The following is a 144179-nucleotide window of genomic DNA, read 5'->3' as shown; positions in this document are numbered from 1 at the left end:
TTTCTTGCACGATTCTCCCATCATTGATTTGAAAATAGTTCCTTTTTCAAAAAATTTACAATATGCCTGATCACTTAAATTTGATGGCCGCATGAAAATCGGCCATTGCTGCATCCCACTAAAGGTGTGAAGTTTGAACGAAAATTAGATATGATTTTCAAAAGAAAATTCTTTCAAAATTCGACCCATGTATGGCCAGCCTTATACTTGCATATTTACTATGTCATCCTGAGAATATTTCTTCATTGATTGATGATTCTACAGTTAACACATTACAGTCAAAAACAAACAGATATATAGTGGGGACGGAAAGTATTCAGACCCCTTTAAATTTTTCACTCTTTGTTATATTGCAGCCATTTGCTAAAATCATTTAAGTTCATTTTTTTCCTCATTAATGTACACATAGTACCCCATATTGACAGAAAAACACAGAATTGTTGACATTTTTGCAGATTTATTAAAAAAGAAAAACTGAAATATCACATGGTCCTAAGTATTCAGACCCTTTGCTCAGTATTTAGTAGAAGCACCCTTTTGATCTAATACAGCCATGAGTCTTTTTGGGAAAGATCCAACAAGTTTTTTACACCTGGATTTGGGGATCCAATGCCATTCCTCCTTGCAGATCCTCTCCAGTTCTGTCAGGTTGGATGGTAAACGTTGGTGGACAGCCATTTTTAGGTCTCTCCAGAGATGCTCAATTGGGTTTAAGTCAGGGCTCTGGCTGGGCCATTCAAGAACAGTTACAGAATTGTTGTGAAGCCACTCCTTCATTATTTTAGCTGTGTGCTTAGGGTCATTGTCTTGTTGGAAGGTAACCTTCGGCCCAGTGTGAGGTCCTGAGCACTCTGGAGAAGGTTTTCGTCCAGGATATCCCTGTACTTGGCCGCATTCATCTTTCCCTCCATTGCAACCAGTCGTCCTGTCCCTGCAGCTGAAAAACACCCCCACAGCATGATGCTTCCACCACCATGCTTCACTGTTGGGACTGTATTGGACAGGTGATGAGCAGTGCCTGGTTTTCTCCACACATACCGCTTAGAATTAAGGCCAAAAAGTTCTAACTCAGTCTCATCAGACCAGAGAATCTTATTTCTCACCATCTTGGAGTCCTTCAGGTGTTTTTTAGCAAACTCCATGCGGCTTTCATGTGTCTTGCACTGAGGAGAGGCTTCCGTCATGCCACTCTGCCATAAAGTCCCGACTGGTGGAGGGCTGCAGTGATGGTTGACTTTCTACAACTTTCTCCCATCTCCCGACTGCATCTCTGGAGCTCAGCCACAGTGATATTTGGGTTCTTCTTTACCTCTCTCACCAAGGCTCTTCTCCCCCGATAGATCAGTTTGGCCAGACGGCCAGCTCTAGGAAGGGTTTTGGTTATCCCAAACATCTTCCATTTAAGGATTATGGAAGCCACTGTGCTCTTAGGAACCTTAATTGCAGCGGAAATGTTTTTGTAACCTTGGCCAGATCTGTGCCTTGCCACAATTCTGTCTCTGAGCTTTTCAGGCAGTTCCTTTGACCTCATGGTTTTCATTTGCTCTGACATGCACTGTGAGCTGTAAGGTCTTATATAGACAGGTGGGTGGCTTTCCTAATCAAGTCCAATCAGTATAATCAAACACAGTTGGACTCAAATGAAGGTGTAGAACCATCTCAAGGATAATCAGAAGAAATAGACAGCACCTGAGTTAAATATATGAGTGGCACAGCAAAGGGTCTGAATACTTAGGACCATGTGATATTTCAGTTTATCTTTTTTAATAAATCTCTGAAAATGTCAACAATTCTGTGTTTTTCTGTCAATATGGGGTGCTGTGTGTACATTAATGAGGAAAAAAATGAACTTAAATGATTTTAGCAAATGGCTGCAATATAACAAAGAGTGAAAAATGTAAGAGGGTCTGAATACTTTCCGTCCCCACTGTATCTCACCTGCGCTCAGTTGTGGTGCCTGTGGATGTATATATGTCTCTTAATTATTTTCCAAATGATGCGTGTGATGCCAGTGGTCTTGAGGCCCTATCAAGACTTGTGGACAGCCTTACAAGTACTGAAAATAAAATAATACAAAAGAGAGGACTGTGGATCTTGGGGTGGTCTTTAGAACCCATTGTATTTGCTTTTGCTTGCCAAAAGCTTGTAAGTAGATTACTTTTAAATTTTAAATAAATGATTATGTTGGTGATGCACTAGGTCGGTGTGCCCTCTCTTTTGTATTGTTTATAACACATTACAGATCACTAGAATTATGAATTTCACAAATTAGCCAGTGCGCTGTAAAATACACAACTTTATTTAAATCCTTAAAACGTGTTTACTTTTATTTCAAAAGAATCATGCTGTACAAAAAGAGTAATTCTCAGTTGATGTTGGACTAGTTAGTAAGCTGTGTTGTACGCACCTGTTCATAGATTTAGCACACTTCCTTAGTCATGTCTCCATCTGCAATTTATTTGTCCATTTGCTTTCATAAAGAAAAGCAGCTCTTCAAAAAGGATAATCTGCCAAGGGGACATCAGGTAAAAGTGTTGGCTCCCTACAACAACACCCCCCGGCTGTACAACAGTCTTGCCAGTAATCTGAAATGTCCTGGAATTTTTCTATACTTGTTATTCACAGGGTGCAAAGTTTGTTGATAAATTACATGGTTAAGGTGGATTAGTCAGGAAATGGGTGACTTAAGGTCTGGGGTGGAGAGATCTGTGTGTTTTTTTTTAGATATTTTGGCACACATATGGAACATTAATCTTAGGCTTCTAATTGTATTTGTTTGCCTATTCCATTAATGACATGCAATTTGTTATATGTTTCAGCTTACTTACAGTTTCTGAACCCTTCACAAAGGGAATTCAGATAAAGTAATGATGGTGATTTTAATGTCTCTTTCTGACAAAGCATTATGCCTAACCTTTAAGGTAAGTGCGTGGTGGACAAATCATCAGATACGTGTTTTAGAATCGGGAGAACCATGCAATGCCGCAGAGTCTAAAAATGTATTTATAGTTATTTATTTACCTTTTCATATTGTTTTATGTATTCTGAAAGAAATAGGTTTGAGAGAATGTGGTTTTCAAGCAAGATAATCAGGATACATGCTTGGCTGGTCTGTAATAATGAAGCCCCTCGGCATGGAGTCAAATGCCCATAGCAAAGCATCATGGTCAAACAGCATCCCCAGAGCAAACTTTTAATTGATCATTGACAAAGAAACATAAACAGGTCTACGCAACATGGGAAAATCACAGGAATATTTTGGAGGAGGACATATTCCCATTGCAACTCACATAGTTCCTGTAAACAGCACTGCATGATACTGAAGATGATTTTCAAAGCAAAACGAACCTTATGATTAAAGAAGAAGTAAGTACAATTCTTGTTGCCCCAAGCAACCTCCTTCATCTTTTCAAGTGCAGTATGGAAGCATGAAAGTGAGAAACTATTGCAATGAGCATTAAAAAACTCTTCTGTTCTGAGATGTTTGTGGATGAAGCCCAATTTCTTATAGGTAATATGAGACCCTAACTATAGGGTCTATTTATAATTGTTGTTACAATGGAATAAAATTAGAAACATTTATGAATCATGGGTGAATATTGTGTAAATCTTGGGTGAGAACATTTATAAAAAAGACCTCCATGTGTAATGGGGTCTTGTAACAAAACCTCTCTCTCTAATCTACACCTTGAAGGCAATTTCTCTAGTAATGCAGACTGTCACTCCCTTATTATCTCTCACCTCTATTGCAAATTCTTCGTTGTTGGGCTACCTCTACATAGGCTACCCCTCCTTTAGTCTATCATGAATGCTGCTGCCAGACTCATCCCCTATCCAACCGCTCAGTGTCCGACAACTTTCTCTGCCAAACCCTCCACTGGCTTCTGCTTACCTAAAGCATAACATTAAAAATACTATCTACAACATACAAACCATCCACAACTCTGCCTAAGCTCCATTACTACTCACAAGATCTCCTGCTCTCTAGCCCCCTTCTCACCTCTTCCCATGCTTATCTCCAGTGTTTCTCCAGAGCCTCGTCCTTCCTCTGGAACTCCTTACCCCAGTCCATCAATCTCCTACTCTGTCCACTTTCGGTGATCCTTGAAAACTCATCTCTTTATTTACCTCTACCTAGCAACTGGAATTTTACTTTCTCCATTAATGCATCCCCAAAGTTATTAACTTTTGTATCACTTTCCTCACCCTTTAAATTGTAAGCCTTTCGGAGCAGAGCCCTTGTATTGAATTGTATTTTATCTGTATCTCCCGTATTTTGTAAAGGGCTGAGCAAACTGTTGGTGCTATATAAATTGTGAATAATAATAATATAATAATAATAATTATTATTATTATTAATAAAAATAAAATGTATGTTCCAAATGCTAAAGCTTTGTGCATTAAAGTGATTTCAAACCTTCATTTTCTTCTAATTAAAATAAAATAGATGTTACACTTACCTGTTTTATGTAATGGTATTGCACAGAGAGGTCCCATACCTGCTCTTCTGAAGTGCTCTCAGAAGCCGTCTACTCCTCCTCTTCTCTGTGTGCCCCCATAGCAAGCCATTTTTAAAAAATTTTTTGCTAAACAAATTACAAAAGACCAAAAAAAAATGTGCACTGATGAGGCTGCACTGATGGGCACTGATAGGCTGCCCTGATGGGCACTTATAGGCTTCGCTGATGGGCACTGATGAGGGACATTGATGAGGCAGCACTGATGTGTACTGATGAGCAGTGATGAGGCAGCACTGGTCTGCTGCACTGATAGTTGGAACTGCTGTGCACTATTAGGGGGCACTAATGGGCACTTATAGGTGGCAGTGAAGGGTACTGATAAGTGGCACTAATAGGTGGCACTGATGGGCACTCATAGACACTAGTAGGTGGCACTGATAGGTGACACTGATGAGGAGGCATTGATTGGCAGCACTGGTGGGCACTGATTGGCAGCACTGGTGGGCACTGTTGGGACTGCACTGATAATCAGTGAAAAACCGATAAACTGTGCTTGTGATATCAAATCATCAATTAAACAGCTACACCACTAATGTGAGCTATTATCACAAAACAGAAATGTATACAGAAATTGTGTTGCACTTGAATAGAGTATAATGAAACTAAATAAAGTTCAGTGAGTCCATGAGTCACTAGTGTGACACTAAAACGATGTATAAGTGTACAGGTGTCTTGAACATTACAGTCACCAACAGAATCCTCCACCTTGTGAATACACCACCACAATCAATGGATGTGCTCTTACCAGAGAGCGTTGACCACCTATTACGAGGGGTCAGAGAAGGCTCATGTATCTCAAATACTCCATCACGTTCAATATCCAGCATACGGAAAATGAAGGAGATCCCTCCAAGTAACCAGTGGGTAAATCGACACTCCTCTTGTCTCAAACCATGGTACCGGATGACGTACCCCAACAACGAGATAAGACGCCAAATAGTGTAAAATCTTTACGATTGGGCTTTATTTAAAAGTAATGCACTTACATGTCAACAGAATAAAATCAGCGTATAATGCTGTTGGGCACAGTAACAATCGTGTGCTCTCATCCAAACGCAATGACAGGAATCGACACCTCAGCCCCTGAGGACTCATACCAGATGCATGGCCTGCTATAAGTTGCAGAAAAAGAAATTTACAGCTTTGTATACTTTTGCATAAGTATATCTTGTGATTCCTTACAAATGCTTATAATCACGTTTCAGAAGATACTGCTTGTGTCTGTAGTAACTAAATTCAAAAACAAAAATGTAATTTATTGCAGCTTACCATTTCTTAGATGTAGTGGCTGCATGTGTTTTCTTTTTTAGGCTTATTTCCCTTATTTTGACCTGATTATTCTGCCAGGAACACATTTTTACTGTCCCGGTGTAACAATACTCCCTTTCTGTACTGGTATCCATTGAGAGGCAGTGTTATTACCATAGGACAGGAAGCGTGATAGAACTACACAACAACCCTCACTTATCGCCACAAAATAGGGATGAGGTGTCCTCTAGTAATTCATCAAGGTGATCTAGGCAGGGATGATGTATGAATTTTGAGATTTCTTTGTAGCATTGGAAACTCACTGCAGGAGGTTTAGGAGCTCTCTGGATTTATGTTATGATCAACATAACAATGTATATTTTATACTTATAGAACTTCCGGTCCTTAAGTGGTTAAGGAGCAGTGATTTTAATGATGCTTAAAGTGGAGTTCCACCCAAAAGTTCTGCTTATCTGCCTCCTCCCCGCCTCCGGAGCCACATTTGGCACCTTTCGAGGGGGGGGAGGGAAGCGGGTACCTGTATTTGACAGGTACCTGTCACCCACTTCCAGGAGACTGCCCTGTGGCGACCTTGGCCCCCCTCCTCCTTCCTCTGCCGCCGGGCCAGTTTAGGAAGCACCAAAAGGCTTCACAGACAGTTTTCTTTACCATGAATGGCGGCAATACCCGAGTCGACCGGAAAATCGGCTGGTGTGCCGACATTGCGGGATCAATTGACAAGTAAGTGTCCTAATATTAAAAGTCAGCAGCTACAGTTTTGGGCTGTGGTTGTTGGGGTCTGCGGACAGGGGGCTTATCAGGATCTGGAAGCCCCCTTTAAGAAAGGGGCCCCCAGATCTGGCCCCCTCATGTGAATAATTATGGGGTACTTATTAATGAAAAAAGTGTTAAAAAGTAATAAAAACACAGAGACAGTTTTTGACAATTCCCTTATTTAAAAAACAAAATCCCATGATGTAAATCCATTGTCAATCACAACGCCCACCGCACCGCCGGAACCCATAAAAGATTTAAAACATTTTCTTATGCACTCATCAACGGCTGACTGGTGAATGCCTCCTCCGCCATTTGACAGTCCTTATATAGGTAAGGGCGGGGCCACCTGGCAACATCACCTGGTGGCACCACCCCCTTGTGATGTTACTGACCCAGTATGCACCGGTCTGTGATGTCACAAGAACTATCAAACGGTAAGCCAGCCATTCGGTGGTTTACCTTCACAGCAGGCAGAGCGTTTTTTTTCCCCACTTTTTTGGGTTTTTTAGGAACCCCACTCCATTTTGTTTTTTACTATTTTTTTACTGGCAATTTTTTTTTTCTTTTACTGTCAGCGGGGAAGCCTATTGACAGCTGATAACTCATTGATTGGTAAGGATGCTGTGGCTGGATTCCCAGCCCCGCTCCTTAACAACCAAATCTTTGCCCATTCAGGGCGCAGAATGCACTGTGCAGCGTGCAGCACACTGCAGGACGTTCGGTGGGGTGAACATGATTAGGGATAAGCCGAGCACCCCTCGGGCACCCCTCGGTTCGGTTCGTGGCAGAACATGCGAACGGATTGAAAGTTCGCGCAAACATTCGAACACCATTAAAGTCTATGGGACCTGAACGTGAAAAATCAAAAGTGTGCATTTTAAAGGCTAATATGCAAGTTATTGTCCTAAAAAGTGTTTGGGGACCTGGGTCCTGCCCCAGGGGACATGTATCAATGCAAAAAAAGTTTTAAAAATGGCCATTTTTTTGGGAGCAGTGATTTTAATAATGCTTAAAGTGAAAAAAATAAAAGTGAAATATTCCTTTAAATATCGTACCTGGGGGTGACTATAGTATGCCTGTAAAGTGGCACGTGTTTCCCGTGTTTAGAACAGTCCCTGCGCAAAATGACATTTCTAAAGGAATAAAAGTCATTTAAAACTGCTTCCGGCTGTAATGTAATGTCGGGTCCCGGCAATATGGATGAAAATTATTGAGAAAAATGGCATGGGTACCTCCCCCCAGCCCATTACCAGGCCCTTTGGGTCTTGTATAGATATTAAGGGGAACCCCGCACCCAAATTAAAAAAAGAAAAGGCGTAGGGCCCCCAGGCCCTATATATATAAACAGCAGTATACAGGCGGTCCAAACAAGACAGGGACCGTAGGTTTGTTCTTAAGTTGAATCTGTTTGTAATTTGGAACAGGTACATTTTGTAAGTGTAGCTCCAGCCAAAAAAATCTATTTTTAAGCTTTTTGGATAACATAGAGAAGGGTTATCATCACCCCCGTAAAATTTGTTTTGCTGTCTGTGCCCCTGTTCAGAAGATTTCACTTCACTTCCTGTCCCAATGACAATTGGATTTTAAAAATTTGGGGTTATTAGGGAGATAAGGATTGGTGATAAAGCATCAGTGGAAGCACATTTTTCCCATATTAACTCTTACAGGAGAGACTTTCCCTTCCTATGGGGTAGATTTCCTCTCACTTCCTGTTGTCTCCCCCATTGGTAAGTAGGAGTCTTTTGTAAGTCGGATGTTTGAAAGTAGGGGACCGCCTGTATATACTATACAGCCTGCCCTATATACTCTGCAGAAAATTGGGCCTTAGGTGTTGGTGGTACCAGAACACTGTAAGCCCACACAGTTACTCTTGGTGGGTGCTGGAACGGGCCCTGCTGTGAAATATTATATCAAGAATTGTAATTACATGCCCCTGTTAAACAGGGTCAGAAAAATTGGGCCTTTGGTGGTGGTGTGGTGGTGGTGCCACAATATTGTAAGCCCTCACAGTTACTCTTAGTGGGCGCAGGAACGGGCCATGCTGTGAAATATTAGATCAAAAATTGTAATTACACGCCCCTGTTAAACAGGGGCAGAAAAATTGGGTCTTAGGCAGTGGTGGTGGTGCCACAACACTGTAACCCCTCACAGATTCTGTTGTTAAGCGCAGGAAAGAGCCCTGCAGTGAAATATTAGAGCAAATATTGTAATTACATGCCCCTGTTAAACAGCGGAAGAAACATTGGGCCTTAGGCGGTTGTGGCACAACACTGTAAAGCCTCACAGATACTCTTGTTGAGCGCAGGAACGGGCCCTGCTGTGAAATATTAGAGCAAATATTGTAATTACATGCCCCTGTTAAACAGGGGCAGAAAAATTGGGCCTTAGGCATTGGTGGTGGTGCCACAACACTGCAACCCCTCACAGATACTCTAGTTGAGCACAGGAACGAGCCCTGCTGTTAAATGTTTGATCAAAAATTGTAATTACACACCCCTGTTAAACAGGGGCAAAAAAATTGGGCCTTAGGCACTGATGGTGGTGCCACAACACTGCAACCCCTCACAGATACTCTAGTTGAGCGCAAGAACGAGCCCTGCTGCGAAATATTACAGCATAAATTATAATTATACGCCCCTGTTAAACAGGGGCAGAAAAATTGGGCCTTAGGCACTGGTGGTGGTGCCCTGAAACAAAAATGTTCTTAGAAGCTATCAACATGAACATTGAGGATGAATAGGATAGTCACTCAGCATAACAGGATAGTCACTCAGCATAGGCAGTCTTCAAGGGATCTCACATTCATACAAAAATGAATTGGTTACATCAGCATCAGGTGCTTGGTAGCTGGTGATCCAGGACTGATTCATTTTTATGAAGATGAGCCGATCAACTGAGTCTGTGGACAGGCACACTCTGTGATCAGTTACAAAGCCTCCAGCAGCACTAAATGTGCGTTAAGAAAGAACGAAATGATCCCTTGAAGACTGCTGCTGATGCTGAGTGCTAGGCTCCACCTCCATGCTGAAACAATCCTCATCCTTCTCCACCTCCTCTTCCTGTGTGGCCTGTAGGAATACTGTCTGGATAAAGGGGGCCTTGAGAGGTAAGGAAGTCCTCCTCTTCCTCCCTCTGTCATGCTTCAAGTGCCCTGTCCATTATTCTACGAAGCATGTGCTCCAACAGGAAGACAAGAGGGACAGTATCACTGATGCATGCACTGTCACTGCTCACCATCCTCGTGGCCTCCTCAAATGGTGACAGGACAGTGCATGCATCCTTGATCAGTAGCCACTGGCGTGGCGAAAAAAAGCCAAGCTCCCTGACCCTGTCCTGGTGCCATACTCACACAGGTACTCATTGATGGCCCACTGCTGCGTGTGCAGCGGCTGCAGCATTGCCAACGTTGAATTCCACCTGATGGGCATGTCACAAATGAGGCGGTTCTTGGGCAGGTTGCATTCCTTTTGAAGGTCAGCCAGCCGAGCACTGGCATTATATGACTGGAGGAAATGCCCGCAGACTTTCCTGGCCTGCCTCAGGAGATCCTGTAAGCCTGGGTACCTGCACAAGAACCGCTGCACCACCAAATTAAGGACGTGAGCCAAACAAGGAACATGGGTCAAGTGTCTCTGTTGGTGGGTGGAGAGGAGGTTGGTGCCATTGTCGCAAACCACCATTCCTGGCTGAAGCTGGCATGGCGTCAACCACCTCTGGGTCTGCCCCTGCAGAGCTGACAGAATCTCTTCCCCAGTGTGGCTCCTGTCCCCTAAGCACACCAAATCAAGCACCGCATGGCATCTTTTTGCCTGAGTGCTTGCATAGCCCCTTGAACACCTACGGAGCACTGCTGGTTCCGAGGACAAATCTGCAGAGGAAGAGGTCATAGAGGAAGAAGAAGAGGAGGGGGTGGAGGAGAGAGGTGTGGCAGAATCACCACTACTAGCATTTTGGAGGTGTGGTGGTGGAACAAGCTCCAACAATACTGCACCCTGTTCTGCATCCTTCCCAGATGCCAGCAGAGTTACCCAGTGCACTGTGAAAGAAAGGTAACGTCCCTGTCCATGCCTGCTGGACCATGAGTTAGCGGTAATATGCATCTTACCGCTGACCGCCCTGTCCAACGAGGCCAAGACATTGCCTTCCACATGCCAGTAGAGAGCCGGAATGGCCTTCCATTGGGAACCTGCCATTGAGGTACTGCACGTTCCACAAATTCACGAAAGGGGGCAGAGTCTACCAGCTGAAAAGGCAGCAGTTGGAGTGCTAGCAATTTAGCCAAGCTAGCATTCAGCCGCTGAGCATGTGGATGGCTGGGACCGAATTTCTTTCGACGGTTTAGCAACTGGGGTAGGGAAATTTGCCTGCTACAATCGGATGTTGGTGTAGCGATAGCAGATTGCCCGCAAGTACTTGGCACACCTAATTCTACACCTTCATTCCTCTCAGTGCAGGTTTCTGATAGGACTAAAGGTATAGTGGGGTTGGAGATCCCAATTGATGAGGAGCAAGGAGAGGTCTGCCTTGTTCTTTGGTATGGGTCTTTTAAGTACTGTTGCCAACGGACTGCATGGGAGGTCGGCATATGTCTGGTCAAGGATGTGGTGCCCAAGCGGCTTCTGTTTTGGCCACGCTTGATACGCTTCAGACATATGTTGCAAACAGCAACGGTGCGATCTGCTGCACACGTATCAAAAAAGGCCCACACCAAAGAACTTTTCAAAATACGTGGGGAGTCAGCAGCACCCTGCACATGCGGAGCAGTGTGATTCAGTCAGGTGGCTGCCCTTAAGCTGGCCCCTGGAGGGCATGCTGCCTTGTTGGAGATGTGCCTCCTCCCCTCTTCTATCAGGCACCCACGTAGAGTCAGTGACCTCACCATCCCCTCCCTCCTCATCACTGGAGCAAACATGGCAGTATGCTGCAGCTGGGGGAACATGACTGCCAGTTTCTTGTCCTTCTTGGGCACCCCCTCTATCTGGGCTCACGTTGCTGCCTTTCTCAACCTGGGTACCATCATCTGAGCATTCAAAATGCTGCGCATCCTCCTGCAGCATGTACCCGACACTGTGGTCGAACAGTTCGGGGGACTCCTCTGTGCATGATGGTGGGGCTAAGGAAGGAGTGACTGATGATATTGAGCCGATGGAATAGGCTGCTTTGGCAGCTGCATTGGCAGGCAAACTACTCTGAGCCTGGGTGACAGAGGATGAGGAGAATGAGGACGGCTTAGTTATCCACTCTACTAACTCTTCTGCATGTTGTGGATCAACACGGCCAGCTGCAAAAAAAAAGGACAAGTGTGCCCCACGGCCACGTGCTGAGGATGTACCGTGTCCATGACCAGCACTGTTGGCTGTAGACACAGAGCCTGCTTGCCCTCTTTTAGTGGCATGTGAGCATCTGCCTCTCCTTGGTGGCCTTCCAGACATGCTGTAAAATGTTATTAGCAAAACACCACCTGAAGTTTACTAGAAAAAGTACAACAGGAATGGCCTGCAGTCAGATATAGGCTTGGCTAGACTAGAATGCAGTGGATATATATATGTAGGAGACTGTATATATATATTTTATGCACTGCAGCTCACTGATTCACCTGCCTGCCTGAAAGTATATTTGAAAACTTACACCAGGAATGGCCTGCAGTCAGATATAGGCTTGGCTAGACTAGAATGCAGTGGATATATACATGTAGGAGACTGTATATATATTTTATGCACTGCAGCTCACTGAATCACCTGCCTGCCTAAAAGTATATTTGAAAACATACACCAGGAACGGCCTGCAGTCAGATATAGGCTTGGCTAGACTAGAATGCAGTGGATATATATATGTAGGAGACTGTATATATATTTAATGCACTGCAGATCACTGAATCACCTACCTGCCTGAAAATATATTTGAAAACGTACACCAGGAATGGCCTGCAGTCAGATAAAGGCTTGGCTAGACTAGAATGCAGTGGATATATACATGTAGTAGACTGTATATATATATTTTATGCACTGCAGCTCACTGAATTACCTGCCTGCCTGAAAGTATATTTGAAAACATATACCAGGAATGGCCTGCAGTCAGATATAGGCTTGGGTAGACTAGAATGCAGTGGATATATATATGTAGGAGACTGTATATATATTAAATTCACTGCAGATCACTGAATCACCTACCTGTCTGCCTTAAAGTATATTTAAAAACGTACACCAGGAATGGCCTGCAGTCAGATATAGGCTTGGCTAGACTAAATTGCAGTGGATATATATATGTACGAGACTGTATATATATTTTATGCACTGCAGCTCACTGAATCACCTGCCTGCCTGAAAGTATATTTGAAAACATACACCAGGGATGGCCTGCAGTCAGATATAGGCTTGGCTAGACTAAAATGCAGTGGATATATATATGTAAGAGACTGTATATATATTTTATGCACTGCAGCTCACTGAATCACCTGCCTGCCTGAAAGTATATTTGAAAACGTACACCAGGAATGGCCTGCAGTCAGATATTGGCTTGGCTAGACTGGAATGCAGTGGATATATATATATATATATGTAGGAGACTGTATATATATTTTATGCACTGCAGCTCACTGAATCACCTGCCTGCCTGACAGTATATTAGACAAAGTACACCAGGAACAGCCTGCAGTCAGATCTAGCTACACTGGATACAGTGGATGTGTGTGTGTATATATATATATATATATATATATATATATATTAAATGCACTGCAGTTAGCTGAATCACCTGCCTGCCTGAAGTATATTAGAAACAGTACACCAGGAACAGACTGCAGTCAGATCTAGCTAAACTGGATACAATGGATATATATATATATATATATATATATATATATATATATATACAAGACTGACTATATATATATTAAATACACTGCAGCTAACTGAATCACCTGCCTGTTCAATCTAAATGAAATGACACTCTCTCTCGGTCAATGCCAGCAACACACTACACAGGGCCGACGTGCAGGCAGCCTTATATAGTGTGGGGCGTGGACTTAACCCCCTGAGCCTTAATTGGCCAAAGGCATCCTGCCTTTGGCCAATTATGGCTCTCTGCTGACGGCGCTGTGATTGGCCAAAGCATGCAGGTCATAGTGCATGCTTGGCCAATCATCAGACAGCAATGCACTGCGAATTTGGCGCGAACACCCCATAATGTTTGTATTTCGACGAACGATTGAACAGCCAATGTTCGAGTTGAACTCATGTTCGACCCGAACATAAAGCTCATCCATAAACATGATGATGTTTTTCTTTATTTTTGGATAGAGTGGGGAGGGCTCTTTGGGGGGCTGTCTGTTGCCCATTGGAGAGATTTCCCATTTCTTGTTGTCCCAAAGACACAGCAGGAAGTTTTTGCAAATATCTCATATGCCCCGTACACACGGTCGGACTTTGTTCGGACATTCCGACAACAAAATCCTAGGATTTTTTCCGACGGATGTTGGCTCAAACTTGTCTTGCATACACACGGTCACACAAAGTTGTCGGAAAATCCGATCGTTCTAAACGCGGTGACGTAAAACACGTACGTCGGGACTATAAACGGGGCAGTGGCCAATAGCTTTCATCTCTTTATTTATTCTGAGCATGCGTGGCACTTTGTCCGTCGGATTTGTGTACACACGATCGGAATTTCCGACAACGGATTTTGTTGTCGGAAAATTTTATCTCCTGCTCTCCAACTTTGTGTGTCGGAAAATCCGATGGAAAATGTCCGATGGAGCCCACACACGGTCGGAATTTCTGACAACACGCTCCGATCGGACATTTTCCATCGGAAAATCCGACCGTGTGTACGGGGCATTAGACAGCTGTCACCAGAACAGGTGTTTTTAATGGGAAATGTTTCCTCTATTCCCATTTGTTTGGATTTCCCATCACTTCCTGTGCCAGTAACACTGGTCAAAATATGGACACAAGAAAAGTAATAAATAATGCAATATATTATCACGTATCACACATAAAATAGTGTATTAATATTATATGTGCTTCAAAGGTCACTCTTAAAAATATTATAGTGATGGTATCAGTTATATTATAATGTGCTCTTTTTATATCTTAGTATATATTGTACAATAAAAGTAGTATATAAATGAAGAGAGATATGCAAATGCAAAATATCGATCCTACACATTTGAGTCAACGATTTGCAGCTTTAGAAATGTTACTAAAATGGTCACTGGACACCTCGCCTTCCTGTCTGGGAGCCCATTTTTTCTCAGCTTGCTATAGATGTTGAAGAATGACATGGAAAATGTATGATACTATTGTAGTCCCATGATGGAATGTTCTAAGTAGGTTGCAGAGGCCAAAATCATTTGACCTTGGCTGTGCAGCTTGGGCTGCCAATAACAGCTATCTGTTCAGTTGTTTCATATGTCAAAATATTCCTTTTGCAGCAAAGTGGATGCTGGACCTCAACATTTCTCGTGTCATTATTTCTATTTTGCACTGGAACAAAAAATTCCTACCAGCCATGATATAATGACAATTAAACTGCCGGTAGGGTAAAGCTGCTAATGGCGTGCTTTAAGGAAAAAGCCACAGAGGTTTTGTATTCATAGGCACGCGTGCGATACCTGACACATAGACACACAGGGATGAAGTTGACCTGTCCCTTGCTTCTGCTGCTGTTTGTTTGTCTCTCACCAAGCTGCACAGCGTTCACGTTCACCCCCTGACAGGCATGTTGAAGTCATATCCACCTCCTCCCCATTCCCTCACGAGCTGCTTGGCTGCAACTAATAAATCACATTGTCTTCTCCTCATCTTCAGTGAACAGAGAGCCACAGGAACCCAAAACAGCCTGTCAAGGGTGGTGGTGTATGCCGAGCTGCTGGGACAACCCTGCTGAGCGGATGGAATACTGGACATTTGGTGAAACATCGGGATGTCAGCACACCCGAGTCAAAATTCAGCAGTGACTTTAAAATTCTGTAAAAAGGACATTTCATGTATATTTAATTATTATTAACTCAATGACTGCCAGTAGTGTCAGTCATACAACTACTTAGGGATTCAAAAAATTAAATGCGTCTGCCAACCAAACCTTAATTCTAGATTTAGATTGAATATAACCTTTCATTGCTTTGATAAAATAATGCTTATCCACCTTTCTGAAATGAAAAATTTGAAAGAAGATTTCTTTTCTTAGGCCTCGTTCACACGGTCAAAAAGAGCAGACCTTTGCTTCGGGATTTAGAAGCTTTCCAAACACTTTGCAGAGCCATTGCCTGTTCTGTAAGAGAAGAAGAAAATTGTAGCACACACCTTAAAATCAGAATGCACTGTGTTGCTTTGTTTCATGTTGTTTTTGCTGGCTGGCTGGTAGGTAAGCTGAGAATTTTTCTTTGTTGTTTTTCGACATGGTGAGGGATGCACTGGATACCTTCACTGCCATTGTGCTATTGCTGGGTGTCTAGTGCATTCCTATACCTTTAAGGAGGGGTGGCCTCCATCTGGGCATACCTGCCCTCAATCTTTCCATTATCATATATGTGCTCCAACTTTGAGGACTCTCTAAATATATAGAGTTGGGACTGCAGTACACTCAGGTACCATGAAGTGGCTCTGCAGCTTATGCATATATTTGCAAATGTGTGCAAACTAAACCCCTGGTTTTAACATGAACTGATAAACAAGATAATTTGGTTTGTTTAGGCAGGCTGGACAGACAGCTGGGAATTTTTCTTTGTTGTTATTTGACATGCATCACCCTTCCATGTGCTCCTTGCTGCAAAGATCAGTTAAAGGTTGGGGTGGTTGCTGTTTGTATGTGCTGCTAATCAATTGGTGAGGGATGCACTGGATACCTTCGCTGCCATTGTGTTATTGCTGGGTGTCCAGTGCATTCCTATACCTTTAAGGAGGGGTGGACTCCCTCCAGGTACACCTGCCCTCAATCTATTTATTATCATATATGTGGTTCAACTTTGGAGACTCTCTAAATTTATAGAGTTAGGACTGGAGTACACTGGGGTGCTGTGAAGTGGCCCTGCAGCTTGTGCATGTATTTGCAAATGCGTGCAAATGAAACCCCTGTCACCCGTGAACTGTTAGACAGGACAATTTGGGTTTGTTGCAGGCTGGCTGGTAAGTGAGCTGGGAATTTTTCTTTGTTGCTTTTTGATCTCACCTCACATCTTTGGCAGTTATTGGCAACTTCCAAAATCACATGCCTCTATTTGGGCCAGTGGCAGTCCGCTGTAAATGCGATAGATGCTCATAAGACTTTTTGCTCAGCACTCAGAAGTTGTCTTCCTTAGAAAAATGAAAAAAAAATGTTTACAAGGCTTTGTGAAAATTCAGACAATGCTTTACAAATGCTTCCTAAATACATCTAAAACAAAATAAAATACATACCAATGCTAAAGCGCGTTCAAAAACTTTTCTTGCCAAGTCTGTGTAACCTGAATGCTCTGCTTCACTGTTGAGTAAATTTCTCATTGATACAGTGAAGCAATAAATCAGTAGCCTCAAATCTGTGGCTCAGGTAACACATTAAAAGCTGACACTTTAATTTTAAGTAATGGAGATTGGTTCGTTTTTGGTGCAGAACTCACGGCACAGGTAGTGATGACACTAACGCTACCTGTAAACCTAACACTTCCTTATGTAAACTTAACCCCTTGTTTTCACACTCACCCGTGTCAAATAATAACCCTTCTAATGCCAGAAGATAACAGTGCTGGGATTCTAACCCCAGAATCTACTCTTATTACCTAGTACTATCACTTTTTTACTGTAAATTTGCATACATACTATACATTAGCTAAAGGTGGCCATGCATGCATGATTCAGCCACCAAATCAGAATTTTTAGGAACATTCATAATACAAACATGCAAATTGCCTCAGGCAGACTTGCATGTTTATACCTATGAAGGAAGCAGAGGTGCACTGAAGGTACTTTCAGTGGCACGGAAAGGCACTGGATATTGTTTCGAAACATCCACCCCAACCAGTATACAAAAAGAATAGAAAGGAAAAGCATCACCATCTAAGTAAAGTAGTGCTTATCCACAGTTTATTCTATAAAATTGGCAACTCACATAAAAAAGTAGTAAAAGTGCTTGTCAAGCATGAAGCACCACTGTGATGTTGTAATATGTTCACCGAATTATGTGGGACATTATATTATTATATATATGTACACATACAGTACAATATTGACCTAGCAGAAACTCCCTCCCAGGGTACTAGTATATCAACTTTATCACTACATGTGTTGATACCGACCCTGTCCTAATATGCATCGGCACCACGAGCGCTGTTCTAGGAGCCACCAGCACAGCCCAGGACAGCGCTCGGGGGGCTGATGTGTAGCGGGACCGGATCGGTATCAACACAGTGGTGCTCCATGCTTGACAAGTTTTTTTACTACATTTTTATGGATAAATGTTACTACACTTAGATGGCGCTGTTTTTCCTATCTATTCCTTTTTGTCTACATGCAGAGTCGCTTCTAACTCTTGGAATTGGCTTCCACTGGGTACAGTTACTGCATTCACTCTTGGATTGATCACAAGGACTGCCCATATCATAGAGACTGTTTTAGGTCCTCCTCCTTGGTGCACCAAAAAAAGTGCTCTTTTTTTACCCCATCCAATAGATCTTTCACTGAGCAAGCTCCATCAAGGAGCATCTGAGAAAAGCTCCCATACATACATACATCTTTGATTTAATTCTATACAGGCAAATCAAATAAGTATTGCCTTATGTCCTAAAGCACCTTTAATCTAACTTCCCTTTGGTGTAGATACCAATAGTCTCTTGGCAAAGACTCTGTGGGGTTCATTTACTAAGACTGGAGAGTGCAAAATTTGGTGCAGCTCTGCATAGAAACCAATCAGCTTCCAGGTTTTATTGTCAAAGCTTAATTGAAAAAGCTGAAGTTAGAAGCTGATTGGCTACCACGCACAGCTGCATCAGATTTTGTTCTCTCCAGTTTTAGTAAATCTCTCCCACTATCTATCTGTCTGAATACATGCTACGAAGTATACTTGAAACAAACATGAAACCAAGCAAAATTTGCAAAAAGTCCTTGATTTTCCATGTTGTTGGTGACTTCCCATGGCTTGCAGCAATTTGTCAATAAATAATTAAAATATGGCCCACAAGCTGCCAAAGGTTCATCCCTCTGCTAGAGACATTGATAGTTCCGCAGGTCTTCCCCAGCTGGAAGATGCTGTGGCAGTCATCACTTGGTTTGAGGTCGATTACTGGTATAAGACCTTATCATATTATTAAGTAGATGCTACACATACCAAAGATGGAAAATAGGTTGCTTAGAAACAAATTGAAGTCCCTCATTTACCTGAAAAATGCATGCAGAAGGACAATAGGCTTGGCTTCATTAGAGCAGGAGCACCTGAACAAAAAGACAAATAGGATATTTACTGTGTGATCACAAAGAAGGATGCCACCATCAGGCTACAATAATGGAGATAATCTTTTATATTAGCAGAACTACTTCTCAAATTCAAATCTGAATTATTCTGTGGTTATCAGTAAATCTGTAACAAACTTGATTATTTCCAAACTAAGCATATGAGGAAAAATGCGATAGTGGGTTACTTTTAGTAAAAAACTATGAGTCAAACCAGTAGATCCAGAAACATATAGAGTCCTGCCCCTCCTGCCTCTTTACCTTCCTAATGATTCTTTAATGTTCTGCTTCACTGACTAGTGGGGAGGCTCTAGAAGTAGGATGGAGCAGAGCCAACCTCCGCTTTACAAGAAAAGTCAACTTATGCACAGAACATGCTTGTACTGTATTTCTGGATCTACTGATATTAGGTCTCCATTGAAGGTATCCTCTACTTATGCATTTATTTGTTACATACTTTTATAAATCCTGTGTGTTGGTTGTTTGTTGGCCTTATGTCCCCTTATGTCTGTGATTGCCCCACATTGTACCAAGCTGTTCAAGCTGAAGTCTGTAATGGACAGTTGTCCCAAAAAACATTAATGGATGATTTTCATGGCTCCACCCAAAAACCTACAGTTAGGCTTAGGCCGGCCATAGACAGAGTGAATTTCTTTCCTGCAACTACGGGTTGCAGGAAAAAAATGTGCTCATTTCCTGCATCAACACAGAAGGAATCCCTTCTGCTGAGCCTTCTGCTGAAAATGTCCCCGCCGGGAGAAAACACTAATTTTTGCTAGCTGCTATAACAGACACTAGCGATTATCGCATGTGAAATCCGGCAAGCTGGTTGTACCTAAGCTGATAGATCAATCAACTTGGTACAGTCAGGCTGACCATATATGGTTAGAATCTAAGCTGGTTCAATCTTCTATGGCTGGCTTTAAACTCAAACTTATTTTGAGGATTTGTGATGAAACTAAGGCCAGTCATTGACGGTTCAAACAACTTTTCTGCAACTATGGGTTGATTCCCCCATCAACACAAACAGTGTTGACAGGGCAATCCCTCCTGCCGGGCCGTTGTATTTATGAGGGGGGCGGGGGGGTAGGGGACGCTATCCCCACTGGGAGAACTCAGTGATTATTGTTATTGCTAGCAGCTATACATCACATGTAAAATCTGGCAGGCTGATTGTATCCAAGTTGATCAATCAAATTTTGTACATTTAATATTAAAAGTGACTAGCGCTCTCAATACTCCAAAAGTTCAATAATGTCTCTGTATAACAGAAGATCAAGCGTCATACGTCCATCAACAACTACTTGTTATTCCTCTCTTTATCCTTCCTTTCTGTAAGGGAAACTGATTCATTCCAGCTGCTAAGGTAAGAAACACTGATTATTACACTTCGTTTACGGTAGAGGTGGGGATCCAGTGTGCTGTTTAGGAATATTCATTAGGTACATTCAACCTGCCCATATATGGGCAGTCTATGGGCAGCCTAAGACATGTTAATAGCTCAGGGTTGCCACCTGTCCGGGATTCACTCGGGCAGTCCGGGTTTTGGACCATAAGTCCGGGTTTAAGGCGGACTGAAACCCATTATTCAGACTGGGCTGTGGCTCCCCAAGTAACCAAGATAGTCACACACAAATCTGTTGCTGTCCAGGAGCTGCAAGTGACTGTCTGGGGGAAGGTTTGACATCACTGGGGGGGTGTAGGGCGATGATGTCAGCAAGAGCAATTTGGCAACACCCACTGTTCGCTGGGGCACGCTATGCGCACCGCATTTCTACTCTCCTTGGGGCACCCAATGGTGTCTGAGGCCGCTAAAGTGTCCAGGTTTGGCTTGAAGAAAACGGGGGCAACCTTATAATAGCTTCTGTTTTAAGAAGACTCTACAGTGCTTTGCACTAGTTTAATGGGGGAATTTTAGTTCCTTTTTGCCCACCTCACCATAACCTGTTTGGTTAAACATTCTCATTTAGCCTATAGATTCTATATTTATTTTCAAGTTTCTGTGCTTTCTGTTTCACTTTTCTAGTCAGAACTTCAGAGTTTACTCAGGCTAAGTCTAACTTGAATATATATTAGGCTATGTTAATAAAAGCAGTCAGTGCTGACATCTTCAGTAGCTAATGTCTGACATTTGCTTTTAACGACCTCAGCTGACAAAGTCATTAATCCTGCTCCTTCCTTTGCAAGTATTATCATGTAAACCTTTAATTCTATGCTCCATGTGCTGCATTTCTAAACTAAGAATGTGATCACATATATAACTTAAGGCTTTTTCTACAACTAGAATGTACTGTTTACTTTTCAGATTAAAGTTACTAGCTGGAATGACATAGGCTGCTCAGTACAGCACACATACTAAATAAATGAACGCTTGCACTTGTACATGTGCGTTCTCACATATATGTTGTTCAGAATCCTTGAACATTAATCTTTGATCTGTTTAAAGTCAGAGATTGACCACAACAATGAATTATTTTCTGGCAGGTGAAATACAAATCAATGAATCTGGATATCTGAATAGTAAAAAGGTTACAGAAGCCAAGATAGGAAAGAATGTGGATAGAATGTTGACTGACCACATAGAAAGGTTTGCTGAGCAGCACGGAAATTAGTATTTATTTAATATATTCTTCAAGCTAGTGCTGACAAATTATGCGGTACATACTGTATATATTTCATACATGGCCTGGCCCTAGAAGGGGCAATTAAAGTACAGCTAAAGGCTCCTGTCTAAACAAATATCAAATACAGTTACTATGCGATGTACAAGCCTCATAACGTTAACAGAAAATGCCTTTACCTCCACTGACTGCCAAATCCCCCTTCATTTGTGTCTTGCGTGCTCCTGCTCCCAGACACTGCAGCGCACAATAGGAGCGTTTCAGAAACAGAGGTGTTGCTGCCAATCCAGAAGGCAGTGGACGGGGCTAGGTGCAGTGATTGACAAGCTGCATTCTTGTGAATGAGCTGGGACAATGCTATAGCCACACCCCCTGCAACATCTTCTCATCCCACTGTAGTGCAAGCAGGCACAACCTCCATGAGAGTGGCTACTCCGATCTGAATTCATGAACAGTGCAGCATTGTTACCACCAAGGCCAGATTTACATCTCAGGAGCCTATAAGCAGAGAAGTCTGAAGCGCCCCTCCCCCCATTTACAGTATTGGTGAGTGGTCGCATCATGCGTCGCTGTGCCTGTGTTTGATGCCGCAGCAAGACCACAGCAGGTAGCAGCCCACTGCCACAACACAAATGTATAAATGCAAGTGCATTATTACGCTGCACTGCTGCCATATACTTCACTTTATTAATATATACAGTATAGTTAGATAAACAACAATGTTGCTACATGAATGATCATCCGACCCCCCCCCCAAAGGGGAGGGCACACGAGCCCAAAGTCTGAAAAAAAACTCATACACTGTAGGAAGGGAGCCTGTAGGCTCATGCCCTGGTTATCACCCCATTACAGGAAACTGCACTAGGTGGGCTTTATTGGCAGGATCAACAGGCATTTGTTAGACTTTGCATGAGGTGTATAATTTTTTTAATCATGGGAAGCCATAGTTCTAATTTAATATGTATCCGACACAGTGATACAAACTATAGGGTTATTTTTTGGGTGGATGCCAGGTAATAGATTTGCATGTTTTGGAGTCTGGAGATAACCAGAATAGATGGAGTAAAGAGTTAAACTTAACATTAGCGCCCCTTGTAGAAACTGTACCCAACATTAACTAACATTTTCACGGGCATTGAATCATTTATTTATGGACTGTATATATGTTTAAAAGAAAATATGGACTCACGTATATTAATTATATATAGATGATCTTTACACTGTTTTCAGATTTTTATTTACGCACTATTTGAATGCACTATATTGAAGGAGAGCGCTGCACTTTTTTTTGTGACTAGAATCCTAATTCATTATTTTTATAAAATTTAAAATGATGAAAGTTGTATTTTGATTGGTCCCTTTAGTTTACTAGATCTTCAACGATATAACGGGATCTTGATTTACATAGTTAAAGCGTAAATCAAGTCTCTGTTATTTAAAAAAAAATGGATAGCGCTGCCCTTTCAGGGTAAATAATAGTCAGCAGGATTCAATGTTCTTCTTGTGAGTGAAGACTGTCATGGACAGACCTCTGGGGGTGCTTCATCATGCCAGCCGGGCCTCACAGTTCTGCTGCATTGAATGGCACCCACATGTCATGATGATGTGAGGGCCATTCTATGCAGGAGAGACTGTCCACAGCCACTCAACATGAAGAAAGACCGATGATGACATTGGACTGACCAGAGAAAGGCTGGATTTAGGATATATTTTTAATCTGTGTTAGGGGTATTGTGAGCAGGGCGGAGATAACAGGGGATGGCTCATTCTTAAAAGTGGAGATTGCCTTTCAAGGCTTGGTGTGGACAAGGACAATATTTATGTTTTGGGGGGTATCAGTTTATAAAAACACTGTTCCATTTTCATATCGCTGGGATAATTGTTTGGCAACTTATCTTTGCAGTAGATAGTGTCACCTCCCCTCCCACAAGGCCATAAGAAAAGTGTTGCAATCTTGTAACTGGATGCACCAAGTACATATTTATTCTACCTTGTGGGAAATTATTGGGGAAAGAGTAATTTCTGGTCTTATAATGGATATGACAGCTAAGAAAAACTCTAAATTATGGGAGGGATACTTCCACTGGAGTCCTTGAATGACATAAGTTTGCATGTATTAGTCATACTTTTTGCACTTCTATATCTATATTGTGCTCGTAGGCAGGTGCAGTCTACTTTCTCCACTTCAGATGACAATGTGGTTGGAGAGGAACTCAAAAGGAACAGGGTTCATCTATGGTTTCCTGGGGCACTGGGGAAGCTGTCCAATTGGATGTAACTCTGGATGTGATATTGAATGTGACTCTGGCAGCCATCTTGGGTCAGGCAGAGCCTCTTTAAGGCCCATTTGCATGTGGGCAGTGTAGGGAAAAGTACCCCGCCTGTTAGGGACAGTGTTAGTGGTAGGGAAACATTCCTGACGAGGAGGGAAAGCATAGGGTCTGCAACTCCTCTGGACATCTTCCCGAGTGGGAATGAGACGGCTGTACCATATTCTGCCCTCTGCCCTACAGGCGCTGTTAGTCTGGCTGGCTGAGCATCACTCATTAACTTTGCTGAAAACCGTGAGTGCACCCAGTTGGGTGGTTTTCCCCCCGGGTTCTGTTGTGAACTGTTTCTGCATACTTCCATACAAGTTCTTTATTGCACCCCCTGTATGAATTATTGCCGCTGCACCACGCTGCACACCACCTACATGCTTATCAATGATACTTGAGCTGTGGTACTACTTTTAATATTTTATGATACTTTGCACTTTAAAATACCTTTAATAAAAGTTTATTCTGTTAAAAAAATAGTTGTACTTTAATATGCACTATTAAAGTACAATTATTGTACATGTATGTACTAGTCTACTGCCTCACAGGTGGGTCTAACATCCATCTCTTTCTCATCCACTCTGTTTATTGACCGTTTGGTACAAGTTAAAAAAGACCAAAGGTCTTTGGAAGTATATCTGACTCTTTTAGACAGATTTCTATGGAAGTTTCCTTTGAAGTGTAGGTCAAAGTTGGAGGTTGATGCTGGACCTATTACAAAGTCTTGGAAGATATTCTTCAATCTGTGCAAATGTTTTTTTTGTCCTGCTTGCATACATTTACTCAATTATTTATTTTCCATAAAGTCTATCGTACCCCTTATTCTTACATAAGATCAGAGCTAGAGCTGATTCTTGCTGGAACAGATGTAAGCATCCCCATGTATCTTTTATATATCTTTATGGCGCTGCCCTAAACTTAAGAGAATCTGGGCTGAGGCAGTGAGCACTTTAGTCAGTCTCTTTGGTATCAATCTGCCGGTAAAACCCCTTACATGTGTTTTAGGCCATTTTGAGGTGTTCTTTATGGACATGCATTTAATTGTTACTTTCTTTAGATTTGTTTGTTGCACAATTGTTGCCCATAGAATGATCACTTTGAAGTGGACCTCACCCTGCCCACCTTCTCTCTCAGAATGGATTAATGAAATAATTTTTGAAAAGCATACTACATGCACAATGTTCAAATGTCTAAATTCAAAGCTATTTGGTCTCACTGAATGGATTGCATGCTTTCAGTTATTACTTGAGAAAAGAGTTGCTAGTGTTTATTTCATGTTGAAAGACACAATAATGTTTATTGCTGTATGTATTTTACAGTAAATACTACAATATAAATGTTTTCACGGGAATGCTATGGATGTACTGCACTGGTATGGGTTGTGTTTTTTTTTCCATGTGTTTTTGGTGGTTGTTTGTTTAAATAAAATCTGATTAAAATTTTCTTTAAATAAAATCTGATTAAAAGAAAAAAAAAAAAAAACATTCAGGCTACCTGAGGGACATGCATCTTTATTTTTTCATTTTGACAAAGGATGGAAACTGCAAATGTCTAGAAAATATCAATGGCTTACTAACTTGCCATCACACAAACTTCAAGCTTTTTTTTAGTTTATTTTCATGTGTTTTCTTTTATTTACCTGTGAATATTATTATTGTTTCTATTATTAATATTATTATACAGCATTTACATAGTATATAGTTTGCACAGCACTTTACAAAATAAAGGCAGACAGAGTACAACTGCAATACAATTCAATGCAATACAATACGTTTCCTGTCTTTGGCTACATCTATTGCTCCACTGTAACTATTGAGAGATTTATGGCCGTCACCATGATTAGACACCTAATATGTCTGCTTTTGTTCATCTCCATTTCATGGTGATGATAAGTCAGTAGTTTATATTAGAAAAACAACACTTTCTTTCTTCGGTTCAGCAAATAGGAAGTGACCAAGGCAATGGATTTCTGTCAAGATCAACAAGTATTTTCTGTACTTGCTGAAAATGTTTTTAGCCCGAAAAAAGAAAACTATGGCAGACATCAAATCTAAAGACTGGCAAGCTGCAATATATTACATTTAGTTTTTATTTTTTTATAGGTTTATGCTTTAAGAGAGGACAATCATTTTCCATGACACCCAGGTCCCCTGTATGGCTTCCTCTTAACCACCATAATGGGCCCCTTGTCTTTTTAAATCCCTGCCCAGCAGAAGGGGTATTATTTTCTCTTGCTCCGGTTAAGCCTTCCTTCAACCAGCAGATGTCACTGCTGCAAAAAGTAGATGGTCTACTACGGCTATATTCAGGTGCTTTACAACGACATCCAAAGACAATGTTTGCTACAGTCTAAATAAGGTATCAATGACCCATCACGAAAAAACAATGTTCTAACACTGGTTTTCATTATTGTAGATAGTTGCTGCCTGTATAACACAGAGATTTTTAAAAAGGCATATATGTCATATTTTTTGCACTAAAACAACAGAGAAGATATCTCTCCAACTTTTTGTCAGTTCCTTTTTACAACAGCATTAGACTGATGTATTAGGAATAATAAATCTATTTGTAAGTAGGGTTTAGTGATAATAATTTGAGGATTTAATGCTTCTCTTATGTTCTTAAAGTGAAAATAAACTCTCAGGCACGTTTGGCTCATTTTTTTCCTTATCCATCGACCCGCTTCCATGGTTGTTCCCAACTGGGGACAATTGCACACATATGATGGTCGTGTCCAAAGGTGTGCATACTATGGGTTCAGGTTTATGCGCTTCTACGCACACTCTTCCATTCAGACATCAAAAAGGAATCTGTACGAAGCTCTCCTTTGTAAGACTATTGAGGAGCTACTCCGACCGGAGCGGCAATTAGCATTGCATCTTTTTGCAGCAACCAAAGTTACCATAGCAAGAGCCTGGAAAACACCAATTCTCAGTTTTGAAGCAGTCAAGCGCCAAATGATCAACATTATGGTCAGTGAAAAATTGACAGCCATTTTACTTGACACCCATTAGAAATTCCTACAAGTCTGGCAGCCCTGGATAGCCCATATTCAGCCATCTCATTTTGATAACCTCCTTATGCCAATCTGAGGACTTTAACCCACAGTTCCCTGAGACCTCTTTATCTTTGTCTCTTCTTTCTTCTCTTTCTCTACCCTTCCTGGAATCTTCCTCTTGTTTCTGGCTCACCAGCTTCTCTCTTTCTTTAACTCTGTATTTCTTTCATTTGCGTGTTAGTCTATCAGGCTTTTAGATTGTGACTTGGTTATGACATAATTGCACTTACAGGTCTTTGTCTATTTTTTTTATTCAACGTTCTCATTGTCGATTTGGAATATCTTTGGCTTGATATTTCAACTACACTTAAAATCATCACTCCATTCAGATGGAGCGCACCATTGCTCATTATGATGTTGTGAAGTTCTGATTTACTTATTTTCTTTTTTGTACGAATCCACGTCAATGTTATGTGTTCCATCCCCATGCACATGTATACATACTGTATGTTATGCAATTGTCATCCCATCGGCTTTGTGGTGTATGTTTGTTAATGTGTTACTAAACCCAGTAATATGACAATAGTTTATCCACCTCGCCCCCCCCCCCCCCCCACAGTGCCCACAACTTATAAATCTCCTTTTTACATTAAAATACTGCCACTATATACCTTTTTGGATGATCTGTATACCATGGTTAGATGATAAACTGCACAGTTTCTCCAGTGCTGAGAGTTCAGGAAGGAGGAGTTGTTCATTGCAGCCTGTATACACGTCCACATGTGTGATGTCATTATCATGTGACCTGGCTAGCTCTGGTCAACAAGTAAATGTGCTCTCCAGCATAAAAGACACAACTGAGCATGTGCAGGTCGGCTACTCTGCCTGTGTGAGCTGGCTTTCCCCAGATAGACAGTGCAGGAGGGGAGGATCTATGCATACAGGATAAAACGGACAAAACATAAACAGGAATTCCATGTAGTGTAAAGATTTCTTGAACCATCAACTCCACAATTTGTTTAACAGAGGGTACCCCTTTAACAAGTATAAACTGAGCAATCTTAGTGAGACAGTCAACGACTACCAATATAGTGGTCATCTGTTTTGAGGGAGGAAGATCGACCACAAAGGCCATAGAAATTGACCCCCTGTGGTCATGATGGAACAGGGAGTGGTTAAAGTAACCCTAAAGGAGAAGATAGGGGTGTCTTACAGCATGAACACATCAGGCACAAGGTCACATAGTTCTTGACATTTTTCTTGTAACCAGGCCACCAAAAATATTGTGATAATAGTTCTTGATTCTTAGAAACCCAAAAATGCCCTGCAAGTTTAGAGTCATGTACCAAGCTAGGAGCTTCTATCCAAACTTATTCAGGTACACAGAGATGATGAGTCCAAAAGCGGTTCTTGTACTCGAGATTAATGTCCTTAGGAGGATGATTGGGAAGTGAGTCATTCTCATACCCCTCTTTGAGGAGACTCCACTGCTCCAGAATGTCATGGAACTTGTAGTCCCTAGGAATTTCTTTTGAGGCAGGATTGTACATTCAGAATTGCCTTCCTGGGGAGGCTCAGGCAACATCATTGATAAGGCATATTGGCCTTACCATTCCTTGACCCAGGTCAATATGGTATAGTAAAATTGAACCTGGAAAAGAATAGAGACCAATATTCTTGTCTAGAAGACGATCTCTTAGCAGAAAAAAACTCATTTCAAATTTTTAATTAGAATAGTTACTGGTTGATTAGCCCCTTCCAGCAGATGCTTCCATGCAGAAAAGGCTTCCTTAATCACCAGCAAATCTTTATTCTCAAAACCAGTACCACCAGTGGTGCATGTCACAGTCTGTAAAACATTGCCTTAAGCATTATATAGATGTACGCTCGACAAAAAAATACTGTAATAGTTGGCACTCAAAGTAGAACTATGGTCAAACTGTATAATCAACTATGTGATGCAGGCTGTCCACACCAGTAAGACAGGGTTTCCTTTTTTTCTAAGTACATTTTGTAAATATTTGTTAATCCTTACAATAAAACTATTGGATAGGCACTTCCTTTAATAGGGTGACTATGTTCTTCCTTCTACAATGAATTTTCTTCAGCATTGTCACCCTTGCTGCTGCTGCTGTAGCTGCTTAAATGCCACTGTTGATAGTCTCTTCAGTGAATAGCCTTTGGATTGACAGCACATTGTTCTATCTGCAAGAGCTCAGGGAAATTATGTAAAAACCCTACTTAGTCCTCTCCCCTCCTCTATCAGTGCAGAGAAGAAATCCTGCTTTTCATCTGAATTTTTTTATTAAAAAGAGGTAAATTGCATTTACTTATAAGACATGTAACTTGTATTGAAAATATTTATTTTTTCACACTGAAAGGAAAAAAAAACTAGAACTTGAATCCTTGCTGCCAAAAAACTTGTCCCAAGAAGTGGAGGGAAACCCAGATAAATGGAAGCCAAAATAGTGTAAAACTATTCATTTATAAAGACATAAGCAAAATGATAGTCGGTCACAATAAAAGCATGTTCCCAGCACTGAGAAAACTTGCTCAATCGTGGAAGAAGTGCCACATCAGCAACCCCCATGCCTGTGGTAGCTCCTTCAGATGTAACAATGTCACAGTACAAAGCCCTCCCGACTTGTGTTTCATCAATCCTGATGTCTTCAAGAAAGGTCTTCAAGATTTGTCATCTCATTTCCATTTATTTTGTCCTGGGGACTGCTGTCATGAGGACGAAAACAATAGTAAGAGTTGTGTGAACTTATACCACAGCTTAATGAACTAATGGACACAACTATTCAAAGTATAACTACCTCATGGGGCAGGGGCATCAGGAAAATACCTGAAGAAAGACTGGTTTCAGGAGCCTTCCACAGCATAGGAGGATTGCTGGGACCTGCAGTCCACCCTGAAGATACAAGCCCTGGACTTTGCCAAAAATTGGCTCTTACCCATGCAGGTATGCTGGGACAGCCACAAGCCTGAGTTAGGGATTAGTTTAGGGGAAAACTGTTACTTTTGTTTTACTGTCATGCCTAAGTTATTTGAGTAAGGCTGTTGAAACTTTGTCTTTGCCTGGTTTGAAGTTACTAAAGAATATGAAAAAAAGGAGGTTCAAATTCTGCTAGAAATTTGGCCAGATCCCTGGTAGATTGAGGGAAAAGAACTACCCTAACATTTGGAACTTTTAGGGCTCTGAGGAATGTACAAACAACGAAATGTAAACAAAGAGTATTTATTGGTATCAAAATTTGTTAAAAATTATTTAAAAGTTACATAAATACAATACATAGAAAAAATGAATGGTCGGAAGCCACAGGCAAAAAGTAAATCCACTCAGTGGTGGTACTGATGATTGATACAGAAAACCATACACCAACACATTTTGGAGTCCTTAGAGCTCCTTCTTCAGGGAAGGTTTTAACAATCTTGACAAATATAATCTATAAAACAGAACACGTATTAGAGCATTCATTGCTAATCATTGGTGACATAGCATAATATGAAAGAAAGGGAAGGGGTGGGAGGGAGGGAAAAAGGGCAAAACAGCAACTACTCTCAGTGCCTGAGCAGAAATGCAAAGCGCATGGCCAATAGATGGTAAAAACAATATTTGTAATAAATCCAACCAAGATAAAACAGGTAAAAAAAGTAAAAAGTCCTCTTGGCTAACGGATGCACCACGTGGGGTGCACAGGGATCACCTTGTATAGATAGAAGGAGAGGGAGGGGAAGGTATGTATATATGTATATATACTATATACATAGTATATAGTTATATGTATTTAAGTAGGATGGGGATGTGTTAAAAAAACAAAAAAACACACGCACCTTATCCTAGAGGAGATTGTCCCATAGGACGGAAAAAGCCTCAGCTCGAAAAGTAACTGTTAGTGCCTTTATAGCTCCCTTAGTCAGTGGGTATTACAGACCAAAATGGCTTGGGCAGTGCCCTCACTAGGGAAATCCTCCACGGTGTGTGGCATCCAGGGGGGAAGTGTCCAAACACTGATGGTTCACTAACAAGCACTGAATAAAAAGTATGCATTGTATATATGTGTGTATATACAATAATATATTTAAGGTGTGGTCTTAGTGCGTTGGTGGGGAAAGAGGAGGATACAAATCCTTCCTCCTAAACCCCACCGCCGCAAGCACTAGTTACAGTAGTTGAAAAGAGAGGGAGGTACATACCTGCTGAAACAAATCCTCCCTGTGTAATGCAGCCTGCACATCCATGGCCAAATCACATACTGCCGGGAAGTGCCTGCCTATATATAGGGACACCTGCAGGTTAACTGGAGCTGCTGGTAATGAGAGGGAGGGGAGAGGCTTCACCCAGAACAGTGACCTGCCATCTATTAGCACCAGTGAAGGCGCCATAATGGTCAATCCCACAGGAATGGAGCGCACAGCGTTGCCACTCACCACCCCCAAGACAAGGGGCATGGTGTGCTGAGCGACGTCATGCACTCGGAACTCACTGACACGATGGCCGTTGTCTTGCCGAGAAAGTTCCCTCGGCGGATAAGTTCCCCCCCTGTACTGCGCAGGCACAGCGCCTGCGCAGTGCCAATTACTAGCAGCCACCAGAGATAGCCGAACGACAAAATCTACAATCAGCTGTACACGGCGCCTGCGCCGTGGGTCCAGGTTCCTTCCCCACCATCCAAGTGGACCTAGAGGGGGAATCTAAAAGAGCCGAGCAAAGCGAGGCCGTGCCTGAAGCGTGGCGAGCGGCCCTCTTACAGGCGCCGTGTACAGCTGATTTTCCCCTATTTATCTTCGGCTATTTCCGCCAGATCCTACTGTGCAGGCGCAGCGCCTGCGCAGTAGGGGGGGTCCTTATCCGCCGAGCGGAACTTTCTCGGCAGAACACCGTCCCAACCCGTGGGCATGGCCACGTGGGGCCTGAGAGAAATGACGTCCAAAGGTCACAGGTACATAGCGGAGCATGACCCGGAAGTGGGTGGCATAGAAAGGCCGATGTGATGCTGGCGAGAGTGACGAAGGGGGAAACAGCCCCAAGCGTCAGAAACTACCTGAATCTCACTGGCCTGGGCATGCCAAACTGGTTGCCCAAAGCCAAGCAAGAAACCTGGAAAATGCAAATGAAATAAAATAATAAGGATGAAAAATAAAATAAATAAAAGTAAATATAAATAAAAATGAATAATAATGCATAGTAAATAGTGAAAAAAAATAAATTGAAAAATATATATATATTGTCAATTGAATTAGTACCTGGGGGTTATTAGGTGGTGTATGTATATATTAAAAAATAATAATAGTAATAATAATAAAGCTTCACCATAGGTTGGTATGCGCTCCATCACAGAATCACAGGCATATATGAGAGAATGGCTGCAGGGGGGATATGGCATTGAAAAAGAAGAAATAGGGGGCAGTGAGATGAATTAATACTCCATACCCCCAGAAACAAAACCTTCCAAAAAGGGTTTGTAGTTGACAGCTGCATTGAGGCCCGGGTGTGTTGTGGCCTTTAGCAGATGAATCCACCTCAGCTCCCTCTGGAGGAGAAGTTTGTTCCGATCCCCTCCCCGGGTACTGGGGTGGATCCGATCCAAAGGCCAAAGTTTTACTCTGGGGAAGATCCACTCATTCATGACTAGGACATGTCTGCCAAGGGGTAATTCAGCGTTGGGGGTTTGCATACTAAGTATATGCCTATAGATTCTCTTACACAATTCATTTTGGGTCTTGTCAACATAGAATGAACCACAGCTGCATGGTAGAAGATATACTACACCGCAGGTTTTATAGTTTATAAAATGTTTTGCCTTAGACATCCGTCCATTGGGTAACATGATGGATGAACCAGTGTATATGTATCTACATTGGTTACATCCTCTGCAGGTATAATTGCCCTTATACTTGCATGGGTCTTTTCTTTTTTTTCTCCCGTATATTCACTCTGGGTGATAGAGTCTCTCAATGACATAGAGCGTCTATATGTGATCTGGGAGACCTGCGATACAAATCTTCCTATGCTGGAGTCTAGGGACAGAAGGTGCCAATGTTTTTGTATAATGTGTCTGATTCTGGAGTGTTGGTTAGAGAATTTCATGATGATGCTAGTGGAATGAGCCTGCTTCTTGGGTGCCATATAGTAGTTCACTCCTAGTGAAGCCTACTACCTTTTTATAGGCTTTTTTTAAACATGTTTGAGTGTAGCCTCTTTTGAGCAATCAGTCTCTTAGTTTTTGTGCCTCCTGCTGAAAAGATATTTCTTTCTTCTAGTTCTGAGGTATTGGCTGTAAGGAATGGATCTTAGTAATGATTTAGGGTGAAAGCTGGAAGCGTGCAAAAGAGAATTTCCTGCCGTGGGTTTGCGATACAGGTGGCTTTGTAGTATATCATCAGCGTCATGTGTTACCGTGACATCAAGGAAGGGGTTGATGTATCATGGTAAACATGAGATTAAATTAATTTTTGTTTAAATTCCCTAAAAAAGGATTTTAATAGGTCCTCAGGACCATCCCAAATCATGAAAATGTCATCCTACTTAAATACATACAGTATAACTATATACATATATACATACCTTCCCCTCCCTCTCCCTCTATCTATACCAGGTGATCCCTGTACACCCTACGTGATGCGTTCGGTAGTTTTTACCTTGGTTGGATCTATTACAAATAATGTTTTTACCACCGGTTGGCCATGCGCTTTGCATTTCTGCTCAGGCACTGTGAGTAGTTGCTGGCTTGCCCTTTTTCCCTCCCACTCCTTCCCTTTCTGTTTGTATCATGTCACCAATGATTAGCAATGAATGCTTTAATATGTGTTCTGTTTTATAGATTATATTTGTCAAGATAAGTCCTTAGAGCACCCTGAAGAAGGAGCTGTAAGGACTCCGAAACATGTTGGTGTATGGTTTTCTCTATCAGTCTCCAGTACCACCGCTCAGTGGATTTACTTTTTGCCTGTGGCTTCCGCCTATTAATTTTTTCTATGTAATGTATTTATATAACCTTTTAAATAATTTTTAACAACTTTTGATACCAATAAATACTCCTTGTTTACATTTCGCTGTTTGTACATTCCTCAGAACCCTAAAAGTCCCAAATGTTAGAGGAGTTCTTTTCTCTCGAAGTTACTAAAGAGGTACAATGCAAGTAACCGGTACACAGTGGGGCTGATTTATGATGGCGCACGGCGAGGCGCAACGCACATTTTCATATTTACGAAATGGTGCGCCCAGAACAGAGCCTGAATCCCCCATTTACTATTGCAATCTCCGCGCACGGGAGAATGCAATCTGTGCACCACTATGGACATGGCGCACGGTATCTCTAATTCAATATTGACAGAAGATGGAGGTGCCAATATTATGGGATCATGTGAGGAAGTTTAGTAATAACTGCCCAAGTAACAAATATGCCCAAAATAAAATGAGAAAGAAACTTTTTCTTTGCCTGCAAGTACATTTAGGACTGCGTGAGATCAATGTAAGCAATGCGCATGCACAAGCGGCTCTTGCACTCATTCAAATGCGTTTGTTCACTGCACGACCAAAATCTTAGTAAATGTTAAGCAACGTACATGCAATTGAACAGGCGCACCTCTAAACTTGACCATTTTTTTTTACGGAGATTTGCACGCAGGTCATGTTAGCATATTACATTGCCAACATGTGACATGCACCTTGTTAAAATTATGTAAAAAGACTCTCGCTCCTCTAGCTCCTCCTAAAAGGGCATTTAACCTGCTCCCTTTAATGCATATGTTTTTCTTGGGCTAGCTTTTGCTTTTAAAGGGGAACTCCACACTCCATTCTCCAATGCTCTTGTCTCCCCCCTCTAATCCCTTTGGGTTTCCATGGACTAACTTTTGCTTTTAAAGGGGAACTCCACACTCCATTCTCCAATGCTCTTGTCTCCCCCCTCTAATCCCTTGGATTTACATGGGCTAGCTTTTGCTTTTAAAGGGGAACTCCACACTCCATTCTCCAATGCTCTTGTCTCCCCCCTCTAATCCCTTGGATTTCCATGGGCTAGCTTTTGCTTTTAAAGGGGGCGCTCCACACTCCACTCCATTCTCAAAAGACTGTGAGCTGCCTTCACCAATCCAAACTGCATCTTTTTTCAGAGCATACAACAGGGCCAGCTAGGAAAGGGGCGAGAAGAGTGATCGCCCAACCCCCTCCTGAACCATACAAGGCTACATGCACTCAACATAGCTGGCTGCCTTTTGAGTATGTTGGGCTCAGCCTCATACCAACCACAAAGCACCTTGTACCCACTAGTTTGCACCACCACTTTACAGGCTGGGTAAGCCCCCCCAAGTTACTAGCTTTTAAGCAATTTTGCATTTTTAAAGGCACTTCTCCTTGTTTCGTTTTTGGGGTTGTCCAAATTGGTAACATTGATATATGTCCCTCAGGGTGGGACCTGGGCCCCCATAGCCATTTTAAGGCCAATAACTAAAAGATATGCCAGCCAAGGGGGGACTAGAAAAAATAACAAGTCAGTTCCCATAGACTGCAATAGTATTTGTTGTATAACTTTTGCCCATGTTAGGCCCTTTGTTTGCCGCCCTGGACCGGGGGGTGTTTGTCCCATCTGTAATTTTGTAGCATGTTGTATGATGTGCTTAATTTTGGACAGGGGGTGGCTTATTTTGTGCTAGCTGCATTTGGGTTGGTCTGGGCATGCTCAGGGACTTTGATTTTGAACAGTGTGTGTGTGCGCGTGCGCTGTACACAGCAAAATGCTAGAGCAGTGTTTCTCAACTCCAGTCCTCAAGGCGCCCCAACAGGTCATGTTTTCAGGATTTCCCTCAGATGAAATGGCTGTGGTAATTACTAAGGCAGTGAAACTGATCGAATCACCTGTGCAAAATAATGGAAAGCCTAAAAACATGACCTGTTGGGGCGCCTTGAGGACTGGAGTTGAGAAACACTGTGCTAGAGTGCAATTTACCTAATTGGGAAACTATTTAGATTGACCTGTATGTCCCCAAGAAAAGGCATTGATAGGGTTTTACCCTCACTTCCTGTTTGACTATGTGACAGGAAGTGAATAAATTTGAAGGAGAAAGTGGCAACATTTGGGAGGTGTCTTTACCCTATCAGGGGTGCAGACACCCCCAAAAACTGACAAGACTTCTAATCCCTCTGCACTCAAGCAAAAATAAGAAAGGATTTCATTTAGTTTAACTTTGCAAAGACACATTCCTAAGTTCAACTGGGATGCATGTCATTGGCCCATTTAGACCTTGTTTAATAGAAAACATCAGTTGCATTTCACTATAAACATTTGTTAGTCCAGTCCTGGAAATCTGCATCAGCTTTTCTATTAATTTCCCTAAAAATTGGGTTCCTGCAGCTAGATGCGCGACCGCTGTGTATGTGAGATGCGCAACTGCTGTGTGCGCTGGGGTATGAACCCGTGGCGCATATCTGGTTCGCGCAAGCAGTGGCCAGCACACAGGAATGACATCACACCCCTAAAGGAAGTTGCTTGTACTGCTGCTAATTTCTTCCCACCACCATGCCCCTCTCACTGTTCTCTGAAGAAAAGATGATCCTTATTTGCAAATTAAGATAATTTTTTATTTATTTTTACATGGGGGAGTGTTTGTGTGGGTCTTGTGTGGGGGGGAAACCAGAGTACCTGGAGGAAACCAACGCAGGCACAGGGAGAACATGCAAACTCCAGGCAGATGGTGTTGCAGGCAGGATTCGAACCAGCGACCCTTTTTGCTGCTAGGTGAAAGTGCTAACCACTACAGGGGTAAAAACCCAATCACAGCAGCTCTTTACCACATGATCAGCTGTGTCCAATCACAGCTGATCACGATCCAAACACACTTGCCAGATATCGGCATTCCTGTCTGTCATGGCGTGAGGAGAGCAGAGAGCCAGTAACGACAAGAGTAAAAAGGGACATCTACACTGATAATCAGGGCACTGATTATTAATGTCCTGATTATCAGTGCAGCCCCAACAGTGCCCATCACTGCTGCCTATCAGTGCTGCCTATCAGCGTCCATCACTGCTGCCAATCAGTGCCCATCAGTGCTGCCTATTAGTGCCCATCATTGCTGACAAATAGTGCCTCCTCATCAGTGCCGCCTATCAGTGCTGCATATCAGTGTAGCTTCATCAGTGCCACTTCATCCTCTGCCCTGCTGACCACATCCTGTGTTCTGCTGACCCCATCCTCTGCTCTATTGACCACATAAGTGGCACTTGGACAAATCATGTCTCTGGGTCTGATGAGGAAGCCACAGCTGCTCGCTGTCACTTTTTCATCAGACCCTGAAACAAGAACAGTATAGCGTGGCTGGGGTGGGACAAATTTAGATGGGGGGGGGGGGGGGCGATTTTAGTCTTGCCTAGGGCAGCACAAAACCAAAATACACCACTGCTTCCTACCCTACAGGTGTGCAACAGTGCAGGTGCATGCATTACTACTATAATAGTGTGTTAAGGTGCACTTTTAAATAATTGCACCACACTCTGCTATAACAAAAGTTTTGTAATTTACGAATGAATACTAGGCTTCCTCTGACTGGCTGAGGTGGAGATCCTGATGTCACCTGCCTGCCTTTCCTCCTCAGACAATCAGAGGAAGCCTTGTACTCATTCATAAAATACCACGCAAATGGCTGAATAGAGAGCTCTGCCCGACTTGATGTTGTTCTAAGAATGGGATGGAAAGTCCCTCTACCATTGCCACAGCACAACGCTGCACTGTATGTAGCTAATGATTCATTGGCTGCATGTATTAATAATATAAGTTAGACTTTCAGAAAAATCCAGACACAACCAGCTCAAATTTGTCTATATTTATTTATTTATTTATTTCAGGTACTTATATAGCGCCGTAAATTTACGCAGTGCTTTACATATACATTATACATTCACATCAGTCCCTACCCTCAAGGAGCTTACACTCTAAGGTCCCTAACTCACATCCATACATACTAGGGACAATATTAGACAGGATCCAATTAACCTACCAGCATGTCTTTGGAGTCTATATATACTGTATATTCTGCAACATCAATCGTATTCATAAAGCAAACACACTGCTGTGTGGATACACAAATAAAGTGTAAATTTATCACACTTAAAAAAATTTATAAAAGCAAAAAAGTAAACAATGCAATGCTCTGAAACATTGCACCACCCTTCACTGCACTAGCAATAGCTTGTGTGCTAGAACGCAACGCTTTATGTAGCTGGTATGAGCAAGTCCTTAATGGTCTTACCTTCTTACTTTGCAGCAAAGAAAATTAGACATTGTTAAAAAGAAGCTCTTATGGTGTCATAGGAGTGGACCTTTTATTTCCTTGCTCAGATCTGCAGAGTTTTAATCTTTTTAATTCTTCCATAAGTGGTTAAATCCTTTCAATTTCTTTGTTAACAAGAATCTTAGTATTCCTGAAATTGCACTGTGATGTGTTCAGTAGAGTGCTTCTTTACACACAGTTGAATATTGATGATCAGACCAGCAGCAACACAGTTAAAGGCTATAAATAAAAGAAAACCCAGTTAATGTTGAAGCTAGTGAAAGCAGTAGTGTTTTATGTATAAAACCAAAGCTTTGGAGCTATTTAGCTTTCGTTAAACTAAAAAAAAAAAAAAAAAAATGAGTGCACAATCTAAAGTTGTGCCTCCAGCTGTTAGCCCATTGCATTATAATGACTATGGGAAGAGGCCGGGCGGAGGAGGTTGCATTTCCCCAAAGCCTGCTGTGCCTGAGCCTTCCTGTCCCCTCCTGCAAACGCACTCATATACACAAGATGCCACTCCCCTATTGTTTTCACTTTAACCGGTTTTGGCATCAGCTCCTTAGCACATTGAAAGGGTGTTCATTAGCACTGGGACCAAATCCAAAGCGAATGCAGAAAAATGAACACATGGCCACACTTGTTCTTACGCTAAATGACAGCTTTGGTTGAAAAAAAAAACAACAAAAGCGACAACATGCAATCAAAACAAAATAATAAAAATGGAGCAAAGATAACACTGTGCATATGAGTAGTGAGACCGAGAATTTGAGAAAAATAAGAGTTGTCAGCCAGCAATGTGTTGTGCAGTAGGGGGGAGGTGCAGCTTCAGTTCTTCTACCTGTTATGTAGGGTCATTTTGCTCAACAAGCATAGAAAAGAAATTGCATTTGTGATGAGCAGTGAGCTGACTGACCTTCAAATCTAAGACACCTTTCAAGGGCCTACTCTGATGAAGAGTGTAAAGGCATATATAGGAAGCATTGTTTCTTGATATTCACTTATTATCTATCTATCTATCTATCTATCTATCTATCTATCTATCTATCTATCTATCTATCTATCTATCTATCTATCTATCTATCTATCTATCTATCTATCTATCATTACTATTAAAACTGTTATTAACCTCTTGCTGCCCACGAAACACATATGTGCTGCAGCAAACACGTTGAGCTTTAGTGCACACATGCCACATACATGCATCCATGGATGGCCAAGGTTTCTGTGCCGAGTTCTTGCTCACCGCGAGTTCCCAGCACAGTGCTTGAGTTTTAATAAACAATTCACGGTCCCTAGTCATGATTGGGAGCTGGCGGGGCAGGATTCTGATCATATAACCGCTGTGACAGTCAGTCGCAGTAGTCAAATGATTGGGAAGTCAATTGCCCCCTTTCCCCGGGTGTAAAGACCCACTTAAAGGGATGCTGAGCTAGGCAGGAAGGGGTTGTTATTATTGTACAGTTATTATTACTAGTCTGAGAAATGTTCATTAAGGGTCCGTTTGCACCAGAATGCGGTGCGGGAAAGGCACATTTCCATGCGTGTTTCCTGCACCACACGGGAATGCACTGCCCTTGTTAGATGCACGTGGGTGGCATTAACTGTTAATGGCACCCCAAACACATCTAACAAAACCCAGTGCATTTGCAATTACCAAACCCCATGTCATGGCAGTACCATGCAGTTATGTGCAGCATGACTTTTAAGAAAGTGTAGAGCAGTGGTTCTCAATCTAAGTGAGCCCAGGGCATAGTAATTTTCTTCCAAAACCTTCTATACTCATTTACTTCTTCGTGTTAAAGCAGTATTAACCACTGCAGGCCGGGAATATTTTCCCTCTTAACCAGTTCCAGACCAGCCGCCGCAGTTTTATTGCGGCAGTTGGTTCGGCTGCGCAAAATCACGTTACTATATGTGATGCGCACGGCCGGCTGGGGGCGAGCACGCCCCCCTGCCGTCCACGACAATCGGATTCGATCAGGAACTGATCAATCCCCAGGCCCAGGCCAATGAAATCTGGCCTGGACCTGGTGATCGCTCCTGACGAATGATATCTTTCCCCTGTCTGTGTAACTGTAAACACTGACAGGGAAAGCAATGTCATCTCTCCTCGTGTCGGCCTTTTCGTTCCAGACTGAGGCTAGAGAGAGCATCAAACAGTGAGTTGCACCAACACTACACTGACACCAGGTCACATAGGCACATAATTCACCCCCCGATCACCCCCCCCAGTTAACCCCTTCACCACCTGTCACTGTGTCACCCAGTACAGCAATCAGATTTTTTTTATAGCTGTACTATTGTCATTAGTGAAAAAAATCAGTGTTAGGGTAATTAGTCTTAGGCCCAGATAGGTCTAGGGACCCCCCTAACCCCCCCAATAAAGGTTTAATCCCTTGATTACCCCAGTCACCTGTGATCACAGTATAAGTGTCACAGGTGAGGCAGTTTAGCTAGTTTAATTTTTATAGCGTCGGGGCACCCGCTGTATTTTACCCAGGAAAGGTTTAACCCCCTGATCACCCGGCAGGTGATCAAAGTTAGGATTTAGCGTCAGATAGGGTCTGCGTCGCCCCAAGCAGCATCAGATTAGTGCCAGTACCGCTAACACCCACGCACGCACCATACGCCTCCCTTAGTAGTATAGTGTCTGAAAGGATCGATATCTGATCTGATCAGATCTATACTAGCGTCCCCAGCAGTTTAGGGTTCCCAAAAACGCAGTGTTAGCGGGATCAGCCCAGATACATGCTAGCACCTGCGCTTAACCCCTCCACCCAGCCCACCCAAGTGCAGTATCAAGCGATCACTGTCACTTATAAAACACAAAACACATAAATGCAGCGTTCGCAGAGTCAGGCTTGATCCCTGCAAACGCAAAAAGTTTTTTTGGTAGCGTTTGAATCAGTCACTAACAGGAGATTTTTTACCTGTGAGTCTCACTAGTGTACCAGTAAATTTAGAGACCAAAATGTCAAATCGAAGGTACACTAGTGAAGAGGTCTATACGTTTCTGAGCATGACAGATAGTGAAGATAAAGTCACTCATCTGTCAGATTCAGGCTCAGAATATGATCCTGTACACGACAGCGGCACCCTGACAGATAGGAGTTGTGGTCCCTGCCAAGGTCAGGCACACCAGACCCCGATCTTCTTCTGCTGTCGTTGAGGTACAAGAACCGCAGGTCCCTCGTATGGAGCAGAGAGCCACCTGCTGCCACCAAGAAGACAAACACAGGCCAGTCGAGTCCATAGTGCCCTTCCTGCTGCATTCGCCAATCCTAATTGGGAACCCACCACTTCTGCAGCACCCATACTTTCCCCATTCACTGGCCAACACGGAATTCAGGTGGAAACAGTTGATTTTACGTCACTTAATTTTTATTTGCTGTTTTTCACCGAAGATCTCTATAGATCTATTGTGGACCAAAGAAATTTGTATGCTGAACAATTCATCACCCCTTATCCCCAGCTGACCTTTGCCAGAGATTGGAGACCAATTACGGTTTCTGAATTTAAGACCTTTCTGGGCCTATCCCTTGTCATGGGCATAACCAAAAAGAGTGATATGCGGTCATATTGGTCCACTGAGACAATTCACCATACACCCGTGTTCTCTGCCTCCATAACCAGGACACGATACGAGCATGTCTTGCGGTTCATGCACTTCAGCAGCAATGAACTCTGTGGTACTCAGGGTGACCCTGGATTTGATCGGCTCTACAAAATTCAACCCCTCATAAACCACTTCAACCAACGTTTTGCAGCCTTGTTTACTCCCAATCAAGTTGTCTGTGTTGATGAATCCCTGATTAAGTTTTCTGGCCGCTTGTCTATCAAACAGTATCTTTCCAGCAAGCGTGCCAGATATGGGGTCAAGATGTATAAGCTCTGTGACAGAGCCACAGGCTATACATATAGTTTTATAATTTACGAGGGAAGAGATAGTCACGTAGAGCCTGGAGAATTGCCCAGATTACATAGGGAGCGCTGGTAAGATAGCGTGGGACTTGGTGTCACCCTTATTCGGAAAGGGGTACCACTTGTATGTGGACAATTATTACACGAACGTGCCACTTTTTAGTCACCTTTTTGATTATGGAATTGGAGCATGTGGCACCGTGCGATCTAATCGCTGGGGCTTCCGCCAACGGCTTGTAGAATCCCGACTTAGACAGGGGGAGAGAGCCTGCTTGAGGTGTAATAATTTGTTAGCAGTGAAGTGGAGGGATTCATGGAATGTTTTCGTTCTGTCCTTGCTTCACGCAGACACGGCAGTCCAAATTCCTACGGCGACTGGTGTTGTGGAGAAACCCCTCTGTGTCCACGAATACAACCTTAACATGGGAGGGGTGGACCTTAACGACCAGTTGTTGGCGCCATAAGGCCATAAGGCCCGTAAGGCCAGACGCTGGTACAAAAAAGTGTCTGTATACTTATTTCAATTGGCTTTGCTGAACACTCATGTGCTATACAGATCTTCAGGACAGACTGGATCCTTCCTTAAATTCCAGGAAGAGATCCTCAGAGCCCTTCTGTTTCCAGACGGTGCTTTTGCCTAACTTCCCAATCCAAATGCAGTGATCCGGCTGCATGAGAGGCATTTTCCTTTTGTCCTCCCTGGTACCCCTACCCAAAGAAACCCCAAAAAAAATGTTGTGTCTACAGCAAAAGCAGATTTAGGCATGACACCCGCTTTTATTGTCCCTCCTGTCCTGACCAACCTGGTCTCTGCATTGGTGAATGTTTCAAATACTACCACACACTAGTGGAGTTTTAGCGTAGGGTACAGCACCACACAGTCCTAGGCACACTAACACAGGGTCTCGGGGTCTCGAAAGATGTGATGGCCATCACATTCTAATCTGCAACATTCAGTTTACAGTTTTTTTTACAGTTTTTATAAAAGTGAAAAAAGTGGGAAAAAAAACACACAAAAACACAAAAAAATAAAAAATAAAATAAAAAATCCAAAAATAGTTGTGGTTGTATTTTTCTCTAATTAATCCTTTATTGTTCTCTCTCTTATGTTCGCTCTCTGCTGTCCGCTCTACTGTTTGCTCACTATTGTTCCATATCTATCGCTCTCTCTATTTTTACTATGTTTTATTTGCTTTGCAGGTATGGTATGTTATACTGTAATGTTTGTTTTATTGTTAACCATCATTTGCTTAGCAGGTACGCCATTCAGCTGCAGCACGGGTTTATTTATCTTGACAGCAACAGCATTTGCTCCCACAAGCCGTGACTCCAGCGCTGTCAGAGGTGATTTCACCACCACAGTTTAAAAAAAAAAAAAGAGCATATATGCCGAAGCATGGAGACAGCAGGGGTGGAGGAGCAATTTGCTCCTAACATTAAGGGTGGATTGCCCTCATGCTTCGGCATATATTTTTTTAGGCACAGATTGCAATGTTTTATTTTTACTATGTTTTATTGTATTTGCTTTGCAGGTATGGTAAGTCTTACTGTTATACTGTAATGTTACTTTGTTTTATCGTTAAATATCATTTGCTTAGCAGGTTCGCCATTCAGCTGCAGCACGGGTTTATTTATCTTGACAGCCACCCTGTTTGCTCCCACGATACGTAAAGCCGTGACTCCAGTGCTGTCGAAGGTGATTTCACCACCACAGTTAAAAAAAAGGTGCATATATACCCATCATTAGAAGTGGTTGGATGAAGGGCGGTATTCTAATGGTGGGCATACCCACTGATCAATCTCTTTTTTTTCATTCAGCCCACAGGCTGCATGAAAAAAAGAACATTACAATGTATGCCCAACAAGGACCAGCAACGTACTGGTATGTTGCTGGACTTTGAGTGCTTATACCAGAATGATGCCTGCAGGTTTAGGTATCATCTTTGTATCATTCTTTTCAGCCAATAGTCAGCTTTCATATAAAAGCAATCCTAGTGGCTAATTAGCCTCTAGACTGCTTTCATAAGCAGTGGGAGGGAACGTCCCCCCCCCCTCCCACCATCTTCCATGGTTTTCTCTGGCTCTCCTGTTCCAACAGGGAACCCAAGAATGCATCCGGTGGTTCAGCCAGCTGACCATAGAGCTGATCAGATACCAGAATGGCTCCAATCATCTCTATGGCCTAAGAAACTGGAAGCTACGAGCATTTCATGACTTAGGTTTCGCTGGACGGATATAAACAGTGCCATTGGGAAATTGGCAAAGCATTTTATCACACCAATCTTGGTGTGGTCAGATGCTTTGAGGGCAGAGGAGAGATCTAGGGTCTAATAGACCCCAATCTTTTCAAAAAAGAGTACCTGTCACTACCTATTGCTATCATAGGGGATATTTACATTCCCTGAGATAACAATAACAATGATAAAAAAAATGAAAGTAACAGTTTAAAAATATAATAAAAAAGCAAAATAAATGATTTTAAAAAAAAAAAAGCACCCCTGTCCCCCCATGCTCACGCGCAAAGGCGAACGCAAGCGTCGGTCTGGTGTCATATGTAAACAGCAATTGCACCATGCATGTGAGGTATGACCGCGAATGTCCTCTTTAAATCTAAAATGGTAACCTGTAAAGGCTTTTAAAAGCTTTTAAAAATGTATGTAGTTTGTTGCCGCTGCACGTTTGTGCGCAATTTTAAAGCATGTCGTGTTTGGTATCCATGTACTTCTCATAAGATCATCTTTTTTATTCCATCAAACATTTGGGCAATATAGTGTGTTTTAGTGCATTAAAATTAAAAAAAGTATGTTTTTTCTTGGAAAAGAAAAAAAAATTTTTCATGTAAACAAAAAGTGTCAGAAAGGGCTTTGTCTTCAAGTGGTTAGAAGAGTGGGTGATGTGTGACATAAGCTTCTAAATGTTGTACATAAAATGCCAGGACAGTTCAAACCCCCCCCAATGACCCATTTTTGGAAAGTAGAAACCCCAAGCTGATAGGCATGCTGAGTCCATGGAATATTTTATATTTTGTCACAAATTTCGGGAAAAAAATTTTTGCACAAAGTTGTCACTAAATGATATATTGTTCAAACATGGCATGGTTATATGTGGAATTACACCCCAAAATGCATTCTGCTGCTTCTTCTGAGTACAGGGATACCTCATGTGTGAGACTTTTTGGAAGCCTAGCCGCGTACAGGACCCCGAAAACCAATTACCGCCTTCAGGATTTCGAAGGGTGTACATTTTTTATTTCACTCCTTACTACCTATCACAGTTTTGAAGGCCATAAAATGCCAAGATAGCACAGCCCCCCCCCCCCCCGAAATGACCCCATTTTGGAAAGTAGACACCCCAAGCTATTTGATGAGAGGCATGTTGAGTCCATGGAATATTTTATATTTTGCCACAAGTTGCGGAAAATTATTTTATTTTTTTTTTTTTGCACAAAGTTGTCACTAAATGATTTATTGCTCAAACATGCCATGGGCATATGTGAAATTACACCCCAAAATACATTCTGCTGCTTCTACTGTGTACAGGGATACTACATGTGTGAGACTTTATGGAGCCTAGCAATGTATAGGACCCCGAAAACCAATCACCGACTTTCTAAATGCATAAAATTGTGATTTTACTCCTCACTACCTATCACAGTTACGGAGGCCCTAAAATGTCCAGATAGCACAAAATCCCCCAAAATGACCCCATTTTGGAAAGTAGACACCCCAAGGTAATTGCTAAGAGGCATGGTGCAGATCTCATTTATTTTTGAAAATGAAGAAAGAAAAGAAAAATGTTTTTTTTTTTCTTTCTTCAATTTTCAAAACTTTGTGACAAAAAGTGAGATCTGCAAAATACTCAACATGCCTCTCAGCAGACATCTTGGAGTGTCTACTTTCCAAAATTGGTTCATTTGCGGGGGGGGGGGGGGTTGTGGGTTGTGTTAACTGGGCATTTCATGGCCTCCGAAACTGTAATAGGCAGTGAGGAGTGAAATAAAAAATGTACGCCCTTAGAAAGCCTGAAGGTGGTGATTGGTTTTCGGGGTCCTGTACATGGTTAGACTGCCAAAAAGTTCCACACATGTGGTATCCCCATACTCAGGAGAAGCAGCAGAATCTATTTTGGCATATAATTTCACATATAGCCATGCCATGTTTGAACAATATATCATTTAGTGACAACTTTGTGCAAAAAAAAAAAGTGTAATTTTCCCCAAACTTGTGGCAAAATATAAAATATTTCATGGACTCAACATGCCTCTCAGCAAATAGCCTGAAGTGTCTTCTTTCCAAAATGGGGTAATTTGAGGGGGGGGGGGCTGTGCTATCTTGTAATTTCATGGCCTCCGAAACTGTGATAGGTAGAGAGGAAGTGAAATCACCATTTTACGCCCTTAGAAAGCCTGAAGGCGGTGATTAGTTTTCGGGGTCCTGTACATAGCTAGGCTCCCAAAAAGTCTCACACATGTGGTATCCCCGTACTCAGGAGAAGCAGCAGAATGTATTTTGGGGTGTAATTTCACATATGCCCATGGCATGTTTGAGCAATAGATCATTTAGTGACAACTTTGTGCAAAAAAAATAAATAAATAATTTTCCAGCAACTTGTGGCAAAAATATTAAATATTCCATGGACTCAACATGTCTCTCATCAAATAGCTTGGGGTGTCTAGTTTCCAAAATGGGGTCATTGGGGGGGGTTGTGCTATTTTGGCATTTTATGGCCTTCAAAACTGTTTAGTAGTGAGGAGTGAAATCAAAAATTTACACCCGTAGAAATCCTGAAGGCGGTGATTGGTTTTCAGGGTCCTGTACACAGCTAGGTTACCAAAAAGTCTCACACATGAGGTATCCCCATACTCAGGAGAAGCAGAAGAATGTATTTTGGGGTGTAATTCCACATATAACCATGCCATGTGTGAGCAATATATCATTTAGCAACAACTTTGTGTAATTTTTTTCTTGTCATTTTTCAATCACTTCTGACAAAAGAATAAAATATTCAATGAGCTCAACATGCCTCTCAGCAATTTCCCTGGGGTGTCTACTTTCCAAAATGGGGTCATTTGGGGGGGGTTTGTACTGCCCTGCCATTTTAGCACCTCATGAAATGACATAGGCAGTCATAAACTAAAAGCTGCGTAAATTCCAGAAAATGTACCCTAGTTTGTAGACGCTATAACTTTTGCGCAAACCAATAAATATATGCTTATTGACATTTTTTTTTTTACCAAAGACATGTGGCTGAATACATTTTGGCCTAAATGTATGACTAAAATTGAGTTTATTAATTTTTTTTTATAACAAAAAGTAGAAAATATAATTTTTTTTCAAAATTTTCGGTCTTTTTCCATTTATATCACAAAAAATAAAAATCGCAGAGGCAATCAAATACCATCAAAAGAAAGTTCTATTTGTGGGAAAAAAGGACGCAAATTTCTTTTGGGTACAACATTACATGACCGCGCAGTTACCAGTTAAAGCAGCGCAGTGCCAAATTATAAAAAGTCCTCCGGTCATTGAGCTGCCAAATCCTCCGGGGCTAAAGTGGTTAAAGACTGGGCAATTGCGTTGCTTTAACTGACAATTGCGCTGTCGTGCGACACTGTACCCGAACAAAATTGACATCCTTTTTTTCCCCACAAATAGAGCTTTCTTTTGGTGGTATTTGATACCTCGGTTTTTATTTTTTGTGCTATAAATAGAAAAAGAGCGACTGTTTTGAAAAAAAAAACAATATTTTTTACTTTTTGCTATAATAAATATCCCCCCAAAAAATAAATGTCTTCATTAGTTTAGGCCCATATATATTCTTCTACATATTTTTGGTAAAAAAATCGCAATAAGCGGATATAGATTTGCGCAAGTTATAGCATCTACAAAATAGGAGATAGATTTATTATAATTTTTTTTTTTTTTACTAGTAATGGCGGTGATCAGCGATTTTTAGCGGGACTGCGACATTGTGGTGGACAGATATGGGAATGCAAAATATGTATTCCCATACTTTTACTGTGTGAGTATAAATTATTTTAATCTACCTAGTGCCTACTATGTATGACTGTTGATCTACCTTTCAATCACATAATCAATACATGACTGTCAGGTAAATCAATACACATATATAGCAGGCAATAGGCAGGTGGTACATCTTTCCATCTGTAGATCACTTACCAGTGCTACACGAGTGTCACTTAGGGTAGTTCTCCCCACTAACCCATGTGGCCGCTGACTCTTCCAGTCTCAATGCTGCTCCTGGATTCTGTGCAATCTCTCTGGTCACATAACTGCCTTGGGGGTCTCTTTGCTGCTACAGGTGGAGAGAGGACACTGGCACCTCGCAGCAGTCCAGTCCTGAGCTCTGCTTCTTATAACTCCGGGAGTGTGCACTTTCAGCAGTAGGCTGCACAGTGCCACCCCAGCTATAGACACTGGAGCTCCCAAGTGGATGAGAACCACTGATCTAGATTAAACCAAATATTGTATTAATTCAATTTTTCTCTAGGCTTCCCCTAAGTTCAGTCTAATGGTTGCTTTTGCCTGCTATTGAGGAGAATCTCTGCCTATAGAGAAAGATACAGTCGTTTTGAGTTATAAATATGTATGTCTTTCTGGACACATAGGACCGTGGTATACAAGCATAACAACGCAACAGCAATAGCGAGCAGTAACTCTTAGGTCTACAACTGGAACCAAAGGTGTTTGGAGGACCAGACGGTATTGCAGAAAAGAAGATCGCTTTGGCTCTGAAGAAGAGGGTTCTCCCTCGAAACGCGTTAGCCACCCTGCAATACCGTCTGGTCCTCCAAACACCTTTGGTTCCAGTTGTAGACCTAATGCTCCGTACACACGGTCGGATTTTCCGACGAAAAATGTGTGATAGGAACTTGTTGTCGGAAATTCCGACCGTGTGTAGGCTCCATCACACATTTTCCATCGGATTTTCCGACACACAAAGTTTGAGAGCAGGATATAAAATTTTCCAACAACAAAATCTGACGGACAAAGTGCCACGCATGCTCAGAATAAATAAAGAGATGAAAGCTATTGGCCACTGCCCCGTTTGTAGTCCCGACGTACGTGTTTTACGTCACCGCGTTCAGAACGATTGGATTTTCTGACAACTTTGTGTGACCGTGTGTATGCAAGACAAGTTTGAGCCAACATCCGTCGGAAAAAATCCTAGGATTTTGTTGTCGGAATGTCCGAACAAAGTCCGACCGTGTGTACGGGGCATAAGAGTTACTGCTCGCTATTGCTGTTGCTTTGTTATGCCTGTATACCACATTCCTATGTGAGTATAACCATTACTGTTTTACCTTTATTAAAATGTTATTTTTGGTAATGCACAAGGTTGGTGCGCCCTTTCTTCTTTTCTATATGTTTTAGCTCCAAGGACACCCATTGTTCTGAGGAGGGCAGCAAGGCCACTGACATTCCATGCAAAAGGGCTGACTGCACCACACACCTCTAGACCCAGCACCCAAGCACAGGAGAATTGTTTTGTGTTACTAGGAATTTTTATCCTGCTGAATAGGTTCCTGGAGAGCTGGGTGCAAGTTGCTACAGGTGGACATTGCAGGAGAGTCCTATCTACCTACTGCAGAAGATATTTGTGCTGTTTAAAGCTACTTAACATTTGGAGAAGTGCACATTGCTGGTCTTAAAGGACTATAGCCTGTATTGACTGTTGTTAGCAGAGATGCCTGCTGTGGAGTTAAACTTTTGCTGCTTTTGGTTATGCTTTGTCCTAACCTTTTCTCTGTGAAAATTTGAGCTTTAAAAACTCTCTTAAATGTTCTAAAGTGACAGGATCCCATTTTTTTTCACCCCAAAAAGAGTCAAGGATTCTACCTTGAAATGCCAGCCAACTGAGCTACAGGGGGTCCCCATTTACCTCCCAGGGGTAAGGGCTGTTGCATTAAGTATAATTTAACAGAAAATACTAGCAGTATTGCACTGAAATTGAAGGACATTTAGTTGTCCAATTTTGTCCAATTTCTAATTATTTAGCAAATACAAGCAGCAGCATGCTTTTCTGGCTATGGGAAGCTCACCTGGCATGAACTGAACAGTGTATGTCCAAATAAGAATGAGATCTTCTGAGGCTTTGATCATCTGGACATTACAACAATACATATGGCTCTCTTTCTGTGTGCCTAAGTGAACACCAGAGCAGGCCGGACACCTGCCAGTCTGGCAGCTCAGTTGGAACTTTCATAAGTTCAGTGCTGGCTACACACATCACTTTTGCTGCATTTTTTAGGTCCTATCAGAATTACTATATTGAATACATTTTTTTTTTGAGATGTTACGCACATTTGCTGTTTTATTTGGTTTCATCCTAACGGTGACCTGCAAATTTATGTAATTTAGAAACATTTTCATTGGATTGATTTCTTTTTTTTTGTGCGTGATCTAAAATGACAGAAGTGAGAACATTCATTCAGTTTACCAATCATAAAAAAATAATACTGTTCATCCTTTCCATTTTGAGTCAACCTAACAAAAACAGATATATCCAAACACCTTTATTTTTACCATATGAACAGAGTATAAAATGTTTGGATTGACACTTGTGGGCACCTGAAGACCATATCGAAAGCTTTGTCCCATTTTAGGAAATAACATGTATGTATAGGCACATCCCCATTCACAAGTACATTTTCTGACATCCTACATGCTCAAACTAGACAGGCAGGCACTTAAACAGATCAGTGTTGGACTTCAAAGGGAACCTGTCTTATGGAATACACGTGCAAACTATAATTCTAGCTGGAGATCAAGCATTACAAGGTGCCTACAAGCACCTTTCAAATGCTCTAAGGGCTCTTTCACACAGTTCAGTTGAGTTTAACCCCAAGCACACAGAAAACTATTTCTTTATGCCCTTTTCACACCACAATGCTACCTTGAGGTGGGTTTCAGTGTGTTGCATATAAATACAAACTTGCTGGATTTTTCTGATTTTGTACTACAGGTCACCTGATGCCACTATAAGTCACCATAGAAAGGAAAAATTTGGGGTTATTATTATTATTATTATACAGGATTTATATAGCGCCAACAGTTTGTGCAGAGCTTTACAACGTTAGGATAAACAGTACAGTTACAATACAATTTAATACTGGAGGAATCAGAGGGCCCTGTTTATTAGAGCTTACATTCTAAAAAGGGGGTTGTTCAAAATACAAACATACAGACTCACTTCCATGCTGCAGCATTGGTCTGATGCTGCAGCTATCCCCCGCTTACGCTAACCCCGAGAACTGATCAATCACATGTCCACTGATCACTCAGTTCTCGGTCAGCTCAGCAGAGAATAGTGACTGTTAGAGCTCTCTGCTCTGCCCCTCCAGCACTCACTGGAACACCAGGCAGGTGAGGGGGCAGAAGCCGCTGGTTCCAGCTCTAAACCACACACTGAGAAGCTGAGTAGGCTGGGAGGAGATCAGCAGCACTGAGAAGCAAGGATGAAAAAAGGATCAAAGCATGATTTTTTTTAACTGGTTGAGGTCACTGAATGTGCTACACACAGCCAAAAAGTCATCAAAGTATACAGGGTGTATGTAGTGTATACAGTCCTTCTGTCCTGTTTCCACACCACCCCCAGCCACATATGCTGGCAATTCTTGGCTTAAACACTTTAGCCCCAGAAGGATTTACCCCCTTCCTGACCAAGCCCTTTTTTGTGATACGGCACTGAGTCGCTTTAACTGACAATTGCGCGGTCGTGGGGTGTTGTACCCAAATAAAATTGAAGTCCTTTTTTTCCCACAAATACAGCTTTCTTTTGGTGGTATTTGAATACCTCTTTTTTTATTTTTTGAGCTATAAACAAAAAAAGAGCGACAATTTTAATTGTAAATTTATTATAGCAAAAAGCAATATTTTTTACTTTTTGCTATAATAAATATCCCAAAAAAATATATAAAAGAAACAAATTTCTTCCTCAGTTTAGGCCAATATGTATTCTTCTACATATTTTTGGTAAAGAAAATCACAATAAGCGCATTGATTGGTTTGCGCAAAAGTTATCGCATCTACAAAATAGGGGATAGATTTATGGCATTTTTATTATTATTTTTTTTTATTAGTAATGGATGCATTCTGCGATTTTTATCGTGACTGCAACATTGTGGCGGACAAATCGGACACTTTTGACACTATTTGGGACCATTGGCATTTATACAGCAATCAGTGCTATAAAAATGCACTGATTATTGTGAAAAATGTCACAGGCAGGGAGGGGATTAAACACTAGGGGTCGATCAAGGGGTTAAGTGTGTTCCCTCAGTGTGTTGTAACTGTAGGGGGGATGGGCTCACTAGAACATGACAGAGATCACTGTTCCCGAGCAGTAGATCCCTGTCATGTTGCTAGGCAGAACAGGGAAATGCCTTGTTTACATAGTCATCTCCCCGTTCTGCCTCTCCATGCCATGATCGCTGGCCACAGGCGGACATCAAGTCCGCGAGACCCGCAGGTACGCTAGCCGCCGATGACGGAGTGACGTACGGGTACGTCGTTTTGCGCACCCGTGCCACTTTGCTGACCTATACTGTATGTCGGCGTGAGCCGGTCGGCATGTGGTTAAAGAGTATGTAAACCCAACATGTAATATTCCTGATCTGTGTCTGCTGTACTATGAACTTGTATGAAAAATAATCCTGTTTTCTTTGTATTGCTTCCTTTGTGTATAGAACCTGGTGTTCCTGCCAGGCCCTCTGCTTTCCTGTTAAAAACTGACGGCACTAAGCAGGAGAACACACCGTGGTCAGTTCTCTAGCTATGTTGGAAACTCAGCCTGCTCTCCTCCAATGATCAGAGTTGTCCTGACACCCCCGCTGCACAGACATTCATTAGGAAGACCAGTGGACTGCTGCTTTTCTTCCTCCAGCTGTTATTCAGCTGAGAACAGAGGGAATGTGATCACTTATAAAAAGGGGGAAAAAAGATATTTATATATTTTTTTTATTTTTTATATATAAACACAAATGTTTTGCCTTTCATTTCTTTTTTAAACTGAATGGGTTGTTTCACAAACTGATCATTTACAATTACTTAAAAAAAAAAAAAAAAAAAAAAAAAAAAAGCAGGATGTTTCTGTGCAAATACAGCAGCTGCTGTCAAATAAAAAAGCTATCTGACATGTTTATCAACATTGTTTAGACAGGAAAAAGGGGGATAGGAATTTACATTGTTACTTTTGTATCTACTCTTCATTCCTCTGCAAATCAAAGGAATTTTTTGATACTAAGATTTTGACACTGATTTCATTATCTTTGAGTCTATTCAGGTTTTATAGTGCTACACTTTCATATTCACATTTACTGCTTGGTTCTATAGCTGTGTTGGCTGCTGTTTTACCTATATCACACACAGCGCTGTATTTTTCTTTTATAAATCAAAGGAATACGTTTTGCTTTCATATAATGTCAGTTTTTTTTTTTAAATGCCTCTATTCAACCCCTTATTAAAGCGGTTGTATGCCCGCATACTAGCTCATTATGAAATACTTACCTTAGAACGAAGTGCCAACATCGCCTTCCGGTCACTGCTGAGGGAGCTGAAATGTTCCCTTGGCATTTCTTCCGGGTTCGCAGCTTCGGCGCTGTGAGTGGCCAGAGTCGCAATGACGTCATTCCCACGCATGCACGCGGGAGCCCTCTTTCTGCAGAGGAGCTCTCATTTTCCAGCAGCATCCGCCAGACCTTCAGAGCGCATGTGCCGCTGACGTCAGGTTTAGGAGATATTCATTTTACCTACAGGTAAGCCTTATTATAGACTTACCTGTAGGTAAAAATGTGAAAGCTGGGTATACAACCGCTTTTACTCTTATGCCGCATACACACGGGCGGACTTTTTGACCGGACTGGTCCAACAAACTTTCCAGCGGACTTTCGACTGACTCACGACGGACTTTCTAACGAACGGACTTGCCTACACACGATCACACCAAAGTCGGACGGATTCGTACGTGATGACGTACACCGGACTAAAATAAGGAAGTTGATAGCCAGTAGCCAATAGCTGCCCTAGCGTCGGTTTTTGTCCATCGGACTAGCATACAGACGAGCGGATTTCTGGGTCCGGCGGAGTTATGACATAAAGATTTGAAGCATGTTCCAAATCTAAAGTTCGTCAGATTTGCGACTGGAAAAGTCCACTGAAGGTCCGGTGAAGCCCACACACGATCGGATTGTCTGCCGGATTAATAACCCATTCAACTATTATTTTCCTGCTGGTTTTGTTTTTGTCCTTTTCAACTTTATTAATCATTAATATTTAAATATTTTTCATTTTTATTTGTTTAGTTTGTCAGCTTTTTTAGTATCACATTAAAAATTAAAAACTTTGTAATGCTTTGTACCAGAATAATAATTTTAGTCATTTTAAACAGGACAAAGGGGGTTGATTTAGTGTTTGATTTAGATGTAGTGCAACAGGACAAAGGGGGTGATTTACTAAGAAGAAGGCACTGCACCAGTTCATACATTAATTAGTGCGCTGGAAAAGTCATTAATCGAATGTACGAACAGGCGCACATTGAAGCGCAAATGTCGATAATAAATACCCGCACATGTAAACTGCAAGTGGTGCTAGGTTAACTGCTGTTTTCTCATTGATAATAGCGCAAGCCCAATACAATTGTTTAATTTCATCTAATTGGATGTGTCTTGTTAGGCAATTAGTAGGTGTTCCAAGTTAATTAACCCTTTTGATGCTAATCTCATTTCTATTACCTCTAATATATCTTTGAAATGTTTTTTTTTTTTTTTTACCCAAATCTTTCAATACATTACAAAGAACAGAGAAGTGTTTCTAAACCCAATAAATTCATATTTTCAAATCTTGGTCTTTAAAGGTGACCATACACTGCAATCAGTTAGATCTTAAATAAATTAGATTTAGTGCAAGAGCCTGACTGATTTCCTATAATTTGAATTAATTGTTCAAGTGCATCTTCCTATTATCTATTTTGCCGAAATATCGAGTTGTACAGAGATTGGCCAATCAGATTGCATAGTGCATGACCACCTTAAGTGCCAAATTTGGAATGTAGATGTGCCATGACCCACTTGTATTTTCCAAACGATATTTCTTGGGCATTTTACAAGGCACATGAGAAACCACCTTTTTTCAAGACATGCAGCTAGCAGAGTGATCGGGAATCTTCAAATTACTGCTCTCCAGCTGTTGCGGAACTACACATCCCATGAGGCATTGTAAAAAAGTGTCACTTAGTGTCAGACTTGTCCACCACAATGTCGCAGTCCCGCCAAAAATCGCTGATCACCGCCAATACTAGTAAAAACAATTAAAAAAAAAAGTCCATAAACTTATCCCATAGTTTATGGACGCTATAACTTTTGCGCAAACCAATCAATATATGCTTATTGGGATTTTTTTTTTAACCAAAAACATGTAGCAGAATACATATTGGCCTAAATTGATGAAGAAATTCGACTTTTTAATTTTTTTTTTATTGGATGTGTTTTATAGCAGAAAGTAAAAAAAATATATATATTTTTTTCAAAATTGTCAGCCTTTTTTTGTTTATAGCGCAAAAAATAAAAACCACCAAAAGAAATCTCTATTTGTGGGGAAAAAAGGACATCAATTTTATTTGAGAACAGTGTCGCATGACCGTGCAATTGTCAGTTAAAGCAATGCAGTGCAGTATCGCAAAAAATGGCCTGGTCAGGAAAGAGTAAAACCTTCGGAGCTGAAGTGGTTAAGCTAATGCGGCACAATTTTGGTAAATTGTCCATACAGATGAGAAATTCTGCAGGTTCTCTTCTCTTATTGACTGAGTTCACTTTAATTTGACATTGAGCAGCCCCCAACACATTGTGAATTACGGTATCTCAATGCAGCAAGTATCCTTGTTGTTTGTACCTACTGCAAGCAATCTGCTTTGCTATTAATTACTGAGATTCAATTTTTGTAGGTATCTATTGCAAAATTCTGTTCTGTTCCTTAGCAAAATAACTTCTGCCCAGACTCTGAAAGAGGTATCTTCAACTTAAAATGACCTAGATGTTACATATCGAATTTATTACCACTCAATTTCTGAGACTAAAAAATGATGTCATTTTTTGGAAATTAAACATAAAATAATCTGTCATAAACAGAATATTTAGAGTGTAAAGACTGGAAATATGTTTTCCCTATCTATGGACTGCAAATCCCCAATGGAGCAAATCCCCAGAGCAAGCATGTTGATTTTGGCAGACAAACACACAGTCCCTCAGTTGTAAAGATGAGCTGACACGTGCAGATTCCCAGATTAGCTGTTTCAAAAGGCTAATTAAATATTACCGCTGTTTTCCCAGCTAATAATGTGAGTTCTATTCTTTCTCTGTCAGCATAGTGACTGGTTTTAGCCATTATCATTAAAAAAACTCAAAGTAAATGCCTACTCCAATTGCAACCCATAGCTTCCTTCCTCACAAACATGGAACGATGACATAAAACGTAAGCATCAAATTAATGTAATCTCTCTTTTTCCTGTAACTATTCTTATCGAGAGCAGGAAATGATGTATCAGATGAGAGCTGTTTTATATCTGAACTTAGAGACATTCCGCTGTATTCACAGAGCTCCCACAAATGTGTTCACATACAGGGGGGCAAAAAAGTATTTAGTCAGCCACCAATTGTGCAAGTTCTCCCACTTAAAAAGATGAGAGAGGCCTGTAATTGTCATCATAGGTATACCTCAACTATGAGAGACAAAATGTGGAAACAAATCCAGACAATCACATTGTCTGATTTTTGAAAGAATTTATTTGAAAATTATGGTGGAAAATAAGTATTTGGTCAATATAAAAAGTTCATCTCAATACTTTGTTATGTATCCTTTGTTGGCAATGACAGAGGTCAAATGTTTTCTGTAAGTCTTCACAAGGTTGTCACACACTGTTGCTGGTATGTTGGCCCATTCCTCCATGCAGAGCTCCTCTAGAGCAGTTATGTTTTGGGACTGTTGCTGGGCAACACGGACTTTCAACTCCCTCCAAAACTTTTCTATGGGGTTGAGATCTAGAGACTGGCTAGGCCACTCCAGGACCTTGAAATGCTTCTTACGAAGCCACTCCTTCATTGCTTGGGCAGTGTGTTTGGGATCATTGTCATGCTGAAAGATCCAGTCACTTCTCATCTTCAATGCCCTTGCTGATGGGAGGAGGTTTGCACTCAAAATCTCACGATGCATGGCCCCATTCATTCTTTCATGTACACAGATCAGTCGTCCTGTTCCCTTTGCAGAGAAACAGCCCCAAAGCATGATGTTGCCACCCCCATGCTTCACAGTAGATATGGTGTTCTTTGGTTGCAACTCAGCATTCCCTCTGCTCCAAACACGACGAGTTGTGTTTCTACCAAACAGTTCTACTTTGGTTTCATCTGACCATATGACATTCTCCCAATCCTCTTCTGGATCATCCAAATGCTCTCTAGCAAACATCAGACGGGCCTGGACATGTACTGGCTTAAGCAGGGGGACACGTCTGGCATTGCAGGATCTGAGTCCCAGGCGGCGTAGTGTGTTACTGATGGTAGCATTTGTTACATTGATCCCAGCTCTCTGCAGGTCATTCAGTAGGTTCCCCCGTGTGGTTCTGGGATTTTTGCTCACTGTTCTTGTGATCATTTTGACCCCACGGGGTGAGATCTTGTGTGGAGCCCCAGATCGAGGGAGATTATCAGTGGTCTTGTATGTCTTCCATTTTCTAATTATTGCTCCCACAGTTGATTTCTTCACACCAAGCTGCTTACCTATTGCAGATTCAGTCTTCCCAGCCTGGTGCAGGTCTACAGTTTTGTCTCTGGTGTCCTTCGACAGCTCTTTTGTCTTCACCATAGTGGAGTTTGGAGTGTGACTGTTTGAGGTTGTGGACAGGTGTCTTTTATACTGATAACAAGTTCAAACAGGTGCCATTAATACAGGTAATGAGTGGAGGACAGAGGAGCCTCTTAGAGAAGAAGATACAGGTCTGTGAGAGCCAGAAATCTTGCTTGTTTGTAGGTGACCAAATACCTATTTTCCACCATAATTTGCAAATAAATTCTTTCAAAAATCGGACAATGTGATTGTCTGGATTTGTTTCCACATTTTGTCTCTCATAGTTGAGGTATACCTATGATGACAATTACAGGCCTCTCTCATCTTTTTAAGTGGGAGAACTTGCACAATTGGTGACTGACTAAATACTTTTTTGCCCCACTGTACTGTCCTCACAGAGTGTTTCCTATTGTTTGATGCAATGCACATTCAAACACCCTTGTGACTAGTGTGGGTATAGCCAATTCATTTTTTATGTTTGGATATAGTTGGGAAGGATTAGAACCTGTGTCTGGTTTTACTGCCCTCTGTAGACCAAATGGGGAAAAGTGCTAAACCTTTCATCCTATTGCTAAATTTCTACATTTGTAAATGTCAATAGACAATATAAAGGAAAAATAGTGGTAAAAAAAAACCACTTGTCAGTTTAACTAATCTTTTTTGTTTGTATATTTCTCCTCTAAGGGGGCGTGGCAGGGTGTGTGTCCTTTGCCTACATAGTTTTTCTAATAGGTGTCCCTCGTTCCCATCTCAGAAAGCTGGGAGGTATGGGTATAGACCAGGCATGTCCAAAGTCCGGCCTGTGGGCCAATCGCGTCCAGCGGTCCTGTTTTGAACAGCCCGCCTGGTTATCTAAACATATATATCTTTTGTGGCCCCCGACAATCTCCCAGCGCCGGGGCCACAAAAGATATATGATCTGGCTGCCTCGGAGGGAGGAGGCGGGACGAGCGCCGTGTACACAGGAGGAGTATTTCCTGTTTACACGGCAGCCTCTGTAGTAGGAAGTCCCATCTCCAGCACTGCCATTGAACGACTGTTCTGTCCATCAAAGGAGGCGGGACTTTCACTTAAAGAGGCCGCTGTGTAAACAGGAGATTCTCCTGTAGGATATCTTTGGCGCTCTTCCTGCCCTCTCCATGTCCCCTCCAAGGCTGCACTGATGGCAATGGTGAGTGCATTCCTGGCAATGGTCGGTGCTGCATTTCTTGCAGTGGTGAGTGCATTCCTGGCTAATGGTGGGGCTGCATTTCTTGCACTGGTGAGTGCATTCCTGGCAATGGTGGGGCTGCATTTCTTGCAATGGTGAGTGCATTCCTGGCTAATGGCGGGGCTGCATTTCTTGCACTGGTGAGTGCATTCGTGGCAATGGTGGGGCTGCATTTCTTGCGCTGGTGAGTGCATTCCTGGCAATGGTGGGGCTGCATTTCTCGCAATGGTGAGTGCATTCCTGGCAATGGTCGGTGCTGCATTCCTGGCAATGGTGAGTGCTTTCCTGGCAATGGTGGGGCTGCATTCCTGGCAATGGTGGGTGCTGCATTCCTGGCAATGGTGACTGCATTCCTGGCAATGATGGGTGCTGCATTCCTGGCAATGGTGAATGCATTCCTGGCAATGGTGGGTGCTGCCTTCCTGGCAATGGTGGGTGCTGCCTTCCTGGCAATGGTGGGTGCATTCCTGGCAATGGTGGGTGCTGCATTCCTAGCAATGGTGGGTGCTGCATTCCTGGCAATGGTGGGTTCTGCATTCCTGGCGATTGGTGGTGCTGCATTCATGGCAATGGTGGGGCTGCAGATGGGCACTGACCCTTATTTTGCTTCACAGTTATTTATTTAAAATTTTAAGTTTTTAAGTTTAAGTTTTTTTTCCTGAAACTTCCCTCTTAAAGTGAAGTTGCGTGTTTTACGCCAATAAATACGGTATATCCAAATAATACGCCTGAGCTCATCTCTTTACTCACACACAGCCACAAAGGCAAGAGAATTCTTGTTGGGCAGTGTATTAGTGCTCGAACAAACACACTTAGACCAAATTTTAATGGTTCAAAGAATGTCAGGCAAAATGGTCGGCCCTTGCGCATGTTCACTTCATCAAATCTGGCTCTCTTTGAAAAAAGTTTGGACACTCCTGGTATAGACCCACACCACAAGAAAGATACATGCATTGTGATGTTCTGCCATAAAAAAGTAATTGTCAAAAAATAGCATGGGGTGGGCACTGACCTGGGGAACATGTTCCAATGAAATAAAAAATGTAAAAAATGCCCAGTTCCTTTAAATATATGTCTGAGGGGTGTCCTAATCTTGTAAGTGAAGGTGCATCTCTGTGATGTACAGAACGTGCTGCTGATGCCCTGACATAAAATTGCAGGAAAATGCAATTTGCTTCCTAAAAATAATACAAAATAAACCATCAAAACAGCTCATAGACCCCTTCTAAGGCTGGGTTCACAACATTGTGAATTGGATGCGGGTTCCCGCATCCAATTCACAATAGCAGGAGATTTTGACCGGTTCTCTATGGAGCCGGTTCACACATCTCCGCATCGGCTCTGGTGCAAATTTGCACAGGAGACCTGTGCATCTTTTGGTCCGTTTCAGGTTCAAATTCAGCCAAAAATTCAGGCTGAAATCGGACCTGAAACGGTGAACGGGAATACACCAGACCCCTACTGTGAGCCGCATGCGAAGATAGTTTGAACCCAGCTTAATGGCCCTTACACACTTCCCTAAGAACCAACAATAGCAGGAAGCTGTCATATATAGAATCCGTAGAAATACAGTTTCTATATAATACTCGGCTCCCACTGCACAGAGGGCCAGACAGGCAAAAGTTTGGATGCTCATCTGAATGCCCAAATAGCGAAAGTTCTAACTGAATTATTGGTTCATCCTTAAACAAGAGGTAAGGGTAATGCCGCGTACACACGGTCGGACTTTTCGTCTACAAAAGTCCAACGGACGCCGACGGACTAAAGCTGGCTGGTAATCCGATCGTGTGTGGGCTTCTCCGGACTTTCAGCAGACTTTTTCAGCCTCAAATCCGACGGACTTTAGATTTGAAACATGCTTCAAATCTTTACGTCGTAACTACGACGGACCCCGAAATCCGCTCGTCTGTGTGCTAGTCCGACGGACAAAAACCCATGCTAGGGCAGCTATTGGCTACTGGCTATGAACTTCCTTATTTTAGTCCGGTGTACGTCATCACGTACGAATCCGTCGGACTTTTGTGTGGTCGTGTGTAGGCAAGTCCGTTCGTTAGAAAGTCTGCTGCAAGTCCGCCGAAAGTCCGCAGGAAGTCTGTCGGACAGGCTGTCGGACTTTTGTAGACGAAAAGTCCGACCGTGTGTACGCGGCATAAGGATTACTGTCAATGGACTTTTGTTCATATCAAATAGGTTTTTGCGTTCCCATTCAAGCTTCAAACTGATGTCATTGACACAAGCTCAAAGCCTGTCGACACAGGCCCTTAAAGCGGTATTAAACCCAAAAGCAAACAGTTATGCCGCGTACACACGAGCGGACTTTTCGACCAGACGGGTCCGACAGACTATCCAATGGACTTTCGGCAGACTTCCAACGGACTTTCCCAATGAACGGACTTGCCTACACACGATCACACTACAGTCCGACAGATTCGTACGTGATGACGTACGACCGTACTAAAATAAGGAAGTTCATAGCCAGTAGCCAATAGCTGCCCTAGCGTAGGTTTTCGCCTGTCGGACTAGCATACAGACGAGCGGACTTTTCGATAGGAACTGGGTCCAGCGGAGTTCCGAAGTAAAGATTTGAAACATGTTCCAAATCTAAAGTCCACCAGATTTTGGACCGAAAAAGTCCACTGCAGGTCCGATGAAGCCCACACGCGGTCGAATTGTCTGCCGTACTCGGTCCGTCGGACCAGTCCGGTCGAAAAGTCTGCTCGTGTGTACGCAGCATTATTATATTGCAGCTGTCTTAGATGTGATGTCTGCATTTGTTTTCTTCTTTAAGCATTTTTCTATTTTCATTTGATGATCCAACCAGTACGTTTGTGTTTTTCAAAAGAACAAGCTCTCCACAAGAATGAATCATTTACAGAGATGAGGCCAACCATTTAAAACTAGCAGGAATGCTTACAATGGTCAGCTTTTATTTATTTATGTAAAACCTTTATCCCAAAAAGAAAAAAAACTGTTCGATGTACCCTTATGTAACATATTAGCTGGAGTTTGGCTTCAATTTGTTAGTATATTTAAATCTGCTAGTACAACTAATGCGTACACACGAGAGGACTTTCCGGCAGAAAAGGTCAGACGGAACGAATCCGTCGGACATTCCGATCGTGTGTGGGCTTCATCTGACCTTTTCTGTCGAAAAATCTGATGGAGCTTAGAAATAGAACATGTTTCAAATCTTTCCAATGGACTCGATTCCTATCGAAAAAAAACTTTCGTCTGTATGCTAGTCCGATGGACCGAAAATGACGCAGAGGCAGCTATTGGCTACTGGCTATGGAACTTCATTTTCTATCCCAGTCGTACGTCATCATGTTCAAAACGATCGGACTTTGGTGGGATCATGTGTAGGCAAGTCTGTTTCGTCGGAACTCCGTCGGAACTCCGTTGAAAAGTCCTTCGGAGTTCAGTCCGACGAGAAGTCCGCTCATGTGTACGCGGCATAACATTCCCGTCCCCCCAGACTGACAATGCTGCTGTCCAAAGTTTCCCCCATGCTCATTCCTCCAGACCGTGGGCACTCTAATACAGGAGGTGTGTTACTGGCCAGATCACTAGGAGAAAACAGTCACCACATCCCTCCCTATCCAAGATCATTTCTTCTTTCCCACAGGTCCAATCCCTCTGTTTACTATACTTCAGTTTGTGAACGAACAGGAAACCTCTGTACAGAGTGCTTACTGTTCATTCATTCTGTAGTGTAGCTGTGGTTGCTGAGAAAGGATTGGGAATCTGTGTTCTCAGTCTATTTCTCTGTCTAAAAGTGAGACATCAGGGGTCTGTTTAGACCCCTGATATTTCACCAAAACTCCCCCCTTCCTCACAGGGCTGGTAAAAATTGTAAACAATAAAAAAAATTAAATTGTAAAAAATTGTTTTAAAAAACATAATTAACCAATTGCTGTCCCGTCCACAGTCATTTTACTGTGGATGGGCGGCACAGCCAGGCACAATCATGAATAATATATATAATAATATATAATATATAATATATAATATATGAATAATTCGTGTCTAACGAATGACCGCGGGTGACGTCATGCGCTCCTTCCCCCGCATGACGTCACCCGCGGTCATTCGTTAGACACGATCACAAGCCTGTCAGCCGGCACTCGGATCGGAGTGCCGGTCTCTGTGAGTGTTTTATCTACTTGCTTTTCTACTATTCTACTATTCAATAAATTAGCTACGGAGAGCACTATGTTTTGCCTTTTATTTTATATGTACCATTCGTTACTTTACTGAGTGCTGGGAAGTGAAGGAGGAATCACCAACCATACAGATTGATCCATCCATGTTTTTAGCGGTGTGACCTGTTTCAGGTCGAATATCTGAGGTGAGGGGCCATCCATGCCCGGTGGAGGGATAATAGTCACTATCCAGATATTGATCTCAGCGTGCATATTGTCACTGGTGGTCCCTGTCTTCTGATCCTGTCACTACATTTTTCATATGTTGATTTAAGGACTTTTTTATTTGCGCAGCACTTCTTATATTATTTATGCTTTTGAGGTATTTTTTTAATTGACCTTAGTGCCTGCTTGCATTTATTTTGTTGTGTCCATTTACTAGTCAGCGCTGAATTTTATTATTACTACTTTTTAGGCACAATCATGTACATTTATCTCGCTGGCTAGTGGGCGCGCAGCGCAGCTCTCCCACGACCACTGTGTTTGAGCGGCTGGAGTATCACATGATCGCAATGTAAACACAACTTTTATGAATGGGTTTCATTCATAACAGCTGTGCTTGGTATTGTGATACTGTGATTGGCCCACAGCTATCAAATGGTACCTGGGCGAGGCACAGCACCCTGTACCATGTGATAGCTGTGGGCCAATCACAGCACACAATAGTGATCACAACAATTCAAAACACTGCTGTTACAGTTTAACAGCAAAGTGTAGGGGAAAAAACCCTGATCGCCACACCAACCCCCCCCCCAAGTATTACAGTGTCACTGAACTACTCTGATGAAAGTATAGATAAAGATAGTAAAAAAAGAAAAAATATGTTGACAAAATTTGATTTAATTTCTTAATTTTCCAAAAAAATTTAACATAAAATTACAACTTCAAAAAAGCTCATCATACCTGTTACTAAATATAAAATAAATACCTTGAACTATCTACTTTCCAAAAAGGGTAATTTGGTGGGTATTTGTACTGTCCTGGCATTTCAGGGGCCTCAGGATTAGGGATGAGCTTCGTGTTCGAGTCGAACCCATGTTCGACTCGAACATCATCTGTTCGATCGTTCGCCGAATTGTGAACGGTATGGGCCGTTCGCGCCAAATTCGAGTGGTGCGTCACGGCCCATAATTCACTGCGGCATCGCATTTGGCCAATTATGGCTCAGGGGGTTTAGTACACGCCCCACACTATATAAGGCCGCGTGCACATCGGCCCTGTGTAGTGTGTTCCGCCGTTGAGAGACAGAGACAGAGAGACTGAGTGTCATTTGATTTAAGTTAGATAGATTAGGCAGGACAGTTAGTCAGTTAGCTGCACTTACAGTGTATTGTGTATATATATGCATCCCAGGTGTTGTGTGTGTGTGTGTATATATATATATATATATATATATATATATATATATATACACACTGTATTCAGTTTAGCTAGATCCGTTCCTGTTGTTATCTTCCTACTGACAGGCAGGCAGGTGTTGTTACAGTATTTGAAGAAAATTGCTGGTGTTCTTCTGATCCTATTAGCTACAGTATTTACAGTTAGTGTAGTGCGTTCTCTGCACAGTGTGCACCTAAAACTACCTGTAGAAGATTGGTGGTGTTTTTCTGATCCTATCACTACCGCAGGCAGCTACATTATTTTTTAGTGTAGTGCGACCTCTGCACAGTGTTCAGCTAAAGCTACAAGTTAGTGTAGTGCGACCTCTGCATAGTGTTAAGCTAAAGCTACAAGTTAGTGTAGTGCGGCCTCTGCACAGTGTTCAGCTAAAGCTTCAAGTTAGTGTAGTGCGACCTCTGCACAGTGTTCAGCTAAAGCTACAAGTTAGTGTAGTGCGACCTCTGCACAGTGTTCAGCTAAAGCTACCTGTAGAAGGTTGGTGGTGTTTTCCTGATTCTATCACTACCGCAGGCAGCTACATTATTTACACGTTAGTGTAGTGCGACCTCTGCACAGTGTTCAGCTGAAGCTACCTATAGAAGGTTGGTGTTGTTTTCCTGAACCTATCACTACCGCAGGCAGCTACATTATTTACACGTTAGTGTAGTGCGACCTCTGCACAGTGTTCAGCTAAAGCTACTTGTAGAAGGTTGGTGTTGTTTTCCTGATCCTATCACTACCACAGGCAGCTACATTATTTACACGTTAGTGTAGTGTGACCTCTGCACAGTGTTCAGCTAAAGCTACCTGTAGAAGGTTGGTGCTGTTTTCCTGATCCTATCACTACCGCAGGCAGCTACATTATTTATACGTTAGTGTAGTGTGACCTCTGCACAGTGTTCAGCAAAAGCTACCTGTAGTAGGTTGGTGGTGTTTTCCTGATCTTATCACTACCGCAGGCAGCTACATTATTTTTTAGTGTAGTGTGACCTCTGCACAGTGTTCAGCTAAAGCTACAAGTTAGTCTAGTGCGACCTCTGCACAGTGTTCAGTTAAAGCTACAAGTTAGTGTATTGCGACCTCTGCACAATGTACAGCTGAAGCTACAAGTTAGTGTGTGTGACCTCTGCACAGTGTTCATCTAAAGCTACAAGTTAGTGTATTGCGACCTCTGCACAGTGTACAGCTGAAGCTACAAGTTAGTGTAGTGCGACGTCTGCACAGTGCTCAGCTAAAGCTACAGGTTAGTGTAGTGCGACCTCTGCACAGTGTTCAGCTAAAGCTACAAGTTAGTGTAGTGCGACCTCTGCACAGTGTTCAGCTAAAGCTACCTGTAGAAGGTTGGTGTTGTTTTCCTGATCCTATCACTACCGCAGGCAGCTACATTATTTACCCGTTAGTGTAGTGCGACCTCTGCATAGTGTTCAGCTAAAGCTACCTGTAGAATGTTGGTGATGTTTTCCTGATCCTATCACTACCGCAGGCAGCTACATTATTTACACGTTAGTGTAGTGCGACCTCTGCACAGTGTTCAGATAAAGCTACCTGTAGAAGGTTGGTGGTGTTTTCCTGATTCTATCACTACCGCAGGCAGCTACATTATTTACACGTTAGTGTAGTGCGACCTCTGCACAGTGTTCAGCTGAAGCTACCTATAGAAGGTTGGTGTTGTTTTCCTGAACCTATCACTACTGCAGGCAGCTACATTATTTACACGTTAGTGTAGTGCGACCTCTGCACAGTGTTCAGCTAAAGCTACTTGTAGAAGGTTGGTGTTGTTTTCCTGATTCTATCACTACCACAGGCAGCTACATTATTTACACGTTAGTGTAGTGCGACCTCTGCACAGTGTTCAGATAAAGCCACCTGTAGAAGGTTGGTGGTGTTTTCCTGATCCTATCACTACCGCAGGCAGCTACATTATTTATACGTTAGTGTAGTGTGACCTCTGCACAGTGTTCAGCTAAAGCTACCTGTAGTAGGTTGGTGGTGTTTTCCTGATCTTATCACTACCGCAGGCAGCTACATTATTTTTTAGTGTAGTGTGACCTCTGCACAGTGTTCAGCTAAAGCTACAAGTTAGTCTAGTGCGACCTCTGCACAGTGTTCAGTTAAAGCTACAAGTTAGTGTATTGCGACCTCTGCACAATGTACAGCTGAAGCTACAAGTTAGTGTAGTGTGACCTCTGCACAGTGTTCATCTAAAGCTACAAGTTAGTGTATTGCGACCTCTGCACAGTGTACAGCTGAAGCTACAAGTTAGTGTAGTGCGACCTCTGCACAGTGTTCAGCTAAAGCTACCTGTAGAAGGTTGGTGTTGTTTTCCTGATCCTATCACTACCGCAGGCAGCTACATTATTTACACGTTAGTGTAGTGCAACCTCTGCACAGTGTTCAGCTAAAGCTACCTGTAGAATGTTGGTGATGTTTTCCTGATCCTATCACTACCGCAGGCAGCTACATTATTTACACGTTAGTGTAGTGCGACCTCTGCACAGTGTTCAGAAAAAGCCACCTGTAGAAGGTTGGTGGTGTTTTCCTGATCCTATCACTACCGCAGGCAGCTACATTATTTACACATTAGTCTAGTGCGACCTCTGCAGAGTGTTCAGCTAAAGCAATCTGTAGAAGGTTGGTGGTGTTTTCCTGATACTATCACTACTGCAGACAGCTACATTATTTAAATGTTAGTGTAGTGCGTCTTCTGCACAGTATTCAGCTAAAGCTACAAGTTAGTGTAGTGCGACCTCTGCACAGTGTTCAGCTAAAGCTACCTGTAGAAGATTGGTGGTGTTCTCATACTAATAATACTACAGGCAGGCAGTTGATTTTGCTAGCTGCAGTATCAGTATATATATATATATATATATATATATATATATATATATATATATATCTATATCCCAGCTTAGTGCAGCTACATCTCACTGCAGGCCATTAGTATGCATTAGTATGTCTGGAAGGCCAACAAGGAGAGGCAGACAGTCACAAGCCAAAAAAAGAGGGCAAGCAGGCTCTGTGTCTAGAGGCAACAGTGCTGGTCGTGGACACGGAGCATCCTCATCAGCACGTGGCCGTGGGACACGCTTGGCCTTTTTTTCGGCAGCTGGCCATGTTGAGCCGCAACATGCGGAAGACTTGGTTGAGTGGATGACCAAGCCGTCATCATCCTCCTCATCCTCTCTCACCATGCTCAGGGTACTTTGTCTGGCAAAGCAGCTGCAAACGAGGCCTCTTCCCTCGGCATCAGTGACTCCTTCCCTAGCCCCACCATGTCCTCCTGAGGATTCCCTCAAACTGTTTGACCACAGTGTTGGGTATATGCTCCAGGAGGATGCCCAGCATTTAGAAGGCTCTGATGATGATACTAAGCTAGACGAAGGCAGTAACGTGAGCACGGACAGAGGGTGCCCAAGAAGGACAGCAATCTGGCAGTCATGTTCCCCTGCTGCAGCATACTGCCAACATTGCTCCAGTGATGAGGAGGGAGGGGATGATGAGGTCACTGACTCAACCTGGGTGCCTGATAGGAGGGAGGAGGAGGAGGAGGCACATCACCGACGAGGCAGGATGCCCTCCAGGGGCCAGCCTAAGGGCAGCACACTGACTGCATCACACCTCAGAGCTCCGTATGTGCAGGGCGCTGCTGTCTCTGCGCGTTATTCCAAAAGTTCTTTGGTGTGGGCCTTTTTTGAGACGAGTGCATCAGATCGCACTGCTGCTATTTGCAACATGTGTCTCAAGCATATCTCGCGTGGCCAAAACATCTCCCACTTGGGCACCACATGCTTGACCAGACATATGTTGACCTGCCATGCAGTTCGTTGGCAAGCGTACCTAAAAGACCCACACCAAAAACAAAGAGGACCTTTCCTTACTCCTCATCAGCTGGGATCTTCAACCCCACTATACCTTCAGTCCTCTCTGAGACCTGCACTGAGAGGAATGAAGGTGTAGAATTAGGTGTGTCACAGCCAAGTACTTGCGGGCAATCTGCTATCGGTACACCGACATCAGATTGTACCAGACAAATTTCCCTGCCCCAGCTGCTGCACCGCAAAAAGAAGTTCGCTCCCAGCCATCTACATGCCCAGCGGTTGAATGCTAGCTTGGCAAAATTGCTAGCACTTCAACTGCTACCTTTTCAGTTGGTAGACTCTGCCCCCTTCCGTGAGTTTGTGGAATGTGCGGTTCCTCAGTGGCAGGTACCCCTCATGGAAGACGATTCCAGGCTCTATACCGGCATGTGGAAGGCAATGTCTTGGCCTCCCTGGACAGGGCAGTCAGTGGTAACGTGCATATTACCGCTGACTCATGGTCCAGCAGGCATGGACAGGGACGTTACCCAAGTTTCACGGTGCATTGGGTCACTCTGCTGGCAGCTGGGAAGGATGCAGGACAATGTGCAGTAGTGTTGGAGGTTGTTCCGCCACCACGCCTCCAAAAAGCCACTACTAATGATTGTGACACACCTCTCTCCTCCACCCCCTCCTCTTCTTCTTCCTCCATGGCCTCTTCCTGTGCTTTGTCCTCGGAACCAGCGTTGCTCCGTAGGCATTCAAGGGGCTACGCAAGGCCAAAAGATGCCATGCGGGGCTTGAGCTGGTGTGCTTGGGGGACAGGAGCCACAGTGGGGCAGAGGTTCTGTCAGCTCTGCAGGGGCAGGTTCAGAGGTGGTTGACGCCACGCTAACTTAAGGCAGGAATGGTGGTTTGCGACCATGGCACCAACCTCCTCTCCCCTCTGACAGGGACAAATGATCCATGTGCCCTGTTTGGCTCACGTCCTTAACTTGGTGGTGCAGCGGTTCTTGGGCAGGTACCCGGGCTTACAGGATGTCCTGAGGCAGGCCAGAAAAGTCTGTGTGCATTTCCGCCAGTCATATAATGCCAGTGCTCGTCTGGCAGACCTCCAAAAGGAATTTAACCTGCCCAAGAACCGCCTAATCTGTGACATGCCCACCAGGTGGAACTCAACGTTGGCCATGCTGCAGCGGTTGCACATGCAGCAGAGGGCCATCAATGAGTACCTGTGCGACTATGGCACCAGGACAGGGTAAGGGGAGCTTTTTTTTTTTTTCCCCATGCCAGTGGGCCATGGTCAGGGATGCATGCACTGTCCTGTCACCATTTGAGGAGGCCACGAGGATGGTGAGCAGTGATAGTGCATGCATCAGTGACACTGTCCCCCTTGTCCACCTGTTGGAGCACACGCTGCGTGGAATAATGGACAGGGCACTTGAGGCAGAACAGAGGCAGGAAGAGGAGGACTTCCTTAGCTGTCAAGGCCCCCTTTATCCAGACAGTGTTTCTGCATGCCCACCGATCACACAGGAAGAGGACGAGGAGGAGGAGGAGGCCTCAGCAAACCTACGCTGCATGGCCTCCCTGATCCTGGAAAGCCTGCGGAAGGATCCATTTAGGGATGAGCTGAACACCCCCCGGTTCGGTTCGCACCAGAACCTGTGAACGGACCGAAAATTCACACGAACATTAGAACCCCATTGACGTCTATGGGACTCGAACGTTTGAAATCAAAAGTGCTAATTTTAAAGGCTAATTTGCATGGTATTGTCCTAAAAAGGGTTTGGGGACCCGGGTCCTGCCCCAGGGGACATGGATCAATGCAAAAAAAACTTTTAAAAACGACTGTTTTTTCGGGAGCAGTGATTTTAATGTTGCTTAAAGTAAAAAAAAAAAAAAAGTGAAATATTCCTTTAAATATCGTACCTGGGGGGTGTCTATAGTATGCCTGTAAAGTGGTGCGTGTTTCCCGTACTTAGAACAGTCCCTGCACAAAATGACATTTTTAAAGGAAAAAAAGTAATTTAAAGTCATTTAAAACTGCTTGCGGCTTTAATGTAATGTTGGGTCCTGGCAATATGGATGAAAATCAGTGAGACAAACGGCATGGGTACCCTCCAGTCCATTACCAGGCCCTTTGAGTCCTGTATGGATATTAGGGGGAACCCCGCACCCAAATTAAAAAAAGGAAAGGCGTGGAGCCCCCAGGCCCTATATACTCTGAACAGCAGAATACAAGTGGTGCAAACAAGACAGGGACTGTAGGGCCAGAAAAATTGGGCCTTTGGTGATGGTGGTGGTGGTGCTGGTGCCACAACACTGTAAGTCCTCACAGTTACTCTTGATGGTTGCTGGAACGGGCCCTGCTGTGAAATATTAGATCAAGAATTGTAATTACATGCCCCTGTTGAACAGGGGCTGAAAAATTGGGCCTTTGGTGGTGGTGTTGGTGCTGGTGCCACAACACTGTAAGTCCACACAGTTAATCTTGGTGGGCGCAGAAACGGGCCCTGCAGTGAAATATTCGATCAAGAATTGTAATTACATGCCCCTGTTGAACAGGGGCTGAAAAATTGGGCCTTTGGTGGTGGTGGTGGTGTTGGTGCCACAACACTGTAAGTCCTCATAGTTAATCTTGGTGGGCGCAGAAACGGGCCCTGCTGTGAAATATTAGATCAAGAATTCTAATTACATGTCCCTGTTGAACAGGGGCTGAAAAATTAGGCTTTAGGTACTGGTGCTGGTGCCACAACACTGCAACCCCTCACAGATACTCTAGTTGGAACGCAGGAACGAGCCCTGCTGCAAAAGAATTGCATCAAAAATTGTAATTACACACCCCTGTTAAACAGGGGCTGAAAAATTGGGCCTTAGGCACTGGTGCTGGTGCCACAACACTGCAACCCCTCACAGATACTCTAGTTGGAATGCAGGAACGATCCCTGCTGCAAAGTATTGCATCAAAAATTGTATCTACACGCCCCTGTTAAACAGGGGCTGAAAAATTGCTTGTGCTCCAACAGGTGGACAAGGGGAACAGTGTCACTGATGCATGCACTATCACTGCTCACCATCCTCGTGGCCTCCTCAAATGGTGACAGGACAGTGCATGCATCCCTGATCATGGCCCACTGGCGTGGGGAAAAAAAAACAAGCTCCCCTGACCCTGTCCTGGTGCCATAGTCGCACAGGTACTCATTGATGGCCCTCTGCTGCGTGTGCAGCCGCTGCAGCATGGCCAACGTTGAGTTCCACCTGGTGGTCATGTCACAGATTAGGCGGTTCTTGGGCAGGTTAAATTCCTTTTGGAGGTCTGCCAGACGAGCACTGGCATTATATGACTGGCGGAAATGCACACAGACTTTCCTGGCCTGCCTCAGGACATCCTGTAAGCCCGGGTACCTGCCCAAGAACCACTACACCACCAAGTTAAGGATGTGAGCCAAACAGGGCACATGGGTCCGTTGTCCCTGTCGGAGGGTGGAGAGGAGGTTGGTGCCATTGTTACAAACCACCATTCCTGCCTTAAGTTGGCGTGGCGTCAACCACCTCTGAACCTGCCCCTGCAGAGCTGACAGAACCTCTGCCCCAGTGTGGCTATTGTCCCCCAAGCACACCAGCTCAAGCACCGCATGGCATCTTTTGGCCTACGTACTTGCGTAGCCCCTTGAATGCCTACGGAGCACCGCTGGTTCCGAGGACAAAGCACAGGAAGAGGCCATGGAGGAAGAAGAAGAGGAGGGGGTGGAGGAGAGAGGTGTGTCACAATCATTAGTAGTGGCATTTTGGAGGCGTGGTGGCGGAACAACCTCCAACACTACTGCACCTTGTCTTGCATCCTTCCCAGCTGCCAGCAGAGTGACCCAATGCGCCGTGAAACTTAGGTAACGTCCCTGTCCATGCCTGCTGGACCATGAGTCAGCGGTAATATGCACCTTACCGCTGACCGCCCTGTCCAGTGAGGCCAAGACATTGCCTTCCACATGCCGGTAGAAAGCCGGAATCGCCTTCCGTGAGAAAAAGTGGCATTTGGGTACCTGCCACTGAGGAACCGCACATTCCACAAACTCATGGAAGGGGGCAGAGTCTACCAACTGAAAAGGTAGCAGTTGAATTGCTAGCAATTTTGCCAAGCTAGCATTCAACCGCTGGGCATGTGGATGGCTAGGACCGAATTTCTTTCGGCGGTGCAGCGGCTGGGGGAGGGAAATTTGTCTGGTACAATCTGACGTCGGTGTACCGAAAGCAGATTGCCCACAAGTACTTAGCTGTGACACACCTAATTCTACACCTTCATTCCTCTCAGTGCAGGTCTCAGAGAGGACTGAAGGTATAGTGGGGTTGGAGATCTCAGCTGATGAGGAGCAAGGAAAGGTCCTCTTTGTTCTTTGGTGTGGGTCTTTTAGATATGCTCGCCAACAAACAGCATGGCAGGTCAACATATGTCTGGTCAAACATGTGGTGCCCAAGCGGGAGATGTTTTGGCCACGCGAGATACGCTTGAGACATATGCAAATAGCAGCGGTGCAATCTGATGCACTTGTCTCAAAAAAGGCCCGCAGAGACAGCAGCGCCCTGCACATGCGGAGCTTTGCGGTGTGATGCAGTCAGTGTGCTGCCCTTAGGCTGGCCCCTGGAGGGCATCCTGCCTCGTTGGTGATGTGCCGCCTCCTCCTCCTCCTCTCTCCTATCAGGCACCCACGTTGAGTCAGTGACCTCATCATCCCCTCCCTCCTCATCACTAGAGCAAAGCTGGCAGTATGCTGCAGCAGGGGGAGCATGACTGCCAGATTGCTGTTCTTCTTGGGCACCCCCTCTGTTCGTGCTCACGTTACTGCCTTCATCTAGCTCAGTATCATCATCAGAGCCTTCTAAATGTTGGGCATCCTCCTGGAGCATGTACCCAACACTGTGGTCAAACAGTTCGAGGGACTCCTCAGGAGGACATGGTGGGGCTAGGGAAGGAGTCACTGATGCCATTGAGCCGAGGGAAGAGGCCGCGTTGGCAGCTGCTTTGCCAGACAAAGTACCCTGAGCATGGGTGAGGGAGGATGAGGAGGATGAGGATGGCTTGGTCATCCACTCGACCAAGTCTTCCGCATGTTGCGGCTCAACACGGCCAGCTGCCGAAAAAAAGGCCAAGCGTGTCCCACGGCCACGTGCTGATGATGATGCACCGTCTCCACGACCATCACCGTTGCCTCTAGACACAGAGCCTGCTTGCCCTCTTTTATTGGCTTGCGACTGTCTGCCTCTCCTCATTGGCCTTCCAGACATACTAATGGCCTGTAGCTGCACTAAACTGGGATATATATATATATATATATATATATATATATATATATATATATACTGATACTGCAGCTTGCAAAATCAACTGCCTGCCTAGAGTATGAGAACACCACCAACCTTCTACAGGTAGCTTTAGCTGAACACTGTACAGAGGTCGCACTACACTAACGTGTAAATAATTTAGCTGCCTGCGGTAGTGATAGGATCAGGAAAACACCACCAACCTTCTGCAGGTAGCTTTAGCTGAACAGTGCAGAGGTCGCACTACACTAACATGTAAATAATTTAGCTGCCTGCGGTAGTGATAGGATCAGGAAAACACCACCAACCTTCTACAGGTAGCTTTAGCTGAACAGTGCAGAGGTAACACTACACTAACGTGTAAATACTTTAGCTGCCTGCGGTAGTGATAGGATCAGGAAAACATCACCAACCTTCTACAGGTAGCTTTAGCTGAACACTGTGCAGAGGTCGCACTACACTAACGTGTATATACTTTAGCTGCCTGCGGTAGTGATAGGATCAGGAAAACACCACCAACCATCTACAGGTAGCTTTAGCTGAACACTGTGAGGAGGACGCACTACACTAACTTGTAGCTTTATCTGAACACTGTGAGGAGGACGCACTACACTAACTTGTAGCTTTAGATGAACACTGTTCAGAGGACGCACTACACTAACTTGTAGCTTTAGCTGAACACTGTGCAGAGGTCGCACTGCACTAACTTGTAGTTTTAGCTGAACACTGTTCAGAGTACGCACTACACTAACTTGTAGCTTTAGCTGAACACTGTGCAGAGGTCGCACTAAAATAACTTGTAACTTTAGCTGAACACTGTGCAGAGGTCGCACCACAGTAACTTGTAGTTTTAGCTGAACACTGTGAGGAGGACACACTACACTAACTTGTAGCTTTAGCTGAACACTGTGAGGAGGATGCACTAAACTAACTTGTAGCTTTAGCTGAACACTGTGCAGAGGTCACACTAAACTAACCTATAGCTTTAGCTGAACACTGTTCAGAGGATGCACTACACTAACTTGTAGCTTTAGCTGAACACTGTGCAGAGGTCACACTTAACTAACTTGTAGCTTTAGCTGAACACTGTGCAGAGGTCACACTTAACTAACTTGTAGCTCTAGCTGAACACTGTGAGGAGGACGCACTACACTAACTGTAAATAGTCTAGCTGCCTGACTGTGGTACTAATAGGATCAAAAGAACACCAGCAATTTTCTTCAGGTAGCTGTAAAAAGACAAGCCTACCTGTCAGTAGGAAGATAACAGGAACGAATCTAGCTAAACTGAATACAGTGTGTGTATATATATATATATATATATATATATATATATACACACACACACAACACCTGGGATGCATATATATACACAATACATTGTCCTGCCTAATCTAACTCGAATGAAATGACACTGTCTCTCTCTCTTTCTCAGCACGCCGTAACACACTACACAGGGCCGCTGTGCAGGCGGCCTTATATAGTGTGGGGCGTGTTCTAAACCCCCTGAGCCATAATTGGCTAAAGCCAACCTGGCTTTGGCCAATTACAGCTCTCTTTACTGATGGCGCTGTGATTGGCCAAGCATGCGGGTCATAGTGCATGCTTGGCCAATCATCAGCCAGCAATGCACTGCGATGCCGCAGTGAATTATGGGCCGTGACGTGCCACACGAATTTGGCGTGAATGGCCCATATCGTTCGCAATTCGACGAATGGTCAAACAGACGATGTTCGAGTCGAACATGGGTTCGACTCGAACACGAAGCTCATCCCTAATCCTCGTATTCGTGGTATCAAGGAGAAGGAACAACACTGGCTGGCAACCCTCCTTGATCCATGTTACAAGGGTGAGGTTGCGGACCTTATCTTGCCGTCGCAGAGGGAGCAGAGGATGAAACATCTTCGGGAGGCCTTGCAAAAAGGTCTGTGCAACGCGTTCTCAGAGACAGGGAGGTTACAAACTCCTGTTTCTGGACAACGTGTTGCTGAGGCTTCGGTCAGTCAAAGAAGGAGCGGTGGAGAAGGTGGCAGTCTGACCGATGCGTTCAGACAATTTTTTAGTCCGCAGCCCCAAGGTATGATCGGTTCCAGCAACCAACACCAGCGTCTGTTTTACATGGTGCAGGAATACCTAGGGGCAAGATCTGACTTGGACACCTTTCCCACCGAAAATCCTCTGGGTTACTGGGTCTTGAGGATGGATCACTGGCCAGAGCTTGCACAGTATGCAATTGAGCTACTGGCCTGTCCTGCATCCAGCGTTCTTTCGGAATGCACATTCAGTGCTGCTGGAGGCTTTGTAACCGATCACAGGGTGCATCTGTCCACCGACTCGGTCGATCGACTGACCTTCATAAAAATGAATCAGTCTTGGATCACCACAAGCTACCAAGCACCTGATGCTGATGTAACGGAATAATTTTTTTTTTAAATGCCTATGCTGATGCTGAGTGACTATCCTGTTATGCTGAGTAATTATCCTCTTTCTCCTCAATGATCATGCTGATAGCTTGTAAGAACATTTTTGGTTCTGGGCGCCGCCACCAGTGGCTAAGGCCCAATTTTTCCGCCCCTGTTTAACAGGGGCGTGTAATTACAATTTTTGATGCAATTCTTTGCCGCAAGGCTAGTTCCTGCACTCCAACTAGAGTATCTGTGAGGGGTTGCAGTGTTGTGGCACCAGCACCAGTGCCTAAGGCCCAATTTTTCAGCCCCTGTTTAACAGGGGGGTGTAATTACAATTTTTGATGCAATTCTTTGCAGCAGGGCTAGTTCCTGCGCTCCAACTAGAGTATCTGTGAGGGGTTGCAGTGTTGTGGCACCAGCACCAGTGCCTAAGGGCCAATTTTTCAGCACCTGTTCAACAGGGTCATGTAATTAGAATTAGAAGAGGAGCACAGACAACAAAACAAATGTCACAGGGGTTATAACACTTCCCTATGTTTTCCAAAAAGCTTAAAATAGATTTTTTGGCTGGAGCTAAACACGTTAAAAATGTACCAGTTCAAAATTACAAACAGATTCTACTTAATAACAAACCTACAGTCCCTGTCTTGTTTGCACCGCCTGTATACTGCTGTTCAGAGTATATAGGGCCTGGGGGCCCCACACCTTTCCTTTTTTAAATTGGGTTGCGGGGTTCCCCTTAATATCCATTTAAGACCCAAAGGGCCTGGTAATGGACTGGGGGGTAACCATGCCGTTTGTCTCACTTATTTTCATCCATATTGCCAGGACCCGACATTAAAGCCGCAAGCAGTTTTAAATGACTTTTATTCCTTTAAAATTTATGTAATTTTGTGCAGGGACTGTTCTAAGCACGGGAAACACTTTACAGGCATACTATAGACACCCCCAAGGTACGATATTTAAAGGAACATTTCACTTCTTTTTTTTTTTACTTTAAGCATCATTAAAATCACTGCTCCTGAAAAAACGGCTGTTTTTAAAACTTTTTTTTTGCATTGATACATGTCCCCTGGGGCAGGACCCGGGTCCCCAAACCCTTTTTAGGACAATACCATGCAAATTAGCCTTTAAAATGAGCACTTTTGATTTTGAACGTTCGAGTCCCATAGACGTCAATGGGGTTCTAACGTTTGTGAATTTTCGGTCCGTTCGAAGGTTCTGGTGCGAACCGGACCTGGGAGTGTTCGGCTCATCCCTACTCAGGATATGCAGCCGTCAGTACATCAGGATTGATGCATTTTGAAATGTATACTGTATACCAGGGGTCTTCAAACTACGGCCCTCAAGTTTTTCAGGAATTACAATTCCCATCATGCCTAGTCAGGTCTGTGAATGTCAGAGTTTTGCAATGCCTCATGGGATGTGTAGTTCCGCAACAGCTGGAGGGCCGTAGTTTGAAGATTCCTGCTGTATACTATGGTTTGTAGATGCTATAATGTTCACACAAACCAATTAATCTATACTTATTGTGATTTTTTTTTACCAAAGACATGTAGCAGAATACATTTTAGTCTAAATTTATTGGATATGTTTTATAACAGAAAGTAGAAAATATTGTGTTTTTTTCAAAATTTTTGGCATTTTTTCGTTTATATAGCAAAAAAAGAAAAAGTGGTGATCAAATACCACCAAAAGAAAGCCCTATTTGTGTGAAAAAAATTGCATAAATTTAATTTGCATACAGTGTTGCATGACCAAGCAATTGTCAGCTACAATAGTGCAGTGCTGAATAGCAAAAAATGGCCTGGTCATAAAGAGGGTAAAACCTTTCAGAGGTCAAGTGGTTAAGGGCTCATATTTGAGTGGTTTGTTATGTGGTTGGAGCTGCCTATTAAGGCCCGTACGCACACTTTGATTTTCAGAAGTCAATTGTGTTATGATGACCGATCGTCCGCAAATCTTACCGTTAGTACGGTGCTTTCGACAGCCGATTTCACTTTTTTGTCAGACAAAAGCTAGATGTGCAGACTATAACATTTTTGGCGGATGTGAACTCAACATCTGATTTTCGTTTCATCAGTATGGTTTTCGTATGAAAAAAATTGTAAGAGCAAGACTACGCATACTCAGAAACTAAAGAACACATACAAAACTATTCAACACATTACGTCACTTCTGACGTTGTATTCTGTTAAACGAAAAATCTCGTATTATTAGTAACCACTTCATTTTCGACATGAGACTAGCATGCCACAAAAATCGGACGTTCTGTCGTTAAAGCGTGTGTACGAGGCTTTACTCTATGGGGGTGCAGCGGCTGTAAAAACACAACCACAGGTCCTAATTTCACAGGTGTGAGTGAGTGTCCTGAAAATCCACACTGTTTGTGTTGGGGGCCATACTCCTGATGAGCAGCCCTGGCTGCCAGATTCATCCACCTTATCAACCACTCAGGGTCTGCTAATCTTTCCACTCGATTTTGCTTGCCCAACAAATAAAATTAAAAATACTGACAGCAACATACAAAGTCATCCACAATCCCAAGCTACATCACCAATCTCATCTCAAATGATCACCTAAACAATCCCCTTAATTCCTCCCAAGATCTCATGCTCTAGCTGCCTCATCACCTCCTGCCATGCTCAAATCAAAGGACCTCTTGTCAGGGCTGGGCTCAGCCCTTCCTTCTCAGAGCAGGCCACTCAGCTGTCGCTTAATTGCCAGCTCCAATCTTTTCCACAGTGACTCACCTGATGATGATATCCTGTTCGTCAGTCCTGCTGGTTACTTAAGCTGTTCAGTTCAGTCCCTCTCTGCCTTTGCCTTGGTCAATACATCCAGAGACTCTCTTCTGTGTACCTGTTGAAGACTTGCTTGGCTGAAGTCCCTTCTGGTTCCTGATCCTGCTTGCTCTTCCACTACGCTGATTCTCTGGTTTCCTGATTTCCTGGCCTGTCCTAAATTACACTGATCTCTGGCTTCCTGACGTCCTGGCTTATCTGACTTTCCGTCCCGGTTCCCGAACTCTGGCTATGATTTGACTACGTTGCTCTGTTTACCTTTTACTATTTTTATTATTAATATTAAACAAGTGTGATTTTAACTGCACTTCTGTCTCGGTCTGATTCATCGTTTCTGACAGCAGCCAAAGGCCATGAATTCGGAAGATGCAGTCAATCCACTTGTTGGTAATATTTTTTCCAGGTTGGATGAGTAGGATCACCATATGGATCAGTTTGCCTTAGCGTTACAGACGCTCCTGAATTGAACGGCTCACCTGGAATCTTCCACTGTGGCTGCTCCAGTACAACCTGTGTTGCAGTCCATCCCTGCTGCTGCTCCAGTCTCTGTGCAGGCACCTGCCTCGAGTATTACCTCTATAAGAGGTATGTCTGGTTCCACTCCGCTTCCCCAGCAATGTGCGGGCGATTCAGTTCAATGCAGAGGGTTTCTCAATCAAGTTGAGATATATTTCGAGATTCTGCCCCAGGCATTTCCCACGGACAGAAGCAAAGTAGGTTCCATGATATCTTTGCTTTCTGAGAGAGCCTTGGCCTGGGCAAACCCTCTATGGGAAACGCAAAAACGCAAGTTACCCAGAATTTGTGGCTTCCTTTAAAAGGGTATTTGACGTTCCTGCATGCTCTGCTTCTGCTGCCAAGTGCCTTATGGCCATTAGAGTACGAGAACTGTTGCCGATTACGCCATTGAATTCCATACTCTGGCAGCAGAGGTTGCGTGGAACAATGAGGCCCTCGTGGCTGCTTTTTCTCATGGTCTCTCGGATACCATCAAAGATGAGATAACAGCCCGAGATATACCCACTGAGCTGGAGAAGTTGATCACGTTTGCCATCCTTATTGACTCCAGACTCAGAGAAAGACTCTCTTTGAAGGAGCTCTTGCGGAAGCCTCCGGTACATTTGTCTCAGAGCTTTACAGTCCCACCTTTGCCTCCCTCACCTCCCATGCCTCCTGGTACCGAGTCGGTCAGTGAAGATGAACTCATGCACTTGGGCTTCTCGCATCTCTCTGCAGATGAGAGAACCTTTAGGAGGAGGGAGAGATTGTGCCTTTATTGTGGCCAGGCAGATCACTTTTTGAAGTCTTGTCCTACCCGTCCAGGGAATGTCTGAACCTTGAGACCTTGAGCTCCTGTAGCGGACAAACCTTAGGTGGCGTTGTTTCATCCCCAGTTATCCGGAAGGATAAGCACCTGGTCCCGGTTATCCTTTTTTGGTCTGAGTCGTGCGTCGAGATACAGGCTCTAATCCACTCTGGGGCTGCAGGCCTGTTCATTGATGCTGCCTTTGTATCTAAGCACTCGATTCCGCTGCAGCTTCGTGCCACTCCACTTGCCATTGAGGCTCTTGACGGGAGACCTTTACAGCCTGCCCATGTGACTCATGAGATGGTTCCATTGTCCATGGTCGTAGCGGCTCTTCACCATGAGATAATCCAATTCCAAGTTATTTCCTCCCGCCCCCTCCTGCCGCGATCCGGTGCCCTCCGCCGCTTATCGGAGCCGTCAGCAGCGGCGGATCGCGTCTGTTGCTTAGCTGTGCATGGAGATGAGTGAGGGGAAGATGGCGCCCACTCGTCTCCATGACACTGCAGGGCGGAAGCGACGTGAAAACGTCACTTCCGCCCATACGTCTTAAAGGCACATTTTTTTCAATGTCATTTTTTTAAATGACTTTTTTTTTTATTGCATTTTAGTGTAAATATGAGATCTGAGGTCTTTTTGGCCCCAGATCTCATATTTAAGAGGACCTGTCATGCTTTTTTCTATTACAAGGGATGTTTACATTCCTTGTAATAGGAATAAAAGTGGCACAATTTTTTTTTTAAACAGTGTAAAAATAAATAAAATCATGTAAAATAAGTAAGAAAAAAAAAAAAAAAAATTTTAAACGCCCTGTCCCGACAAGCTCCCGCGCAGAAGCGAACGCATACGTGAGTAGCACCCGTATATGAAAATGGTGGTCAAACCACACATGTGAGATATTGCCGCGATCGTTAGAGCGAGAGCAATAATTCTAGCTCTAGACCTCCTCTGTAATGCAAAACATGCAACCTGTAGAATTTTTTAAACGTCGCCTATGGAGATTTTTGAGGGTAAAAGTTTGACACCATTCCACGAGCGGGTCGCAATTTTGAAGCGTGACATGTTGGGTATCAATTTGCTTGGCATAACATTAGCTTTCACAATATAAAAAAAAAAAATTAGGCTAACTCTTTACTGTTATCTTATTTTTTTTATTCAAAAAAAGTGAAATTTTTTCAAAAAAAAGCGCGCTTGAAAGACCGCTGCGCAAATACGGTGTGAAAAAAAGTATTGCAATGACCGCCATTTTATTCTCTAGGGTGTTAGAAAAAAACAATATATAATGTTTGGGGGTTCTAAGTAATTTTCTAGCAAAAAAAACTGTTTTAAACAGCTAAATTCCAAAACGAGGCTAGTCCTTAAGTGGTTAAAGCGGAGTTCCACCCACTTTTTTGGATATTTAAAACTTTTTTCTTCTATAGTACCTTTTTTGGAAGTACTGAGTGTACTTCTGATCCAGCCGGGCTGGGCGAGCCCCCCCCCCCCCCCCGTTTTCTTCTGGGACCTGTGTGTGTCCCAGAAGACAAGCTGGCCATTCACAAAGTGGCGCGTGACTCGCGCATGCGCAGTCAGAAATCAGCAGTGAAGCTGCAAGGCTCTACTGCCGCTTTCCCTTAGTTGGAATGGCGGCGTCTGCACCCGATCCAATGGTTGGATCAGCCTCGGGGGGCCGACATCGCGGGCTCCCCGAACAGGTATGTGTCCTTATTAAGTGTTTGTAGCTGCTGACTTTAAAAAAAAAAATTGCAGCTAGAACACCGCTTTGATACCAGAACAGGCCATTATGAGTACCTCGTAATGCCATTTGGCCTTTGTAACGCACATTGTTGCAGCTATGTATTGTGGTTTGTCTAGACGATATCCTCATTTTTTTCCAAGTCCCTAGAGAGCCACCACACAGATGTCTGTCGTGTGCTTCAGAAGTTGAGAGAGAACAATCTCTATTGTAAATTGGAGTAGTGCGAGTTCCATCGTGAACAGGTTAAATTCCTGGGTTATGTCATTTCCACTGCCAGTTTTTTCGATGGACCCAGAGAAACTTTCAGCAGCCCTACTGTGGCCCCGACCCTTGGGTATAGTCCTCTGTAACGTTTTCTTGGCTTTGCCAATTATTATCGAAAGTTTATTCATAATTTCTTGTCACTGGTCAAACCCCTGACTGATATGACCAGAAAGGACGGTAACCCACAGAATTGGTCTCCGGAGTCCATTAAGGCCTTTGAGAGTCTCAAGGCTGCCTTTGTTTCTTCTCCTGTGTTGGCACATCCTGATCCTACGTTATCCTTATCCTTGAGGTAGATGCTTCTGGGACTGGAGTTGGTGCCCTTCTGTCTCAACGTCCTACCCCTGAGAGCGCTATGCATCCTTGTGACTACTTTTCCAAGAAATTGGCACCTGCGGAATGCAATTACGAGATTGGGGACAGAGAGTTGTTAGCGATCATTTTAGCCCTTAAAGAATGGAGGCATCTCCTCGAAGGTACCACTGTGCCGGTTCTCATTCTTACTGACCATAAGAATCTCACATTCTTGTCTGAGGCTAAACGCCTCTCTCCCAAAATGGTGCGATGGGCACTTTTCTTGTCAAGTTTCAATTACATTGTCTCATTCTTACCTGGTACTAAAAATATAAGGGCTGATGCTTTGTTGCGACAGTTTTCCTCCACTTCCAAGATGGAATCGGTTCCTGTTCCTGTGATTCCTCCTGATCATATTCTGGCTATGGTTCGCACCAGTCTCACTTCTCTTTTGAGTGATAAAATTCTTGCCGTTCAGGTCCATGCTTCTCCTGAGAAACCTTGTGACCGCTGTTTTGTCCCCGAGAGTCTCCGTACTGCTGTGCTCCAGACTTTCTCCACCATTCTCACAAGGCTGCTGGCCACCCTGGGAAGAATCAACTCTTTTGGGCCATTTCCCAACAAATCTGGTGGCCTAGTCTACGTTCTGATGTAGCCATCTTCGTAGCTGCTTGTTCTGTGTGTGCTCAGAGTAAGACACCACGACACCTTCCGGTGGGCCTCCTACAACCCATACTCAATGGAGAGAGGACCCACCTGTCCATGGATTTCATTGTGGAGTTACCCAACTCTCAGGGCAACACAGTTATCCTTATGATGGTGGATCAGTTCTTGAAGATATCTCATTGTATTCCACTTAAGAAGTTGCCCACATCTAAGAAACTGGCTTTGGGAGATCTTTCGCTTACATGGGCTACTCAAGGTAATCGTCTCGGACAGGGGTAGTCAGTTTGTGTCCTGGTTCTGGCAAGCCTTTTGTGCACAGTTGGGAATTCAGCTTTTTTTCTCCTCTGCATATAACCCGCAGTCTAATGTGGCCACTGAACGAGTCAACCAGTCCTTGGAGCAGTTTCTACGCTGCTATATTTCTGACCATCATAACAACAGGTCAGACCTCTTACCTTAGGTGGAGTTTGCTCACAATAGTGCCTTAAATTCTGCTTCCTGATTGTCCCCATATTCGGCAAACTATGGTTTTCCAACCTTCCATGTTGACTCATCTGTTCCGCAGCGCATCCCTGCGTTAGAGGAGCATCTCCGTGGTCTTCATTCCACTTGGGCACAAGTCCAGGAGGCTTTGCGACATGCCAGTGATAGGTACAGACTCCATGCTGACGCCTGCCTGTGCCTTCCTACCATGTTGGGGACAGGGTCTGGCTGTCAACTCACAACCTCCGACTCCGTGTTACCTCACTGAAGTTGGCACCTCAGTTTATTGGGCCTTTCCTTCTAATATGCGTATCTCAAATGTATTCCATGTCTCCTTATTACAACCTTTGGTCGGCAACCGCTTTACCACCTCAGTGCCACGTCCCCACCCAGTACAGGTTAAGAACCATGAGGAGTATAAAGTACAGTCCATTGTTGACTCCCGTAGGTTCCGTGGGCGCATACAGTACCTTGTGAATTGGAAATGGTACGGTCCGGAGGAACGCTCTTGGGTCTCATCCTCGGACGTACATGCCCCTGTCCTACTCCGTGATTTCCATAGACGTTTTCCCATCAAGCCTGGTGGCCCTCCGAGGGGGGGGGTTATGGAGGGGTACTGTCAGGGCTGGGCTCAGCCCTTCCTTCTCTCAGCTGGCTGCTAATTGCCAGCTCCTATCTCTCCACAGTGACTCACCTGTTGATAATATCCTGCTCGTCAGTCCTGCTTACTTAAGCTGTCCAGCCCAGATGATCTCTGCCTTTGCTTTGGTCACATCTCTAGAAACGCTCTCCTGTGTTCCTGTTAAAGACTTGCTTGGCTTATGTTCCTTCTGGCTCCAGATCCTGCTTGCCGTTCTACTTCGCTTATCTTTGGCTCCATGGCGTTTTGGCTTGTCTGACTATCCATTCCAGTTCCTGAAACTCTGTCTATGTTTTGACTATGTTTACCTTTTTTTATTATTATTAAACAAGTGTGATTTAACCACTTGCTCACTGGGCACTTAAACCACCCTCCTGCCCAGACCAATTTTTAGCTTTCGGCGCTGTCACACTTTGAATGACAATTGCGTGGTCATGCTACACTGTACTCAAATTAAATTTTTATAATTTTTTTCACACAAATATAGCTTTCTTTTGGTGGTATTTAATCACCACTTGGGTTTTTATTTTTTGCTAAACAAGCAAAAAAACACAGAAATGTTTGAAAAAAAAACAAACATGTTTCATAGTTTGTTATACAATTTTGCAAATGGGTAATTTTTCTCCTTTATTGATATTCGCTGATGAGGCTGCGCTGATGGGCTGCAGTGATGGGCTGCACTGATGGGCACTGATGGGCTGCATTGATAGGCACAGATAAGGTGACACTGAAAGGCACTGATAAGGCGACACTGATAGGCACTGATAAGACGGCACTGATGGGCACTGATGGGTGGCACTGATAGATGTCACTGATGGGCACTGATAGGTGGCACTGATGGGCACTGGTAGGTGGTATTGATAGGCAGCACTGGTGATGAGGCACCGATTGGTGACATTTATAGGTGGCACTGATAGGTGACACTGTGGGCACTGATAGGTGGCACTGGTGGGCATTGATAGGTGGCACAGAAGCCTCTGCAGAGGCTCTCCAGATCGCGACTGATGTCCCTCTCACAGCCGCCGGTGATCGGCTAATTTTTTTCTCCTCACGCTACCATCATTGGCTGACAGCTGATCACGTGGTAAGGGGTTGGGATCAATCCCTTACTCCGATCTGTGATCAGCCGAATCTCATAGACTCAATGATCACAGAGCGCACCGTGCATGCCCTGCAGGGGGGCGCACAGGTCACTCGAGCATGGGAGCATGTCCATGGACGTGCTCATGGCAAATTAGGTTCGCGCTGTAGCCGTCTTTCGGCTATAGCGCGGACAGGAGGTGGTTAACTGTACTTCTGTCTCGGTCTGATTCATGTTTTCTGACACTTACTTGGCTGATGTCCCTTCTGGTTCCTGATCCTGCTTGCTGTTCCACTACGCTGATTCTCCGGTTTCCTGATTTCCTTTATTTCGCAAAGTACCATATAAATCAGTAATAATAATATAATAACAATAATAATTATATCAACACACTGGTTCTGCCATCCCTGCTGAAGTGGAAGCTTACGGAAGCTGGCAGAAACCCTTACCTCAGACTCAATCAGAAGTCCAGTTTTAATAGTTCTAACTGGTCGTTAGGGGGTAGAAGGAAAAATGAGGGGAAGATGGCCTGCAGATTCTTGTAGAAGAACAAGCATGGCGGAGCATGAACATTATTGCTATTATGGCGCTTGTGCTTCTGTGAAAGGAACTGGAATATATGCACTGGATATTCGTTTGGAAAACAATGAACCTCATTCTCAATCAAAGAAACTGTTTGTATTGTCCGTGGCAATTACATATGGAGAATAAAAGCAGTAATCTAATTCTTGTTTGCAATCTGAACATTTTTCTGGGGCAAAAACAAAATTAAAAACTAGAATGTTGCTATTATTATTATCTCATTCGATATTTTAAACCAGATAAAAACATACATAAATAAGCAAACTCCTCATTGCCAGCAATCCATTTGTAAAAACTCAGAATAGAAGAGGTGCCCGGATAAAAAACTGGAGACGCTGACTGAATTTTACTGCTGTGTTTATTCTAAATGAAATTAAAAAGATTAATTCTGCACATAGCATGGGCTGCAAATTATAATATAGAGCCTTTGTGAAATTGATGGCATAAATAATGCTGAGATGCAGCATTGAGGAAATGCATACATTTATTTTATAGAATGCATACCCCTTATTGAAAGTTATAAAGATGAAAAAGTCACTTTGGTCTGTTTATTTCTTCCTACTCTACCAGTTTGATGTCCTGGGCTTGGTGACATGAACCTTACAATGGCATGCTGTAAATTTTTCAAAGGAGAGATTTGAAACAGGAAAGGACCTGAGGCCTACTGGAAAACCAAATTAATTTAATTCCACCTAAGCACCATAGAGTGCAATCAATGCCATTTTGTGTTCTAAGTAGAATGTCAAGTCCATCCACCACCGACTTTTTAGTTTATGTTGCAAAATTGCTAATGGGCAAATTCTACGTTTTGGGGTTGTTGTCTGTGCTTTATTTGAAGTTGATGTTACTGTCTATATGTTTTTTTCTCTTATAGGATCTTCTCCCTGGATTTACCAGCCTTGATCCACTATGCCACTTTCAGCAGTGGTCTTCAAACTGTGGCCCGGGGACCAGATGGGGCCCTTTGCTTCCCTTTATCCAGTCCTTGGGACACTTTTCCTCCAACTGACACCAATGATGGGCACCATTCCTCCCACTGACACCATCATTGGGGCATTATTCCTCTCACTCATACCAACAGTGAGGCAATATTCCTCCCATTAAAACCAATGGAGGGGCACTGTTTACTCCCACTGATGCCAGGGCATTTTTTTATTCCCACGGGCCACAGTCTGGCACTCCTAAAGCCTGAAAGACAGTAAACTGGCTCTTTCTGTAGAAACTTTGGAGACCCCTGGTCTACAGGCTGTGTGAGGTTATCATTCTCCACTCTATAATCCCCAGCAAAGGCAGGACAAGGGGAGGGCAGGAAGGGCAACCACCCCAGATGTAGCAGTGGGTGGGAGAATCCCCTTACCATATGCACACATGCTCCAGTGACAGGCAATCATAAAGCAAACAATTGGTTGCGCATGTGCAGTGCACACTCCATGCCAACCATGGGCAGCTGGAGCAGGGGGCAGATGGTGGGTGCAGTGCGGTAAACCCATTCTACAGCACTTATTGGCAGCAGAGGAGGGAACGCAGTAATGCATCCTTGCCCTGTGCGCTGAATGAACATGTCCCGGTATTGATCTCCAGCATCCAGCTGATGGCTACCAAGAGTACATACAAGAATTAGGCTAATGATGCTCATACACTATGACAGTCCCCATGACCACAGATAAAATTCATACCTTCCCTTTTCACCTGCCAATTTTTTTGTTGGGGTAGAGCTAAGAATGAATCACATTCTGCAACAGCTCCACTAGGCACATATAAATGGGCATTATGGGTTGCAAAAATTGACTAAAACTGGAGTTTTAATGTAGCTTTACCAGACTGCCACTGCTGCCACATCCCTAAGAATGTGGGTGCAGGTGAACCACTTGAGCCACCAGTGTCATTTTAAAATGGAAATAAACTGGAAGAGTGGCTATTCATCCAAGTGTGATTTGAAATGGCACAAGGAATCAGCTGCTGTTGCAGGTCCCAGCAGAAGTTCAGGCTGGAACCACTAGCCATCAGTGACAGCCAACATCCAGCACTAAGCCCAGGAGCTGTAACTGTCAACTCCTGTGTTTCTGATCTTGCTGCACGGAAATTTATAGGAGTGCTTGTAGCAGATCAATGAAACCATGAAAACACAATGCTTCCTCCTTGAGTTCACACTGGGAATGTAGTGATGTCATAACTGCCATCACTGCCACTCTTTTGCATATTGAGACTGGGACAAAGCTGTTGCAGCACTGTCTGGATTCTCCCTGCAGCAATACATCACTGCTATAGTGATCTACTACTGGCTGATTGTAGTCAGCAGCAGATCAGTCCCTATTAGAAGTAATCTGAGGCTGCACAACTGCAGTAAGGGTCTGGATCCAGTCTTCACTGACCAGATCCATACCCCTCACAAAGTAAAAAAGTAGGAAAACGATTAAATAGAAAAACAATTTATGTGACTTCTGCCCTCAGGATATATTTGAACCTTGATTAACTGTGATTACGCATGCACCTGATGAAGAGAAGGGATGACTAAAACTGTTGCGCAGTTTCTGGAATATATTCAATATATTGAGCAAGAAGTTAGCAAAAAGAACCATAAGACCTTATGGCAGGCTGGCAGGCTGATTTTAGAGTCCTTGAGTTGGAGTGAGGAGGGCAACTATTTTACATTGTTCTATAAAGGACTTTGAACCACGTTTTTATAAGTTCTGCTCCAAATGAAACTAACACTGCAGAGCCCAGGGGGAGACTGAGCACTTTAACCATTACTTAAACCTAAATACAAGCTGTGGGACTTGCTATATAAAGATTATGAATATTTAAAGTGTTCCAATTATGAGATAGATGTGTTCATGTTAAGTTCATGCAGGCTATGTAGTATGTAAGTAAAACTCTTACAGGTATTTATTATCTCTTACAGAGATCTCATCACTCCCCCCCCAAAAAAGCCATTCTGTGCTTATCTCTCCAGAAGGATGGTGCCATTGTTGTTTGGGCATTATACGTGGTCAGCATTTACTTTCTAGATTCAGATGCACGTCCATGTGCCCATGCAGTTTTTGAATTAGTTCACAAATATCTGACACAGATAATCCCTTTGCTGCTACCCCTCTCTTTGTGGCTTGCTACACAGTTACAATGTACAGTCTTTGTCATCACTGAGGAGACTGACATATTGTTCTTCCTTGCTGCAGTAAGACTGTAGATTGATTATGTAGCACCCTCCTAGATAGGTGCTAGGATTAGGTAAATTTTGTTTAACTATACCCAGTGGAGCTGCTCTTCATTGCTAGCAAATTAATTTTGCCTCACTGTAACCAGTGTGGCTGTGTTGATTGTTTTGGTCTATGTTTCAGTAGTTGCAGGATTGTCTGCTTTCCCCTGATTAGTCCAGAAAGATCTGGAAATTAGTGGGCAGGACGAGTCTAATCAGCATGTAAATATTCATACAACCCTGGGTAATCCGTGGGGAGGGTCACCCAGATGGTAGCTGGAAGCCTGTATAAATACTCTGAGACAGAGAACATGCATGTCTGTTTCCTTAGAAGGGGATCACAGTCTAAGGAGGGCTGCTTGCTCACTTTGGCCATCCTGCCATGTGCCTGCAGGGTGTTGAGGGCCTGCTTTGCTGGAAGCTCCAAAAAGTGGACCGAGGGACTGTCATCTGGGGGTCTACTCTGGTATCACAGAGAGAATAAGGCAACCAATCTTCCAAGGACATTTGTGAGTACAGACTCTAGAGAGATCCTAGAGACTTTGGACTGAGGCCATCCCCCAGGTGTTAGAGTCAGCTGTGTGTGTAAAGGGGACATATTGTGCAGAGTCCGGAAGAGCTTAGTCTATTTAATTCCCAATGAAAGGACTTTGCTTGGACTGTATAGAACTGTATAGAAAATAAGTGTCCTCCTGTCCTTCTGGAGTATCCCACTCAATACCCTAACCCTATCCAAGTTACCCAAAAATAAAAACACCAAAAAGAAAACTCCTGTACTGTTCATTGAACCGAAGAGTGACTGTGTAATGTGCACAGCTGCAGGGTAACTGTTGAGAAAAAGGAACCTTGGGCATTGTTCTAGTGTCTCTTTCAACTGTACAATTACACCTCAGTCTACAAAAAATTACTGTAGTAAAGATCAAGGATGCCTTTTTGTTCATATAAGGTAGAGTTTAAATGAAAATGTATACTGTTGTATATTGAGACATATCATGAATTTATCCAGACTTGGGAATTTAATGAAAGGTCCACTACAAATAAGAAAGTAATATTTATGTTCAAGCCCATCTCCAGGAATTAGGCCAAATCTTAAATGCTCATTACGCTTGCCTTACCCAGTCCCCAGCTCCAACACTCTCCTCTTCTCCAAGTGATGCTCCAGATTTGGGTGGCCCCTCTGCAAACCAATGAGCTCCTTAGAGAGAAGGCTTTGCAAGACTCTTTGCACCAATGGAGGGGCCCTGCTGGAGGGAAGGATAAGATAAGTAATACATCTTTTTCCTGCACCCCAGGACTGAATGAGTAGTCAACTGATTAGGAAGGGGCCTTTCTAAAGGCAGAGTTTGACCAATTCCTGGAACTAGGCTTTACAAATAAACTGAGCTCAGTTAAAACAAGCTCAAAACACCCCAAGTCCATCAAGCAAATGTTTTTTATTAATGCCTCACAGTTTGTTTTAACAGTCTTTGTGGTTGATTTACGAAAGGCAAATTGACCGTGCACTTTGCAAAGTGCAGTTGCACTCTGCAAGAGCAGTTGCTCCACAGCTTAGTAAATGAGCAGAAACTCTGCTGATTTTCATCATCCAATCACGTGCAAGCAAAAATGCTGGGTTTTTTTTTTTCATTTTCCTTGCATGTGATTGGGTATTCTTTGCAAAGTAAGGTTTTACCTTACTAACTAGGCTCTGGAGCAACTGCACTTGCAGAGTGCAACTGCACTTTGCAAAGTGCACAGTCTATTTCCCTTTAGTAAATCAACCCCATAGTCTAATAAAAGCCTAGAGTAAAGAAAAAAAAGCTGTACCCTGCCAGTATGCTGCTGAAACTAACCCTTGCTTTTTGCGTGGAAGCAGTGGTCTCTCCACAGAGGTCCTACATACCCTTTGTTAAGTCAGAGATAGAGTTTTGCTGATTGCAGAGCTAATGGTCTGGCTCAGCTGGGTCTGCAGAGAGAAAACTCTTTTTACACAGAGTGCATGGGTCCTTTTTTGCAGCATGCTGGCAGGAACAGGCTTTTATACTCAGGCTGTGGCTGCTTCCTAAAGAAAATAAACTACAAGACTTTGAATTGAAGCATTTGTTTTGCTGCACCTGGAACGTATTTGACTGATTTAAGCTTAAAGTTGAATTAGGTTTTAATGTAGAAATATAAATCTTTTTATTGCTTATCGCAAGTGGGAAGGGAACAGTACGGAAGCTTTTCGAGTGAACTCATACTAAACCATTGCCATCTAAAGGGCTAATCTATAATGAAATGTATTTTGTTTTGTGCTGCATTATTTGGCTTAAAAAAATAAGCACAGGATGGAGCAATCAAAGCAAAATATTGTTTTTCAATCAGTGAAATATTTCTGAGTTTAAATTTTATTAATTTATTCTAAATCTTCTTAATCATTTCATTCATTCTCTACTTGCTACAGTTTTCCAGACAGCAGTTTACAGCCGTAGGTTAGCAGCGGTGAATGGTCTGTTAATCTCTTTCACGCACGTTATAATATTTTCAAAATAAAAACCCATTGTCCAAGAGACACAGACTCAGCAAAACCCTGTACTTTGTTATCTTAAATTGGTTCCAGCATCTGGAGCATGATTAATAGTATATGATGTTGACATGGCTTAATGGTTGTGTAGTCAACTGGTAGCATCAGGGGGTACACTGCAACCAAGAGAAGACGCAGGACCACATGAATAAAATTATTTAAATGGCTTTGGTATATAGCGAAAGGTCAGTATTAATGGATTGTCAGACATGATAACAGATGAAGCGTGAGCTATTATTTCTAAATTCTGTACTTAGGGTGGGAATAGTAGGTAAATAAATATCGGTATAAAAACGTTGTTCTCTTTATTTGTTTAACCAATTTCAAGCCATACAGTTTGCCTAAAAGATTTAAAAGTAAATGTATTTCAAAGGAAAAAAAACTAGGAGCTTTATTCAAACTGGTTGAAAAAGACAGAAAAACTGATGCTTGAGATGGGCATACACAGTCAAGATTTTTTTTTTGTTCATCCTGCAGGCTCTAACAAATTCTTCCATCCACACTATACATCATGGATGGATGAATCTCTAACTGCAGCTATTGTGTTCTGACAGCTGGAATCAGTGGCTGTCAGAATACCCAAACAGCGGTTGGATCTGAATGGACGCAGCCACTGTTGAGCTGAAGAATTTCCCTCCTGCTCAATTGATTTAAAAATATTGGGCAGAAGGGTGGTGGCCTAACGAACTGTGAATTCACATAGTATATGGCTAGCTTTACTTTCAGACTTCTTGCTTATATTGACGGCCACTGTAGAAACTTCCCCTGTTAGATTAATCTGAAATTGCTAATTTAACATAAGAATTACAGGTAACTACACTAGCAAAGTATGTTCTTTCTCTGCCAGTAAAATATGAAGGCTAGTCATTTAGTAATTTATTATCTGCACTTGCTATAATAATCTTTAGGTTGGCAGAACTGATTTCTGCACGCACGTGTTGAGGAATGACATCTTTGTCATCACTTTATCAAATCTTTGATCTTCATCACTCAGCTTCCTTTGCTCCTGTTGTACAGTAAACATGTCTGCACCACTGCCTGTTTGCACCAAAGAAGAACTGCGAACAGCGATCTGTTTTTGATGGTCTTAAAGTGGTAGTAAAGTCTGTATTTTGATTTTAACCTACAGGCATGCTTATAATAAAGCTTACCTGTAGGTTAAATGAATATCTCCTAAAAATGCATTGTTTAGGAGATATTGTAGGGAGCAGCAACCAGTGACGTCAGCGGTGCATGCGCTCTGAAGGAACGGAATACTCGTCCTGTTCCTTCAGAGCTCTGTGCCTGGGCCGTGACATCATCGCGGCTCGGCCCAAGAACCCAGAACGAACACTGGGTGAAGATGGAAGCCTCTGCAGCGGTGACAGTGCAACTCTGGAGGGCTTTGTTTCAAGGTAAATATTTCATACTAGGACTGTGGCCCAAAAAGACCAAATTTAGGTGCCGCTCAGGTAAAGAGGTAAAGTCCAACTAGACTGCTGTGAGTGCAGGCAGGGACAGGGAGCTCGTCCTAGCTTCAAGCTGCAGCAATGTCAAAGGAAAAGAAGCCACATGCATGAAGCCTGGACCTCCAGCCAGGCCACACCCCTAATGCATTTCACAACGCCCATTGGAGCTTCATTATGGAGAAATGTGTTAGGGGCGTGGCCTGGCTGGAGTCCGAGCTGAGGCTGTCATTCATCTCACTTCATGCACATGGATCTGCTTCATTATGTGCGGTTTATGGATCTTTCCCTTTGACATTGCTGCATCTTGGAGCTAGGACGAGCTCCCTGTCCCTGCCTGCCCTCACAGCGGTCTAGTTGGACTTTACCTCTCTACCTGAGCGGCATCTATATTTGGTCTTTTTGGGTCACAGTGTTAGTAGTCCTTTCCTTTGACATTGCTTTAATACTAGCACATGAAACCTTTGCCTTGCAGGGTTTTTTTTTAAGCTTTAATACCACTTTAAGGTGTACCAGGAAAATATATCAAAGACTTTCATCACAATGTGGGGACAGTGTTTTACCATGACAAAGTGTATACTAATGGATTGAGAAGTTCAAACACGGTCAGACAAGCAATAAGCAAGCAGATGGAGTAGGACGCCCATCCACATCCACTATTGTTGACAACGTTGAGCAAGTTTGTGCCATGATTCTGACAAACCAGTGAATGACTATCAACAAAATGGCATATCACATGCTAATTAGCCATGGTTCTCTATATGAGATTATCCATAACAGATTTGGCTTTCATAAAGTTTGTTTAAGATGGGTCCTGAAGCAGCTCATCGAAGAGCACAAGTGCAAACGTCTGGCCATCTGTCAACGTTTATTGGAATGCTATGCTAACAAAGGTTATTTGTTTATTATTATTATTAAATTAAATTATTATTATTATTAAAGAATAGTCTCTGGGGATGAAACATGGTTCCATCAATTTGAACTGGAAAGTGAACGCCAAAGTATGGAATGGAAACACCCAGAATAGCCAGTCTAGAAGAAATTCAAAACATAATCCTCTGCAGGAAAAGTGATGCTTACAGAGTTTTGGGACTGACAAGGTCAATACTGGAACATTATTTGGAGAAGGTCTCAACAATAAACAGTGCATGTTACAGTGAGATGCTGTGCAACAAGCTGAAGCCTGTAATTCCAACCAAACTTAGAGGACTATTGTCGAAAGAGGTTTGTTATTGCATGTCAATGCATACCTACATACTGCCATCCACACTGTTCAAACACTTTGAGGTATTCTGCAAATATTCCAGATCTCTCTCCCTCAAATTACCATCTGCTTGGTCCACTTAAGGATCCCTTAAGATGTCCGGTTTTTGATCTGCTTTGCATTGTGCTGCATTTCTTTGGATCTCTAGCATGATCTAATAAGGTGTATTTGAACTGCAGGCAAAGCATGTCAAGTGCAGCATTTTCTTGTCTAACACTGTGATTTCCATTAGAACACAGCTGCATGTATTCAGATGGAAAATGCAGTGTTCAACTATTATGCCAGTTGACATGAACCCTACTGTTCCTCTCCTAAGCATCCCATAACAAGGTGTTTGTGGCAATCAAAGGGTCAATCCAGGCTGACAGCTTCAATAGCAGCCATGAACTTGTCTTAAATGTCACGGCGGCCTCTTTTCTAGCAGTATTAATGATTCTGGCTTGATCTCTCCTGCATTGCTACAAACAGAACCCCCTTCTTCTGATCCCATTCTTCACATGGTAATTCTTCCTCTGGAGGTCTATACTTATGGACTGACCCTAGAAATTTGCACCCACAATGCACCAGGCTTATTAAAAGGATTCCAAGCCCACAGATTGTGGAAAAATGGATTCAAAGTGCACACTCAGTGTCCCCATTGTGTCACAACATCACAATGTATATACAGTATTAAAATGCTAGTAGCTTTATCACACTGACCATCATACATTTTTAAGGAAAAGCCCAAGTCTATTACAAAGTCCAGGCAAGATTATATTATTATATGATAAAATGGCTGTCAGCTACAATATTCTGTTGTAACTTTTATCTTGTAATTTTATATGCAAGTCAATATTAGGGATGAGTAAGGCCCCTTTCACACTGGGGCGGTTTGCAGGCGTTATTGTGCTAAAAATACCGCCTGCAAACCGCCCCAAAACAGCCTCCGCTGTTTATTCAGTGTGAAAGCCCGAGGGCTTTCACACTGAAGCGGTGCGCTGGCAGGAGAAGAAAAAATCTCCTGTCAGCCGCATCTTTGGAGCGATGAAGGAGCGGTGTATTCACCGCTCCTAAACCGCTCCTGCCCATTGAAATCAATGGGACAGCGCGGCTATACCGCGGCAATACCGCGGCTATAGCCGCGATATACGAGTGGTTTTAACCCTTTTTCGGCCGCCAGCGGGGGGTTAAAACCGCACCACTAGCGGCCGAATACCGCGGTAAAACAGCGCTAAAAATAGCGCTGTTTTACCGCCGACGCCCCCTACCACCCCAGTGTGAAAGGGGCCTAAAGATAAGAGTTTCCATTTCCCTGAGACTTTGGCAAAAATTGGGAAATTTTGATGACATTTTGCCAATTTGGTGAAATGCATTGGTGTAATTAAAGCCCAAATTAACTCTCAGTTTAAATTTGCTAAATGCATCCCCGGTGCATCAAAACAAAAATTGTTTAAAGCAGAGCTCCACCCAAAAGGGGAAGCTCCACTTCTTCGTACCCTCTCCCCCACCACTGCCACATTTGGCACTTTTTGGGGGGTTTGACAGCTACCTGCTTCCACTTCCAGGCAAGATCGCCGCTACAGCCTGAGTAGAAATGTCTGACACCTGCCAGCTTGGTAGAAAACTTGCTCCCTGTGGGGACCAGTGATCTCTCTGCAGAGGTCCAACATGCCCCCTACTGAGTCAGATCTAAAGCCTTGCAATTTGTAAAGCATGTGCTCCCTGCTGATTGGAGAGCCCTGGCTTAGCAGGGGATGAGCTGGACATCTGCAGAAAGAACACTGCTTTCACAAGGAGAGTAAGGGTCCCAACTCTTCCACATACTGGCAGGGGACAAACTTTTCTACTCAGGCTGTGGCTGCTTTAGAAGAAAACAAATTGTAAGACACCAAACACCATTTAATAGATTTAACTTGAGTGTTCAATTAGGCTTTAAGATGTTTCAGGAAAAAGCAGCTTTCTGAGTGTCACTGAAGCTCGTTTTACCTATACTGGACCTGTTAATGTGTAAACATATGCCCTTATTAGCCTTATTACTTTACCTTTTTTTTAAAAAAAAGAAAACAAAATGGCAATGGAAAAAGTGACATAAAAAATTGAAAATGACAGCAACACATAATGATGTAACACACAAAAACAGTACATTGACACAAATACAAAGAACACTATGAAATAACCAAACTACTATTATTAAAAACACCCAAAATACTCTCTAAATAAAGTGAAAAAAGAATAGATTTTTCTCAAGCAAATTTGCAACAACAGTGACACTGATTCAGTTTTGCCAAAATCTCTCCATCAACTTCTAGATATTATAATGCATATTTATTTTATTTATTTATTTCAGGTATTTATATAGCGCCGTCAATTTACGCAGCGCTTTATATATATATACATTGTACATTCACATCAGTCCCTACCCTCAAGGAGCTTACAATCTAAGGTCCCTAACTCACATTCATACATACTAGGGACATACTAGGGACAGGATCCAATTAACCTACCAGCATTTCTTTGGAGTGTGGGAGGAAACCGGAGTACCAGGAGGAAACCATATGAAATGAAACAAAACCATTGTCTTCCAACCCAAACTATTTTATGGACTGCTCTAGAGATGTAAAATTGCTGGAAGTTTTGAAGCCATGGGAAAAAAAATGTTTTTTTTTTCCTGGTTTTTTTCTGGAAAAAGTCGTTTTACAAATTGAAAGTCGATTTGTTATACTGGGAAGGTGAAATTCAGTGTATATAAAAGTATTTTGCTTGCAATAAAAGTGCAGCTTACTCAGTAAATAAACTAAACTTGCTTTTTAAATTTGTATTTTTTATTACAAATGGAACCACAAGGACTGTATATATTAAGACCATTTCAGCCATGAGAACAGGTAACCACCCACTTTCCGTCATGACAATTTAACAACTTCCTGACAATATGCATTTTATTGACAATGCTGATCCAGAATCATATATTGCTCTTACAAGAGCTTGATCAATGTTCCCCCGATTTTCAGGTGTCATTTTATCTATAAATGAAGGGATTGTGTGATTTTGGGAGGCAATGATTTGTAACACTTCCTTACCTAAAGATGCTGCTGGTCAGGAAACACTTTGTGATGATTCAGAAGCAGCAGAAAGAGTGTTTCTGGAATGCGAAATGGGGGGAAAAGCTCACCACACTTTTATTCTGATCCTCGTCATTTCATTTCATAAGGTATTTTTTAATGTCCTTAGGGCATCTCTGGCAAGGATGTGTTTTGTCATCTTTGTAGAATTTGGAAAGGAATATTTCTTCTCACATAATTTGCATAATTTGCTTTGCTCTCAGCAATAATTGCACTGTGGAAATAATTCCAAACTCTAGATGTTGGTCTCACCATTTTACTAAGGGAAGGAAAAGAAAAACAATTTACTGACCAGACTATAGGTAAATACTATGCTGCAAAGGTGGAGAACATTAATAGGAATCATTTAAAGATTATAAAGATAAACAAAGTACAGTGTTACTTGAACTGTTTTCCAGGATGTCCTTGTCTCCAGCTGAGAGAATTTGCAATAATTTAAGACTGTATATAAAGTCTTAGAAATCTTTCATTAGCTTCTTCCTGTTATATACTGTAGTTTGAATATCATGTCACGGATATATTACTTATCATTGTAAAAGAATTCCACAATTTTTTTTCCCAATTTTTCCGGGAAAAAAAAACAGAAAACAGCTTTGAAAAAAAATGGAAAAAAATGTCTTTTTTCCCAATTTTACCTTTTTTTCCAGGCCTTCCCATCTTTAGCCTGGGCACATGTTTCTGTATATTCTACAAGATCTGTAGATTCCTTCTTTTTCTAGTGTTCCTACATGGCAGTTTTTATTGCTTTATGGAATAGCAACAGGCTTGTAAAGTTCTTGCAGAAGCAGATGCTGGCTGCACAATTCCTACTGACACAGGCATGTTTTCAGAACTACATCTCCCAGTGTCCTATAGTGTGTGGTCAGGCTACTGGGAATCAAGGCAGCATGCGTTTCCTGGGAAATAAATCAACGTATACTGTATATGAGGGCTAGGGACAGAAAAGAATGGGGATAGGTGGATTTCTACAGTCCAGCTGTGGATTACTCAGGCAGGGTTGTCCACACTTCATGGGATTTTAGTGCAGCAGAGGCAGCATTGTTAGCCCACAAAGTTAGGAGCTGACTGAATTTCAGGCAGGATCCCCAATTTTTTGTTTTTTGTTTTGCATGTGTTTGTTTTTTTACTTACCCAGACATGCACGTTAACCCACTTGTAAACTTTAGAGGAAGATTTTAGCTGAAAATTAGAAAGCAGTCATTACATGTAACCTTGCCTTGGCTTAACTTTGAATAAAAAGAAGAGAGATGTAGAAAGGCACTGAAGCTGTCCAATCAGAGGGCAAAGATAAAGATCTTGACAAGTTTTCTATACCCCTCTATTAGTTGTTTTTCTTGAACTCAGTAAACCTGCAAAACTGGCTGCCACCCACCGACATGAGATCATCTCATATCTATGGGTACCATTATATTTGTTTGTAACAGTAGTTTCTTCCAGGGCTTTTTTTCTCAGAGAATGGGTGCAGGAACTCCTCTATTCCGAGTCACCCCTTGACTCCGCCCCCTACCCACCTCCGAGCCCCATTCCTTTGTTCCATACCTTACCCACCTCCCAGTACCACCCCTTTTAGAGAATAGAGAACCAAGCATCGTTTTGTGGTGCTTGTGTTATTTTGTATGGAATTCGTTAATGATAACAAGAAAGGCAACAGTAGATTCCTCCTAGCAATGATTGACTCCCTCCAACATAATACCCACCCTGAGCAACAATAGATCCGTCATTAGCAACAATAGACCCCTCACCAGCAACAATAGACCTCCCCAGCAACAATAGACACCCCTGCAAAAATAGATTCCCTCCAGAAACTATAGATTCCCTAGCAGCCAGCATCAATAGACTTTCCCTTAACAGTAGATCCCTCCCAGCAATGACATACCCCCAACAACATATGATCCACCCCAGCCACAATAGATCCCTCCTTCCTCTGCAAAATCAGATCCTCTCAGCATCAATAGACCCTCCAGCACACCCCAGCACCCCTTGTCATTACATGCATTCAGTTCTGGAGGTGCCAGAACTGCGTTCCCCCGCATTCCTGCTGAAAAAAAGCCCTGGTTTCTTCACTTAAATGCAGCTCCTTGTTTCTGTCTAGTTCATGTTATTTTATCCAATTGTTGAATGTAGACACAAGTTTTAGACATTCTGTTTAGCACAAGGCCCAGTTCTACAAGTAAAGGGAAATGATTTGGCTACACAGTCTTTTAGGTGCCTGAATTGTCAGGTTCCTATATTCCTACAGCATGAAAGCTGCATTCATAGCTCATATAGTAAAATTGCAAATGTGTATGTTGTCTTAAGCTTCCATTGTACAATGCTCTATCTACCATCCCTACCCCCAATTTCAGTAAACCCTTGATTACTAATATAGTTCTGTGTCCTCCTCTGTTGCACTCTAATACCACCTATGCTCCTATCAATTCACATATCTACAAAACTCATTTAATAACCCATCATTTTGTAGTGAATTAGCATATAATGACTTGCCATAGAGATGTGAGAAATAACAAGGAGCTGGAATTTTGAAACCTTTTGATTTAATAGAATATACAGAAAATTACAGGGGAATGCACGAACACAAGTAAAAGAAACATAACCATTGTTTGTGCAATAGAACAACATAACATTAGAGAGAACCCATCATGGTTTGTCAAAGCAGCACTTTAGAATCATCAGGCAGGGAATTCAAATTAACTGGGAAAACACATTGACAAAAAATGATATCACGGCATGAGCCCACATTGTATTTTGAAGCCCTCTATTACCTGAGTCCTGAGTAAATGCTTAATAATGTGGTTTTATTAAGTCAAGCTGTGTCAGTGTAGAGATTAACCATACAATAATGGTGTAAATGAAGACATTTTGAAGTGTAATTGTGGTGTTCATGCAGGAGTCACAGTAACAAAACTAATAATCCATATTTACTACAGTAAATCCTTTAAAAGGTACATTTTCCCCACATTGTGAGGATTTACTTGCATCCACAGATTAATACTTGTAAAAACTGGTATCATCACCCTAATTGCCATCTGAGTGTTGCACAAAGAAGACTTATTCTATATTATTATATCAGGTAGAAAGCACAGCAATTTCTACTAATCAATCTACCATCTCCTTTCACTGACAGCTTGAAACTGGAAAGAGTTGAGTCTAGTAGCTATGGGTAACCACATTTCACATATGATTATTTCCTGGATTGTTAAACAAGCCTGTTTAACTAAATCATTTTTGGGTTATAAAAACCATTTATTATTATATAATGTTATTTACTAAAAGAAAATACAGAATCGAGTCTCATAAATAGTTGACTTTGGAAGTTAAGTGAATAATTTAACCAATGTTATTTATTTAAATTAAAAAAGTTAGATCCACCAGGACTCTAATAAGATCCTATTAGAGGAAATTAGATATTAATGTTGTTCAGTCCTCCATGCTTGCCAACTTTGACTATTAAATGTCTTCATGGTGGCACTATTTCCTGGGTTTAGACTCCCTTGATATCTGTCTGTTGTGTTATTTAGACTGGCACCCCAACACCCTATTAGAGTAGGCCAAATCATACCACCACGCACATGATATTCATTGTGGTGTGCTGCATTAAAAAAAAGAATCAGGTCCAATTTTTGGGACACTGCCATTCTTTGGCAGACCATTTATAGTGAATAGGCTGTCGTAAGACATGTTAATTTGTGTACTTTAACACATCACAACAGCCAGAAGAAATGTAAGCGCCTTATTTTGACCTGGGATATAATCTATATGGGTTCTTTGTTGTCCTATGCGCATAGGTGTGCTCTGAGCGCCTTCCAATATTCAAAAATCATGCAAGTGGGTAATTGTCATTCCGTCTAGTATGTACTGTATAGTGAGTAAATTTAATTGTGCGCTCTTTAACTGATGTGAATACATCTATGTATCTTTGAAGTGCTGTGTTATATGACAGTGCTGGGAGTAATGTCATAACAACATGACCATGAAAGTGGCCAAACAGGTGGAACCCAAAAGCAAGATTGAGCAAAGATGGAAGTGCCGAACACTGCCAGTGCAGCACTGGAGGGCATACTTTACAGGTAGGAATGTCATAGTGTGCTAGTATGCGGTTCATACTAGCCAAATTATGGTATAAACCACCTAGGGGCCCATTTTAAAAAATGTAGCAGGGTACCACTTTAACACCACTGAAACTGCTAAAGTTTTTGATGTTTTATAGATATTTTACTTTGATATATTTAATTCAATGTATATTAGTGGTGATTAGGGATGAGCCGAACACCCCCCTGTTCGGTTCGCACCAGAACATGCAAACAGGCAAAACATTTGTTCGAACATGCGAACACCGTTAAAGTCTATGGGGCTCGAACATGAATAATCAAAAGTGCTAATTTTAAAGGCTTATATGCAAGTTATTGTCATAAAAAGTGTTTGGGGACCTGGGTCCTGCCCCAGGGGACATGGATCAATGCAAAAAAAAAAAAATTTTTAAAAACCGTTGTTTTTCCGGGAGCAGTGATTTTAATAATGCGTAAAGTGAAACAATAAAAGTGTAATATTCCTTTAAATTTCGTACCGGGGGGGGGGGGTGTCTATAGTATGCCTGTAAAGGGGCACATGTTTCCCTTGTTTAGAACAGTCTGACAGCAAAATGACATTTCAAAGGAAAAAAAGTCATTTAAAACTACTCACGGCTATTAATGAATTATAGGTCCGACAATACACATTTAAAAAAAGGGCATGGGATTTCCCCACAGGGGACCCCCGAACCAAAATTAAAAAAAAAAAATCAGGTCTGGTATGGATATTAAGGGGAACCCTGTGCCAAATTTTACGCAGGCCCCCACAACCACCGGGCAAGTGTTGTGGGGATGAGGCCCTTGTCCCCATCAATATGGGGACAAGGTGCTTTGGGGGGACCCCAAAGCACCCTCCCAATGTTGAGGGCATGTGGCCTGGTACGGTTAAGGGGGGGCGCTCTCTCATCCCCCCCTCTTTTCCTGTGGCCTGCCAGGTTGCGTGCTCGGATAAGGGTCTGGTATGGATTTTTGGGGGGAACCCACTCCATTTTTTTTTATTTTGGCGCGGGGTTCCCCTTAAAATCCATACCAGACAGGTCTGGTATGGATTTTGAGGGGGACCCGCACGCTTTTTTTTTTAAATTTTGGTACGGGGTTTCCCTTAATATCCATACCAGACCTGAAGGGCCTGGTATGGAATTTAGGGGGACCCCCACGCCATTTTTTTTTTAATTTTGGTTTGGGGTTCCCCTATGGGGAAATCCCATGCCGTTTTTTTCAATGAACTTTTATGTGTATTATCGGACCGACAATTCATTAATAGCCGCGAGTAGTTTTAAATTACTTTTTTTCCTTTGAAATGTCATTTTTCTGTCAGACTGTTCTAAACACGGGAAACATGCGCCCCTTTACAGGCATACTATAGACACCCCCCAGGTACGAAATTTAAATGAATATTACACTTTTATTGTTTCACTTTAAGCATTATCACTGCTCCCGAAAAAACGGTCGTTTTTAAAACTTTTTTTTTGCATTGATCCATGTCCCCTGGGGCAGGACCCAGGTCCCCAAACACTTTTTATGACAATACCATGCATATAAGCCTTTAAAATTAGCACTTTTGATTTCTCCCATAGACTTTTAAAGGGTGTTCTGCGGCTTTGAGTTCGACTCGAACTCAAAGCTCATCCCTAGTGGTGATCAGTGGGAGAGCTGTCTCTTTACATTGGTGGTAAGGTGGTCAGAAGAGCTCCAGAATGCTGGATTGTTCTGCACTTTTACACTCCATTGTATTGTGAACATGATACATAGAAAACATTATTCAAAGTTTTTGCTGAAAAACATAGTGTCCTAACAATATGAATTCAATCTTTATTGTACAAATATAGACAGGTAGGCAACCTGGCCCTTTCGGGGAACAGGAGCCACATGGCTCAGATTTTGTCAACCAATTGCAGCTGGGTCCCTTTTCTCCTTGCTGCAGAATTGGACTGAGCAGTGGGGAGAGAGCTGCAGGGGAAAGAGAAGGATGGTCATTGGCTGCAGCCACAGTTGTAGGAGGAGCCCGAGGGACCAAAAGAAAAAAGTCACAGGCTTGCAGCAGGAAGGGCACCATGGAGCGTGTGATGGGGGTACTTTCTGGTGGTAGTTCTGACAACTCTGTGGGAGAGGGGAAGCCAGGCTACTGTGCTGAAGGGACATAAGCTTACTGCAGAAAGTCAAGAGACAGAGAGCTGTGCTGTATTCAATCGCCAACTGCCTACCCTGTATACCCTGTATAAACAGCATCACTGCACTGAAACTGTGATCAGTCCTACAACTCCTGTCAGTGAGAGAAACTGCAGCATCCAAGTCTTCCACTGCTGCATCCAGGACTACTACTGGTGCATTTAGAGACTGCTGATTTAGAGACTGCTAATCCAGACACTGCTGATGTAGAGGCTACTAATGCACGTTAGACTGCCTCTACTGTGTGCAGAAATTGCTCATCTGGAGATCGTTTATCCAAGGATGCTGTTTCAAACTCTAAGGAATGAGAGTGGGAATGATACGCCATACAGGACATTGGAGTGCTCAGATGTCATTTTGCCACCCCAGTTGTAATCTTTTGATGGAGATACTGTTCTATTGTAAAGAGAGGGGATTCCACCACTGGGGGACAATTACAGGTTTCTCTGTCTTATAGTTTTGTGGATTACAGATCTTTCTGGTTGTAGTGAGTTGGCAGACACCATCAACAGTCTGCAAATCTCTGAATGCCTGCTTCAGATGTCACCAAAATCTAGAGAGATAAGCTGGACTTCACTGCTGTGGCCTGCTTGAAAGCTCTTCAGGATATGTACAGAAAAGTAGTAAAACTGTCCAGAACTGACCTATCCTTTCAAACCTTAACAAGAAGAGCCCCTCTTTCACTTGATGCTGTCAAAGCATTGGACAGCATTGAGTGGTGTTATATAGTATGTGGGGAGTTTTAAAAAAAATTGGGTCTGGAGAGGTTTTCTGTAGCTGGGTTAAATTGTTGTATACTTCTCCAAAGGCCTCTGTCTGGGTCAATGATGTGCAGTCCGCTCTCTTTCCACTTTACCATGGAAGGAGACAGGCTGCCCTCTAACGTCTCTCCTCCTTGCAATTATGATAGAGCCATTGGCAAAGACAGAATCCAGTGCGTGTTTTTTTGTAGGGGAATGCATGAGGAGAAGGTAGCAGTTTATGCTGATGATATATTTATTTTTGATATTTATTTCTGATATGTATAATGCCTCTTATGACTGAGTTTGGCACATTTTCAGGGTTTAGAATGAATTGAGACAAATTTGCGTTGCTTCCACTTGATCCACTCCCTGATTTATCCTTTTCTGTATTGCCCCAGTTTAAAACATTTTCCCAGTTTAAATACCTAGGGGTGCAGACTACTGGCCAGATGCAAGATTATATCCCCCTGAATTTAAATTTGTTACATACTAGATTTTACTCCCAATGTTCTGTATGCTGTAAACTACCTTTATTTGTAGCAGGCCCCACTAATCTTCTCAAGATGGTTTGGATGCCCCAACCGTTGTACCTTTTACATAATTTGCTTTGTTGGATTCCACTCAGACATTTTTGGAGGATTAATGTGGTGTTTAGAGGTATGATCTGGTGAAAGAAATTTCCCAGGATTAAATTAGAATGTTTGCAATAATTCAAAGAGCAGGGGGGGACTGTCAGCTCCTAACCCATGGGTATATTTTCTTGCTGCTCAGCTTTGGCACATTGCGGGATGGGAGGGATATGGCCCTTGGGGTTCTCTTATAACATACTTTCTTCCGTACTTCAAGGTAAAAACCCATTACAAATGTTAGACACTACTGTTTTTAAAGTGCAGTCTGTATATCCTACACTAAATATGATGCATAAATTGGCAAACAGTTAAAACTCTGTTGAAAATCATTGGATATACGAGCTATACCCTGCTTTGATCCAATGATACATTGGCCAAACTCTATCAGCTGGAAGGCTTTTCAAAGTGGGAAAGGGCAGAAATCACAGCTCTGTCTCAACTTTATTCTGATGGAATCCTAAAATCTTTTCAGCAACTGCGTTTGGAGTTTAACATGGAACAGCATTGGTTTTATCAATATTTACAGTTACATTATGCACTTTATGCACATGGCATGATTCCGTCTACCTCCTTTGCTCAAACACCTTTGTTTGATATACTTGCCCAGGCTGAGACTACTAAGGGGCTTATCTCAGCAGCATACACAGTTTTTGTCAAAATTTATTCTCAAGTTTTCCCTCCTGTGTAAGCGCAGATAGGAGGAAGATCGGGGTCCCCTCTTCAAAGAGCTTTGAGATGCCGTGCTGTGAAATAGTCAGATTATTTGCACGCTCTCCATCCCACAAAGTAATACAGCTTTTCATTTTGCACAGTGGATCGTACACCAGAATTTTTGCATAAGATAGGCTGCAGAGAGAACTCACACTGTGTTATGCCGCGTACACACGGTCGGACTTTTCGTCTACAAAAGTCCGACAGCCTGTCCGACAGACTTCCGACGTACCTTCGGCGGACTTGCGGCAGACTTTCTTACGAACGGACTTGCCTACACACGACCACACAAAAGTCCGACGGATTCGTACGTGATGACGTACACCGGACTAAAATAAGGAAGTTCATAGCCAGTAGCCAATAGCTGCCCTAGCATGGGTTTTTGTCCGTCGGACTAGCACACAGACGAGCGGATTTCGGGGTCCGTCGTACTTACGACGTAAAGATTTGAAGCATGTTTCAAATCTAAAGTCCGTCGGATTTGAGGCTAAAAAAGTCCGTTGAAAGTCCGGAGAAGCCCACACACGATCGGATTACCAGCCAGCTTTAGTCCGTCAGCGTCCGTTGGACTTTTGTAGACGAAAAGTCCGACCGTGTGTACGCGGCATTAGATATGGCCAGTCACATGGTAACTTCATCCACTTATTGCAGAGATGCCCAAAGCTTAGACATTATTGGCATGGGGTTATTTCAACTTCAAATGATTAATATGGCATTTCCCTAACCCTTGACCTCATTTTATGTATTCTAGGCTACGCTGATTCCAATACACTGGACTCTAAGCTTATTGTTGCATTTTTAAGATCTCTTTTTATTGCAATAAAACTGATTGCTTCACGGTGGGTATCTTCTATTCCACCATCGGTAGATGAGTGGAAATGCTAAATGAACAAATATATTCTGTTTGAGAAATATAAATACCTTTTTGACAACACTTTACACAAGTTTGCTGCAATATGGTCTACATGGATAGATGTTAGGTGGCCTTCTATTTCTTTTTGTTGAGGATGTTGTACTTACTGTTACTTGTGGGATATTTATTACCTTGTTAGGGACCATAGAGGTGTATGGGTTATATATATACCTAACAATGACAGTTAGTAACCTTAGAGCTGTATGTTGGTTTTTGCTTATATATTTTCTTTTCTTTTCTTTTTTAGTTTTATTGATCTGTATGACAATTTGTCTCTATGTTGTTTTGTGCTTGAAAAAAAGCTTTACTGAAAGTTTTAATGCAATGGTATCTCGTCCCCTTTAAACTAGCTAGAATCTACCCGACATCCTCCCCTCTGTGTTTGCGAAATTGCGGACACGTTGGATCGGCGATGCACATATGGTAGGAATGTCCCAATCTCTTTGGACTTTGTAACAAAATTTTCCACATGATCAGGAAAATCATGGGTCTTCCCATACAGAAATATCCCCACATAGCGCTGCTCAATTTCCAATCCCAGGGGCCCCCAAACTGGTTTGATGCCTTATTATGTTTCCTTCACCTTGGTTAATAGGAAGGTCTCATAGATCATGACCCAGGAGAAAATGGTGAGCACCTTACTGGACCCCACTTTGAGGCCACCTGGGAACCATGGTCCCAATATACTCGGCTGAAGCCCATCGCTTAAATGAGTTCACATTTCTTGTGATAGGCATAAAAATGATAAGAAAAATTAAAGGGACAGTGTAGAAAAATTTAAAAGTACAATAAAATAAATATATATATTTTTTTTAAAGCACCCCTCCTCCCTCCTGCTCATGAACAGAGGTGAACGCATACATAGGTCACACACACATATGTAATCGGTGTTCACACCACACATTTTAGGTAGCGGCATGAATGTTATAGCGAGAGCAATCATTCTAGTGCCAGACCTCCTTTATAACTCTAAACTGGTAACCTGTAAAAAAATTTGAAACATTGCCTATGGAGGCAATTGAGTGCACTTGGGTTGCATTTTAGGAAGTTCAGTTTTGGCACTCATCAGAAAGTAAGTATGCCCCCAGTTTTTTTAGGGCTTAAAGCGGTATTAGACCAAAAACCAAAAATGTTTTTTATTGCAGCTTACCAATCATTGGATGGCTACATCAAGTTTCTTTTCTTAGGCTTTGTCGTGTTCCTTTTAGGATAAAGGTTTTGCATAAATAAATTAAAAAAAATTCTATTTTAAGGTATCTTATCTATGTAAACTGATACATTCTGCTGAAGAGTTTGTGCTGTGAAAAACATCAGACTTTCTGGCTGGATCAACAGATTAAAATAGAAGAAAGAAAGCCTAAAAAAGGAAACTAATACAGACATCACATCTAAGAATTGGTAAGCTGCAATATAATTTTTGCTTTTGGCTTTTACAGCGAAATTGGGATAACACCTAATAATCAAGAGGGGACCGAGATACATACCTGGAAACTACAGGCCAGTCAGCCTTCAATCAAGAGTTTGTAAACTTTTGGAGGGGGGTGATAAGGGACCATATCCAGGAACTTTCAGATAAGAATAGTATCAGTAGTAGTAACCAGCATGAATTTATCAAAGATCATTCTTTCCAGACAACCTATGAATGTTCTATGAGGACGTGAGCTGTAATCTGGATAAGGGAAGGCCTTTGGATGTAGTGTATCTAGATTTCGCTAAAGCATTTGACATAGTACCCCATAAACGCTTAATCCACAAATTGAGGTCTTTGTGCATTGATGATAGTAAATGTACCTGGACCTGAAAACTGGTTGCAGGGGCGCGCCCAAAAGGTGGCGATAAGTGACATATTTTCTGAATGGTCTGCAGTTACAGTGCCTTGAAAAAGTATTCATACCCCTTAAATTTTCCACATTTTGTCATGTTACAACCAAAAACGTAAATGTATTCTTTTGAGATTTTATGTGATAGACCAACACAAAGTGGCACATAACTGTGAAGTGGAAGGAAAATGATAAATGGTTTTCAAAATTGATTACAAATAAATATGTGAAAAGTGTGGCATGCATTTAAATTCAGCCCCCCAAGTCAATACTTTCTAGAACCACCTTTCACTGAAATTACAGCTGCAAGTCTTTTTGGGTATGTCTCTACCAGCAGAGTGAAATTTTTGCCCATTCATCTTTGCAACATAGCATAAGCTCTGTCAAATTGGATGGAAAGCATCTGTGAACAGCAATTTTCAAGACTTGCCACAGATTCTCATTTGGATTTAGGTCTGGAGTTTGACTGGGCCATTCTAACACATGAATATGCTTTGATGTAAACCTTTCCATCATAGCTCTGGCTGTATGTTTAGGGCCATTGTCCTGCTGGAAGGTGAACCTCTGCCCCAGCCTAAAGTCTTTTGCAGACTCTAACAGGTTTTCTTCTAGGATTGCCCTGTATTTGGCTCCATCCATCTTCCCATCAACTCTGACCAGCTTCCCTGTCTCTGCTGAAGAAAAGCATCCCCACAACATGATGCTGCTGCCACCACCATGTTTCACGGAGGTGATGGTGTGTTCAGGGTGATGTGCAGTTAGTTTTCCGCCACACATAGCGTTTTGCTTTTAGGCCAAAAAGTTCAATTTTGGTCTCATCTGACCTTGGCACCTTCATGGCTTATTGCAAACTGCAAACGGGACTTCTAATGGCTTTCTTTCAACAATGGCTTTCAGTGGGGCTGAATTCAAATGCAGCCACACTTTTCATATATGTATTTGTAAGACATTTTTAAAACCATTTATCACCAATACACCTCAAGTGAAAGGAGGAGTATTGGTGGGGCAGATGAGCAGGGAGTTAAAATGGTGGGGCAGGAGATCAGGGGGAACAGAGGTAGGGCAGAAGAGCAGGGGATACAGAGGTGAGACAGATGTGCAGAAGGTACAATAGTGGGGCAGATGAGAAAACAGATAACAGTGGTGTGGCAGATGGGTTCAGTGTTAGGACAGATGAGAAGGTGATTCAGTAGTGAGACAGAAGAGCATGGGGATACGGCAGTGGAACAGATGTGCAGGGAAGTACAGTGGTGGGACAGATGAGAAAAGGGGTACATTGATGGGGCAGATGAACAGGGGGGTTACAGTGGTGGGACAGAAGAGCAAGGGGGTACAGTGGTGGGGCAGATGTGCAGAAGGTACAGTAGTGGGAGGGATGAGAAGGGGGTTCAGCAGTGGGACAAAAAAAGCAGGGGGGTAAAGTGATGGGGCAGATGAGCAGGGGGGTTTAGTATTGGGCTAGATTTGAAGGGGGTTACAGTGGTAGGAAAGATGATCGGGGGGGTTCAGTGTTAGGGCAAAGGAGAAAGGAGGTACATTGGTGGGACAGATGAGCAGGGGGTTACAGCGGTGGGGCAGAGGAGCAGGGGGTACGGAGGTGGGCAGATGTGCAGAGGGGTGCAGTGGAGAAAGGAGGAACACCAGTGGAACACAGGAGTGGGGGGTTACAGTGGTGGGGCAGAAGAGCAGGGGGAACAGAGGTGGAACAGATGGGCAGAGGGTACAGTCATGGGGCAGATGAGAAAGGGGGTTACAGTGGTGGGGCAGATGAGCAGATAAGTTCAGTTTTAGGACAGATGAGAAGATGGTTCAGTGGTGGAGCAAATGTACATAGAGGTACAGTGGTGAGGCAGATGAAAAAGGGGGTTACAGTGGTAGGGCAGATGAGCAGATAAGTTCAGTGTTAGGACAGATGAGAAGATGGTTCAGTGGTGGAGCAGATGTGCATGGAGGTACAGTGGTGGGGCAGATGAGGAAGGGGGTTACAGTGGTGGGGCAGATGAGTAGATAAGTTCAGTGTTAGGACAGATGAGAAGATGGTTCAGTGGTGGAGCAGATGTGCATGGAGGTACAGTGGAGGGACAGATGAGGAAGGGGGTTACAGTGGTGGGGCAGATGAGTAGATAAGTTCAGTGTTAGGACAGATGAGAAGATAGTTGTCAGGTCACCTTGAGGCTGGATGACAGATGCACACCGTTGGGATCAGGAGTGCACCACAAGGCAGTGGACCCTACGGCTGACTGCTGCGGATGGGAGTCCGGGTGGTAAGAAAGGCAGGGCCGCTGGAACACCAACACGGATCCCACCGGGGTTAGAGCGTAGGATTCCCTGGGGCGCGGAATCTAAGAGCCAGCAGGTGTTCACCAGAGCCTCTAGTGGTGCGGATGGACTGGGCTGCAACTGGCTCCAGGTCGCGGCCCCCAGGGTCCCCCAGCTCACACCCACAGTAGGCAACAGGAGGATAGGGATAGTAAAGGAATAAGCCAAGGTCAGGGCCACAAGCAAACAGGGATAGTCAGGGACACGCCAAAGGTCAGGGTCACGAGCAGACAAGAATAGTAGAGAACACGCCAAGGTCGGTAACAGAAACAAACATAGAGCACACGGCAGGCAGGAACAGGAAGCCAAACACACAAAGGTTGATCAGCAGGGCTGGCCTGCAGTGCAGAGGTTAATATAGAGTTCTCTGATAGGAGCTGGGGTGGAGCCATGCTAGAGGAGAGTTAATAAAAGCAGTCAGGTGAGAGTCAGCTGGTCTTTAGAGATGAACACATGGAGACAGGTAAGATGATAGACAAAACTCTATTGCATAACCATGACAGTATCCCCCCTCTTACGAGGCCTCCCCCTTCCCCGCCTGGGACCAGGTTTAGAGGGGAACTTCAAATGAAACTTCCTCAGACGAGGTGCAAAGACCTCAGAAGCCTTGATCCACGACCTCGCCTCAGGACCAAACCCCTTCCAATGCACGAGGTACTGGAGAATGCCTCTACAGAGTCGGAAATCCAAAATTTGGCTAACCTCGTACTCCTGATCATCCTCAGAGACCGGCGCTGCGGTAGAAAGAGGACGAGAGAACTTATTGAGGACTAAAGGCTTCAGAAGGGCAACATGGAAGGAGTTAGAGATCTTGAGGCTTTTGGGAATCTGGAGCTTGAAACAAACTGGATTCAGTTTAGAAGTTATGGTGTAAGGACCAATGAATCTTGGGGCAAATTTGAGAGAAGAAACCCAGAGTTTGATGTTCCTGGTGAAGAGCCAAACTGTCTCCTGGCTGAAGAGAAGGCGGCTTACGCCTGCGACGGTCAGCAAAATTCTTGAATTTGTTGGCAGCTTTCTGGAGGGAATCATGAACGTCAGCCCACATGGAATTGAATGATTCCTGAACAGTAGCCAAGGCTGGAATGTCGGAAGAACAGGTCATAGGAAGAGGGAGTTGAGGATGTTCTCCATAAACAGTGATAAAGGGTGTTTTCTGAGAACTGACGTTGACATGATTATTGTGGGAGAACTCTGCCCACTGGAGTAGTGATGCCCAACCATCGTGATGAGCCGAGACCAAGGTACGGAGAAAGACCTCCAACTCCTGATTAACCCTCTCAGTCTGGCCATTGGATTGGGGATGGTAAGAAGAGGTAAAATCCAAGGTAATGTTGAGGGGTTTGCAAAAGGCTCTCCAAAAACAGGACGTAAACTGAACACCCCTGTCCGAAATGACATGGGAAGGAACACCATGAAGGCGGAAAATCTCTCGTACAAAAATGGGAACTAAGGCAGAGGCAGAAGGGAGACCAGGAAGAGGAACAAAATGAGCCATCTTGGAGAACCAATCGATTACCACCCAAATGGCTGTATTATTCTCCGACAGTGGAAGATAGGTGATAAAATCCATGGCGATCTGAGACCAGGGCTCCTTAGGAATGGGCAAGGGCATGAGAAGATCAGCAGGGGCTTGTGTCTCATGCCCTTGGATTTAGACTGAGCACAGACATGACAAGCCTTAATGTAATCTTTAACATCCGAGCGGAGGTTAGGCCACCAGTAGAGACGACTGATGAGCAGGAAGGATCGGAGGAACCCAGCATGACCTGCCACCTTGGAATCATGTCCCCAATGAAGGATCTTAGCTCTTAGCTCCGTGGGAACAAAGGTCTTGCCAGGAGGAATTTTTGATTCCAGGGTGGTAGAATGGGCAACAATGCATGAGGTCAGAATGATCGGCTCAGGATCAGGGGTGGACTCCTCGTCCAAAGTGTCAAATGACCTAGAGAGCGAATCAGCCCGACCGTTGCAGGAACCAGGTTTGTACGTAATCGTGAATTTAAAGCGAGAAAAGAAGAGACTCCACCTGGCCTGTCTAGGGTTCGGAAGTTTAGCATTCTGTAGGTATTGTAGATTCTTGTGATCAGTAAAGATTGTAATGGAGTGAGGGGAACCCTCCAAGAGATGACGCCACTCTTCCAACGCCAATTTAATTGCCAGAAGTTCCCGATCACCAATGCCATAATTTCTCTCTGCCTGAGAAAATTTTTTGGAGAAGAACGCACATGGTTGACGTCTCTTCTCAAAGAACTGAAGAAGCACAGCTCCCACCCCCATCGAAGAAGCGTCTACTTCAATAAAAAATGGGTCCTCAGGATTTGGTCTCCTCAAGAGAGGTCCAGAAACAAAGGCCTGTTTCAGATCGTGAAACGCAGAGACAGCCTCGGGAGGCCAGTCTTTGGCATTCGCACCCTTCTTGGTTAAAGCTATAATAGGCACGGCAATGGAAGAGTAATTCCTTATGAACTGCCTATAATAATTTGTGAAGCCAAGAAAGCGATGTGTGGCCTTGAGGCTAGCAGGAAGGGGCCAGTTGGTAATGACCGAGACCTTTCCGGAATCCATGCGAAGACCCAAACTAGAAACAAAACATCCCAGAAACAGGACCTCAGGACATTCAAAGGAACACTTCTCCAGCTTGGCTTAGAGATTATTCTCTCTAAGGTGCTGAAGTACGGTGCAGACATGGTTTCTGCGAGCAAGCAGATTTTCAGAAAAGATGAGAATGTCATCCAGATAGATGACAACAAACTGGTATAGTAGATCCCTGAAGATTTCATTGACAAAGTTCTGGAACACAGCTGGAGCATTACACAAACCAAAAGGCAGAACCAGGTATTCGTAATGCCCGTCCCTAGTGTTAAACGCAGTCTTCCATTCATCACCTTCCCGTATTCTAATGAGATTGTATGCACCTCTGAGATCCAAGTTGGTGAAAATGGAAGCCCCCTTCAACCTGTCAAATAGCTCAGATATTAGAGGTAAGGGGTATTGGTTTTTGATAGTCACTGCATTTAACCCTTGATAGTCGATGCAGGGTCTGTGGGTACCATCCTTTTTAGCAACGAAAAAGAACCCTGCTCCTGCAGGCGACAAGGATTTCCGGATGAAACCTCTCTCCAGATTCTCGGCGACATACTCAGACGTGGCCTGGGTCTCTGGAATGGACAGAGGGTAGGTACGACCCCTGGGTAGAGTTGCTCCAGGGACAAGGTCAATGGCACAGTCAAAAGATCTGTGGGGAGGAAGCACCTCAGCAGACTTCTTACAGAACACATCCCGGTAATGGCTGTATGCCGCGGGAAGATCAGAAGATACGGATGTGGTAGCAATGGGAAGTATCTCCTTGGGGACCACCTTGAGATGACAGGACGAGAAACACAAAGGACCCCAAGCCAGGATCTGCCCAGAGACCCAGTCCACATGTGGAGAGTGGAGCTGTAGCCAAGGAAGGCCCAATACAATGTGGGTAGAGGCCTTGGGTAGAATGAGGAAGGAAATCCACTACTGGTGGATTATCCCTAACGACATCCTAATAGGTAGCGTCTGGAAACGGATAGGGCCCCCTGGGAGCACAGTGCCATCATTGCCGAGACTACCAGTGGTGTAGCGAGGGGAGAAAGGGTAAGCTTCATAGAAGAAGCAGTTCTCCAGTCCATAAAATTGCCGGCAGCCCCGGAGTCCAGATATGCTAGGACCGATTGGGGAGAAGGGCCTACATGGAGGAACACCAGAAGAAGAAGATGAGAAGGTGATGTTTCTGGGTCCAATACTCCACCTTCTAAATGTATTAGACCCAAGCGTTTCCCAGATGAAGTGAGCAGGAGTCACGAAAATGACCCTTGCCCCCACAATAAAGACACAAGCCCAGAGTTCTGCGTCTAGCACGTTCTACGGGGGTTAGTCTGGTCCGGCCCAGCTGCATAGGTTCCTCTGCAGGCAGAGGATGCTCCACAGGGCGACGGGAGAAGAGTTCTGGCTGACTAGGACCTAGGGGGTGCTGGCGTCTTTTTTTCTAGTGACCTCTCCTGGAAACGAATGTCAATCTGATTGCACAAGGAAATTACATCGTCCAGACCGGCGGGGATCGCTCTTCCTGCTAATTCGTCCTTCACTCGGTCAGGGAGGCCATGTAAAAAGGTTGCGACCAGGGCCTCATTGTTCCAGCTCAATTCAGCTGTGAGGATACGGAACTGAAGCGCATATTGTCCCACTGAACAAGATTCTTGGCGAAGGCGTAAAAGGGCACTAGCCGCTGAAGAAACCCGAGCTGGCTCCTCAAAGATATTATGAAAAAGCTTCAAGAAGTCGGACAGGCTGGAAACCACTGGGTCATTCTTCTCCCACAGGGGGGCAGCCCAATCTAAAGCTTCATCAGAGAGGAGGGAAATTATATAGGCTACCTTAGCCCGATCAGACAGAAAGTTTTGAGGCTGGAGCTCAAAATGAATGGTGCATTGGCTGAGGAAGCCCCTGCAGGCCTTGGAGTCCCCAGAGAAACAGGACGGAGCTGGCAGTAAATATGAATGTGTGGCTGCGACTGGTGCGATAGGTGCAGCTGCTGTTTGTACTTGAGGCTGCAGGTTCAGGTTTCCCAAGGAGGCCTGGAGCTGCTCGAAGCGGGAAGCCAGATCCTTAAGGAATCGCATCACCTGAGTCTGATTAGATTCCTGGGCCTCGAGTCTGCGAACTATGCCCTGCAATGGATCGGCTGCAGGAAGAGACATGTCAGCCGGGTCCATGGCTGATCAAACTGTCAGGTCACCTTGAGGCTGGGTGACAGATGCACACCGTTGGGATCAGGAGTGCACCACAAGGCAGTGGACCCTATGGCTGACTGCTGCGGATGGGAGTTCGGGTGGTAAGGAAGGCAGGGCCACTGGAACACCAACACGGATCCCACCGGGGTTAGAACGTAGGATTCCCTGGGGCGCGGAATCTAAGAGCCAGCAGGTGTTCACCAGAGCCTCTAGTGGTGAGGATGGACTGGGCTGCAACTGGCTCCAGGTCACGACCCCCAGCTCACACCCACAGTAGGCAGCAGGAGGATAGGGATAGTAAAGGAATAAGCCAAGGTCAGGGCCACAAACAGACAAGGACAACAGAGTTCACGCCAAGGTTCAGGGTCACAGGCAAACAGGGATAGTCGGGGACATGCCAAAGGTCAGAGTCACGAGCAGCCAGGAATAGTAGAGAACACGCCAAGGTCGGTAACAGAAACAAACGTAGAGCACACGGCAGGCAGGAACAGGAAGCCAAACACACAAGGGTTGATCAGCAGGGCTGGCCTGCAGTGCAGAGGTTAATATAGAGTTCTCTGATAGGAGCTGGGGTGGAGCCATGCTAGAGGAGAGTTAATAAAAGCAGTCAGGTGAGAGTCAGCTGGTCTTTAGAGATGAACAGATGGAGACAGATACGATGATAGACAAAACTCTATTGCATAAACATGACAATAGTTCAGTGGTGGAGCATATGTGCATGGAGGTACAGTGGTGGGGCAGATAAGAAAGGGGGAACATTGGTGGGGCAGATGTACAGGGGTTTACAGTGGTGGGACAATTGAGCGGGGCATACAGTGGTGGAGCAGATGAGCAGGGGGTACAGTGGTGGGGCAGATGAGCAGAGGGGTACAGAGGTGGTGCAGATGTGCAGGGTAGTACAGTACAGTGATGGGGCAGATGTGCAGTGGGTTACAGTGGTGGGGCAGATTAGCAGGGGGGTACAGTGGTGAAACAGATTTGCATTGCAGGGGGTACAGTGATCTGAGGTGTGAAGGTGCATGAATTGGGGCTCATCTGAAGTGTGGAGTTGCAGGAATTGGGGCTGATCTGAGGCGTGAGAGTGCAGGATGTTAATTTATCACTACTAAATTAGTTTACAGCATTTACTTTATAAAAAATCCTTTTCTTGGTTGAGAGTGTGAAGTTGACATTTTTTTGTTATAAAATCGGCGCGCTCAATTTCTTTGAAAACTTTTTTCGGCACACTGTGCTCAAAAGGTTGCCTACCCCTGATATAGAAGCTGATATTAAAAGTTCAGTTTTTGCTGATGATGAAAAGCTAAATAGGGCAATAAATTCAAAACAGGATATTGAAACTCTACAGGAAGACCTCAATAAATTGAAGGAATGGGCAAACACATGGCAAATGAAGTTGAGTGTAGGGAAATCTAAAGTAATGCACTTGGGGGTGAAAAATATGAATGCAAGTTACATGCTAGGGATGGACAAAGATCTGGGGATCCTAGCTGATGACAGGCTCAGCAGTAGCATGCAATGCTAAGCTGCAGCAAGAAGGCCAGCAGAATATTAGCATGCATTAAAAAAGGTATTTACTCAAGAGACATAACTTTAATTGTACCACTTTACAAAACTCTGGTTCGGCCACATCTTGAGTTTGCCTTCCAGTTCTGGTCAGCAGAAGGATGTACTAGAACTAGAAAGAGTCCAGAGAAGGGCAACAAAGTTAATAAGAGGGCTGTTCTGATTGATCTTCCTCCTGGTGTTTCGTAAAAATTTTCTCCAGGTCCAGTCATCTTGTTTCGGTGAGTACATTTAGGCTTCAATCATACCATCTCTATTTCTGTGCTTTTTTTCTTTTTTTCACAACACAGGTTAAATGCATTGACATGCATACCTTTAATTTCTCGCCAACTTGCATTTCAACGTGAGAGATTGTTTAAAAACACAGGGCATAAAATAATATACAAAAATAAATTCAAACCACATGTAGAAAACACAAAAACACATGGCAATGCATTAAAAACTGTTTTAAATGAATTTATTGAATGTAAGATAAATCAGCCCTTCGTAAACAGGACAGTTGACTGTACAATTTTGTAACCTGATAACTTCCTGTGCTTTCTCCCTGTGCTGCACACCTACCTGTTGCACTTTTGTGAACTAAAAAAATGCCTCCCGCTTAGTTATGTAGAAGAAAAGAAGTTAAAGTATAACTAAGACTGTGTCACTGAGTCAGGGGAGGAGTATTGTAAAGGGGAATGGAAAAAAAAGCCCATATAGGCTAGAGATAATAGGGGGGAAAGCGGGAGTGACATCATCCCTAGAGGAATTTATGAGGATTAATGTTGGAACGGCACCCTCTGGGGGTGTAGTATGGGAGGCTGATTCTTTTTCACTTAAATTTCCCACGCTTTTATTGATAAAGAAACTATGGAAAGTGGTCAAAGAAATACTAGAGTATCGGGAATTTACAGAATTTTCACCATTGTGGAATAATAAACATTTGCAGGAACTATCTAATGTAGAAAAGAGTAGGGACAGGGAGAGATGCGGTCTCATTTATCTTGCTCATTTATATAGGACTGGTGTACTTAAAGAGGAGTTCCACCCAGGGGGGCCGTCAAAAAAAAAAAAATTAAAAGTCAGCAGCTACAAATACTGCAGCTGCTGACCTTTAATTGGACACTTACCTGTCCCTGGGTCCAGCGATGCGGGGGATCGAAGCCCCGCTCGTCCCCCCCCTTCGGTCGTCGGCGCCGGCATTTCAACTGTGGGCGCCAGGCTGTGGCTTCACAGCCTGGCACCCACTGCGCATGCGCGAGCGGCGCCGCGCGCTGTGATTGGCCGCTCAATCACCTGGGACCTGTAATGGGTCCCAGATGATTGACAGGAGGGAGGGAGCAGAGCAGAGCCCTTCCTGTGCCTGGGGGGGAAGTGATGTCACCAGCCCACGCAGAGGAACAGGCAGACTACGAGGGACCACCTAGCAACAGGCATTTAGAGGTAAGTAAAAAAAAAAAAAAAATATCCAAATTTTTTTTGTTTTTTTTTTTTAAGAATTTTTCCAGGTATTTTTGTTTTTTGGGTGGAACCCCACTTTAAATCATTCCTGGAACTTAAGGAGGAATATGACATACTAAATCAGTCCTTCTTTAAACATCTCTAAGTTAGACATGCTCTGAAGACACAATTCAAAGAGAGGCCAGTGGAGTGGAGTGAGGTAACTACTCTCGGAAAAATAATTAATAACGATCCATCTAAGGGGTTGATCTTATTAAATTACGACAATATATGTTTTTAAACTAGGTTATGGGGGGCCCAGAGGTAGAGATAGTCAGCGCGGAACAAATTCCGGGGTGTAGTATTGGGGACATTAGTGGTAGGTTGACTAAAGCACATAAACCCAAGGTAAGCATAATAACAAGTCCTAGTTGCAATCTCGGAACACCCAATAAGAGGATAGTAGGCAACCGGTCTAAACTATGTGGGATGTTCACCAATGCCAGGAGCCTGGCGGACAAGATGGATGAACTAGAGATACTGTTGTACAAGGAGGATTTGGATTTTGTGGGAATTTCAGAGACCCGGTTCATGATTGGCTGGCAACCATTCAGGGGTATACCCTTTATTGCAGGGATATAGAGGGTAAAAAAAGGGGAGGGGTATGCCTATATATCAAGAATAATGTGAATGTGAGAGATGACATCACTAAGGGATCTAGGGAGGAGGAGGAATCCTTATGGGTAGAGCTCCAAAGGGATGAAGCTAAGGGGAAAATATTACTGGGAGTATGCTATAGGCCCCCTAACCTGAGGGAGGAGGGGGAGACGGATCTCCTATCACAGGTTGGATTAGCAGCAAGGATGGATGGGGGATTTTAATTATCCAGACATAGACTGGGCGGAGGGAACCACGCATTCACCTAAAGCTCGCCAGTTCCTAAATGTCTTGCAGGACAACTTCATGGTTCAGATGGTAGACGCACCAACTAGCAATAAAGCGTTACTGGATCTACTGATTACCAACGATACAGACCTGATCACGGATGTGGAAATACGGAGTAATTTAGGAAACAGCAATCACAGGTCAATTGGCTTCAGTATAAATCACAAAAATAGGAAATATAAGGGGAATACAAAGACGCTGAATTTCAAAAGAGCCAACTACAAACCTTGTTAGAAGGCATAAATTGGGATAAAATCTTAGGAACAAAGAACACGAAGGAGAGATGGGTTTGCTTTAAGAGCATATTAAATAAGGGCATTAGCCAATGCATCCCATTGGGTAATAAATTTAAAAGAGCGAACAAAAGTCCTGGATGGCTTAACTCCAATGTAAAAATACATATAGAAGCAAAGGAGAAGGCCTTCAAAAAATACAAGGTTGAGGGATCATCATCAGCATTCAGACTTTATAAAGAATGCAACAAGAAATGTAAGGGTGCAATAAGGATGGCTAAGATAGAACATGAAAGACACATAGCAGAGGAGAGCAAAAAAATCCAAAGAAATTCTTTAAGTATGTAAACAGTAAAAAAGGGAGGATGGACCATATTGGCCCCACTTGTCACATTGTTTGTCACGAATTACGGGGTTTTTATTGCAAATTATCAGGCACCATTCGCGGATTATTGTCTGCCATGTTGTTTGTCACTATTTGCGGATTCTTACTTGTCACAATGACACAGGAAGGAGGGAAGAGGGGGAAAAGAGAAGAAGGGAGGGAAGAAGGGGGAAAGGGGAAAAAAAGGAAAGTGAAAGGAAAAAAACACGTGATTCATCACTGATTGTAGATTTTCACTAGTCACGTCACTTGTCACTGTTTGAGGATTCTTATTTGTCACGTCGTGTGTCATCATTTGTGGATTCTTGTGGGTTGCTATTTGTAGACTGCTGTATGTCACTATGGCGGATTGTCACTTGTCACGTTGTTAGTTGTTATTTGCAGATATTCACTTGGCATGTCACTCATTATTATTTGTAGACACCTGTCACTATTTGTAAATTGTCACTTAGCATCACTTGCGGATGGTTATTCTGCAAGTTGTCACTTGCTATGTTGCCTGCTGTCATTTGCGGGCTGTCACATGTCATGTCACTCGTCATCATTTGTAAATTGTCACTGGTTACTATTTGTAGATTATCACTTGTCATGTCACTTGTCACATTGTTTGCCACCATTAGCGGGTTGTTATTTGCCACATTGCTTGACATCACTTGTGGATTGTAATCTACTAGGACATGTGTTGTGTCATTAGTCATCATAAGTAGACAGTTATTTGTTCTCATCCAACCCTGATCTCCATGATGTAAAATTTTGTTAGCCATTGGGCACTGAATAGCCTTGACGCCATCGAGATCGGGGGGAGCGATACACTGTACGGACCTATGACAGAGCATAGGTGGGACTAAAATACTTGACGATTAAATATATAAGTGCTCACCTTTGTGTGAGTGAGTAGGGATTGGGGGGGGTCATCTTTCTTTTTTTTGGGGGGGTGCCGGCCTCCCGCCACTGGCCTACCGTACCCTGATATTTCTCTCGGGGGGGTGGTAGACTGGTGGCGAGATGTGAACATGGCTGCCTCATTGTTTTTTACACTCTCGTCTCAGATTTACAGGGAGATTGTTATATGATTATTGCATGCTGTTTAAATGTATTTCTTCATTTGGGCCGGGGTGGTAGAGGTGGGCAAGGGATGCTTTTACGGAGCCTGCTCTATCCGCTCCCCCACATAGGCAGACACACAGGCCCTCTGAACTTAGGGGGGCATGTGTGTATATTGTAATTGGTATTAACCAAATTTAGTTTTAGGGGTGGTGAGAGGAACAGATCGTGTTTCCGTCCCTTGCTCTCCCCCCCCTTTTTTTTTTCTTTCTACCTCTCCCCTTGTCTTTTCCTTCCCTAGTTGGCAATGGATAGCCTTAAGGTGTTCTCCCTAAATGCTAAGGGTCTGAATATCCCAGAGAAAAGAAAGATGCTTTTACACAATGTGAAGGCATCCTGTGTTGATATAGCATTCATACAGGAGACTCATTTTAGAGACGATAAGCTGCCGGTACTTAAAAACAGATTTTTCTCAGTGACCTATCACTCTACTAATAGGGCAGCCAAGTCTTATGCCCTGTACACATGATCGGACATTGATCGGATATTCCGATCACAAAATCCGTCAGATTTTTTCCGGCGGATTTTGGGACAAACTTGTCTTGCATACACACGGTCGCACAAAGTTGTCGGAAAATACGATCGTTCTGAACGCGGTGATGTAAAACACATACGTCGGGACTATAAATGGGGCAGTAGCCAATAGCTTTCATCTCTTAATTTATTCTGAGCATGCGTGGCACTTAGTGCGTCGGATTTGTGTACACACGATCGGAATTTAACCAATCGTATTTTGTTGTTGGAAAATTTTATATCCTGCTCTCAAACTTTGTGTGTCGGAAATTCCAACGGAAAAAGTCCGATGGAGCCCACACACAATCGGAATTTCTGACAACACAATCCGATCGCACTTTTTCCGTCGGAAAATCCGACTGTGTGTACAGGGCATAAGGGGGTATCTATTTTGATATCTAGTAAACTTCCATGGTCTTGTAGTACAACTTTTCTGGATACGGGAAGTCGCTTTGCATTTGTAAGAGGACTACTGGGTGGGGTGCGGCTGACATTGGCAACAATTTATGCACCTAATGATCACCAGGATATTTTTATCCGTCAGACTTTGACTAAACTATTAGACTTTACAGACGGTCAATTGATCCTAGGTGGCGACTTCAATGTCCCCCTAACCCCCAAAGTAGATACATCTTCAAGCTCATACTCTATTCCAGTAAGCTCTCAAAAGCGAATTACACAATCCATACATAAGGCTCAGTTAATCGATGTGTGGCGACTTCAACATTCGGGAGAAAGAGACTATTCATTCTATTCTTCATCTCATAAAATTTATTCGAGAATCGATTATTTTCTGATTCCTCACGCTTACCTACATGCGGTTCGTAAAATTTCTATTGGGTCGATCACATGGTCAGACCATGCTCCCATTTTTTTGACATACGCTCTTTTGCAAGTCACCTCTCAGGCATCACACGTATGGAAGTTAAATGAAAGCCTGCTCCAAATTCCAGAAATACTAGCAGAAATTAAGAAAGAAATGCCCTTATACTGATGAATCAAACCCCAGATAGTAGCCCGGGTATGGTCTGGGAGGCTCATAAAACAGTTATTAGAGGCATTTTTATTAAACATGGATCTAGACTCAAAAAAGAGAGGGATAAGCAATTAAATCTACTTCTGGTTAAGCTTCAAATGACTGAATCTAGGCACAAACATGCACCCTCCCCTATTCTGGAACAGGAACTTGCTACACTGCGTTCTCAGATTAATGACCTATTACGATATAAGGCCAAAGCAGCTTTACAGAGATGTAGGAAGATTAGTTATGAATATGGGGATAAATGCGGGAAAACCTTAGCCAGATCAATTAGAGAACACTAACTCCAATCATACATACCACATATTATGTCCCCGAATGCTCATTACCTTACCAAAGCAAATATCAGAAGTCTTTTGAGACTTCTATGCATCTCTTTATAACTTACCCTCTGCTAAGAAGTCTCAAACTCTAATGGATGAGTATGTTCATTCCTCTCAGCTGCCCACAATTTCATCGAAAATTAGAGCAGACTTAGACGCATCAATAAATCTAGAGGGACTGGAACTGGCAATAGGCTCCACTAAGCCGGGTAGGGCCCCGGGCCCAGATGGCCTTACTCTTCTGTATTACCGGACGTTGCTCCCTATTTTAGGTCCCCATATGGTAGATAGGGATGTGCCGAACACCCCCCGGTTCGGTTTGCACCAGAACCTGCGAACGGACCGAAAATTTGCACGAACGTTAGAACCCCATTAACGTCTATGGGACTCAAACGTTCAAAATCAAAAGTGCTCATTTTAAAGGATAATTTACATGGTATTGTCCTAAAAAAGGGTTTGGGGACCCGGGTCCTGCCCCAGGGGACATATATCAATGCAAAAAAAGTTTTAAAAACTGACTTTTTTCGGGAGCAGTGATTTTAATGATGCTTAAAGTTAAAAAAAAAGTGAAATATTCCTTTAAATATCGTACCTGGGGGGTGTCTATAGTATTCCTGTAAAGTGGCACGTGTTTCCCATGCTTAGAACAGTCCCTGCACAAAATGACATTTTTAAAGGAATAAAAGTCATTTAAAACTGCTTGCGGCTTTAATGTAATGTCCGGTCCTGGCAATATGGATGAAAATCAGTGAGACAAACTGCATGGTTACCCCCCAGTCCATTACCAGGCCCTTTGGGTCTTGTATGGATATTAAGGGGAACCCCGCACCCAAATTAAAAAAAGGAAAGGTGTAGTAGTATACAGACGGTGCAAACAAGACAGGGACTGTAGGTTTGTTGTTAAGTAGAATCTGTTTGTAATTTTGAACTGGTACATTTTTAACGTATTTAGCTCCAGCAAAAAAAATCTATTGTTTAGAAAACATAGGGAAGGGTTATCACCCCTGTGACATTTGTTTTGCTGTCTGTGCACCTCTTCAGAAGATTTCACCTCACTTTTTGTCCCAATGACAAATGTTTTTTAAAAATTTGGGATTTTTAGTGAAACAAGGATTGGTGATAAAGCATCAGTGGAAAGGAGAAACGTTTTTCCCATATTAAGAGAATTTCCCTTCCTAGGGGTAGATTTCATCTCACTTCCTGTTGTCTCCTTCCGTTTGCAAGTAGGAGTCGTTTGTAAGTTGGATGTTTGAAAGTAGGGGCCTGCCCTATATACTCAGCAGAAATTTGGGCCTTAGGTGTTATTGTGGCCACAACACTGTAAGCCCTCACTGGGCCCTGCTGTGAAATATTAGATCAAGAATTGTAATTACATGCCCCTGTTGAACAGGGGCAGAAAAATTGGGCCTTTGGTGGTGGTGGTGATGGTGCTGGTGCCACAACACTGTAAGTCCTCATAGTTACTCTTGGTGGGTGCAGAAACGGGCCCTGCTGTGAAATATTAGATCAGGAATTCTATTTACATGTCCCTGTTGAACAGGGGCAAAAAAATTGGGCCTTAGGCACTGGTGCCACAACGCTGCAACCCCTCACAGATACTCTAGTTGGAGCGCCGGAACGAGCCCTGCTGCAAAGAATTGCATCAAAAATTGTAATTACACGCCCCTGTTAAACAGGGGCTGAAAAATTGGGCCTTAGGCACTGGTGGCGGCGCCCAGAACCAAAAATGTTCTTACAAGCTATCAGCATGATCATTGAGGAGGAAGAGGATAATTACTCAGCATAACAGGATAGTCACTCAGCATCAGCATAGGCAGTCTTTGAAGGGATCTGACATTTCCAAAAAAATTATTTGGTTACTGGTTTACAAATACTGTACTGGTGACCCCACAATAGGGATAAAACTTTTTCGCAGAAGAGAGTTTAATAAGACTCGGGGCCACTCATTACAATTAGAAGAAAAGAGGTTTAATCTTAAACTACGTAGAGGGTTCTTTAGTGTAAGAGCGGTAAGGATGTGGAATTCCCTTCCACAGGCGGTGGTCTCAGCGGGGAGCATTGATAGCTTCAAGAAACTATTAGATAATCACCTGAATGACCGCAACATACAGGGATATGTAAGGTAATACTGACACATAATCACACACATAGGTTGGACTTGATGGACGTGTGTCTTTTTTCAACCTCACCTACTATGTAACTATGTAACTAGGTGCTTGGTAGCTGGTGGTGATCCAAGACTGATTCATTTTTATGAAGGTCAGTCAATCGACCGAGTCGGTGGACAGATGCACCCTGTGATCGGTTACAAAGCCTCCAGCAGCACTGAATGTGCGTTCCGAAAGAATGCTGGATGCAGGACAGGCCAGTAGCTCAATTGCATACTGTGCAAGCTCTGGCCAGTGATCCATCCTCAAGACCCAATAACCCAGAGGATTTTCGGTGGGAAAGGTGTCCAAGTCAGATCTTGCCCCTAGGTATTCCTGCACCATGTAAAACAGACGCTGGCGATGGTTGCTGGAACCGATTATACCTTGGGGCTGCGGACTAAAAAATTGCCTGAACGCATCGGTCAGACGGCCACCTTCTCCACCGCTCCCTCTTTGACTGACCGAAGCCTCAGCAACACGTTGTCCAGGAACAGGCGTTTGTAACCTCCCAGTCTCTGGGAACGCGTTGCACAGACCTTTCTGCAAGGCCTCTGAAGATGTTTCATCCTCTGCTCCCTCTGCGATGGCAAGATAAGGTCCGCAACCTTACCCTTGTAATGTGGATCAAGGAGGGTTGCCAGCCAGTATTGATCCCTCTCCTTGATACCACAAATATGAGGAACCTTCTGCAGGCTTTGCAGGATCAGGGAGGCCATGCAGCGTAGGTTTGCTGAGGCATTCGGTCCGGAGTCCTCTGGGTCACTAAGGATGACATGATCCGCAGCAACCTCCTCCCAGCCACGTACAAGTCCATGGGTTTCTCGGGACTGCAAATGATCCCTTAAAGACTGCTGCTGATGATGGGTGCCAGGCTCCACCTCCATGCTGACACAATCCTCCTCCTCCTTCTCGTCCTCTTCCTGTGTGATCAGCGGGCACGTAGGAACACTGTCTGGATAAAGGGGGCCTTGAGAGCTAAGGTCCTCCTCTTCCTGCCTCTGTTCTGCCTCAAGTGCCCTGTCCATTATTCCACGCAGTGTGTGCTGGTGGACAAGGGGGACAGTGTCACTGATGTATGCACTGTCACTGCTCACCATCCTCGTGGCCTCCTCAAATGGTGACAGGACAGTGCATGCATCCCTGATCATGGCCCACTGGTGTGGGAAAAAAAACAAGCTCCCCTGACCCTGTCCTTGTGCCATAGTCGCACAGGTACTCATTGATGGCCCTCTGCTGCGTGTGCAGCTGCTGCAGCATGGCCAACGTTGAGTTCCACCTGGTGGGCATGTGACAGATTAGGCGGTTCTTGGGCAGGTTAAATTCCTTTTGGAGGTCTGCCAGATGAGCACTGGCATTATATGACCATTGGAAATGCACACAGACTTTCCTGGACTGCCTCAGGACATCCTGTAAGCCTGGGTACCTGCCCAAGAATCGCTGCACCACCAAGTTAAGGATGTGAGCCAAACAGGGCACATGGGTCATTTGTCCCTGTCAGAGGGCGGAGAGGAGGTCGGTGCCATTGTCGCAAACCACCATTCCTGCCTTAAGTTGGCGTGGCGTCCCCAACCTCTGAACCTGCCCCTGCAGAGCTGACAGAACCTCTGCCCCAGTGTGGCTCCTGTCCCCCAAGCACACCAGCTCAAGTACCGCATGGCATCTTTTGGCCTGCGTACCTGCGTAGCCCCTTGAACGCCTACGGAGCACCGCTGGTTCTGAGGACAAAGCACAGGAAGAGGCCATGGAGGAAGAAGAAGAGGAGGGGGTGGAGGAGAGAGGTGTATCAGAATCACCAGTAGTGGCATTTTGGAGGCGTGGTGGTGGAACAACCTCCAACACTACTGCACCTTGTCCTGCATCCTTCCCAGCTGCCAGCAGAGTCACCCAATGCGCCGTGAAACTTAGGTAACGTCCCTGTCCATGCCTGCTGGACCATGAGTCAGTGTTAATATGCACCTTACCACTGACCACCCTGTCCAGCGAGGCCAAGACATTGCCTTCCACATGCCGGTAGAGAGCCGGAATCGCCTTCCATGAGAAAAAGTGGCGTTTGGGAACCTGCTACTGAGGAACCGCACATTCCACAAACTCACGCAAGGGGGCAGAGTCTACCAACTGAAAAGGTAGAAGTTGATGTGCTAGGAATTTTGCCAAGCTAGCATTCAACCGCTGGGCATATGGTTGACTGGGAGCGAACTTCTTTCTGCGGTGCAGCAGCTGGGGCAGGGAAATTTGCCTGGTACAATCTGACGTCGGTGTACCGATAACAGATTGCCCGCAAGTACTTGGCTGTGACACACCTAATTCTACACCTTCATTCCTCTCAGTGCAGGTCTCAGAGAGGACTGAAGGTATAGTGGGGTTGGAGATCCCAGCTGATGAGGAGCAAGGAGAGGTCCTCTTTGTTCTTTGGTGTGGGTCTTTTAGATATGCCTGCCAACGAACTGCATGGCAGGTCAACATATGTCTGGTCAAGCATGTGGTGCCCAAGCGGGAGATGTTTTGGCCACGCGAGATACGCTTGAGACATATGTTGCAAATAGCAGCGGTGCGATCTGATGCACTTGTCTCAAAAAAGGCCCACACCAAAGAACTTTTGGAATAACGCGCAGAGGCAGCAGTGCCCTGCACATGCGGAGCTCTGCGGTGTGATGCAGTCAGTGTGCTGCCCTTAGGCTGGCCCCTGGAGGGCATCCTGCCTCGTTGGTGATGTGCCTCCTCCTCCTCTCTCCTATCAGGCACCCACGTTGAGTCAGTGACCTCATCATCCCCTCCTTCCCCATCATTGGAGCAAACCTGGCAGTATGCTGCAGCAGGGGGAACATGACTGCCAGCTGTCCTTCTTGGGCACCCCCTCTGTCCGCGCTTACGTTACTGCCTTCATCTAGCTCAGTATCATCATCAGAGCCTTCAAAATGCTGGGCATCCTCCTGGAGCAAGTACCCAACACTGTGGTCAAACAGTTTGAGGGATTCCTCAGGAGGACATGGTGGGCTAGGGAAGGAGTCACTGATGCCATTGAGCCAAGGGAAGAGGCCGCGTTGGCAGCTGCTTTGCCAGACAAAGTACCCTGAGCCTGGGTGAGAGAGGATAAGGAGGATGAGGATGGCTTGGTCATCCACTCAACCAAGTCTTCCGCATGTTGCCGCTCAACATGGCCAGCTGCCGAAAAAAAGGCCAAGCGTGTCCCATGGCCACGTGCTTATGAGGTGCACCATGTCCACGACCAGCACTGTTGCCTCTAGACACAAAGCCTGTTTGACCTCTTTTATTGGCTTGTGACTATCTGCCTCTCCTTGTTGGCCTTCCAGACATACTATTGGCCTGCAGTGAGCTGCACAAAACTGGGAGATATATATATATATATATATATATATATATATATATATATATACCCCAATTATACTGCAGCTAGCAGAATCAACTGCTTGTAGTATTATTAGTACGATAACACCTACACTTGCATTAGTACGATAACACCCTGCAGGGCACACAGTACAGTAACTGGCTGAAGGTTGCTATACTGTAGGTGAGACTGTGCAGGGTACACAGTACAGTAGCTGGAAATACTTCAATGAGCCTACACAAGCACCTGGCTGTAGGTAGCTATACTGTAGGTGAGACTGTGCGGGGTACACAGTACAGTAACAGGAAATACTTCAAAGAGCCTACACAAGCACCTGGCTGCAGGTTGCTATACTGTAGGTGAGACTGTGCAGGGTACACAGTACAGTAGCTGGAAATACTTCAATGGGCCTACACAAGCACCTGGCTGTGGGTTGCTATACTGTAGGTGAGACTGTGCAGGGTACACAGTACAGTAGCTGGAAATACTTTAAAAACACCTGCCTGCCTGTCAGTATATTAGGAAGAGAAGAACAGGATCTAGCTAAACTGAATACAGTATATATATATATATATATACACACACACACACACACACACACACACACAACCCCTGGGATGCATATATATACACAATACACTAACTGCAGCTAACTGACTTGACCTGCCTACTCTAACTTAAATCAAATGACACTGTCTCTCTCTCTATATCTCTCTCTCTATCTGAACGCCGGAACACACTACACAGGGCCGCCGTGCAGGCGGCCTTATATAGTGTGGGGTGTGTACTAAACCCCCTGAGCCATAATTGGCCAAAGCCTCCTTGGCTTTGGCCAATTACGGCTCTCTGTTCAGACGGTGCTGTGATTGGCCAAGCATGCGGGTCATAGTGCATGCTTGGCCAATCATCAGCCAGCAATGCACTGCGATGCCGCAGTGAATTATGGGCCGTGACGCGCCACTCGAATTTGGCGGGAACGGCCCATATTGTTCATAATTCGGCGAACGACCGAACACACGATGTTCGAGTCGAACATGGGTTCGACTTGAACACAAAGCTCATCCCTAATGGTAGATTTGTTTAATGGCCTCGGTAATGATGTAAATTTACCTAGAGATACTTTGAAGGCGCATGTCTCTGTTATCCCGAAAGAAGGCAAAGACCCGACTTCATGCGACAGCTATAGGCCAATTTCACTCTTAAATGCTGATCTTAAACTATTCACAAAGATCCTTGCGACCCGTATAGCCAAACACCTGCCAGACCTGGTGCACCTGGACCAGGTGGCTTTTATCCCCACTAGAGAAGCTAGGAATAACATGAGGAATGTCCTTAACTTACTCCATATAGCCGGTTCCACCAATACACGCTGCGTTTTTCTTAATACAGATGCTGAAAAAGCATTCGATCGTGTGAACTGGCAATATATGTTTACGCTTCTTCGACATCTAGGCCTTGGGGAAACTATTATTAATTGGATCACTACAGTATATTCTCAACCTACAGCCCAGGTTAAATTCAAAAGAGTTGTGTCTGACCTATTTCCTATAGCAAATGGAACAAGACAGGGGTGTCCGCTTTCTCCTTTGTTATTCGCTCTGTCATTAGAACCATTTCTGAACAAAATTCGTTTGAACCCAGACATACAGGGCCTGGTTGTTGGAGGCAATCAGTACAAAATCTCGGCTTACGCAGATGACTTATTCTTTTCCTTGACAAACCCTGCCATTTCGCTCCCTAATCTTTTACAAGAGTTTGAAACCTATGGGTCTTTTTCCAATTTGAAGATAAATTGAGATAAATCAGGGGCAATGGGAATTGGGATACCCTCTACCCTCTTATTTACAATTAGATCTAGTTTTAACTTCAAATGGATGGTGAAGGCCCTAAAGTATCTGGGCACCTATATTCCCAGAAATCTTTCACGTGTATTCAAACTTAACTTCCCACCACTGTTATCTAGAACCCGTGTGCTCCTAGATTTATGGAAAAAAGGTTTACATTTATGGTTTGGCAGAATTAATCTATTGAAAATGTCTATATTACCGAAGTTCCTCTATTTATTCCAAGCCTTACCAATTAAGATCCCTCCGGCTTACTTCAAACAGGTTAACTCGCTCTTTGTTAAGTTTGTCCGGGCACATAAGTAATCACGTCTTTCTTTCCAGTTATTGTCACTACCCAAACAAAATGGCGGCCTAGCTCTCCCAGACGCCCGGAAATACTACCAAGCGACTCATTTGAGTAGGATTATAGACTGGTGCCGTCATAGTCAATTTAAAATGTGGGCTCAGATAGAACAAGCTCAGACACATATTATGCTATCAGGGACCCTGTGGTGCTATGATTATCTTAAGATGCCACTGAAGAATCACTCTATAATAGGTGCAACACTTCATATAGGATCCCAGGTTAGCAAACAATTCCCACTTTTTTCTTCAGATTCCCTATTTCCTATTCTGGGAAATCCAAGCTTTTCACCAGGTCTTTGCCCTAATACATTCAGAACCCTACGACAGTTGGGCAAAATTCAGGTGCCCCATTTTCTAATAGATGGCAGATGGCCCTCTATGGAGAAACTGATGGCAGAGTCAGGCCCTTTTACATTGTCCTTCTGGCTGCATTACAGCTGCGACATTTTCTGGACACCTTGCCTGACCCAATGCGCTTTGTTCGTCCTTTGACGACGCTAGAGAAGTATTGTTCCGAGGAAGGCGTCATAACACAGGTACTTTCTAAAACGTATTCTCTACTAAACTGTTCAGCGGCTCAGCCACATCTGCCGTTCTTGGATAAGTGGGAACAAGACCTTCAGCGGAAATTTACACCGGCCCAAATACAACACAAACTAAGATTCGCCTTAAAGTCATCCGTTTGTACGAAAATTCAAGAGTCCAATTATAAAATTTTGACGCGATGGTATCTCACCCACCATCTTTTACACTGGTATTATCCTGATACTACTAGAGAAACTTTATTTCACATATTTTGGTCCTGCCCTAAATTGTCCCATTTTTGGACGACAGTCCAAGAAGTGACTCAAAAGTTTACGAACTATAAGATTTCTGGCGATCCGGCTTTCTTTCTTTTGCATGTGTCCACTATTTCGGCCAAAAGCTATCAAAAATCTATTTTAAAACACCTTCTAAATGCTGCAAAGTCCTGTATTTCGCTCTATTGGAAGAAACAGATACCGCCGACGGTGGCGGATTGGCTACGTAAAGTGGATGATATAAGTAAAATGAGAACTAGTATTGACCACACAACACCAACAGGAGAACAGAAAAAAATATAACTTGAAGACTGTGGAAACAGTTTGTTCTGTCTGTAGAAGGCTTGACCCCTCTGGGAAATCGAAGTTAATTTTAAATACACCTTTTGAGCACCTTAGCTATCCGGAACCAACGATAATTAAGTCTCCCTTTCCCTTAATACCCCTCCCTTGTCTATAACCCCATCTCTCCCCCCTTTTCTTGTGTGCCATTTTTGTTTGTTGTTTGAACATAGGAAAATGGATGCGGGCAACTTCAAGTCTAGTATTTAAGCTCTTTATTCCTCGATTTCAGGGGGCAGCAAACAGTAATATTTACTTAAGTCTTCATTTATACTATGCCTTCTTCGATACTTTTGCAGATGCCTGTATAGATATTTATTTTAAAAAAAAAAAAAGAATGCAACAAGAAATGTAATGCTGCGTACACACGAGCGGACTTTACGGCAGACTTTGTCCGGCGTACTTTTCGACGGACTTTACGACGGACTTTACGACGGACTTTCCAAATGAACGCATTTGCCTACACACAATCAACCAAAGTCCGACGGATTCATACGTGATGATGTACGACCGGACTAAAACAAGGAAGTTCATAGCCAGTAGCCAATAGCTGCCCTAGCGTCAGTTTTTGTCCGTAGGACTAGCATACAGACGAGCAAACTTTTCGACCGGATTCGAGTCCGTCGGACAGATTTGAAACATGTTTCATTTCTAGGTCCGTCAAACTTTTGAGAAAAAAAAGTCTGCTGGAGCCCACACACGATCGAATTGTCCGACGGACTCCGGTTCGCCGGACCAAGTATGCCGTAAAATCCGGTCGTGTGTACGCAGCATAAGGGTGCAATTAGGGCGGCTAAAATAGAACACGAAAGACACATAGTGGAGGAGAGCAAAAACAAATCCCAAGAAATTCTTTAAGTATGTAAACAATAAAAAAGGGAGGACAGACCATATTGGCAACATAAAGAATGAGGAAGGACATCTGGATACAAAGGATGGGGAGATGGCGGTGGTATTGAATTTATTCTTATCCTTAGTCTTCACAAGGGAATCGGAGGGGCTTCAGTAACCAAAATTTCAGTGTTTATCCTTATGACACATCACAGGAAGCACCTCTATGGTTAACAGAGGACTAGGGATGGGCTATTTGTTTGAGTCGAACATGAGTTCGGCTTGAACATTGGCTGTTCGCCCGTTCACCGAACAGCGAACAATTTGGGGTGTTCGCGGCAAATTCGAAAAGCCGTGGAACACCCTTTAAAATTCTATGGGAGAAATCTAAAGTGCTAATTTTAAAGGTTAATATGCAAGTTATTGTCATAAAAAGTGTTTGGGGACCTAGGTCCTGCCCCAGGGGACATGTATCAATGCAAAAAAAAGTTTTTAAAACGGCCGTTTTTTCGGGAGCAGTGATTTTAATAATGCTTAAAGTGAAACAATAAAAGTGAAATATTCCTTTAAATTTCGTACCTGGGGGGTGTCTATAGTATGCCTGTAAAGTAGCGCATGTTTCCCGTGTTTAAACAATCCGAGAGCAAAATGACATTTCTAAAAAAAAAAAAAAGTAATTAAAAGTGCTAGCGCTAGTGCCGGCTATTAATGAATTGTCGGTCCCGACAATACACATAAATGTTATTGAAAGTCATTGAAAAATAAAAAAAAATGCGTGGGGTCCCCCAAAATTCCATTGCCAGGCCCTTTAGGTCTGGTATGGATTTTAAGGGGAACTCCGCACCAAAATTTTTTTTAAAAATGGCGTGGGGTTCCCCCAAAAATCCACACCAGACCCTCACCCAAGCACGCAACCTGGCAGGCCGCACGGAATCCTGTGTTGCATCAGAGGGGGGCGAAGTCACCCATACACGTCACTGGGAAACCCCAGCGTTTCCCCTTGTCAGAGGGGGCGGGGTCATGTGACGGGTGGCCCTGCCCTCAGCTACATAAAAGCTGTCAAGCTAACGCCGCATCATTGGCTGGGTGCCTCTGGTGGAGGCAGAATCCTGTGCATGTTCCTCGCTGGAGATCATCCATTGCTGGAGATTGTCCATCGCTGGAGATCGAGAATTGGATTACATGGCTGGAGTAGGAGCATGGCTTTATTGGATTACATCACTGGAATCTCTTTTTTACAATGTACCCCTTACCAATTCACATAGGGGGGGCCGGGATCTGGGTGTCCCCTTTGTTAAAGGGGGCTTCCAGATTCCAATAAGCCCCCCACCCGCAGACCCTCACAACCACCAGGCAAGGATTGTGGGGATGACGCCCTTGTCCCCATCAACATGGGGACATCCTCCCCATGTTGAGGGCATGTGGCCTGGTATGGTTCAGGAGGGGGGGTCTCTCTCCTCCCCCCTCTTTTCCTGCAGCCTGCCAGGTTGCGTGCTCGGATAAGGGTCTAGTGTGGATTTTTGGGGGAACCCAACGTCATTTTTTTTTAAATTTTGGCGCGGAGTTCCCCTTAATATCCATACCAGACCTGAAGGGCCTGGTAATGGAATTTTGGGGGACCCCCAAGCATTTTTTTATTTTTCAATGACTTTCAATGGCTTTTATGTGTATTGTCGGGACCGACAATTCATTAATAGCCGGCACTAGCGCTAGCACTTTAACATTTTTTTTTTTTCCTTTACAAATGTCATTTTGCTCTCGGACTGTTATAAACACAGGAAACATGCGCTACTTTACAGGCATACTATAGACACCCCCCCCAGGTACGAAATTTAAAGGAATATTTCACTTTTATTGTTTCACTTTAAGCATTATTAAAATCACTGCTCCCGAAAAAACGGCCGTTTTTAAAACTTTTTTTTGCATTGATACATGTCCCCTGGGGCAGGACCCAGGTCCCCAAACACTTTTTATGATAATAACTTGCATATTAACCTTTAAAATTAGCACTTTTCATTTCATGTTCGTTTCCCATAGACTTTAACGGTGTTCGTGTGTTCGAACAAATTTTTTGCCTGTTTGCGTGTTCTAGATGTAAACCGAACAGGGGGGTGTTCAGCCCATCCCTACAGAGGACAGAATTAAAATTAGACTTGTGAAACTTAACATTAATAAATCACCGGGACCAGATGGCTTGCATCCGAGAGTACTTAGGGAACTCAGTCAAGTAATTGCCAGACTATTCCTAATTTTTACTGACAGTCTACTGACTGGAATGGTACCAGGTGATTGGAGAAAAGCCAATGTAGCACCAATATTTAAAAAGGGTCCAAAATACATCCCTGGGAATTACAGACCAGTTAGCCTAACATTACTAGTATGCAAGCTCTTGGAGGGGATGATAAGGGACTATATACAACATTTTAGTAAGGAGAATGGTATCATTAGCAGTAATCAGCATGGATTCATGAAGAATAGTTCTTGCCAAACCAATCTATTAACCTTCTATGAGGAGGTGAGTTGCCATCTAGATAAAGGAAGGCCTGTAGATGTGGTGTATCTGAATTTTGCAAAAGCATTTGACATAGTTCCCCATAAACGTTTACGGTACAAAATAAGGTCCGTTGGCATGAACCATAGGGTGAGTACATGGATTGAAACCTGGCTACAAGGGCGAGTTTAGAGGGTGGTGATAAATGGGGAGTACTCAGAATGGTCAGAGGTGGGTAGTGGGGTGCCCCAGGGTTCTGTGCTGGGACCAATCCTATTTATTTTGTTCATAAACGACCTGGAGGATGGGGTAAACAGTTCAATCTCTGTATTTGCGGACGATACTAAGCTAAGCAGGGCAATAACTTCTCCGCAGGTTGTGAAAAACTTGCAAAAAGATCTGAACAAATGAATGAGGTGGGCAACTACATGACAAATGAGGTTTAATGTAGAAAAATGTAAAATAATGCATTTGGGTCGCAAAAATATGAATTAAATCTATACACTGGGGGAAGAACCTCTGGAGGAATCTAGAGATAAAACGATAATTCTCCCGCTCTACAAGACTCTGGTCCAGCCGCACCTAGAGTATGCTGTCCAGTTCTGGGCACTAGTCCTCAGGAAGGATGTACTGGAAATGGAGCGAGTACAAAGAAGGGCAACTAAACTAATAAAGGGTCTGGAGGATATTGGTTATGAGGAAAGGTTACGAGCACTGAACTTATTCTCTCTGGAGAAGAGACGCTTGAGAGGGGATATGATTTCAATTTATAAATACCATACTGGTGACCCCACAATAGGGATACAACTTTTTTGCGGAAGGGAGTTTAACAAGACACATGGCCACTCATTAAAATTAGAAGAAAAGAGGTTTAACCTTAAACTACGTAGAGGGTTCTTTACTGTAAGAGCGGCAAGGATGTGGAATTCCCTTCCACAGGCGGTGGTCTCAGTGGGGAGTATCGATAGTTTAAAAAAACTATTAGATAAGCACCTGAACGACCGCAACATACAGGGATATACAAGGTAATACTGATATATAATAACACACATAGGTTGGACTTGATGGACTGTCTTTTTTCAACCTCACCTACTATGTAACTATGTAACTATGTGATAGGGTAATAAGGGGAAAGGAGGAGCTTCCCTGTAGGATGGGGATAAGAGGAAGATCTGGGGGACATAACAAATGAACAGTGGAAACATATCCTGGAAATAGGTCCCTTAAGTACCCTATCACCCTCACATACAGTGTCGTATTTAATGCTGCTGCATAGAGCATATAAGACACCTCAGGAATTATTCTTATATGGGTGGAGGTCGGACACTAAATGCCCAAGATGTGAGAACCCAAAAGGAGACCTAGTTCACAGGATGTGGAGGTGCCCTAAATTAAATAGATATTGGAGTGAAGGTATCGGAAAAATAAATAAAGTTTTTGGAATCATTCTTGACTTAGACCCCACAATATGCCTATTGGGCTGTATGGAAGAGGATAACAATATGTGGGGTCGACAAATAGCAATAATTAGATGCCTTTTTTTGGCACAAAAAATGATAGCAAGGAAGTGGCTGGCGTCAAATCCACCAACCCGTGTAGAATGGGAGGATGAGGTTAATAAAACAATAAGAAAGGAAAGATTTGTGTATAACAAAAGGTGGAATGTAAAAATGTTCCAAAAAATATGGGAATGCTGGATTAGTAGACAAGGGAAGGGTGTGATACAGAATTGAGGTTAGTTTTCTAGGATTCCAGGAATCTTTTCTTCTTTTTTGCTTCTTGGAATGATGTATAGTGAATAATCAAAAAATTGGTACATTACTTTTGATAGGTTGGGGAAAAAAGGAACTGTAATGCATTATATAAACAAATGTGTGCATGTTAAATGTTGTGGTGGTGGGTTAGAGAATGTGAAAGATGTATAAAAAAGCTTTTTTCTTTGTATACGAATAAAAAAACTACTTGATTAAAAAAAAAAAAAAAAAAAAAAAAAAACATAACTATAGGCAAAACTTTTTTTGCTAGTTTTGGATAGAGAGGAGAGGGATTATAACACCTGTCAATTTGTATCCTCGTTACCCCCGAGGTTCCCCCTCTCTATTTGTCCTGTTTACTGTTATCATTGAAAGTGAAAGTAAAAGAAAGTCCCAAATTTTGGGTTGACCCCAGAAAAGTAATAGAGGGAAAATATTCCAATGGGGACACTAGTTCTGGTGACCTGGATCATGGATTTCTTCTCAATTCCTGCTTGGCTATGGGACAGAAAAAGAAGGGAAATTTCTCCAACGGGACAAAGATGGTAGACATAAACCTTACAGGGGTTATAACCTCTATAACAGCTAAGGATTGGCAAGCTTCAGTATATTATATTTTTGTTCTTGGGCTTAGAAGCACTTTAAGTAGAGAAGATAAAGCCTGTTTTTTTGTATGGTTACTAAGACTTTTGGGGACAATGTGGTCCCCAGACTGGTGACTCATGTGGCTTTTACCTCTTTCCCAGTAGTTGTCTATATGGATGCCCAGCTTCATTATGAATTCAAGCAAATGTCATCTGATTTAACTGATATTATTGATCTACATGTTCACATCATTATTAATGCTTTTTGAATGGATGTGGTGCTTGTGGATCACTCTCATCTGTTGTATTTGAACACAGGGCACAGACCCTCTGGAATTGTATCATACATACACTGTGTATTTTTTATTTTGGGAACAGATTAATATATTTTAAAGAAAGAAATTTTACACAAAAACTTGAAACTAGTTAAGTGGAAATGATTCCATCCGTTTATTTTCTATCAATGGTGTCTTCTTGCATACATGGTACATGGAATCATCCACTTGCACACATATACATACTCACACTTTCCTGAATAATATTGACATATTTACAGCCTAGAGACCTCCACCATATTGTAAGCGTCATCAATGTTTTTCATTATTTACCTGACTTTGATCCTTTTGTCTCAGAGACCTTAGCAACAAGGATTTAGTTGGCATGGTGTGAAATATGTGCACACATCACCTGCTCACAGAGCTGTCCTTCAAATTCCCAGCCATAGCTTCAAACACGCCAGCTTGCCCTGATGTGCAGCACATGCAACTTCTTAATTACCTGATTCCCCTATATTTTCTTCCCCCGGGAAGCAGCATTGTGAAAAATAACATCCGTGCACACCTGGCATTGTTAGGTAGGGGCAGCTCTGTATGCTCCATCCATATTTCTATGAGACAGAAAATATAATATAATGATGCCCTTCAAGATCTCCGCATCTCAGTGGCATGTCTTCCTTGTGCAGAAAGGTCCCTGCTTGGAAAATAAGTTATTATTCTTCTTAAAATGTTGCAGGAAAGGACACTTTGGTTTCTCCTTTCTTTCTTTTGTTGTTTTAAATCCCATTACCCTTAAGTATAACACCGTCTTCTTAAACGAGAAGGTATTTACTTGCCCTAATTTCAATCATATATCTAAAATGGTTATTTCTCATTTAAAGATAGTGTCTGGAGCGATGCAAATCACTCCTTTATAATTTATTAACCAAATACTGCTTCTAATTAAATGGCCATGTATTCCGACTAGCATAAAACTATTTCAGACTTGTGAGTCCTCCTAATGCAAGATATGGAAAGTATGGGGGAGAATTATTAAAACAGGTGTACGGAGAACATAGTGCAGCTGTGCAAAGTAACCAATCAACATCCAGGTTTTATTGTTGTCAGCATACATGCTGAAATTAGAATCTGATTGGTTACTATGCACATCTGTACCAGTTTCCGTGTGCACCTGTTTTAGTAAATCCCCCCATTTTGGCTTTATAGGGAATACAACAGACATGGTAACTCTATATGTTAATTGCTTCCTTTCCAAGTTGCCCCTAGTATGTGTGTATACACGTGAGATAGGGACCTTAGATTGAAAGCTCCTTGAGGGAGCCGTGTAAATCATTGGCTCTGTATAAACACATGCAATAAATATATCCATTAACTGTATTAATTTATATACATTCCAATATGTAGCATTAAGAAAGTATATTGGTGAATTGAAACTATCATTAACCCTAAGGCCATTTACTCAGATTACATACTTGTTTGTATATGCTTGTAGAGAATCATCCACCTATACAGTATACGCTATATTGCCAAAAGTATCGGGACACCTGCCTTTACACACACGTGAACTTTATGGGCATCCCAGTCTTAGTCCGTAGGGTTCAATATTGAGTTGGCCCACCCTTTGCAGCTATAAGAGCTTCAACTCTTCTGAGAAGGCTGTCCACAAGGTTTAGGAGTGTGTCTATGGGAATGTTTGACCATTCTTCCAGAAGCGCATTTGTGAGGTCAGGCACAGATGTTGGACGAGAAGGCCTGGCTTGCAGTCTCAACTCTAATTCATCCCAAAGGAGTTTTATCAGGTTGAGGTCAGGACTCTGTGCAGGTCAGTCAAGTTCCTTCACCCCAAACTCGCTCAAGTTCCTTCACCCCAAATTCGCTCATCCATGTCTTTATGGACCTTGCTTTGTGCACTGGTGCGCAGTCATGTTGGAACAGGAAGGGACCATTCCCAAACTGTTCCCACAAAGTTGGAAGCATGAAATTGTCCAAACTGTCTCCTAAGCTGACGCCTTAATGCCGCGTACACACGAGCGGACTTTACGTCAGACTTTGCCCGGCGGACGGGATTTCGTCGGACAATTCGATCATGTGTGGGCTCCAGCGGACTTTGTTTTCTCAAAAGTTGGACGGACTTAGATTTGAAACATGTTTCAAATCTATCCGACGGACTTGAGTCCGGTCGAAAAGTCCGCTTGTCTGTATGCTAGTTCGACAGACAAAAAGCCACACTAGGGCAGCTATTGGCTACTGGCTATGAACTTCCTTATTTTAGTCCGGTCGCACGTCATCACGTACAAATTCGACGGACTTTGGTTGATTGTGTAGGCAAGTCTGTTCATTCAGAATGTCCGTCGTAAAGTCCTTTGAAAAGTCCGCCGGGCAAAGTTAGCCGTAAAGTCCGCTTGTGTGTACGCGGCATAAGAGTTCCCTTCACTGGAACTCAGGGGCCAAGCCCAACCCCTGAAAAACAACCCCACACCATAATCCCCCCTCCACCAAATGATTTGGACCAGTGCACAAAGCAAGGTCCATAAAGACATGGATGAGCAAGTTTGGGGTGAAGGAACTTGACTGGCCTGCATGGAGTCCTGACCTCAACCCGATAGAACACCTTTGGGATGAATTAGAGTGGAGACTGCGACCCAGGCCTTCTCATCCAACATCAGTGCCTGACCTCACAAATGCGCTTCTGGAAGAATGGTCAAACATTCCCATAGATACACTACTAAACCTTGTGGACAACCTAACCAGAACAGTTGAAGCTGTTACAGCTGCAAAGGGTGAGCTAACTCAATATTGAACCCTACGGACTAATGCCCCGTACACACGGTCGGATTTTCCGACGGAAAATGTGAGATAGGACCTTGTTGTCGGAAATACGGGGCATTAGACTGGGATGCCATTAAAGTTCATGTATGTGTAAAGGCAGGTGTCCCAATACTTTTGGCAATATAGTGTACATGCAAAGTATTCCCAAGGTAAAACTGAACTACAGGCAAACATATAAATACACAGAGGAAATTCATAAACATAATCATAGACAGCTCTTGAGCTTGCCAAAGAATTTCTATTTCTGTCCAGCCAGTCCTTAGACTAATGCTCTGTACACACGATAGTATTTTCCAACGGAAAATGTGTGATAGGACCTTGTTGTCGGAAATTCCGACCGTGTGTAGCCTCCATCACACATTTTCCATAGGAATTTCCGACACAAAAAGTTTGAGAGCAGGATATAAAATTTTCCAACAACAAAATCCGTTGTCGGAAATTCCGATCGTGTGTACACAAATCCGACGCACAAAGTGCCACGCATGCTCAGAATAAATTAAGAGACGAAAGCTATTGGCTACTGCCCCGTTTATAGTCCCAATGTACGTGTTTTACGTCACCGCGTTCAGAACGATCGGAATTTCCGACAACTTTGTGTGACCGTGTGTATGCAAGACAAGTTTGAGCCAACATCCGTCAGAAAAAATCCATGGATTTTGTTGTCGGAATGTCCGATCAATGTCCGATCGTGTGTACAGGGCATTACAGTATACAGCTTTGCCACACAGCATGGCCCTGTAAATCTTTTGCAGCTCTGTAATGTTTACAGGTCTAGCTTCTCCCTCTGCTTTTTACTGGGCAGTGACAGGATAAGCAGCACACTGATAAGCTCATCTCTCTGTCATTCAGCTCTCTCATCCTGTTGGCATTTTCCTTGTCAGCATATGAGCACTCCATCACAATGCATTGGCTCTTTGTGCTACTTCTCCCTCACCCAGTCTGAGTTATGCTGTAGAGGGGCTTGCATTTGAAGATATATTAAGGAATACAGAACAACCATAATTTGTATCTTTTATAGCTGCCTTAAGTTCAGCTTTAGTGCAACAATAATAGTAAATCCTAATCAAGTTCACTGAAATAGCCTCCAAGTCACTCGCTCATAAATCATATACCTTTCCATATAAAACAATTATGATTTTGGTTATCACTGGTCTGCTCCCATTGCAGCTATGGACCCTGAGCTAGTGCTCACATTGTCTTGAGGCCGGGTTCACACTGGTACGATTAACGCTCCGACATTGGGAGCTCATGTCGCATGACGTGTGAAAATCAATGTTTCCCAATGGGAGCCATCCTAACTGGTCCGACACAAGTCGGTCCGACTTTAAAAAATGCTCCCTGCACTACTTTGGTCCGACTTTGATCCTACTTCAGCCCACTGAATATCACTGAAGTCGGATCACCGTCCTAACTGATCCGACTTTGGCATGCGACTTGTTCTCTGATGATCTTGAAGGGGAACTCCACACCAAATTTAAAAAAAAATGTCATGGGTTCCCCCTTCAAGAGCATTCCAGGCCCTTTGGTCTGGTATGGATCTTGGGGGGACCCCCACGCAGTTTTTTGGGCCTGAGGGTTCCCCTTAAAATCCATCCCAGACTGAAGGGCCTGATATGCTCCTTGGGGGGGTACCCATGCCATTTTTTTTTTTAACATTTTGCGTGGAGTTCCCCCTAAAGATTCATACCAGACACAGTGTCTGGTATTGTCGGGGAATAAATTCGGATCCCTGTTCATTGAAGTTGGACGCATGTCGGACTTTAAGTCGCAGGGCAAAGTCAGATCCAAAGTGGTACGACTGTCGTGTCGTACCAGTGTGAACTCAGCCTCATAGTACACTTCCAAAAAGGGTCCCCAAACTTTGGAACCCCAGGTAAGACTGATTATGAAACTGGGATAAGCTAGAATCTAAAAATGCTATGACCCAGCCAATAATAAATAGGGATGGGATGATGAGGATTATTCTATGTAGTTTATGAAAGAAGAGAATCACATCCAGATTTTTATAAATCAGTATTTGCTTTTTAGGCTGGGTTCACACATGTGCGGTGCGAATTCCAGCTCCGTTTTCTTTCTTTGCGAAAAAACAGCTGTTCAGCGGTTCCTCTCCATTGTAGCTGTGGTTCAGTAAGCAGGGAGAGGGGGGAGGTGTGTGAGGAGGGGAGAGAATTCGTGTTCAGAGCGGAATGCATCTGCAAATTCGATGCGTTCCCATAGAAGATAATGTGCTTGTAATTCGCACCGCAATATCCAGAAAACGCACACGTTTTTTGGGCAATGCACAGTGCGAATGCAACGCACATATGTGAACCAGATGCATTCAAATTAATGTATTTTAAAATGTCCTGCGAATTGGATGCGGTGTAACGCATCTAATTCACATAGGTGTAAACCTTAAAAAAATTAAGCTGACTTCTGATCTTTTTGCATTTATCATCATTTGCAATGATTTCTTTACATTTCATGGTTATGTCTGGCTACATGTATAGAGGATGTGTGCTAATGGTGGATTTACTACTCAGCTGGATCTGAGCTGTTATGTTCCATTTTTGTATACCCAATCCTTTCATCAAATAAATAACTAATAAAAAAATAAAGAAGTGTGACCCACGTGCTGGTGGTTGCCGTTTACTAATGAAATTCTCATTCCTCAGTGCCGCATATACCGCTGCAGCTGTTCCCTTCTGGTGTTGTAGGTGTTAATATCAGTGGCTTTACCTGTGAGAGGCACTCATGAAAATTTTCCGTCCCCGTGCTCCAATCATAGCCCCCCTACTAGAGGTTCCGATGCAAAGCATTTCATAATTGTAGAATTCAGAACTTTTATTCATCTGCCCATTTTCTAATCACAAAACACACTCCATTCCTACCATGACAACGCTGCTCCTCCTAGATATGGTACAATTGACACCTACGACAGGAAATTCAAATAAAGAATAAAAAAGTGTAGATTAAAATACTAGAAATTCAGCCACCATATCTACAGTATGATAAGTTTAAATACATTCAATTTTAGGTACTTTTTAAAAGTGTCTTTTGATGTGAACATTTTCTATTTTCTATGGGTCCTCAGAATAAGTCCACAGATTAAAAATGCATCTGACTTATTTTTTTCCAGCAAACCACAAGACATCGCATTTATTATATGTTGAATGTATTATGATGTGCTGAGGATCAGGAGCGATCGTTTTGAGTGCGTATGCATGTAGGCAGGTGCAGTTTGTACTCTGCATTGCAGGTGGTGCTCAACCGAAAGGAGCAATGC

This window comes from Aquarana catesbeiana, linkage group LG05 (genome assembly GCF_042186555.1).
Source record: "Aquarana catesbeiana isolate 2022-GZ linkage group LG05, ASM4218655v1, whole genome shotgun sequence".
NCBI lineage: Eukaryota > Metazoa > Chordata > Amphibia > Anura > Ranidae > Aquarana > Aquarana catesbeiana.
Note: the sequence above shows the minus strand (reverse complement) of the source record.